A 144,179-nucleotide genomic window follows, 5' to 3' on the forward strand; every position below is an offset into this window, starting at 1 on the left:
AGCGAGAAGAGACTGATACAGGGTTAGGTCAGTAGCGTTTTTAGTTTTGCACCACTTGAGTCCAGAGCGATGTTCGCGGAGAACATCAGACAGCCAGGGGGCAGAGGGGGTGGTGCGGGCTGGCCTGGATGAAACGGGACAGAAGTTGTCTAAGCAAGATGTTAGAGTGGCAGAGCTGCCAACTTTTCAAAAAAACTTAGAGTGAGATTTGGTGGGGCCAACCAAAATTTTGCCGCGAACAAAGTAAAAATTTCAACAAAAAATAAAATAAATAATAATATTATAATAATAGCTATATATATATATATATATATATATATATATATATATATATATATATATATATATATATATATATATATATATATATATATATATATATATATATATATATATAAATAGCTATATACACACACATCACAGAAAACACTCTCTGCATCAGCATTTGAATGGGGTAGTATTGGTTTTTGTTGTTGATTTCTTTTTTGCCTTTGATAGATAAGGTTGATAATTAATTATTTCTATTAAGACAAAATGCATCTATATGACGCTTTGTATACAGTATATCCTATAGACACACACACACACACACACACACACACACACACACACACACACACACACACACACACACACACACACACACACACACACACACAATTTTAAAGCACTATGTAGAGGCATGGTTTTGTCTAAATAGAACAAATTGATTATACATCAACCTACTGCATACTTTTACAGGGAAGAAAAAGGAAAATAACTGTCTGTCCTGTCTGTTGCTCTTCTGTCTGTTGTGTGGTTCTTTTTTGCTGTGGCTGATCTAAAAAAACAGTGTTGTAGTAAAAACTACTTTGAGTAGTTAAGTTATATTCAAGCTACCCTTTTGAAAATAGCTACACTACAAGTTACTATCAAAAAGTAGCTGGCTACATTGAAACCATGTTTCTTTTTCTTCTTCTTTTTTACAGTGAGATTGTTACAAATAGCCTAACTGAATAATTGTTCATGAAGAATGTTATAATATTTGGGGTTTCAAGCTTCATAATGCAATGTAATTATAATTTCAAAGAGTATAGGCATTCAGGGTTATTGGGACACTTTTCCCCAGTCATTTCAATGGAAAAAACTGTCAGAATCATTACACACAATACTCAAATATAGCCTATATCTCAAACTGGCTGCCCAAGTGCAAAATGGCTACAAATTTAACATCAGTGCAAGAACAAAATGTATGCAAATCAACTTTGCGATGCTGTTTGCGAACGTTCGTTGGAACTATGGTTTCGAGAAACACGACTCGTTTAACTATGCTTATAATGACGGAACTTGTGACCATAGTTAGCGAACGACACTGGGGAAACGCACCTCTGAGCGTCACAGCGCTCCACTTCGCTCATTACAGGCTCGTTCTCGTCAGAACCCAAAACAGAATGTAGCTTTAGGTCGCGCAACACCGTATTTATTTGCCCATTTATCTTGAACCCCCTCACCGAAAGCATGATCGGCTCAACATGTAGATATAGATATATAGATAAACTCATCTTTCAGGCATTTGACAGACCGGGTTGGCACTTCAGCGTGAGAAATCGGGGGTGTGGCGTGTGAGCGTGTGAAACCAATCAAATGCGTGTGTCTCACGGCCAATGCGTGAGAGTTGGCAGCTCTGTAATAGTATTGCGCCCCGATCTTTCTGCTCCACTTCCTTATATTGCTCAGACCATGACCGAAATCTCTTTCAAATAGAAAAACATCTAATCACTGTCCCATATGACCTGTATTGACGAGACCAAATGGCTCCAAAAGCCACACCCACCATCACAGGTAAAATATCTCTAAACTCTAAAAACTCTTATTAACTTCTTGTATACTTATGTGGTTATGAGATTTGTGTACCAGTCGCACTGATACATTTCAATCAATATCAAACGCATATAATACTGTATAGTGGGGATTGACATTAAATCCAATAGATTTTGGGTATATTTCGGTGATCTCCCAGGAGAGAGAATCAGGAGTTTGGGGGAAGTTTCAGGTAAAAAGGAATACAATAAATTAGAGCCATTCTCAGTTGATTTGGCTGCGAAAAGTGTCCTCTCAGTGAGCAATTGTCTTTCGCCAGACAATCTGGAGTTATGCAAATTTTCACAGTCTTTCACTACAGCATCAAGAAAATGAACATATGAACACAATGAGATGCAATTGCACTCAGTGAAGTGAATGTGTAAATACATGAACATTTGGCTAATGTAAATAGTTTTTTAGTTACCATCCATCTTTTCTGCATCATTTGTTTAAAATAGCAGACTATATTCTTCTGATGTTACACATATATTAAAATTAAATCTCAGGGTAGATCAATTATTTCAATGAATAAATCATGTACAAGTCACTCATTCATTTTTATTATTTTTAGTCTTTTTTATTATTTGTATGTACACTATTGCGGAACACTGCAAAATCCAGGCTGGAATGTTTCCGAATAAATGCCCTGGAGCTCGCCTCGCTTTCCCTTCCCTGCATAACCTGGTGGATACACAAGAAGCACAATAAGCACTAGGGTTTATAGTTGACATTGAACATTTACAAACATTAATAATCATTTCTCAGCTCTGTAGGTCCATGCCATGCAAGTGAATTGTGTCCAGAACTTTTAAACTCCAAGGGATGATATAAGTAAATTAGACTTCATTACTATTTTTAGTATTCCTTTTAAATACCACAACTAGACTAACAACTAGTTTATTCGTCACCAATTTACACAAAACGTACCAGGTGTGCAGCATTTGTACTCAAAACGGCACTCCAAACAAGTCGAGATTGAGTACATTTTCCAGAAGAGTTTGTAGTGTGAAGATTTATTTTTCCAACATGCATCACCTGAGGGGAAGAATTTTTATTTAATTTTTTTAACATAACATTTAACATTATTAGGGGCCAAGCACGTAATGAAATTGTTAGCTTTCTTATTCTTCTTCTTCCTTCTTCTGCTTCTTCCGCCATGGGAGTCTATTGCAGCCCAACGCTTGCGGGAAAGTTATGAAATTTGGCACACATATAGAGGATAGTCCCAACTGTCACTATAGCAAATTTGGAGTCTCCAATTCAATCCCTCTAGCGCCACCACCTGTCCAAATTTGCACTCATGTTTATGCTAATAACTTTTGAACCATAAGTGTCATGATCACAGAAAGAGGAAACAAATGCAGGTGCAAATAAACTCAGTTTAATGTCAGACAGGACAAATTGGAGACAGACAACACCGCTGGCAGGTGACGCAGGGACCTCGATGATCAACAGGTTGTATCTGTGCTGGTGAAGAGTGACGCGATGGTGATGTGGGTGAAATCCGGCGTGAAACGATGAACAGGAAACAACGAACAGGAATCCCAGAACAAACACCATACGATAATCCAAACGGAACAGGAACAAGGAACTCAGGACACCAGACAGCACACAACATCGACAACGATCTGACAAAGGAGAGGAGAAAACGGTGAGTATAAATGCAAGTGATAATGACTCGCAGCTGGCGCCGATGATAGATGAAATGAGCATGATTGCTCCGGCCACGCCCACGGATCCACGCAGCACATACCAACACAACAAACAGAGACACGAGACACAAAAGAAAGCAATGCATTCATGAACCGTGACAGTACCCTCTCTCCTAGGAACGCCTCCTGGCGTTCCCAGCCTCCCTTACCTGTCGATTGTAATCATCGATAAGGGAGTGATCCAGAATGTCTCTCGTAGGGACCCAACTTCTCTCCTCCGGACCGTAACCTTCCCAGTCCACCAAGTACTGGACTCCGCGTCCCCTCCGCCTAGAGTCCAGAATACGATTTACCGAAAACGTAGGTTCCCCATCTACGAGACGCGGCGGGGGAGGAACCGGAACCGGCGGGTTAATTGCTGATCGAAACACAGGCTTAATCTTAGATACATGAAACACGGGGTGAATTCTCCTGTACACTGGAGGAAGGTTGAGGCGGACTGTCACCGGACTAATGATCTTGGTGACAGCGAACGGGCCAATGAATTTGGGTGCGAGCTTATTAGAGACGGAACGGAGAGGAATATTCTTAGTAGAAAGCCACACTTTTTGACCAACGACGTATACGGGAGGCTTTGACCGGTGGCGATCGGCCTTAGCCTTGGTGCGCAACCCCACCCGGAGTAGAGTCTCTCGGGCTCTAGTCCAGGTGTTGTGACACCTCTGGATGAAGGCGTGGGCGGAGGGGACCGCGACTTCGGAATCCAGACTGGGAAAGATAGGTGGCTGGTAACCTACACTACACTCAAACGGAGACAGGCCCGTAGATGACACTGGTAACGTATTGTGGGCGTACTCCACCATAGACAGTTGCTGACTCCAAGACGAAGGATTCTTGGAAACCAAACACCGCAACATTCTTTCCAGATCCTGGTTGGCTCTCTCGGTCTGACCATTGCTCTGGGGATGAAACCCTGAGGAAAGACTAACAGTCGCCCCTAGCAATCTACAAAATTCTTGCCAAAATTTGGACACAAATTGGGGTCCTCTGTCGGAAACCACGTCCATCGGGAGGCCATGTAACCGAAAGACGTGATCCACGACGGCCACCGCTGTCTCCTTGGCTGAGGGTAATTTGGGCAAGGGAATAAAATGAGTCGCCTTCGAGAACCGGTCCACCACGGTTAAAACTACCGTGTTGCCCTGGGAGGGCGGGAGGGCGGTAACAAAATCTAGTGCGATATGGGACCAGGGTCTCGAAGGGACAGGCAGCGGTTGGAGTAGCCCATCTGGGGGTCGATTGGAAGACTTACCAATGGCACAAACCGAGCAAGCCAAAACAAAACTGTGAATGTCCCGGGCCATAAGTGGCCACCAGAATCGTTGTTTAACCAGAAACTTCGTACGAGTCACTCCTGGATGACAGGCTACGTTGGAACAATGCCCCCACTGAATAACGTCTGACCGTAATCCCTCCGGCACAAATAATCGATTCGGTGGGCAACCGACCGGGGGCGTTACCCCTTCTAAGGCCTTCTTGACCTTCGATTCGACCTCCCATGTGAGTGTGGAGACAAATAGGGTCTCAGGTAAAATGCACTCGGGAGTAACCAGGCGTTCGGAGCGATCAAAAATACGCGACAAAGAATCGGGTTTGATGTTTTTGGAACCCGGGCGGTACGAGAGAGTAAAGTCAAAACGACCGAAAAAAAGTGCCCACCGAGCCTGCCTGGAGTTCAATCTTTTAGCCGTCCTAATATATTCCAAATTCTTATGATCGGTCCAGACGATAAAAGGTACCCCCGACCCTTCTAACCAGTGACGCCATTCCTCCAATGCTAACTTGACTGCCAACAACTCTCTGTTACCAATGTCATAGTTACGTTCGGCAGGTGACAAGCGATGAGAAAAAAACGCGCAAGGGTGCATCTTCTCGTCCGTGGAAGAACGTTGGGACAACACTGCACCTACCCCCACCTCTGACGCGTCGACCTCCACCATGAACTGACGTGAGGAATCAGGGGCTATCAAAATGGGGGCCGAAACAAAGCGGTCTTTTAGTTTGGTGAACGCGGCCTCAGCCGCGTCAGTCCACCTGAACGTCGTTCTGGGGGAGGTCAAGGCAGTCAGAGGCGCGGCTAGTTGGCTGTAGTTACGAATAAAACGTCGGTAGAAATTGGCGAATCCCAGAAACCTCTGCAGGGCCTTGCGAGAATCTGGGATTGGCCACTCCACCACAGCCTTAACCTTCTCAGGGTCCATACATACTCCCTCAGACGAAATGATGTATCCCAGAAATGGAACCGACTGTGCGTGGAACTCGCATTTCTCCGCCTTGACAAAAAGCCCATTCGCCAACAACCTCTGAAGCACTCGTCGAACGTGCTGCACATGTTCCTGGAGAGACGAAGAAAAAATCAATATGTCATCCAGGTAAACATATATGAACTGGTCGACCATGTCTCGCAGCACGTCATTGACGAGGGCCTGGAAGACTGCTGGGGAGTTGGACAGCCCGAAGGGCATGACCAAATATTCAAAGTGCCCCCTAGGGGTGTTAAAAGCAGTCTTCCATTCATCCCCCTCCCTGATGCGGACCAAATGATAAGCATTACGTAAATCCAATTTTGTGAAGATTGACGCTCCCTGCAACCTCTCGAAAGCTGAAGACATCAACGGTAAAGGATAAGTATTCTTTATCGTGATGTTGTTCAACCCCCGGTAATCAATACAAGGTCGCAGAGAACCGTCCTTCTTCCCCACAAAAAAGAACCCCGCCCCCGCTGGAGAAGAGGAAGGGCGAATGAACCTAGTTGCTAGCGAATCAGAAATGTATTTCTCCATGACCTCCCTTTCTGGAACCGAAAGTGAATAAAGCTTGCCTTTAGGCGGAGATTTACCTGGCAATAAATCTATAGCACAGTCGTAGGGACGATGCGGAGGCAGAGAAGCAGCTCGAGACTTACTGAACACCTCCTTCAGGTCCTGGTACTCCGCGGGCACGTTAGACAAATCCACTGCTTTCTCCTGTAACACAGACAACGGAACAGACGAACAGGCAGAGACAAGACAGGACTCATGACATTTGGTGCTCCACTCCGTAATGGACCTCCGGATCCAGTCTACTTTGGGGTTGTGTTGAGTTAACCAGGGATGTCCGAGTACTATGGGTGCAAGAGGTGAGTCCATGATGTAAAATGACAGAGTTTCCGAATGGTTACCAGATGTAATGAGAGTAACGGGTCCAGTGGATAGGGAAATCATGGGAAGCTGTTGACCATTGAGTGCGTGGACAGAAATGTCCTGAGGAAGTGACTGAAGGGGAATCTGAAGGTGGTGTGCGAGAGTGTGGTCCATAAAATTACCTTCCGCCCCGGAGTCCAATAGTGCTTGACAGTCGTGCTGGTGTGTTGACCATCTTAGTCTAACCGGGAGGAGGGTAGATGTCGATGAGGTCTTCTCGGCGGAGATCCCACCCGATAGTAGCCTCACTGTTACTACCGGGCGTGGCCTTTTACCGGACACATGTTCAGAAAATGTCCCTCTCCGCCGCAGTATAGACAAAGGCCTTGGGACCTCCGCCTCTCCTTCTCCTCCCGGGAAAGCCGAGCTCGCCCTACCTGCATGGGCTCGTGATCGTAGGTAGGGCTGACCACATCCGTACCGCTGGACCGCGAACTCTCTGCTCCTCTAAAAACCCGATTGGGAAGGACGCGTCGCTCGACTCTTGACAGTCGAGCATCAACTCGTAGTGCTAAATCAATAAGTCCATCCAAGGTGTTAGGCAGGTCCAGGGTGTAGATCTCCTTCTGGATGCGGTCAGCCAGCCCATGCAGGAACATATCCCACTGCGCCTCGTCGTTCCATTGGCACTCCGCCGCGAGAGTCCGGAATTCGATCGAGTAATCCGAAACAGACCTCTCTCCCTGACGAAGCTCGGCGAGCACCCTCGCCGCCTCTCTTCCGGAGACCGCACGGTCAAACACCCGCTTCATGACGGCGGAGAGTGCCTGGAACGACTGGCAGCATGGGTCCTGGTTCTCCCACACCGCCGTTCCCCAGAGTGCTGCTCTCCCAGTCAGTAGCGAAAGAACAAATGCGACTTTGGATCGCTCATTGTTGAAAGTTCTCGGTTGTAGTGCAAAATGCATGGAGCATCCAGTCAGAAACGCCCGACAGAAACTGGGCTCTCCGGCATACCTCTCAGGCACTGGTAGACGAGGCTCCGACTGGGAGAGTGGATCTGATGGTGTGGGAGGAACGAACGGTGTGGGTGGCGCAGTGGGAGCTCGCAGTTGTAGAAGCTGCTGGGTGAGCCCGGACACCTGCGTCACCAAAACCTGAACCGCACGGCTAGTGTTGCTGAGCCCCTCCTCTTGTGCGTCCATGCGTTGAAGGCTGCTGTGAACAAATGACTCCATAGTCATCGGAGCTTCGCCTGCTGCTTCCATCATAGGGTCAGATCGTTCTGTCATGATCACAGAAAGAGGAAACAAATGCAGGTGCAAATAAACTCAGTTTAATGTCAGACAGGACAAATTGGAGACAGACAACACCGCTGGCAGGTGACGCAGGGACCTCGATGATCAACAGGTTGTATCTGTGCTGGTGAAGAGTGACGCGATGGTGATGTGGGTGAAATCCGGCGTGAAACGATGAACAGGAAACAACGAACAGGAATCCCAGAACAAACACCATACGATAATCCAAACGGAACAGGAACAAGGAACTCAGGACACCAGACAGCACACAACATCGACAACGATCTGACAAAGGAGAGGAGAAAACGGTGAGTATAAATGCAAGTGATAATGACTCGCAGCTGGCGCCGATGATAGATGAAATGAGCATGATTGCTCCGGCCACGCCCACGGATCCACGCAGCACATACCAACACAACAAACAGAGACACGAGACACAAAAGAAAGCAATGCATTCATGAACCGTGACAATAAGGGCTAGAAACAAAATTTCCCCTTTGATTCCTTGGCTCATGGCGATTTGCTTGCACCCTACACTCTAAAAAAAAGGCTCGTAATCATAGGGGAACCTTTTTTAGTGCTATATAGCACCAATTTTGGTGCTTCAGTGGTTCTTCAGCGGTTCTTCAGAGGTGCTATATAGCACCTTAGTCAAAGAACCGGTGAAGAACCTCTGAAGAACCGCTGAAGAACCACTGAAGCACCAAAATTGGTGCTATATAGCACTAAAAAAGGTTCCCCTATGATTACGAGCCAAGAACCATTTTTGGTGCAATATAGAACCTTTTTTTTTTTAGAGTGTATGACGTCATTTTCCGTCATGAAAATTTTCCCGCCATTTTAAATTAACCGAGAAACCTACTTTTGCAAATTCCTCCAAGGCCTTTGCTCTAATTTTCACAAAAATTGAACCAGATCATCTTCAGACCATGCTGACCAAAAATTATGGAATTCAAGTTGATTCGTCAAATCTTTTCGATAAAAGCGTGAACAAACTTTACGTAGCGGTTGTGAAAATACACTTAAGGCTATATCTCTGCAACGCTTTATCGTATTCAAACCAAACTTGGTACATGTCATCACAAGCAGGACCTGAGGCAACATGCTTTGTTTCGGCGCAGTGCCACCTACTGGTCCGTAGATACAAAAATCTGCTATTTTTGCTTATAACTTTTGAATCATTTGTCGAAAAATCATGGCATGCCGAGTCGAACGATACCACACTTGCCAGGTTTCGGCGTATGGTTTGTGCAGCGTGGTAATTTAGCGCTTAAAAAACGTTAGCTGATATCTTCGAAACCGCTAGTCCGATCGAGATGAAACCAGCACCAGAAGTTCGGAAACATAGGTCCGTAGCTAAATGCTAATGCCCAAATGTCAAAATATTGATAGTAAGGGGTAGTAAAATCCAGTCATAGTCAGGTGTCAGTCAATTTTTAAGTGTTCAGATAAATGTCTAACTCCCAAACGAAATTAGACATTTTCACCAAAATTGACACACACACACGTATGGATTCACTCCGAGGACACAAACAAAATGGTAGGATTGTCCTCTTGGTGGCGCTATAATTAAACAAAATATGACATTGGCTCTATACAACTCAATGTTTTAATGTGGGGTTTTAACATTTTTGTTTAAAATTGTCTTCAAATGTCATCACTCATTTTTTCAGTTGGTCTGCTGCTAGCTTCGTTTGCTTCTGTTGCGCTTGGCCCCCGTATTGCTGCTTGCAGCTATATTCAATGTTGTTCTTGTTATGTGTTTTATTTGTCATTTGTTTTATATGTCAATATTTACTTTCTAGCCATAAGTAGTTTGTCTGATTTTTGAAGTTTTCATCCCCAACTATGTCCCTGAACCTAGAGCAAACCAATGACAGGGGCATATAGGCAGCATCTCCTTCTTCAAGAACAACTTTAAGCAATTAGTCCATGGGCCAAGCAAGAATTTGGTACCACCTAAGGTGGCAAAATCTCTTTGGTACAAGTCCATACAAGTACTTTGAAACATGATAACCATTTCAAATGAGTAGCTTTACTAATTATTTGGGACAATCATTATTTTTGCCATTATCGTCCTAAAGTTTCTGGCCAGCAGGTTTGTATGAAGTCTATTGTAAGAGGTAGCCATACATTCTGGCTGTTTCCGAAATCGCCCCCTATACCCTCATTCACTATTCCCTACATTAGTCCACTGATATAGTCCACTTCGAGAACGAGTGAGTGATTTCGGACACTAAGTGCGCCGGAAAGGCTGCCGTTTTTGCAGTTTGTGCTTGCTGTTTGGCAGCTCCAGTAATAATGAAAAGATTTATCCTGAACTCTGCTACGGAAACTAGCATGTAACCTTAATCAAACAATATAATAATCATCTTAAAAAGGATCATTTATACCTGTATGCATGATATTGGGCTGGACCAGTGCGGTTCGGAAGATGGATGGATGATTGATTCAGCTGTGGGCACTATTTGAGGGAACAGCCATTTAGTGGTGTCCGAAACCATAGTGGACGTTATTAAGTGCACTCATACAATCCCACAATGCACCACAATAACGAGTTTGCAACCGATGTATGCTCGAAGGCTAGAGAATACCCATAATGCACTGTGAGAGTCGCCCCGTGCATTGAATGAATTCCCGCGTTTCGCCAGGAGATGGCATCGACTCACACACTTTTTAAGACCAATGATATTGGGCCCACTCACTTGTATCGTCTCTAATTGAGCACGTCTGTTTACATACCCTGATAAACACTGATTAAACGCGTTAGAAGCTTTATTTTCACTTTTCTAATATTTTCTTCATATTCATAGAAAATAAATTCCTTTCCGATCTGATATATGATGGAAAAAAGGATCAGTGCGAGTTTGGTAAAAGGCGGATTCGAACCTCTGATCAATTTGCGTCAAATCTTAACATCAAGCGTCTTACCCCTACACTATTGCTGCTGATGAAGATTGTGTATTCCGTAGGTGTTTCTTCCTCAACCAGACATTTAAACAAGCCGATATATTTAAATATATTTTTTGTAAATTGCATCTACTCCAGTAAAATGTTTCTGTTAAAGGACCTACCGAAATTTTTTTTTGCTTCTGACGCCCATAATATAAATAGTAGACTACTATAAAGTATGAAATATATAGGCCTACTACGGTATATACAAATTTTATAGTTATTTTTTTAATTAAATGCTTATTAGTTGCTTTATTATTACCCTTTCCAAGTAAGTTCAGTGCCACACAAGTAAAGAGTTATAGGGTTAACTTTAAGCTTGTTGGCTGGTTTTTGGAGTAGTGGAGTAATGGAGAATGAGGGTACATAGGGCGAATCGGACAGCGGTAAGTTCATTCATTCAGGGCGCGACTCTCAGTGCGTTGAGAGTACACCGTCCGGTTGAGTGAGAGAACGTTTCAAAAGCATAAGGAGTTGTTTCTCGTTTGGTCTCGAAATGCTCTCGCGGGACTTTGCTGTCATACGCAGGTCGGGCATCGAACAAGCATATTCTCCAGCGCGTACATCTAATGTACACTCGTTATTGCGGTGCATGGTGGGATTGAATGAGTGCACTCAAAAACGTCCACTATTGTTTCGGACACCACTAAAAATGGATGTTCACTCAAATAGTGCCCTATTTAAGGGTATAGGGGGCGATTTCGAACACAGCCAATGTTGATTTTTTCAGGACAGTCAGGGCTATCCAGATCTGCCATAATTTGACGTTATTTTTGTTGAATATGTTTTATATTAGCCTTCATATTTAAGAAAACATATTTTTGCATCTATTAAATTGTTATATTTCTATTTCTATCTCAAAATATATTGATGTTAGGGAGGATATTTTTCATATATGGATAGACAAGGCTGTCTGTAATCTGGTGATATCAGAACCATGATGGTGGGACAATCCATGACAGTAATTTGAAAAAACAATGCATGTACTGTATATGAAATAGTATGCAAGAACAACGACTGGTGCTAGATTCAAAACCAGATTACACCACCATACTTTGTTGTATAGATAAGCCACTAGCATCATCTGACAAGGTGAATACTGCTCTTTATTTTGACGTGTTAACCTAGGTAATATTTTCAGTATTACTCAGAAATCTAGTTTCAAATATAATTCCTCCGAAGTCCTGGTGCTTTATGTAACATTATGTAGTGTAAATGATAAATCCCATCTAACATCTGTGTTAGCTACTGTATACAGGCCACCTGGGCATAATACAGACTTTATCAAAGCATTTGCTGTTAGTACTGGCTGTAGATAAAGTACTAATTGTTGGTGATTTTAATATCCATGTAGACAATGGAAAAAATGAATTGGGATTAGCATTTAAAGACATTCTAAACTCTATTGGAGTTAGGCAACACGTGTCAGGAGCCACTCATCGCCATAATCATACTTTAGACCTAATATTGTCACATGGAATAAATGTTGATACCGTTGAAATTCTGCAGCAGAGCGATGACATCTCAGATCATTACCTAGTATCATGTACACTTAAAGGGTTAGTTCACCCAAAAATGAAAATTCTGTCATTAATTACTTACCGTCATGTCGTTCGACACCCGTAAGACCTCCGTTCATCTTCAGAACACAAATTAAGATATTTTTGTTGAAATCCGAAGGCTCGGTGAGGCCTCCATTGGCACAATATATTTTGCACTCACAACACCCATAAAAGGTACTAAAGACGTCGTCATCATGAGTCCATCTCACTACAGTGGTTCTACAATAATTTTATGAAGCGACGAGAATAGTTTTTGTGTGCGCAAAAAATCAAAATAACGACTTTATTCAATTTTATTATGTGCCTCTGTCGTGAACTAACAAAGCACAAGATTGAGATCTTCCACAATTTGATTGTCATGCAACAAAAGCAAATAAAGTAAGCAATAGAACCAGTACAATATCAAAATTAATTGAATGCAAGGATGCATTAAATTGATCACAAATTACAGTAAAGACTTGCCAATACAAAAAAAAAATCTAATTCATTACAAAAATTACACTGCCACAATACCTTCTTATGGTCTTCAGAATCCACGAAAAACTAAAAACAGTGTACAAACGCCAGTGTTGGGCACGTTACTTTAAAAAAGTAATTCGTTATAGTTACTAGTTACTTCTTACAAATAGTAACTGCGTTAGTAACTGAGTTACATCATTATAAAAGTAACAAATTACCAGGGAAAGTAACTACTGAGTTACTTTTTTTTTTTTTTCAAAACTTGGATGCCCCCTATATTAAATATGTTAAATAAATGAATTGGACACTAAATAGAATAAAGTATTATTATAAAACATTGTACATTAATGTACACTATTGTCATGTTGCTGTGGGACAATGTGAGAGACACCTATCAAATTCAATACATTATTGTAAATATTATCAGTAGACCTACTATAGTGCAAATATTGTGTAAATATTGTCAGTAGACCTACTATAGTGTAAATATTGTGTAAATATTATCAGTTCTATATTATTTCTTTGGTAGTGGAGCTCACGTTATCACCTGGGTTTTTTAGCCACTAATTTTGTGGCGTCATGTGATGATGTGAGGCTTCATTAGACTAGAATTACTTGCCACCGACGTGAAGAGACTCTTTCTTCCTGGGCATAAGTTACACGTTACATAAACATTCTTACCTTTCACCTCAACGAGGGAAAAGTAGCGCTTATACTTCCAGTTAGCGAAAGCTAGGCTACCTTTGAAGTCGTTGGACTTGGTGTGTGTGACTGTGCATATGCGTGGGTGTGTGTGTGTGCGTGCGTGCGTGTGTGTGTGTGTGTGTGTGTGTGTGTGTGTGTGTGTGTGTGTGTGTGTGTGTGTGTGTGTGTGTGTGTGTGTGTGTGTGTGTGTGTGTGTGTGAACTCAACCTATCAACCTCAACCTTGTCTCTCACCCACCAATCATCATCAGTTATGTGTACCACCCCACCCACTCCCCAACACACATGGCATTCACGCCCGCACACACACACACACACACACACACGCCAACCAGAGAAAAAAAACGTTGCAGGTCCGACTGACAGAGAGCCTGTTCGGATGAAAACCGCTTCAGTGAGCTCAATTATAGTAACGCCGCGTTTTTTCCCCTCAGTAACGCTAACGGCGTTGTAACGGGAGAACCAGTAATTGGTTTGATTACTCGTTAGCCTACTGAAAAAAAGAATTCCGTTAGTAACGCCGTTTATCTATAACGCTGTTATTCCCATCACTGACCCACGCCATTTTTAAATGCAATCTTTCACAACTTATAATGCTTTTTTACAAAACTAAAAACTGTAAACAAGCTGACCCATTCAACCCAATGCTGATGAACACGCAGTGGCGGTTCTAGGGGGGTGGCCAGGGGGGCCGGTGCCCCCGTGTCAACAAGCCTGGCCCCCCCTCTGGCCCCCGTAAATTTGGAATCACATCGCACCAAACAATGTTCTGAAACTGGTTGCAATGTGCGTTTTTTGCTGTGGCGGTGTGTGATGAAAAGAGCACTTTATTGTGTCATAACCAATAACCAATGCAGAGAAGCAATGAGGAGGCTGTGCGCTGTGGCGCTCAAGTGATGTCTGTTTATGAATGATTCGTCACTCAGTCTGCATTCGCTCAAATAGTTGTAAAACGCGGGCTATAGCGGTTGCTACGCTCTTGATTATAGATAAAATAAGCTCTCTTTATACACGTTGTGTTGAATGTAACTGCACCCTTACGCAGCAGTGATAGCTACTGGAGATTAATTTTACTGACTTGACGACTTTGAATTCCATTCAGTCATTTCGTTCATTTACTGGTAGTTAAAATATATTTTTTCAATGGCTAATTTCTCCGAACACGTCCACATATGTAATCTTTGATCATATTCCGAATTAGGAAGATGCAGCCAAAGATAAATTATGACCAACGCAATGAAAGAACCGTTCATGTGCGAATACACTGTTAGACATTTATAAGAGATTTTACAGTAACTTACTGGCAACACTGTTGCCAGTAAGTTACTGTATTTGAGATTTACAGTACAATAACCGCATTTCAGTTTACAGTAACTACATGTTACTGTAATTTTGTAATACAGTACCGTTACTGTAAACCTTGGTTAACAGTGCATTAATCCTAATCCTATTCAATCATTAATACTTACTGAATTACATTAATTCTTATACATTAATCTATCCTACAGAAGTAATCCAAACAGACAATTATTATGAAATATACAATTCTTTATTTAAAACATTTTAAGTGCTTTAACTTAAACATGTAAATGTGTGGAAAAAGTTCACTTTAAAACATCCTCGAATCAAATCTTTTCAGAAAATCATGTATAAAAGTAATCAGAGTGCATTCAATATCACTTATTTTACATTTAATTTACATTTATGCATTTGGCAGACGACTTGCATTGCATTCAAGATACACATTTTACATTTTGTCAGTTCTTGCTTTCCCTGGGAATTGAACCCATGACCTTGCTAGTGCCACACACTGTTTGAGCTACAATTTTAAAAACTCTGCAGAAAATAGTTGGTAGAATACTGTAAATAGTTGGTTGAAGAATACTGTAACTTTGGTGCAAAATACACATATACATGAATAAAATATAAACAAAGAGCAAATTAATTCTGAAACAAGTTATTACAACACAACACAAACACAAGTTTCATGTCTGTACCGATCTGTGCCATCTTCCACATTGGATGATTTCAAACAGGAACCAGGATTCTGCTCCATTATGGCAATAAGTCCCTCTAGATAAGAATGATATGAAGTTAGTCATACAATTTGAGTATACACAAACTTTTTACACTGTTGGAATTTAATAAAGAATAATAATCCCATTACAATTCATCATAATGGTAAAATACTATTTTATAGACAGTTAACACTTTGAGGTACACCTAGCTAAACGTATGCTGTCTAGTCTAATCCAGTCATACAATGCCTTCATGAAGATGTGAAATGAAATGTTCAGTTTTTGTTTTATCTGGTGATTCAATGTTATGAATATTTTGAAGAATGTACTTTGTAGTGATGCTGAACCTGATTGCATATTAGAGAGGTGTCTGTTATAGCTTAACAAAATTGATATTGAGTAAAAAACTAAAGAAAACTGTTAGTACATAATAGTAGCAGCAGCACAAACTACATGCTCCAAAAAAGTAATATTACTGAATCACCTCAACATGATTTCACAAACTATTTAATCAAAAACAACAATGTAACCTTTTATTGCAGGATGGATTACATGTATACTGCATTAGCTTTAGTAAGGTATCCTCAAACTTAATGCTACATTCACACGGGGCACCGGCATTAACGCTTCTCATTTACTTTGAATGGGTGACGTCATGCGTTGCTGAACTGAATTGTGGGTTCCGTCGCGACGCTTTACTCACGTTGCAAGCGGCAGAAGTTGAAAGGTGTGTTGGACATCAGCTGTGGCTGGATGCAACCAATCGGCGAGAGTAGCCACGTGCAGGCGGGGAGGAGCTGCAAACGGAGACGTGAAGTCTGACACTTTCTGCTTCCCGCAGTGACGCTCTCGCTGTGTTTGCACACTTTATCAGCTGAAGTGAAATAAATGCAATATTTGTCAATACACAGATGTTTCAGAGACATTTTTTGTCATGTAATACTTTATGCACTGCTTAATACAGCGTGTGTTTGTACAAGAATAAAGTTAACATACAAGCCTACACTATCAATGAAGTGGGGTCTACGTTTTTCATCTGTTTTATTTTGATAAACATGACAATATAATGTCGCAACTACATGAAAAGAGGTTTAACTGTTATAAAAAACAGATTTGTGCGCATTAGAGGAACTGAAGGTTTTAGAATAAACACGAAACACATGTGATCGCTGTCATGCGGAGAATCTGGCCAATCGTGGAACAGCTGTGTCATCATCAAAGTCCGTGCAGTCGCTTTGGAGAAACTACACCGGCTGTATTAGCGGCTGCTCTCGAATCGCTCTCGCGGTGCTTTGATGCCATACGTCACTGTCACGTGGCGTCGGCACTGTCTCAAGTCAGACAACATTTCTAACCGGCATGACGCCCTGTGTGAATGCAGCGTAAGTGTATGTGTACATTACATATCCTATTAAAAAAGTGTCTCACCTAGTCCAAGTTTTTCCATTCAAACTCCATTAGGTGGCGAATGAAGGATGACACTCTGTTGTTGATTACAGTTGTCTTCCTGTTCACAACTTCCCCGGTCTTCCGACTCACTCCGGTTTTGGTGGTGCATCTTGTTCCCTCCTCTGGGTTTTTCCTCACGAAAAAAACTTAAAGCAAGAGAAAATTAAGAGAATAAAGATATTTTAAATATCATCACCCTTAGTGCCTTTGCTTTAAATGTTTTTGGAAACACTTTAGAATAATGGTCCGTCATTAAACAGATAGTTCACCAAAAAAAAAAAGAAGTAAATTCTGTCATTTACTCGCCCTGTTGTTCTAAACCTTTTAAAGAATGTTTGTAACCAGACAATTTTGAGGCACCATTCACTTCCATAGTAGGAAAAAATTACTATAGAAGTGAATGGTGCCTCAATCTGTTAGGTTACAAACATTCTTAATCTTCTTTTGTGTTCAGAAATGTATTCAGGTTTGCACTTGAGCAACATTATTCTAAAGTTTTGCCATGTTTTTTTTTCATAAATTATATTTCATCTGCCAAAATCATCCAAAAATTGTCCAGGACTGCTTAAATTCCAGAAAATAAAATTATAATCTGTCAGTCCTGGATTATTTTAGTATAATATAATTTATGAAAAAAAAACATGGTACTTGGCTAGTTACAGCTAAAAAGAGGTGGAAAAACTAAATAATTTTGTGATTCTGTTAAACAGACCCGACTAAAACATACAAGAAAAACTTTGAATTATCAGTAATATGTGGAGAAACAAAGAGTAACGTTACTTACCGAGTTCCAGTGTCGCACAGCACAGGCAGGCTCCTGGTATTCTTATCTAAAATGTAAAATAAATAATGTCAATCCAAATGTAAACTTTGCTTGTTAACGACATTATTTTTGCAACTAGTGGCCAACGCTAATTTACTAACTAACGTCGTCCTAATGTACGCTTAATATGCTCGATAAACAAAATCTTCATTGTATTTATAAAGTTAATTCTATAAACTCACTAACGTTAAGTCTTTTTAAAAATAAAACGTTAGGTTTATGTTACCTCAGTTTTAGTACCAAAGCTGAAGCAAATGATAACCTAACGTTATGTAAAGTATGTTGTCCGGGCCGTGAGCTCTCCCCTCGGGCAAAACTTACAACGCTGGCTGCACTGGTTCCTAATCTAATTCAATAAACTCACTAACGTTAAGTCTTTTTAAAAATAAAACGTTAGGTTTATGTTACCTCAGTTTTAGTACCAAAGTTGAAGCAAATGATAACCTAACGTTATGTAATGTACAGAGCTGCCAACTTTTCAAAAAAACTTAGAGTGAGATTTGGTGGGGCCAACCAAAATTTTGCCGCGAACAAAGTAAAAATTTCAACAAAAAATAAAATAAATAATAATATTATAATAATAGCTATATATATATATATATATATATATATATATATATATATATATATATATATATATATATAAATAGCTATATACACACACATCACAGAAAACACTCTCTGCATCAGCATTTGAATGGGGTAGTATTGGTTTTTGTTGTTGATTTCTTTTTTGCCTTTGATAGATAAGGTTGATAATTAATTATTTCTATTAAGACAAAATGCATCTATATGACGCTTTGTATACAGTATATCCTATAGACACACACACACACACACACACACACACACACACACACACACACACACACACACACACACACACACACACACACACACACACAATTTTAAAGCACTATGTAGAGGCATGGTTTTGTCTAAATAGAACAAATTGATTATACATCAACCTACTGCATACTTTTACAGGGAAGAAAAAGGAAAATAACTGTCTGTCCTGTCTGTTGCTCTTCTGTCTGTTGTGTGGTTCTTTTTTGCTGTGGCTGATCTAAAAAAACAGTGTTGTAGTAAAAACTACTTTGAGTAGTTAAGTTATATTCAAGCTACCCTTTTGAAAATAGCTACACTACAAGTTACTATCAAAAAGTAGCTGGCTACATTGAAACCATGTTTCTTTTTCTTCTTCTTTTTTACAGTGAGATTGTTACAAATAGCCTAACTGAATAATTGTTCATGAAGAATGTTATAATATTTGGGGTTTCAAGCTTCATAATGCAATGTAATTATAATTTCAAAGAGTATAGGCATTCAGGGTTATTGGGACACTTTTCCCCAGTCATTTCAATGGAAAAAACTGTCAGAATCATTACACACAATACTCAAATATAGCCTATATCTCAAACTGGCTGCCCAAGTGCAAAATGGCTACAAATTTAACATCAGTGCAAGAACAAAATGTATGCAAATCAACTTTGCGATGCTGTTTGCGAACGTTCGTTGGAACTATGGTTTCGAGAAACACGACTCGTTTAACTATGCTTATAATGACGGAACTTGTGACCATAGTTAGCGAACGACACTTTGGGGAAACGCACCTCTGAGCGTCACAGCGCTCCACTTCGCTCATTACAGGCTCGTTCTCGTCAGAACCCAAAACAGAATGTAGCTTTAGGTCGCGCAACACCGTATTTATTTGCCCATTTATCTTGAACCCCCTCACCGAAAGCATGATCGGCTCAACATGTAGATATAGATATATAGATAAACTCATCTTTCAGGCATTTGACAGACCGGGTTGGCACTTCAGCGTGAGAAATCGGGGGTGTGGCGTGTGAGCGTGTGAAACCAATCAAATGCGTGTGTCTCACGGCCAATGCGTGAGAGTTGGCAGCTCTGGTAATGTATGTTGTCCGGGCCGGGAGCTCTCTCCTCGGGCAGTAACGTTACACACGACGCTGGCTGCACTGGTTCCTAATCTAATTCAATAAACTCATTTTTTTTAAATAAAACGTTAGGTTTCCCTCATTTGTTAGCAGCAAAGTTTAAGAAAATGATAACCTAACGTTATGTAAAGTATGTTGTCCGGACTGTGAGCTCTCTCCTCGGGCAAAACTTACAACGCTGCACCGGTTCCTAATCTAATTCAATAAATTCATAAAACGTTAGGTTTACCTCAGTTTTTAGCACCAATGCTGACAAGCTAAAATTGGGGTGCAGACAACCGCGGCTAGTACAAATCACACTTACCTTGCTTGTTTGCCGTTCTCACGGGGGATGAAAAATCTTCGCAGGGTGTCCGGACACAGCTCACATGTTCTCTGGAACCGTGAGCTCTCTCCTCGGGTAAAACTTTCAACGCTGCACTGATGGTTCCTAATATAAATCTAAAGCAAATCCTGTCGATCCCAATTGTGCCAAATAGGCCGTTGTGGTAAATACAGCATTATACTTTATTTTTTAAAAATACAGGAAATCACTGTATTTGGTCTTTGACGTCATAGAAAATACCCATGATGCAACAGGAATTACAGTTATTTAATGTAAAGAGAATTTACAGTATTATACTGGGTGATATATAGTAAATAACTGTACAAATTACAGAAATGTCTAACAGTGTATGACAGAGATAGGCATACCCGAGAAAAGATACAGAATAATGTAATTTCAGTCTTGTTCACATATAGCGAGAAATAATATTATTTTATCCAATTGTCCAGTGTTGCTTATAGAGTATTAGATGTTTGTTTTGATGTCTATGCTAACTTTGCGAAGAGTCTGCTAACAGAGAGCAGGTAGGCTACAAAACATGTAAAATAAATGGTTTAGTTTTACTTTTATAAATTGAGCATGCATGATCATATTACAGATACATTACTTTTCAAATAAATAAATGAACTTGAAATGATTTTACTTCACGTGTAGAGACTGCAGATCGAGTGATACAGTACATGGCCAAATAAAAGACTTTCAATAATCTGGGAATAAAATAAAGGGTTAGTTCCCCCTAAAAGAAAATAAAAACACCTAATGTAACTCACCCTCGTGTTGTTCCAAAACCTGTATTGTTAGAATGTCGTTAACCAAACCATTTCAGTGCCAGAACGTCCATAAAATTCAAGATATGCGGCAGAAATGCCCCTGTTTGAGTTTTAGACTCAGAGCGTTTTTACACTGGGCACGTTTGTTGTGGTCCGCGTCAGAGCGCGTTCTACACCGCGAATACACCGCAGGCTCCCTCTCGCTCGTATCCAAGGTAAATCATCAACACTATCATCCCTTACACATGTGTTGTATTGAACTAAATACACCGTCATCTGATAAAATGCATGCGCAGGTTACTTTTCTTGCGCACCCGAGTCTTAATCTTATAATATATAATACAGTCTTATGTATCCTGTTTATATATATATATATATATATATATATATATATATATATATATATATATATATATATATATATATATATATATATATATATATATATATATATATATATATATATATATATATATATTAACAAAAGTACATATTTTGAATAGGCTATCATAATGTTTATAGTTATTTTATGTTTATTTCCATTTGTTTAGCTACGCATTTGTGTTGCCTCTATCCAAAAAAAATACATATACAATGGTTATTAGCAGTTGTGTACTTTGTTTTTGATTCATTATTGCATTAAATATTATTATATTGGATCTAACTATAATTACCCAGTTGTGAATCATATGACCAGTGGATCGTCCGTGGGTGGCCAGAAAACATTTATTATAAACCAGCGGCTCGGTAGCGGACCACTGTCGGAAAAGTGGTGGCTGCCGCCGGTGGTCCGCTAGGAAAACGATGAGCAAAATGCCAGCGGGCCGCCGGTGGGCCGCCAACTTTGCCTCCAGTGGTCCGCCACTGGCCCGCTAGTCGTATTAGCTTGTTGCTTTCAAATTCCCATGCATCGCAGCACAGCTCGAGCGCAATTTGCGCAACCGAGCTCAGACTACCTCCTTCAGGCAGTCTCGAATTCAGTTCCCCTGAGCTCAGCTCACCCGGGTCCGCATGACAACTTTCACATTACCAATTATTCAAACTAAACTGCCAGTGTGAAAACGCCCTCACATTTACATCATGATATAGACTAAGCAAATAACATGAGTAACGAGTGCAATATCACACAAGTTCTGTTTTTCTACCCAGAATAGCATGAGTGCAAATGCGATAGGCCTACTGATCTTATACAACAGTTTAATAAAATAAATAAGTTAATATTGTGTTCAACATAAGAAAGTCCTATTTGGAACGACATGGGGGTGAGTAAATGGTGATAGAATTTTCAGGTGAACTACCTAATTATCTACTGGTTAAGATAAATGTTAACGTGTGCCCCCTAAAAGCACAAGTGGCCCCTGCCTGGCCCCCATAGTTACCGTGGTCTAGAACCGCCACTGTGAACACGTGAAAGTGGTTGTTTTCCGATGGATGGCAACAAAACTTACAACATTACCATGACCAACTGTGGAGCATAATAATAGCCACACAGGTTATAGAGACAGAGCGACACGCGTCATAATCTGAAGACCACGCCCACCGGGGGGGAAAACAATCGAACGCTCTCCATTAACTTTGCATTGCGTGAGGCTGCATCCTTGTCATTTCGGACTTATTACAAAAAACTGAACAATGTATAAAAGCTGATATGTGACAAAATGAACGGCAAACAAGCTAAACAAAATCCAGAAGAAAAAACCCAGACGTTTTTATAAGCTGTTGACCCAAAAAACGAGCGTTAAAGGACAAAAAAGTGGATTCAGGCCATTGAGACAGAGCGCGCGGGTCATGTTACACTGATAACTACGGCGACTAGAGGGGAATGTAATCAACAACAGGAAATATCATATATAAAACGGACATTTGGATATTTGACTTAACAGTGACAAAATGTTTACTGCACACATAGACATATTGAAACATACTGAGTGTCAGGATCCCAAAATGTACCCATTCATCCTGCTGAAGCTTCACTTCGTATTGCCTGTATCCACTTTTATCTTCTTACGCTCGTTTTTTTTGGGTCGATAGCTTATAAAAACTTATTTCTGTGTTTTTTAGCTTGTTTGCTGTACACCTTGTCACATATCAGCTTTTAGACATTGTTCTGTTTTTTGTTATAAGTCCGAAATGACAATGAGGCAGCCTCACGCAATGCAAAGTCAATGGAGAGCGTTGGATCCGGGTGTGGGCGTGGCCTTGTTCTAAATACGCTCTGTCTCTATACTAAATAAACCAATCAAAATCCTCTGGAAGTTTGTACAGCCCACTTGCGGCTAAAGCTCCACCCACTTGCGGGCTCCGACCTCCGTGTATATTTCCAGAGCGTCGCGCCGCGCAGCAACAGAAACAAACGGTCGCAGAAAGAAACAGTGAGTGGACTCAATCCCACTAACGGAGAAAAACTCAAGCTCCCCGCCGGTTCCCGAGTCGCTGTGCATTCCAGCCGCACATTTAGACCCACAACACGCGTAAGTTTGTTTTCTACTTTTCTTTCTCTCTGGATTAGGCCGGCTACACACTTCAAGCGTGGCGTGAGCGTGGGGTTTGTGTGTCGTTTCTGTGTCTTTGCACACCAGAAACGTGTCTGATGCGGTAATAAGCCAATAGGCAGTTTAGTTACTATTGGTAAAAATGTTTGTTATTATGCTGTTATCTGAATATCAGCTGTAATGCAGTGTGTAATATAACTTTAGCTGTGTGTGTCTGTGATGTAGATCAACTGGGTTCAGTGTTGCCAGATTGGGTCGACGATTTCCATCCCAAAAGCTCACCAGAACCTTAACAGACTAAATAATGTTATAGAATTTTATTGTCATATCAATCAAGGTTGAAGGGACACAAGTCGGTTTTGAGTTATTCACAGATTCTGAAAGTGTAGTCTCCAAGCTTTCCAACGATGTGTAACACATGGAAATCTGATAATATCTGGAGAAGTTGTGGCCATTTGAAGGTAGGCACTCAAAAAAGCTGCTGGGAGTGACAATAGGGCTCATTTAAATCTTATTTAAATAAGCCATACCCCCTGTAAAGTTGAATGGTTGCATAGCAACGACAGGAAATATCGGACCGCATACTATTAATAATAAAGGATAATCTGCATTGTAAATGTCAGTAATTTATCTTTTTTGACTTTTATAAAAATGATCTAGAGGCTGAAATATGTGATTTTTATCTTTTTATAAAACCTTTTTTTATCAAAACTCTATTTGAACTTGTGCATTGTAGATAACATGTTGCAAGACACTCCTTTAAAATCTGGCCATCATTTTTAATGTTATTATTTCAATGTTTATGTCAACAAAAAGTACATATTGATGCTAATTTTATTTGTTGGTTTTCTACATAAAACTCTGTGAATTGATTTCATTGTGTAGCCTTAGGACGTTTTGAACAGGATTCTGTGATAACCGTGATCATTTTGGTCACTATAATCATGAAATTAAATTTTCATGCCATTTCATCTCTAGTTATGATCAACTATGATAAACTAAAATCAACTATATACTTGTTAAAGCTACACTGATATTTTCCCCCATCTAGCGGTGAAAAGGTATATGACCATCCAGTGAATATTAGTTTCTGTTCCTCTCAATTCCGATTTCGTTTTAACTCCTACGGTGACCGATTTAGTCCAAGATTAAAATGGCTTCCATTTCGACCTCGTCCACATTCGACACAGTGCCATCGAGTGTTAAAACACGAAAGGCGAAGCTTGAATTCACGGGTATGTCCCTCTTTGGCTTTGGCGTATGTTGTACATAATGTCTGGAGAAAGCTTCTGGCTACAGGACTGTCTCCCATGCAGAGAGTTCTCTTTTCTCCTCGTGTAGCATTTACAGTCAAAGTTACGGATTTTCCCCATCAAATGTTACTCGATATAGCCTCTGATATATTACGGTCCAACTCGTCTGACGCCAGTCCGATACATTCTTCCTCGAGAATTGTAGATTAACTGTAGATTAGGGATATTATTCAGTCTTATTATGCCGTCTTCAGAATCAGTGAGCGCTTGTTCATAAGCATCTGGCTTGTCGAAGAAGTACTTCTAAACATTTTCGGTGTAACGTCCACATTTCAGCTCGTCTGCGATTAATGTTTGCGGCGTCCATCTTCATTGAATTTTGATATCAGCTAGAGCCGGCCAGAGCTGCATTATAAGTAGCCACGCTTCCCTTGGAGGGCGGGGGCAATAACAAAAGAAACACGCCTCTACTGCATGCTAGAATCTCCGGAAAAAAAACAAGCCGATTTCAACCTCAAAATGTACGCTTTTAATTATAATACCAAACACAGAGAGGCTTCTTCGTGATCTCGACTAACAGATTCTGCAAAAAAGCGAAAATCACCAATTTGGGAAAAAAACGCTTCTTTCTCATTTTGCTCGAAAGTTGTGCTGCCTACTTGTGTCACTGGTTTCTGTGACAGGTCAGGGTTTAGTAGATAATAGGGATGTCACGGTACCAAAATTCCAGTATTCGGTACCAATACTGTCAAATGTTTATTTTTTTTATTTTTTTTCATTTAACTATTTAAAAAAAAACAGTTAAATGTATTCAGTTTAGTTTATTATTTATGATGATAATCATTATACGTAAATAATACATACACATTCAAAGGCTGTATGCTGTTTAAAAGTAAACATCGTTTATATAAAAAGTGAAAAATAAATGAACCATCTAGGCATTATTATTATTATTAGTAGAGACGTACATAGAGATGTAGCTAAATCTACTGTAGGCTACAAGAATTTTAAAACATTTTTAAACTTTTATTTTGACAGAATGCCGTGAAGATCTTTGAGTGTCTGTAGGCCTGTTGCGATAGTCAATAAATCAATTAATCGCACGAAGAAAAAAAAAAGAGCTCTAATTTTTCCGGCTGCGATCATTTCCAGCGTCAGCTTTTATATCTATTTTTACAGAGCGTTACATTATATTATCACATTCTTATTCAACATCGCGTCATTATGTCACGACAGGGAGTCGTTCGCCGGGCTCTGCGTTGGCTCAGTGCGGAATAAGTTAGTATTCAGCGCGAGTCTGTGTATTTTTGCTAGTTTTTCTATTTCAATTTATCATCGTCATGGTAAATTATTTTGTCCAGCCTAGAGGTCGCCCGATTCATCGGCACCGATAGCTGATTGGTGGAACAATTGATTATCGACAAAAAAATCCACACCAACAGTTTTTCCCGGTTGGGTCGGTTGCTGGAGCGGCTGAGACGGGTGCGCTGTCATTACACAGTACGAGAGCTCTGAGAAAGGTCTGCTGGTATTATATAACACGAGAGCGGCCTCTAGAGGCGTAATAATAACTGTGTTGTTTACATTGACACGTTAGGCTGCACAGATCGCTGACACATCACAGATGTGCGTTTAAAACACAGACAGCGAAACGGTATGAATACAAAACACTTCAGTTCATGTTGCCAAATCATAATTAATTTGTTAAAGTAAAAAATATAGGGCTGTCAAAAGATTAATCGCATCCAAAATAAAAGTTTGTTTACATAATATATGTGTGTGTACTCTGTTAATTATTATTTATATATAAATACACACACATTCATGTATATATTTAAGAAATATTTGCATGTATATACTGTATATACATTTATATAATCTATATAAATATAAATGTTTTATTTATAAAAATAATATTTTTTTCTTAAATATATACATGCTTGTGTGTGTATTTATATATAAATAATAATTAACAGAGTACACACACATATATTATGTAAACACAAACTTTTATTTTGGATGCTATTAATCACGATTAATCTTTTGACAGCCCTAAAAAAAATAGTAAAACATTTTGATAGGTGTAAACCGAGTTCTGGGTGTCCTGCCCTGCCTTTGTGAATGAAAGCACAGACGAGCCGATCTGGAATCTTCCCTTTTTTTTTCCTCTGAGAATTTGGATAGAATGGATTCAGTTTATCAGTCGCGATGTCAGCACAGGCTTTACAAACGGACTTTACGATATGGATTCGACAGCACCGCCACAAGCAGTGAGTAACAGTGTTCATCAATGCCTGATCTGTGATCAGTGATTTCTGATGTGTAGCTAATCATTCAAGTTCACACAGACTTTCTTTCTAAATCGTTTAATACTGTTTATGCATCAGTGAATCAAGCCAGTGACTAAACGGTCAACTTCACATCGTTTCTGTTAGTAGCATGAAACAAATCTGTTATTTAAAGTGTGTTAAACTACAGAGAGCGAACACACTCTTTATAATGTTCGAGTGTATCTGACACAAACATCTGTCCAAACTGCCGTTATAACGAATGACGCTGTTATGCTGCACAACAAAGCTCTTACTGTATTCCTGTTGATGTCGTGTTTGCTGTTAGTTGTGGTCAAAGCATTTTCTGAGAATGCGTTGCAATGACGAGATCTTTGCATTCACGCGATCAACAGACTGTCTGTTAGGGCTGTGCAATTAATTGAATTTCGATTTCGATTTTGGCTCCTAACGATCACCAAAATAGTACAATCGAGAAAAAAATATTATTTTGCCATGTTCTGTTTTGCAAGAACACTCTTATTTTGTCTTGCGTTCTGAATGAAACGCGCACATCCGCCCCTCCCGAAGCCACAAACTCTCTCAGGTCGTGATTCGTGTGCATATCATCCGCTGGAATTTAAAAACTCTGCGCGAGTAAAGATGGCAGAATGGTGTGCGTGCGTGCATGCGTGTGCGGGCCTGCATGCCATGCGTGTTGGGGGGTGGGTGGGGTGGTACACATAACTGATGATGATTGGTGGGTGAGAGACAAGGTTGAGGTTGATAGGTTGAGTACACACACACACACACACACACACCTGTGACACACACGCATATGCACAGTCACGCACACCAAGTCCAACGACTTCAAAGTTAGCTTTCGCAAACTGGAAGTATAAGCGCTACTTTTCTCTCGTTGAGGTGAAAGGTAAGAATGTTTATGTAACGTGTAACTTATGCCCAGGAAGAAAGAGTCTCTTCACGTCGGTGGCAAGTAATTCTAATCTAATGAAGCCTCACATCATCACATGCCGCCACAGAATTAGTGGCTAAAAACCCAGGTGATAACATGAGCTCCACTACCAAAGGAGTAGTATAGTACTGATAAAATTTACACTATAGTAGGTCTACTGATAATATTTACACAATAGTTGCACTATAGTAGGTCTACTGATAATATTTACAATAATGCATTGAATTTGATAGGTGTCTCTCACATTGTCCCACAGCAACATGACAATAGTGTACATTAATGTACAATGTTTTAAAATAATAATTTATTCTATTTAGTGTCCAATTCATTCATTTAACATATTTAATATTGGGGGCATCCAAGTAAAAAAAAAAAAAAACTCAGTAGTTACTTTCCCTGGTAATGAGTTACTTTTATAATGATGTAACTCAGTTACTAACGCAGTTACTATTTGTAAGAAGTAACTAGTAACTATAACATTACTTTTTTAAAGTAACGTGCCCAACACTGGTTGTCTGGGAGCAGTCTGGCTTTGAGGAATCCGACTACGAGCAGAAACATGCTATGTGCAAGATTTGCTACATGGTATTGGCTGCAACACATTCCCAAAGTCATGTGAAATAATCGTTACATAATCTGGATTTCAATATTGACCAAAATAATCGGGATTATGATTTTTTTTCCATAATCGAGCAGCCCTACTGTCTGTGTACTCAATGCTCATCACTGCAGCCTTTCATGTGATGGGAAGATATCTAAAAAATAATGCTATAATCAATACGTTCACATCTCGACAGCTGTAATGGCAAATTTTACATTTTAATTTGATATAGTTCGTAGAATAAGGAGGAAGAAGGGTCGGCGTGACTGGGACTCGTGTTTATTCAGAACTCTGATACAAACTAAATAAACTTGCGCTCTCAACAACTCCGTACAATATAACTTTCTCAGCAGTCTTTCTCCAGCTCTCCGTCTCTCTGGTCCACGAGTGCCCACCTCGCTAAACCACGCCCCCTCCGCCACATCATTTGAAATGAGTTTTAGATTATGTCAGCCAATCACAACCGTGTGCATTTTCACTGAAGTCTCGCAGCAGACACGCCCCTTTAAACAGAGCATTCAAGCCAGAGGGCTAATGTCAGGATTTATTTCTAAATTATGACATTTTATGATGTAAAAATCATACTAACAATACATGTACACCTCAGGAAACATAACATAATAAAAAATCCATGCAATGGCACCTTTAATTTATTAATTAATCTGCATTTCATTTTTACAATGAAGATTATCCAATGTTATTTTAAATTTGATTACTGTTTCTTTTCTTTTTTCAGTTTCTTACCTCAATACCTAAAAAAAATTAAAGCACTTTGATTTGTATCTTTATTCTATTGTATTCATTTGTTATATTTCTAGTCATTTGTTTATTTGTTCTTATTTTATTACTGTTTACTCAATTTATCATTTGAAATCAGAATAGTACAGTCAGTGTGCACTTTATTATGCTGCTTGCTTGTTGCTACTGTGTGCAATAGTGTAGTTATTTTAATTATACTTAAATATTTATTTTCAGCACTGAATTTTTTTTTTTCGTTCTACCTCACCTGTTTTTACTAATATATATTAGTTCAATAACTGTTTCTTTTTTAAATTGAGACTTGTAAAAATGTGTTATCATCGTGAATGTGTCATTTTTATTATGTAAATTGAAGGAGCAAAAGCAGCATCGGCTAGTTGTCCTAGTTGTTGGTAGTGACCTAATTCCGGGGTGAAGACTGACACTCTGTGGAAATTTACCATGACTGTCTATTTTCTTTGAGCCAATCAAAATCATTCAACTTGCAGTAATGACGTGGATAGACCTTGAAAACAGCATAACTGTTGAGAAATTGTATGTATGATAGGCGGGTAGAGGGAGCGCGGCTACGAACACCTCGTGAGACTTGTAGCTGCTTCTGCTGATGAAACTGCAAACTATCCTTCAGTAAATTTCTCTTTAATTAAGTGCACTCTTGACTCTTGGTCTTCATTTTAAACAACTGGTCCTGGGTCCTAAACTGTCACCCCAACACCTACACAATATAAAACACACAACTACATATTTTGAACACCCAGTAGAAAATATATACGTCAATAATGAATCATATTTACAGGTTGTAATTCTCAGGAGCAAGTTGGTCTGAATAAAGCGTGTCTCTTTAATGGAAAAGCGTTTTGTAAATCCCATTTAGACCTCAGAGATTTGAGAAGCAATCGTCAAAAGGTTTTATTGCTGTGTTAATTTTAACCACTAACTCTTCAAATCCTCATCCTTTTTTTACAAAGAGAATTTGCAAATGTGGGTCATGGAAGTGAGACTGGAGTTTCTGATGGCTCGTTCAGGCAGTTCAGAGTCAATTCTTTCTTTTTGGAGACAATAAATCAAGCATTCTGCATTAGTTCAGGCAGGCCACGTAGTCAAGCTCCGCTATCAGCAGATTGGAAAAATACCAACTCCACCAATATCAGCAGATCTGATTCCTATGCACTCAATTGGCAACTCTCAAACAGGGTACCTTGCTTTAGCGTAGCTTCAGTTCAGTCGGCCCGCTTGGCTGCTTCCACTGCACGCTGCTATGCAAACCTACCTCCTCCCCAGCTCCTCCTTAAACTGAGTTTAACTTAATCAATGTGATTGTTGTCATTGAGGCATGCTCTGTTCTCAATGGGGGATTTACGCTGCCCTCCCAGTTAAAAAAAACGGGAGGTTGTCCCCAGAAACTGCTGCTGTCCTCTGTCTTGGCTTTTCATGGAGCTCATGATGAGGATGGGGAATTTAGAACCGAGCCATATCGCCAAATGTAAATTTAGCAAAATATGCCAATAAAAAAGTTGACTAAAAGTTTGTCTATGGTGTTTTTGACTTAAGTTCTTTTGTTTCTAATTTGTCCTTTTATAATATTTTGATTCTAGACCCGATGGAAGTGAAAGAGGACAAACGGCATCGGCTTCGAAAACCTCATCAATTCACAAATGAAGATAGAAACATCAGTTCACAAACTGAGAAGAACTCCCCACCGAAACGATCCAGAAAACCTGGAGTCAAAGAATCTCTCACCTGCTCTCAGTGTGGAAAGAGTTTCACATATAAATCACAACTTACGAGACACATGAGGATTCACTCTGGAGAAAAACCTCATGCATGCTCTCCGTGTGGAAAGAGTTTCATTTGTAAAAGCTCTCTCGACAATCATCTGCGCCGTCACTCTGGAGTGGGATCGTTCAGCTGTGATCAGTGCGAGAAAACATTTGTAACGGCATCAGGCTTAAGACAACACCTTGAGATTCATGCTGATGTGAAGCCTCACTTTTGTACTGTTTGTGGAAAGAGTTTTTCACATCTGGACGCTTTACAACTACATGAGCGTATTCATACCGGTGTGGGCCCTTATATGTGCTTAGACTGTGGGAAGAGATTCCCTTCATCCAGCAACTTAAATGATCACCAGAGAGTTCACACTGGAGAGAAACCGTTCAAGTGCTCACACTGTGGGAAGAGTTTTTCTCAGCCAGGAAAACTGAACATGCATGAGAGAATTCACACTGGAGAGAAACCGTACAAATGCTCTTCATGTGGGAAGAGATTCACTACACCAGGCGCATTAAAAAGACACCATCGAGTTCATACTGGAGAGAAACCGCACCATACTGGAGAGAAACCGTACAAATGCTCTTCATGTGGGAAGAGATTCACTACATCAGGCTCATTAAAAAAACACCATATAATTCACACTGGAGAGAAACCGTACAAGTGCTCACAATGTGGGAAGAGTTTTTCTCAGGCAGGATACCTGAAATACCATGAGAGATTTCACACTGGAGAGAAACCGTACAAATGCTCTTCATGTGGGAAGAGTTTCACTACACCATCCGTATTAAAACAACACTATAGAGTTCATACTGAAGAGAAACCGTACAAATGCTCTTCATGTGGGAAGAGATTCATTAGATCAGACGCATTAAAAAAACACCTTGTGATTCACACTGGAGAGAAGCCGTCCAAGTGCTCACAATGTGGAAAGAGTTTCTCTCAGGCAGGATACCTGAAAATACATGAGAGAATTCACACTGGAGAGAAGCCGCACCAGTGCTCTTTATGTGGGAGGAGATTCACCCATTCTTCTTGTCTACTGAGACATAAGAAAATACAATGTTCACCTCTAAGCGTTTGAGAATAAGACTTTCTTGAATTGAAATCAGCTGTTCTGTGCTGTTAGAAGATTAACATGTGAACGACTCTTACCCTGTGAAAGTGTATCCTAGTTCAGTCAAGTTTGGATATAGATAGCTCACTTCTGTATACCTATATACAGTTGTGTTCAAAATAATAGCAGTCCAACATCACTAACCAGATCAATCACTGTTTTTGGTGGAAATTATATTTCTACATGGCAAATATTTTACTAGTAGGTGTAGTAGAGAAATATAAAACGATACTCGGTTACTTAATGTAACCTCGGTTCTCTCTAGAAGAGGGAACGAGTATTGCGTAAGTTCCTTACGCTACGGGAAAGTATTCTTTCTTCGAGATTTCTGAAAAACCCAAAATTATCCTTAATTTTGTAACATTGTCAACGCAGTGCGGCAGCCTGGCAGACCATAGCAGGCTATTCCAGCGTGCTATTGGCTGCTCTGCTGGCAACTGCAGCAGCCTATCGGTGAGCCCGCGTGACGTGGCGACCAATGAGGGCGCTTCGCGCCCACCTGGCTTCATTTGCCTACAGGTGGGGCGTGGCCACGTGTATATAAGCAGGGCTCACGGGCTGCATATTCGGTTTTCGTAGTTCTGAAGCGTAAAAGCCCGTGGGGCGCACGGCAAGGAACGCAATACTCGTTCCCTCTTCTAGAGAGAACCGAGGTTACATTAAGTAACCGAGTATCGTTCTCTTACGAGAGGTTCTCTCGTATTGCGTAAGTTCCTTACGCTACGGGAACATATTGTCAACGCCGTGCGCGCCTCGCATACAGCATATGTATCCCAGGGAACCGGGGAAAAAACACTGCTCGGACAGGGTGGCCGGTAAAGAAAACGGGCCACCACATATACAGACACTTCATTCGAACTGACGGGTGGTTACGACGGGTGGTTACAACACCCTGTCCCATGAATGAGGGAACGGCACCTGCCGGTCTCCTTCAAATTCACCACACCTTGTCTCATGAATGAGGGAGCGGCAACGCCGGTCGCCTTCAAATTCACAATATCTTGTTATATGAGTGAGGTAACGGCACCGCCGGTCACCTTCAAACTCACAACAGCTCGTCTCGTAAATGAGGGAATGGCACCGCCGGTCTGAAGGGAGTGCCGATCGCTTTGGGGACATAACCATGCCTCGGTCTGAGAATGACCTTAGAGTCATTAGGACCGAACTCCATACACGTCAGGCTCACTGAGAGCGCGTGTAGATCCCCCACGCGTTTCACTGAAGCCAGAGCTATCAGAAACGCGGTTTTTAGCGAAAGGAACCTTGGTTCCACAGTCTCGAGCGGTTCAAAGGGATGAGCCTTCAGGGCCTCTAGGACCAAGGCCAGATCCCATATAGGAACCGACGGGGGCCGCGGGGGATTCATCCGTCTGGCTCCTCTGAGGAAACGGATGATGAGCTCGTTCCTTCCTAGCGTGCTACCTAGCGTCGTCTGAGCGAACGCTGCTATAGCCGCCACATACACTTTGAGTGTGGAAGGGGACCTGCCCGATTCCAAAAGCTCTTGGAGGAAGGAGAGCACCCGCTGGACCCACTGTGGTATTGTCCGACCGGACTAACACGTGGTGTCCTCGTATAAGCGGGAGAAACTGCCTGAGCGCGTTCTCTACCGCTATCATTTCCAAACAGTTTATGTGTAGGAGTTTTTCCTCGCTCGACCAAAGGCCCGAGGCTGATCTGCCCTCGAAAACGGCGCCCCAACCCGTGGTGGAGGCGTCCGTCGAGATGACCTTGCGGTGTGAGATGGCTCCCATCGTCACTCCCCTCTGGTACCAGTCGGCTACTAACCAGGGTTCTAGGGCTGACACGCAGCCCTGAGTCACTCTGATCCTGAAGCCTCCGGACGCCCAGGCTCTGTGAGGCACTCGGGCGTTTAACCAGCATTGCAGCGGGCGCATGCGCATTAAGCCCAGCTGGAGCACAGCTGCAGCTGAGGCCATACGTCCCAGCATCCTCTGAAAAAGCTTGAGAGGTGCGATTTTGCCCGGCCGGAAGTACGCAGCCATGCGCCGAACTTGGCGCGCGCGTTGGGGTGACAGGCGGGCTGACATTGCCACAGTGTCCAGATTCAAACCCAGAAATGAGGTTGATTGCGTGGGCACTAATGAGCTCTTGGTCCAATTGACCGTGAGCCCTAGGCTGTCCAGATGGCTGAGCAGCATTGCCCTGTGGGCGAGGAGCTCGGCCTCCGACTGCGCCAGGATGAGCCAATCGTCCAGATAGTTCAATACTCGCATCCCTCGATTTCTCAGAGGAGCGAGGGCTGCGTCCATGCACTTCGTAAATGTACGGGGTGCTAGTGACAGGCCGAACGGAAGGACGGTGTATTGATAAGCCTGGCCGTCGAAGGCGAATCGTAAGAATGGCCTGTGACGCGGCGTTATCTTGATTTGAAAATATGCATCTTTCAAATCTAGGGAGATTAGCCAGTCTCTCGGGCGAATATGCGCGAGGATCTGCTTGGTCGTGAGCATCTTGAACGATCTTTTCATAAGAGCTTTGTTCAGACGCCTCAGATCCAGAATCGGTCTGAGCGACCCATCCCTTTTTGGCACGAGAAAATACCGGCTGTAAAAGCCTGACTCGCTCATAGAATGGGGAACCGGTTCTATAGCCCCTTTGCACAGCAGCGTGGCTATTTCTGCTCGAAGTAGATGTGCTACTTCCTCGCTCACTCTCGTCTCTGTACGCGCACAGAAGCGCGGAGGGCGGCGAGCGAACTGCAGAGTGTAGCCGTGCTTCACTGTTTTCAGCACCCATTCTGATACACCTGGAATGGCTTCCCACGCTCTCGCGTGCGCCACACGGGATAGAACGGCCTCCGGGCTCGAAACGCCGCGCTTCGCGGGTTTGACGGCCTGTATAGGAGGGGCGGGCGCAGTGCGCGCGCTCTCTGTGCTGTGGGCCAGCCGATCGCTCGCGATGGCTGGCCGCCCTACACACTGCATCTCTGCCGCTTCGAGCGGGGAGTGGCTTGTGTGCGGCCCTACACTCATCGCTCCGGCCACCCTGGGCGGAAAACAAATGGTGTGTGGCGCGGCGCGTGGCGCCTGAGGCATAATGTTCGCGAAAATGTGTGAGCGTGAGCGGGCACAACTCTTACGCGTGGAACATGACCGGTTAAGAGTGGCTGTGTGACAGCGCGTGTGGTGGTTAGTCGTGGACGCAAACAAGCGGACACGTGACCTAACTCTAGCACTCGAGCGGCCGGTGGCCGCTTTATGAGAGTGGGGGACACGGGGTTTATAGTGCTTGTGTGCAGGGGTGAACACAGAAAAGTGGGCACATTTACTGCATTTGAAACGCATACGGCGTGAGCCGTGCAACCAGAAATAATGCAACTTTTGTGATTTCTCTGGTTCGCCGTAAAAACGGCGGTTATTGACAGGCGAGAAGGCGTTTTTGCCGGCTCGTTGGCTGCGTGAAATCCATCTGCAGCAGCCACAGTGGTGGGGGCTGACAGGAAAGAGAGTTTTGACGGTGGTCCGGCCGCGGCGGGACTTAACCGTCGTTTCTTGCCTCTGGCTAGGAGGACTTTGGAGGCTCGGGCGTGAGCGCGATCCTAGGCCGGGGGCCCCGAGGTGGAGGCGGCTTACCACGGCTGGAAGAGCGCGATCTGGGGCGGCCACTCGGTCTTCGCTGAGACGAAGCGGGCCGCGCTGCGCGGAGCTCGTTGCTGGCTGGTCACGAGGACGGCGAGCAACGGAGCTATTGCTAGCGCCGGGGCGTCGAGGCAGGAAAAGGTTCATGGCCTGCGTCGTTTTCTGCACTTCGGAGAAACGGTCGACGATCCCCTTGACCGCTGGTCCGAAGAGCCCAGACGGAGAGAGCGGGGCATTTAGGAAGGCCACGCGCTCTGTTTCTCGCATGTCCGCGAGCGTGAGCCAGAGGTGGCGCTCGGCTACCGTGAGGGAGGCCATAGAGCGTCCGAGGGCCTGTGCTGCGGTCTTGGTGGCGCGAAGGGAGAGATCCGTCGCGCTTCGCAAATCCGTGATTAACTCAGCGTCACAGCTTTTCTCGTCCAGGTCGCGGAGGAGATTAGCTTGGAGGATTTGCAGCACGGCCATAGAGTGCAAAGCAGACGCAGCTTGACCGGAGGCAGCGAAAGCGCGGCCGATTAGCGATGACGTCACTCTGCAGGCCTTAGACGGGAGGGCAGCCTTTGAGCGCCAACCGGAAGGTGGGCAAAGGTGCGCTGCGACCGCCTCTTCCACCGGAGGGATAGCGTTGTAGCCTTTCTCAGCCGCGCCGTCAACTTGTGAGAGCGTCGAAGAAGCCTGAGACGAGACCCTCGCGGAGAATGGCGCGTTCCAGGACTTTGCGAGCTCCTCGTGAAGCTCTGGCAGAAAGGGTGCAGTCCTGGAGGTGGGCGCACGGCGGCGACTGTTTAGGAAGCATCCGTCAAGTCGGTTCGGCGCTGCCACCTTGGGCGGGGCCCATTCGAGGCCTAGCTGCTCGACAGCCCGGGTGAGAAGGCGCAAAAGTTCGGCGTCCTCACCCGCTCGAGAGCGTCCGGAGCCCCGGACTGAAGAGGTCGTGGAAGACCAGTCCTCGCTGTCGGAAGCCATGATGGAGCAGCTGTCGGCGCGTTCCGCGGCCGCATCCGCCTCATCCCCGGAGGCGGCAACAGAAATGGCGGCCTGGGGTGGGGGCGGGGAAGGAGAGAGTGAAGCGGGCGGGAAAGGTTCCGGCGAGCTTCTCTCGGCGAACTCCGGAGTCCGCTGCGAGCGGCGCTTCTTTCTGCGCGGCGTAGCAGGGACTGGAGGGATATCATCGTCGAACAGGACGAGTCGAGCCCGCAGGGTCGACATCGTCAGTTCTTCACACTCCTGGCATCCGCCGGCGAGAAGTGCGGCGGTGGCGTGATCACGGCCCAGGCAGAGAGCGCAGATCACATGGCGGTCCCCGGAGCTGAGCTGCGCGTGACACGAGCCGCAGGTGGAACGAGACATTTTGCATCAAACACTCTGCTCTTTTTGTGAAAAGTGTGACGCAGCGGCGACAACACTTGAGCGTAAAGGATATGGGCTGCCGGATAGCAGAGCAGGCACGGATGGCTGAAGGTGGCGCGATGCTGCCGGCTTCCTCAGGCGCTGTCCTCTGCTTGCTTGTCTGCGCGGTCACGGCGGCGGGTTCCAGATCCAGCGATGCGAAGGGCTTCGCTGAAGAAAAGAAAATCGAATATGCAGCCCGTGAGCCCTGCTTATATACACGTGGCCACGCCCCACCTGTAGGCAAATGAAGCCAGGTGGGCGCGAAGCGCCCTCATTGGTCGCCACGTCACGCGGGCTCACCGATAGGCTGCTGCAGTTGCCAGCAGAGCAGCCAATAGCACGCTGGAATAGCCTGCTATGGTCTGCCAGGCTGCCGCACTGCGTTGACAATGTTACAAAATTAAGGATAATTTGGGGTTTTTCAGAAATCTCGAAGTAAGAATACTTTCCCGTAGCGTAAGGAACTTACGCAATACGAGAGAACCTCTCGTAAGAGAACCAACAGTCTTGACATGCATGCTACTGATTTTGTGTAATTGAATCATTCATTGAAAAGGGTGTGTTCCAAATAATAGTAGTGTGGAGTTCAATTAGAGGTTATTTATTCTGTGAAGAAACTGGTGTCAAACAAGTGGCCCTTATTTAAGGACAAAGGCAGCTAATGTTGTTTGGTGCTGAATAGAGAGGGGAAAACATAAAGAAGTGCAGAAAATGATAGGCTGCTCCGCTAAAATGATATCAAATGCTTTAAAATGGCAACCAAAACCAGAATGAGGTGGAAGAAAACGGAAAACTACCATTCGAAAGGATCGAACAATAGCCAAAATGGCAAAGATCAGCTCCAGGGAGAACGAAGAAAGTCTAAAGTTACCTGTGAGTACTGTAACAATTAGAAGACGCCTATGTGAAGCCAAGCTATCGGCTAGAAGCCCCCACAAAGTCTCATTGTTGTAAAGACCAACAAGATTAACGTTATGGAGTGGCCAGCCCACTAGAAAACTTGTGGGGTGACATCAATAATGCTGTTTTTGAGGCAAAACCAAGAAATGCAGAGGAATTGTAGTATGTAGTGCAGTTGTCCTGGGCTAGAATACCTGTTCACAAGTGCCAGAAGTTGGCCAACTCCATGCAACACCGATGTGAAGCAGTTCCCAGAAACCGTGGTTATACGACTAAATATTAGTCCAGTGATTGAGAAAAGCTTGAAGATTTAGCTTTCTTGTCAGTTTATACAGTAAATGTTTGACTTTGTAAAGAAAAATGCAGACACTGCTAATTTGACCAGCCTAATATTCCTTTTTCTTCACTTTCTGTAAAGTAATAACAAATTTGATCAATTGTTTTGACTTTAGAACTGAAAGTTTTCCCAATGCATTTGTGTGTATTTAAATAAAAGTGATTATAAGATTTGAGCTTTTACTTTTTTAAACACACTGCTATTATTTTTAACACGACTGTATATCCTAATTAAATTTATAATCAAAGCATTAATCAAATTTTATCCTCCTATATTATTAGAATGGTATTTAATGATTATTTCCAGTTATATTACTTCAAGGGCATATTGCAGGTGAAATTTTTTTTTCAAAATGAATATATAACCTTGCATGAAAATACTATATGAAAAGCTAATGCAGGATTTAAAATGTTTTTAAAAGACACAAGGGCACAAATTTAGTAGATAAACACACAGTGGTGTAAAGCGTTCACTGTAGACCGTAGGATTATCATCCCGGCGATATGATGTAGTTCAACATTGTACTACTCATGTAAAGGACTATATTAAATTAATAAACATACACACGCGATGCTTCTTTGCCATTGTTTTTATGTGATAGTAATGGATACAAAGTATGTACATTAACACGTGACACACTAAGTGCCTCATTCCGGGGTAAAAGCGTCAACAAGTGACGTATGGACACGTGAATCTGATTAACTGACAATGTGTGGAAATTTACTAAGCCAATCAGAATCATTCAACTTGCAGTGATGACTTGGCTAGACCTTGAAAACAGTATAACTGTTGAGAAATTGTATGTATGAGGGAGCTCGGCCTACGAAATTGAAGCTGCTTCTGTTAATGAAACTGCAAACTATTCTTCAGTAAAGGTTTCTTTAATTAATTACACTCCTGACTCTTGGTCTTCCTTCTTCACAACTGGTCCTGGGTCCTAAACTGTTACCCCCTAACAAAAGAGTTTACTAACACTGGTTTAATTTATTGTGTGTATGGCCAGTAATGTTGTGTGTAATGTTTTGATTGCACACTTTAAAACTATGACAAATAAAAAGGCTTGATTATTGAATAAATATACTTTAGTTGGCTTGCAATCAAAGTGTTTCAATATTGCTCACTCTATAGTTATGAATTATTGCAAAATCTGCACCACAATATTCAATTTATATTTGTAAATTTATATTCAATTTAACAGCATTAAAGATTAAATTGGTTATGAAGTCTGAATTAGGGGTGTGCGATATCGTGTTTTTTTTCTCTTGTTGAAGATTAAAACGTTTTCTCCATTTTGAGGAAATTATGTAGTATAGTGCACATTCTACCAGTTGCAGTTCTGGCGCCTCCATCCCAATACTGTACAACTCGATCACATCACATGTTAACGCAGAGGAAGAGTTGCACTCACGGGACACTGCACTTATTCATAATCACAAAAGTGTTATTTACATGTGCTTTAAAGCCTTGATGGTTAAACTTTTAATTTGTATTTAATAAAACGACATGAGGGTAAGTAATTAATGACAGAATTTTCATTTTTGGGTGAACTAACCCTTTAACTAGGTTAGCCGGAACCGGGAACACTTCCCATAAAACCTGATGTACTCGTTACATCATAAAAAGAATGGCATCTACACTAAAGTTAGTCTCTCTGTTTATCCTGACGTTTAGTTCAGTCAGCCGTATCCAGATCAGATGGTGGACCTGCGCCCAGACATGACCAACACATGACCCTGAAGTGTCTGCAGAGGCTGTGTCAATTAGACTCCCCCTGAAATTGGCTCATCGACACGTCATCCTCAATAAACCCGTCTCCGGCGCGATGACTCCGATCATTCAAATATTCCTTTTTAATAATTGTTTACAGGGCTCTCAAGTATGGGATGATTTTAGACTTAAAAATGATTAATACATGCACGCACAATTATCCATGAACTTGATACACGTTGTAGATGTGTTTTACGATCCACAAACAAATGCCTTTTAACTTGTGTGTGCAAAACACAGAATTACATGAATGTGCAGAGATTTGTACAAATAGTCATTTTTGTGAATACAAATGTTCTATTTTGCATTAGTAAAACACATCTACAACATACAACGTATCAAGTTCATAGATAATTGTGCGTGCATGTATTAATAATTTTGAGTCTAAAATCATCCCATACTCAAGTGTCACGCATTGAGCTTGACAGTCACTCATTTCAGTCTTTTGTCACGCACTCCCGCCACACATTGTATTTCTCACGCAGAAAAACTATTTATCATATATTTAATAAGCTGCAGCGCCCGAAATGTATCTGGCCGCGCCGCTCACTCTATGGAACCAGGCAGGAATCAAGCGTGTCTCCCCTGGAGTTCTTAGTCGAGCCTGCCACTTATCAGCCAATCAAAAAAAAAAGAAAGAGGCTACACAATAGCCAATCAGAAAACAGCATTATTGTATCTGGGTAAGATTTAACGCAACGACCAATGAAAAAAAGCATATCCTCGTTCTCCCACAGAGAAACCACTGGATATCACTTTGAGCACAGAGTAAGTCATGATCTCCTGTTTTAATGTTACAACGAATTCACAACTTGTTTGACACAAACAATGACAACTTGACTGCTGTTAGAGAATGTTTCCCAGATAATCAGCGTCAGTTTTTCATGAGTGTCTGTAACTTAGCCAACAGTTTTACAGCCTGTTCACTGACAACACCTGCTCAGAACAAAAGTAGTCTAGGCCTAGTTATTTTTTCGTTATCACACGATGACTGACATTTTGTCATATTAAACATCTCTCTCTCCAAATAGGCTTAATAATTTTATTAGCGCTAAATAAATTAAAGTGTATTGCATCGTCGATGTTATACGATGCTCTCTCTTTCTCTCTCTCTCTCTCTCTCTCTCTCTCACACACACACACACACACACACACACACACACACACACACACACAAATGAATATATGGAAATTTAAGTCTGGTCTTGTTTTAAAGAAGACACTCAGCAATTCAAAATATGAAAGTATGAAAAAGTCATGGAAGTTTAAATTTACTGTAAATGAAAAATACTGTACTAAATATTCTTATTTTATATAAAATATATATTTTACAAAAATGTTTTACTCTAAAATCAAAGCCATATGTCTAACCAAGTTGTGTTCCAAATTTTTAAGTTGATATCACAAAAATTGAAGTTCCCATGAGATTTTGTTTAGGCGCTATACCAAAAATAGCCACCGGGTGTTATCCACATTTCATTGGTAGTTTTTTTTATGCATTTTCCTGTAAATTTCTGTCCAAATATCACTTCCATAACAAAACAGTCACCAAATACCAGTAACCAGACCTTTCCGATGATGTGTTTTGTCAAGATTAGAAAAGACTTTGATTATAAAGTGGTTAAAATACATTTTGTAATATGAAATATGACACCGCCCTCTAGTGGGAGGAGCCCGCTAGAAGAATTTAGAGTACTGTTTCCATGGTAACGCAATGTCCGATTTTAAAACGGTTTTCACAGGATGAATTTTGAGTTTGTAAGCTTTCGAATGATACCTAATTCATGATAATTACTCAAATATATGATACGAAAAAAAGGTGATCAATAAAAGAGCGCCAGGCATCCCGCCAATTGTGTTGAGTGATCCTTACCAAACACAACAACACCCCCATTGTTGTGTTTGGGTGGGGGGTTGGAGATGTCACTCTTGCCTGTCTTCAAAACTTGAGAGCCCTGTGTTTAATCGACACATCATCCTCAATAAACCCGTCTCCGGCTTGTTGCCTCAGATCTTTCGATCCATCTTTATGCTACAAAAATGCTAAAATGTCGTGCCTGAGGTATTGTAACACTGATTCCAGGGAACCTGAGAGGATTTTCTGTCTGTCATACTCTCGTTAAGTTAGGATTGAAGTCCCTACTAACATACAAACTGAAATAACTAACTGTTCTCACGTCATGTAACACTGTAGGTCAAAAACATTTCAGTGCCTCTCCATATTAAACTGGTTATATGTAAATTAATTTAATTTTAGATATGTTTAAAGTCTACATTATCTGTCCTACTAAGGAGGGCTCCTATTTTGATGGGAATTATAGTGAAAGGAAGAGCTCGCACTCGCAGTTTATCCGAGTTGTGTTGCAGATACAAAGTTTACCAGTTATTAACTGCACCCTCGAAAAGTCATAAGCTCTGTGTGTATGTTTGTTTACTGTTAGTTGTATGAGTGTTTTTGTGTAATTTGCTGTGTATGTTAATGGTAATGCAACGCAGAGAGATCGTTTGTGAATGAGACGTTAATGCGCACTTCTTATGCTTTGTTTGTTCAGCTCTTACGATGATTTTTTTTTTTTGGAGTGAAAAAGGACATAATACACTTCATAAACCAACAGTAAAGTTTGGCCATCATTCGGACGGGATATACGCTACATTCTGTGTCCAAAAACATCTTGGGATAAGGTTTTCACACTGACAACTCCGTTTGTTTGTCCGAGTTAGCAACAGTAACTAAGGGGGGCGGGGCTTACCGATAGGTCAATTGGCCAGAGGAGAACAGTCACCCCGACTGAGCCTGGTTTCTCCCAAGGTTTATTTTTCTCCATTATGCCCCTGATGGAGTTTTGGTTCCTTGCCACTGTAAATTTTCAACTAAATATCCAAATGAATCTAATTAGTAAACTAAATTAACCATTTAAGCTAAATGACTGATCTGTCCGCATTGTCACTAGGGATGGGACGATACACTTAAACTCACGATACGATGCACCTCGATATGCCAGGGTTACGATACGATACGTCACGATACGATATCAAAAAAGAAGAAAATACCGTGCCGTGATGGTTATATAACTCTGTGTTGCACGCGAGGTCCAGCTGTCGGTGGTCAGGGCGACACAGTCGGCATTTTTTAGATACTCTTTCACGCTTTTTTTGGTTTCATTGTAAATTTCCGGGATTACCTTCTCTGAAAAATGTCCTCGACATGGCATCTTAAACTTGGGCTCCAGCACATTGAACATTTGGATGAATTTTCTGTTCTCTACCATGTTAAATGGAGCCATATAGTCCACTATGAATTCGCCAATGAGCCTGGTTATCTGTTTTGCACGCGGACTTGACGGAGGTAGAGTTGGTGTCAGCGCTTGTTTCATGGTCCGCTTTCCCTTCGGTAGGCTCGTTTTCTCCAGGGTCGTTTTCACATTTTTATGGTGATGTTAAAGGTGGTGGTTCATGTTTGATGTGTTGGATGTGGTGTACGGAATGACAGCATGGCATAGCTTACACACAGTCTTAGTGTTGTCAGTTACTCTATTGCTGTCTTTGTCTTTTTTAATGAGAAAGCCAAAATACTGCCAGACATATGACTTGTATCCAGGCGGAGCGTCCTCAATTTCGACCTCATTTGACTCCATGGTCGGCTGTTTGGGGGCAAGGCAGTTGGTGCTAATGCTAATATTTGTTAGCTCGCTGCAGTGTTGTTGTTGCAACATGCGCTGTCTTGACGTGACGACGTACCGCACCATTCCCCGGATATATATTTTTTTCATTTAGTTTTTTTACCCAGCTTGATCAGCAGATGGTGCTGCCAGCCTGCCACCATAGACTGTATGTCTGCCCCATATACATACACACACATATAATACACTAAATTATTTATATACTACGCAAATCATGCAGCAGTGCCATCTATCTTTATTTCGCGATCCATTTTTTTCGACCTCGATGCGTTTCGTCACGTTTTGTATCGCGATATTTTGTCAAACGATATTTCGTCCCATCCCTAATTGTCACTGTATGATAGTTGAAATGAGCTGATGACATCACCGTTTTCTCCAGAGCGGCTGTATGGCCGAATCAAATTTTGTTGCATTATTTTCCTGTTTAACACTGTGAAGCTGCTTTGAGACAATCGGCATTGTAAAAAGCGCTATATAAATAAAGTTGACTTGACTTAACTATCACAAGAGTTCATTACTGAACCAGGGGCAATACTCATTATAAATAATAATATATATAAAAAATATTATATTATATTATAAATAAATAATAATATAAAAATTTATTTGAAAATAATATTATAATGTTGTGTAAAAGGTGTATAATATGGACAGTCACTTGATTGAGAGATATATTTGTGACGGAATAATTACTTTATAATTTTATTGGAGTCTTACACACGTTGTACAGTTACTCTGAGCCGTGCATTAATTTGAGTGATGACAGATATTATGGGATAGGTTTTCTGTCCCATGAAGTGCCTTACTTCTCAGTCCTCATAATGGCAGTTGAATAAACAGCTGAGGGAGAGTGTAAAATCTCCCCCTTAAATTATCAAATTTTCACAAACAAGTTATTTTGACCTTTTGGCACCTAATTTATAAACATAATTTTAGTCCTCACTGGTACTTTATTTGGAATAATTGTGATATTCTTTATAAAAATAAGTCTTTGTTTTTCCCAAATTGGATTAATAATAATATTACTTTGGTCTCTCAATTAATCAATGTTGATGGATACCTGTATTCCTATTCAGAGTTTTTGAAAAAATATAGTATACCTGTCACTCCACGAGAGTTTGCTATTGTAATGGATGCCATTCCTTATGGAGCAATAACTCTTCTCAGAGACTCAGCCAGTTCACAAATGTCTTTGTCAGCTCATCCCTTTGATACAATGATTGGAAATATTCTCTTCTGGTCGGAACAGGAGAATTAGACAATTATTTCAGAATGAGATTGTTTCTCTCCCTTACATTGTGTCTTTCTGGAATGGCCAGTTTGTTAACATTACATGGAAAAAAGTGTGGACTTTGTCATCTAAATATTTAATAACCAATAAGGTCAAAGAAGTGTCATACACATTACTTTATCTTTTTTATCCTGTAAAGCTCTATTTAAAAAAGATGTGTCCTGATATTGACCCTTTATGTTCTTTTTGTGGTGCTGAAGAAGAATCTATTTCACATCTCTTCTGGGATTGCTCATACATGTTTGTTCTGGAAGGATTTTTGTTGTTTTTTTACGCACATTTTCTTCACAAAGCTTTTCTTTGTTATACAAAGATGCTTTATTTGGTCAGCACAACTTTGATAAAGATGTAAAGGACCAATATGATAAACCTTTTTATTTTTGTAGGGAAATTCTTCTTACACAAATGTAAATTTCAAGGTGCTAAGCCCTACTTTTTTTATCTTTCGTAAAGAACTTAAATCCTACTTGGACACTCTTCTTACATCCAGCAACTCCAAAGCACTTAAAACTGTCTCACTGTGTCATAAGTATGATATTTTCCTTATTGTCTAACCTGTAATTGTACTTGTATTTACCCCTGGCATGTATTAGGGGAGAGCAGGGACGAAAGTACCATTTTTCAGAAAATCGTAATTTTTAAAGATAATGTTTTAGACCGAGATATATTTTTGCTGTGGCCAATAACTCACAAGTGTGGTCTATCAATAACAGGTGGTATTTTGTACAAATGTAGAATGACTACAGTATAATTTCACTTTGAATATAAGTTGCACATTGTTACTTTTGACCCCATCAGGTGGGACGAAAGTAACACACAGGTGGGTCAAAAGTAACACAACAATACAAGCTAGATTTTTTGGTGCTACTCTTGTTTTTATTAAACATACCTGACTATGACCATGTTAATATGTAACTGCAAACATATTTTGTCCTTTATCTTTGCAAAAAAATTATTAAATTACATTTTCATTTTATATGTTAAAGTTCATCAAATGTTTCAAATGTAAAATGACAGTAACTTGAATTGTTTCGAATATTTTTTATTTGCAATGTCAATCTATTTGATAATTTTTTTCTTCAAAAATATGAACAATATAAAAAATAAATTAAATTAAATTTGCATAATATGCATTATATATATAATAGCAGGACAAAAGTGACAAGTGTTACTTTCGTCCCGACACGAAGTCCTGACATTTAAACACGATTTACTTTTATACTGAAAAACTGTGAAAAGACAAACCTTCAGGGTGTGTAACAGCACTAAATAACCCGTAGATTGATCATTACTGTGACACATGAAACAAGAAACACAACTTGTAATTAGAAAAAAAGTACCGCTTCATTAATTTACTTGCCGTACTTGAAAACTGCATTTCGGACCTAACCGCGGGAAACGATGGCGGAATCACATGATATTTGGCAGATCCGTCAAGGATTGTGTGCTGAACGTGCTGTCATAGCTTGAAATGCAAATGTATTCAGGGCTCGGAGAAAATCGCGTTGTTACTTTCGCCCCGGTTCTCCCCTATGTATGTTCTTTGCATTATTAAAAAAACGAATTGTAAAATCTCCATTTAATAGAGGAAAAATTAGGAAGATATACGCTGGTCTGACGCTGACCAATCAGAAGCCCCTTTACCTCAGCGAGTCCAGAGCGCCGCGCAGCGACAGAAACAAACGGTCGCAGAAAGAAACAGTGAGTGGACTCAATCCCACTAACGGAGAAAAACTCAAGCTCCCCGCCGGTTCCCGAGTCGCTGTGTATTCCAGCCGCACATTTAGACCCACAACACGCGTAAGTTTGTTTTCTGCTTCCCTTTCTCTCTGGATTATTCTCCTGTCGCGCGAGCTGGTGGCGTTAACGCTCGCTTTCTGCGGGACGAACTCGTTTGCCGTAAATAACGTTACATTAGGCTACTTGAGATTTGAAGCTCACTTGGTCGTTTTCTGACACGATCGAGACTGGGATGTGTGTGTTCAGTGTTCAGCTCAGTCAGAGAAAGACAAAGACTGAAACATTATTATTGCTATTATAATACCGTGGCAATGTCAATCTTGATTCAGTATCAATTCATGTATATAGCCAACTGTACATACAAGGAAAAATAAGTTTGCCATAGCACTATTTTAGCACTATTTTAAACGTTTCTTGGGTTAAATTATATTTGCTCGAATTCATTAATATTCACTTGTGTGTACTTAAGTATCATTAAAAATATTAGGATGTAAAGTATTAACGTTTTAAAATTTCATATTTAAAGAAATCTAGTGTTTTTTGATCATATCTAAATATTTATTAAAATGCAAAACCTAAAAATAAGTAAGCAGTTAGGATCTGCAATACTTTTTTGAGCAACTAGATTAGATACATGTATATTTGTTAAAGAGCCATACAGGCACCTGGTGGGTAATAGCAATAGCATTACAAATGAAAATTATTATTTTTCTAGCCACAAAATGACTCTAATTTGCCTCTTTGAATTGGAATTCTCTATATTAACCTTAATTACTACACTAATTGTAATATAAATAATAAAACATATTAGAAGGAAAATATTTTAAGTGGTCATTAATTGTCAATAATTATTGCACAAATAGTATTTAGTACCAAAAGGTCTCCTCAAAATATTCAATAAACATTATTGAACTAAAATATAGAACATTTATTTAATTTAAAAATAGTTAAGGTGTATGGTCACATTTTACCATCAATGAGTATGAGTGTGACCAATTAGTAAGGAATACCTGAGGGCTAAATACAATAAAACATTAACATTAATGTTAACAATGTTGGATCATGCACACTATGCTGTACTGTTTACCAAAACTTGCTGCAAACACCTGTAGCCTATAGCAGGGCTCGACAATAAGTGTTCACGTGCTTGTCCTTCGGACAAGTAAATATGTCATTCACTTTTCCGAGTAAAAAATTTACTATTTTGTTTGTGTTGTAAATAAAATTATTCTGAAGCAATATTCTCACCAGTGTTCAATCAGCTTTGACATATTTAAATCTGCATATTTGTGATATTTTTTTACCTTTTTATAAAGGGCATGTTTTCCATAATCTTATTCAATATAGGATATGCTTCAGCTTTCATTTTATATTCTTAAATTTGATCAATAAATTAAATTAGAAGAAGACACTATAGGGCTGTTACCAATCAAATTAAATTGAAATTGAAACTGAAAAATTACAACTGCATTAAATAATGTTATGAGATTATTTTAAATATTTTTGAATATACAAATAAGAAATGTTGGAAAGAATGTTTAAACATGAAACTATACCGCCAGTAGGGGGCGCAGGTGACCGTCGATTCAGTGAAACAGCTGATTCGTTCAGGAATGAGGCAGTTGTTTATGAACAGGTCATTTAATCTTTGATTCAATTGATTCGTTCGAAACGCTGAATCATTCAGTAACACACACTGTTGCTGTGACGCGTTATGGTTCTGCTTTGATCTTTGTTTAGAACTATTTTCGCTGCTGAAATCGAACAAAAACAGTCAATATTGCATTTAAAATGCAAGTGGCTTGATGTTAAATAATTGTTTATGGAGCTGGCGTATGAAATTAGTGTCATGTTCAGTCGTGATGGTATTCAGGAAAACAGCACTATTGTTTGTGTGATGTTGCTTAACTATCATATGTTATAAATATAAAAACACAATTGGTAATTTTAACTGTGTATTAGGGCTGCAACGACGCGTCGACGTCGTCGATGACGTCGACTACGAAAATACGTCGACGTGCGTGAAATGCGTCGACGCGTCGGCGGCACATTATTTACGTTCTAGAATAGAACAGAAGATCTAGAATAATGGCAGCTTCTGCTCCCGGGCATAGTGAAAATGATCATTTATCATATAAAGCCAGACCGCGACATTCAAAAGTGTGGGAGTACTTTAAACAGAAGCCGAATAAAACTGTGCTTTGTTCGCTCTGTAATGCCGGTTTCACATTGCGCGCGGTGGCAGAGCAGGTGCTGTGCGCGTGGAGAGCGGGAGCTTTCACACTGCCAATCCGTGTTGCCAAGTCCCGGTTTTTTCCGCGGAATTGGGCTACTTCTACACTGTTGCCGCGGGCTGTGTCTCATGTCCGCGGGTTGAAGCGATCCCAATTATGTGATATTTAGCCCCGGGAATGAGAATTTTAGCCGGCAGCCCTGCAAAAAAACACACATATTTAACCCCCCGAACGCGATGTTTACCAGAGAACCTCCCCGAAACGCGATTGGGCTTGTTTTGGACTAGTTTTGAGTAACGAATGGGTGGGTTTTGTTGTGTAAACCTGGCAACCTCGCTGCCAGTGTTCTCTCGCGCAGCTGAACCGTGGCGCGTGTATTGCAACAGACGGTCACATTTTCCGGGGTTCTTCTCCGACCCCAGTACGTCTCGTGCTTTTATTTATTATGGGCTGCATATATCTGCTGTTAATGCGACCTGGTTCCGCTCTGTCCCAAACACATATGCATAATAACATGCTGTATATAGGTAGTTTGCATGATTAAAGTAACATTAAAGTTAAGATATGCCTCTAGCTTTAATCATTTAAATGTGTCTTTGAAGTTTGGGCTAAAACTTCTGGCAGCTTTAGTCGTTGTTTATGCACATGTATCTTCAAAATAGACAACTAGTTATACTATATTAAAACTATGCTGAAAGCTCCTGTATGTGAACCTTTTGCAGATAAATACAAGTGCATTTGTTTACTTTTGACACAAATCAATAAGTAAATCATACTCAACTACTATAGTAAACAACTTTTCCTAATTAGGCCTACTCTGTATACATTTTATGATGAATAGTATCATTATATATTATGTTTAAAAAGCTTCTTGTGTTCATATATTTCTTTATAAAATGGCATAGCCTACTATGTACACTACCCTTCCTGAAATACAATTAATATTGTCATCATTCATTGATTTCATGTTAAAATAATATACAAATTCACTACCCTCTTTGAAGTACAATAATCAGTAAAAAAGAATCATAAGATTAAGCCGGAAAAATAATCGTTAGATTAGTCGACTAATCGAAAAAATAATCGTTAGATTAGTCGACAGAAAAAATAATCGTTAGTTGCAGCTCTACTGTGTATGTTAACTGAGTTTCTCTCTGCACTGTAAACCCTAATAAGTTGAGACTACTCAAATGAATTGAGGAAAGTGATTCCCTCAATTCATTTGAGTAATGGGGAAACTGACAACTCAGTTTAATTGAGTTGACCTAATGTGGTCTCTTCATTGAATTAACTTAAATGTTTAAGTACAGGTAACTCAAATGTTTAAGTACAGATAACTTAAATGTTTAAGTACAGATAACTTAAATGTTTAAGTACAGATAACTTAAAAGGCAAACAGACTAAACTCAAATGATTTGAGGAAAGGGATTCCCTCAGTTCATTTGAGTAATGGGGAATTGATCATTAAATCACTAAAACAAGTATTGTTTTTCACAACAACCACTTTATTAGGTTTATACTACATATAATTAATGGTAGCATTGCTCATAACAGTAAGCTTTTAAGTCATTGTTAAGACAAACAAAACCATAAGCTCTCAAAAGACAAAAAAAAATCATAAGCTCATTTTTAACAGTAAAAGCTCACATTTTAAAAAGACAAAATCATAAGCTCATTTTTAACAATAAAAACTCATTTTTAACAGTAAAAGCTCATTTTAAAAAGACAAACAAAATCACAAGCTCATTTTTAACAGTAAAAGCTCACATTTTAAACAGTAGTCTTCTAGTTATTAACAGTAAGCTCACATTTTAAACAGACTAACAAAATCGTAAGCTCACAATTTTTATAGTAAGCTTTAATTTTTAATAGGAAGTTCACATTAAAAAAAAAGAAAAACATAAGTTATTTTTAAAAGTAAGATCACACTTTTAAGACACATGAACAACAAAACAGTAAGCTCATTTTAAACAGTAAGCTCACATTAAGTCATATTTTTAAAAGACACATGAACAACAAAACTGTAAACTATGTGCCAGTTCCTTGAAATGTGTCAATACCATGGTAATAATCTGGTACTGCCACAGTGTTTTGTAAGGGAAGTTTGTGATCATTTTACAGAATCTTGAGACAAAAAAAGGCGTTGATCCTGTGGTGGTTAAAGTCTTACTTGCTTCTTACCGGACAGGAAAAGCACAAAACAGAAAGGCCAGTTAGACCTCAATGGTGTATCTTAACAGCATAAAAAAAAAGAGTTTTGAAAATGCATGTGCTGATCCTGTTTCTCCTTTTTAACCAAACAGCTGATTAGCCAAGGATTGTATTTTTGGCTGCAGGTCTTTCTGCCCCATGGAAAGGACAATGCGTTGAATGAATTCAAATGTTTACTTCAGCGACTTTGGGTAATTCAAGTTTAATGCATAAATTAGTCCAAACAGAAGGCACATTGATTCAGGAAGGTTGTGTAGATTGTCCATCACCACTTTTCCCTCAATTACGATCCCAAATGAGGAGGGAGACAAATGCAGAGAGTTGAGGGGCTGAAGAGTCATCCCATCCTCAACTATTACAATCCCCACTGGCATGTCAAGATTCACGCAGCGATCATCGGACATCTAGTGTAGATGAATAAAACTAATTAATTAATAAAACATTAATTCTCATGCATGCAAGATTATGTACAGTACTGTGCAAAAGTCTTAGGCATGTTAGTATTTTCACCCCCAAAAATGGTTTTAAGCCAGTTATTTATAACTTTTATAATAGTGTGTCAGTAGGTTATATCCGTTTACATTTTCAAACATTAATTTAGCCATTATTTGTAATAATCCATTCCATTGAGATTGTTGTATGCAGAAGGAGTCTGACAACAGAGCTATGATCCACATGGAGATCTGATCCCACCATCATCGAGTCCGTCTGGGATTACATGAAGAAACAGAAAAAACTGAGACTAAATCCAGAAGAACTGTGGCAGTGTCTCCAAGACGCTTGAAGAAACCTTCCTGCAAAGCTACAGTACTTAGACACTTGTGTAAAAATGCTGTAAAGTCAGGAAACTTTCAAAAATAATGTCATAAGTAGACTGTTAATTTTTGATCAATTAACTTCTATTAACTAAATCAAATCAGTGTTTGTGTGACCACCCTTTGCGTTGAAAACAGCTTTTGTTTTGGGACACTTGCTCATAGTTTTTCAGGGAGCTTTGCAGGAAGGTCTTGGAGTCTTGGAGACACTGCCACAGTTCTTCTGGATTTAGTCTCAGTTTTTTCTGTTTCTTCATGTAATCCCAGACGGACTCGATGATGGTGAGATCAGATCTCTGTGTGGATCATAACTCTTTTGTCAGACTTCTTCTGCATACAAAAATCTCACTGGAATGGATTACTACAATTAATGGCAAAATTAATGTTTGAAAATGTAAACGGATATAACCTACTGACACACTATTATAAAAGTTATAAATAACTGGCTTAAAACTATTTTTGGGGGTGAAAATACTAACGTGCCTAAGACTTTTGCACAGTACTGTACATTTCAAATGGTGCAACTTCAACTTAAGGGTTAGTTCACCCCAAAATGAGAATTCTGTCATTTATTACTCACCTGTATGTCGTTCCATATCCACCTTTGTTCACCCAAAAATCTAATACTGTATACATTTCTTTGTATTGCAAAGGAAGATATTTAGAAAAAAGTTTGTAACCAGGCCGCTTTGGGCCACCACTAACTTCTATAGTATTTTTTTTCCTATTATGGAAGTCAGTGGTGGCCCAAAGCGGCCTGGTTACAAACTTTTTTCTAAATATCTTTGCATTCAGCAGTACAAAGAAATGTATACAGTATCAGATTTTTGGGTGAACTATCTGTTTAATTATGTCTTTCTTGCCTTTATAGACAAGGAAGTGATAGTAGTGTTGGATCGATTTGGAGGGACGAAAACCTCTTGGATTTCATTAAAAATATATTTTTGTGTTCCAAAGATGAACAAAGGTCTTATGGGTGTGGAACGACATGAGGGTGAGTAATTAATGACATAATTCTCATTTTTGGGTGAACTAACCCTTTAGATTAAAATTGATACAGTGAGTGTGAATGATAGAGAGTGTGAAGGTGTATGTGTGAGACAGTGTGAATGTCTTTTGAACATTATTTTCTACTTGGAACACTTACCAAACATGTCTTAAAGAAAGCAGGGGAGTCATCTCCAAACACGAGAGGTAGTCCTTGAAGCACTAAAGTTCGGACCTCAGTTGGCTCTGACAACTTGAGTGGAATTTATAAAACAATTTTATTACATCCAACCACTTGTTATTAATCATACATACATACATACATATTCCTAACAGCATTCAAATAGTTGAGCACAACAGATCAACTATGAAGTCTGTATAGCAGATTATACAGGTTTAAAGGGTTAGTTCCCTCAAAAATGAAAATAATGTAATTTATTCGTCACCCTCATGCAGTTCCAAACCCGCAAGACCTCCGTTGTTCTTCGGAACACAAAAAAATTAAGATATATATTTAAATCAGTTCATGTGAGTACAGTGATTCAATATTAATATTATAAAGTGACGAGAATATTTTGAGTACGACAAAAAATAAAATAAATAACGACATATATAGTGATGGTCGATTTCAAAACACTGATTCATAACGCTCCGAAGCTTCATGAAGCAGTGTTTTGAAATCGGTTATCACTAATATGTCATTATTTATTTTATTTTTTGTCGCACCAAAAATATTCTTGTCACTTTATAATATTAATATTGAACCACTGTACTCACATGAACTGGTTTAAATATGGTTTTAGTACATTAATGGATCTTGAGAGAGGAAATGTCATTGCTGACTATGCAGGCCTCACTGAGCCTTCGGATTTCAACACAAATATCTTAATTTTTTGTGTTCCGAAGATGAACAGAGGTCTTACGGGTGTGGAACGGCATGAGGGTGAGGAATAAATGACAATTTTCATTTTTGGGTGAACTAACCCTTTGATAAATGTACTTTATTGTAATACATTTATATATCTATGATATTTGGATTTTTAACAAACCTTTGTTTGCTTCAGAAGGTTCATCAAGAGCTGACCAGCAACTCCCTTTTTGGCTCTGAAAATGTCCAAGAGGCATGTACTATGTCGATCAAGGGTCTCGTAAAATTCCTTTTTCAGGTTTTTACCAGCAATCCTGTTAAACTCCATGTAGATCTGGAAAGAAAAATCATTTCAAAATAATATTAGATTCATCCCAGTCAAAAATGTGTTGACCTAAAATGAAAATTCACATTATATAGTCAAAGGGATAGTTCACCCAAAAATAAAATTTTGCTGTTGATTTACGGTCACATCATCCAAGATGTAGGTGATTTTTTTTATTTATTTAGTATGACACTAAAGTTTTTGTATTTTTTTAAATGAAACTGTGGTCTTCAGTAATCAATATAAATGCAAGTCAATGGTAACCATCCCTTTAAGAATAAAAAAAAAAACATACAGCAAAACAATTAGTATTTACAACATTGTTACCTTTAATCCACAGCCTCTGCAAACGCATTCACAACAGTCTAAAGCACTATGTTAATGATATATCAAACGTTGGGAATCTGTGAAAAGTCAATGTTCCCTATTTTGGATGAACTAACCCTAACAGATTGTCACTGGGAAAGTGCCCTCAAAGAAACACCTTTATACCTTTTTAACATATTTATAGGTTTATAAAAATACATTAAGCACTTTCTGTACATTCCTGGATGTGTATTCCTATTCTAAGGTACTAATATACACTATTTAGGTGAGGATATAGTGCAAAGGTTTTCCATTCCAGGGTACTGCCCCAAATATGTTACCCTACAGTGAAAATCATATAAATATAAAAGTTTACAAATCGCTCACAGGGACATACACACAGCTCTGATAATGTTAACTTTTTTATTTTATTTTAAAAAGTAGAAAAATCCATAGAGACAATTGAATACATTTAATAAAATCTATTAAAAAAAACAACTAATGTTATGCACCAGGGACACGTTACATCAACAGAACTAATAATTAAAAATATAGGCTTATTTCTGTAAATGTGTCACAATTTCGTTAATTTTAGCCTCGCATTGTTCCCCTCTTTAGGCGGGAAATGGTCTGCAGTTTTTAAGTCAACATGACTGGCCAAATTATTTAAAAGATAACGTCAGTAAATCACATAGTAACCCAATTTTTCACCAAAAGATTTCACAAAACAACGTAAGTTACACAAGGGGAAATTTCAGGGAGCCTGGGAGTAAATTAACTCGAATTTAGAGCCACAATAGTATGTTTATTGTAAATTAGCAACGTCTGTGAAACATTGGCTTAGTTTGCCGGTTGGCCGACTGCTCCGAAGTTATCACAGAAACTTGATATTAACTTAAACGCATTTATACCTTGTCCATCCGTATAAAATATGTTTTTTTACAGACAATAAACCAAAATGTACAGGCGTGTTACACATTAACTTACCAGTGTAATCCATTGGCCTTTATCATCGACTCTCTCTCCCTCCTCTCCTGCTTCATGATCCGTCTTGCCTGCTAGTGCCGCTGGGGGAGGAAAACAAAACATACAGCGGGAAATTCAAATGTTCGTATAGAAAGTTAGAAACTCAAGTGCGTTTATAACTAGAAATACTCTACAAAAAATAACATTAAACATTTTAAAGGCTACCAAGCAAAATGTACACGTATATTTTACCAGTAACCTACCTACCAGCGTAACGTTGCGAGTCTTTCACTACGAATCTCTTCCCGCCTGCTTTACAGCCAATGTACGTTACTTGTGTCGCTGTCGGAGTAAAACGGGAAAATAATGATAACATTCGAATCAAACGTGTAAAGCCAATAAGACAAACTTATATGATAGTTTAAAATATAAATATCTACTTACCAATTTAACTTTAGTTTTCTTCACTCAATCTCAAGATGGTTCTGCCACTCTGTGTGTCAGCAAATTCAGCAGCACGGAAAAACTTAAATCGACCAATCAGCGCGGTTGTCAAGGCAGAATTTCAAGAACGACCAATCATTTTAAACAGATAGATAGTGAATAATTTAAATAAATTAAAGTTGTGCACTCATAGCACTTAAACTATTAATTAAACAGATTTTTGCTGCCAAATGAGTAAGTTAAACACACCTGTTTAAGTTTGGATGCCAAAACTTGGTATATTAAGTATTGTCAAGTTATTGTAACTTGATATCTTTATTAATGACAACATCTGGGTTTACAGTGTGTGAGCGGCGCTCATTTGTTTTCGATTTTCTCCTCAAGAGGCTGCGCGAGCCTCAACAGCATACATAATTTATTATATCCACCATCGATCGCCATTTACACTAAATGAATGCAGAATCATTCTTGCATTTTGGTGATTACCTAGTTATTTTTGGTATTGACGTTTTAATCAGGATACTTGTCCGTCGGGCAAGTAACATTCAACTTCACTTGCCCCTTCAAAAAAATCCACTTGTCCCGGACAAGCGTTAATGTCGTGCCCTGGTGTACATTGCATATTACCAGATTTTTTTTTATGATTCTCAAACGACTCGACCGATTATTCAGTCTCTCTAAATCCCTCCTTTCCACAAGCTACTCTGCTCTGATTGGTCTGATGGCTCAATCTGATATTATTGGTCTAATGCTTACAGCGTGTGTCAGAAAAGATCGGCCATTACCATAACTGAACTTCAGCTCCGGAGGCTTCCTAAAGCTCAGCGATTGTACACACTGTAAAGACAGTAGCGATGGCATCACTTTTAACATATCAATCCGAGCACGAGTCCGATGATGAAACATTGGAAAAACTAGTTATTCAACCTGAACCTCCATTGCAAGGACGACTTGAGCAGGACATTTCTCAGTGACACACCACTCAGTTTGAGCTACATTATAAGCTGTTGCAAATGTAATTCCTCCCCATCAGCATTAACTATTAAAAAATCATATATTGCTCAGGAGCAAGTTGGTCTAATAAAGTGTGTCTTTTTAATGGATAAGCGTTTTGTAAATCCCATTTAGACTGTTGTGAACTTCAGTTGTTTCTTGAAGTAGGGAGACCAGGAGACTTCGGATCAAGACAGAATGATTATTTTATTGAGAACTCTCTGTGCTGCAGGTCGTCCGAAAACAGTCTGATTTAAACAGCATAACTGATAGGTTATATACATTCCAAAAGGGGAGGGATTTACATTGAGGTTGAACAAAGCATGTAAATTAAAATATACAGGTTTTGGGAAAACCTGCCCAGACAGAGTATCACCTACTCCTAATCAGCATAATTATTCAAACGCATAGATGCTAATCCAATCACTCAGGCAGTATTGCTCTAAACTTGTCATGCTAAATAGTCGTGAAGTGCATAAAGACAAAAGACTTAATGTCTCAACCACTTACACAGCCTGACGTAATCTCCCTCAAGTTTACTTCAAAATGTAAAACACAAATATAGATAATGTTTTCAGTTATATTCTATTACATTGGAACCTAGATATAACAATGTATACATTTGTAATCTTACAAGACCTCAGAGATTTGAGAAGCAATTGTCAAAAGGTTTTACTGCTGTTGTATTTCTGTGGTAATTTTAACCACTAACTCTTCAAATCCTCATCCTTTGGAACTCTTTACAAAGAGAATTTGTTGACATGTACACAACATGAACCAGCTACAGTGTTTGAGAACGGGTCAAAGTAGACGTTGTTCACGGACAGCCAATGAAGACAATAGACAGACATTATGCAAATGTGTTACCGCGTTATGTATTGTAAGAGAGGATTCCTATATAAATATTGAAAGGTATTGTGAACTTACACTTCCAGATACATACACACGCACACACATGAGACAAGACCCTAAGCAAAGAGGATGAAAGGGAAGGAAGAATGTCGAAATATGGCAAAGAATGAAGAAACCAGCATCCTCTGTCGGTGGGGTGACACAAGTCAGCCGTTCAGCAGTTTCAGTTCCTCTGGAAAAAACCTAAGAAACTGCATTGAGATCAATGTAAAAGATTCTGTTTAAACACCCGTCTTTTGTTTCTTGGTTGTGCATCTTTTGATTTGTTTGATAGGTGCATCCTCGTGGAGAAATTAGTTCTCTACGAGCATTTGCTTAAATTGCTCTGCTGTATTATTTTAACTTGAATTGCTCGGATGAGAACAAGTTATTTTTTTTACATCTATTGCTTTGAACTGCATACAAGGTAATTAGCCTGTGTATTCGTCCACTCATACAGAACTGCCCTGTTGAGATTGGATAAGCTGAAGTATTATAATCTGTAACCTTTTGATATTTTGCTAACAAATATTAATCATTGTGTAACCAGTATTTTTTATTCTTTTGTTTAAATACATTTTTATTTTATAAGAACAAAATACTGTTCAGTTTTTACTTCAGCTTATAAAGACAGTTCTATAAGAATAGAAAGAGCGTTCTAGGACATCTTACAAGGCCAAGGTCAACCAACCATCCATAAGAGAATCTGCTGGAAGGTAAGCGTGAATTCATTCAAATGGTTATTGACTGATTATTGATTTTGTATTGTTCAATAAAGGGTAAGGGGTCATACACCTAGATTACTGAAACAAGCCAGCGCAGGTTTAGACCTAATTCTGACCTGACAGCACAAGACTACTTAGTTCAAGTTATTATTGTTGTATTCTTAGGGTTAATCACGACCTGAGTTAAATACCAGATCTCACCACAGTATTCAGGTCATGGAAGTGAGACTGGAGTTTCTGACGACTCATTCAGACGGTTCAGAGTTGATTCTTTCTTTTGGGAGACAATAACTTTATTTGTTATGCACTTTCGACTTTGCAGACCGTTTACATTAACAGAGCTATATTACACACTGTGTGAAAGGTGATATTTGAAAACGCTTTAAATTCTGGAAAATATTCCCTTCTTCCCACAGGAGAAGCAGCGGTAAGCAGGAGGAATTACTCCAGGAGAATCTACTGACAGACTATTGTAAAGTTTGAGGTAAACAGGTTGGTGTTTTCCTTCATTCTCTTTAATGACGGATGAGGAACATTAAAGGGCATATTGCAGGTTACATTTTTTTCAAAATTTATATATTTAACCTTGTATGAAAATACCATATTTTAAAAATAAATATAATAAAATAAATATTATTTGCTGATGACACTAATATATTCTATTCTAGTGATACTTATACTACACTTATAAATATTGTAAATAAAGAATTAGTAAAACTAAAAATGTGGATGGATAGTAATACATTATCTCTGAATCTACATAAAACAAAAGTAATGATGTTTGGTAATTATAAAGAAAAATCAGAAGTATTAATAAGTATAGATGGTGTTGCATTAGAAAAAGTTTCAGAAATTAAATTCTTAGGACTTACTATTGACAGTAAATTAAGCTGGAAACCACACATCAGATACATACAGGTAAATTAGCTAAAAGTATTATGTAATTAATAAAGTTAAATATGTTCTGGAATATAATGCCCTATATATATTGTCTTATTCAGTGGTTTTGCCCTATTTCACTTATTGTATTGAAGTTTGGGGCAATAACTTTAAATGTTTACTACATTTACTCCATTTCAGAACGGGTTAGACCCTAAGGAAAGCCAAACTACTAAATGTATTTTTTTTTTTAAGAAATAAACGTTGTATACAGTTTTGAGAACATTTATTATGCAAAACTGTAATTATAACATATTGTTGCAGATAATGGTTACGGTTAAAAATTCAATAAAATATAGTACACTAGCTGCAGAGACTTTAACAAAAAAAAAGCAGAAAGTTTTAAAAACGTCCTGTAAGCGCTTATCCATATAATGGCAGTGAATAGCGACCAGGCTAAAACTTTACAAAAATTATACAAAAGTATCACGCAATGATACAGGGAGATGCATGCCAGATCTGTACCAATTTCGGTACCACAATTTTGTATTATTTATTTTTATTTAAGTATTTAAAAAAATTAAATGCAATTCAATAAGTTTATTATTTATGATAATAATCATTATAAGTAAATAATACATAAACATTTAAAGGCTGTATGCTGTTTAAAAGTAAACATTGTTTATAAAAAAGATCAAGTGAAAAATAAGCAACCATCTAGGCATACTTTTTATTATTATTAGTTGAGACGAATTATTATTACATAGAAACAAAGTTAAATCTACTGTAGGCTACAACAGTAGCCTAATATATTCTGAAAAATTTCTCACGTTAAACCAAACTTTTATTTTGACAGGTTGCCGTGAACACCTTTGAGTGTCTGTTCATTTTATGATATGATTGAGTTTTCTCAAGTGAAATGGTAAATTCTCATGAAGTGAGGGTTTATGCGTTCGTGTCCTCTATAGCAGTGTTTCCCAATATAATACAATATTTCTCGGCTGTATAAAGTTTACTTAAGGCATATACAGACTGTGTCTGCTAGAATACTCATCAAGATGGACATGTTGACATACTTTTTGTGTGAGTTTGTCCGTTCAAGAGCAAGACTTGAAAGAGAACTCAATATTTGCGCGCTGTGAGACGTGTGCGCGCTTTCGAATGAGTGCACAGACACACATTTTCTCACAGCGCGCGACTTCTCATTCGTGTCGTCTGGCACTAAACCCGGGTGATGACGGAAAAAATGACTGGTCATATTCGAACATACGGCAGCACTCGCATGCATTGAACAAAGTTTACAAAGAGAGAATTATTTGAAAAATTTGAAAGAAAAAAAAATGGTTCCGGTTGGGAAACACTGCAGAGTAGAGTATATCGGCCGGCCGATATATTGGGCCGATATTTGCGATTTTTACATGTATCGGCATCGGCCGATACAAGGCTGCTGCATTCGCCGATATTTTTTTCAAGAGATTAAGTGCACCTAAGCATTAAATGACTAGGTTGTAAATAGTTTTAAAAGTATAAAAGTTTTAAGTATAGTAAAGTCAGTATGCACTTTATTATGATGCTTGCTTGTTGATACTGTGTGCATTAGTGTAATTATTTTATTTATGCTTAAATATTTATTTTCAGAATTTAGTTTCACCACTGAACTCTTTTTTCTTGTTCTACCTCACCTGTTGTTACTATTTGTTAAATATTGTTTTTTTAGTTCAATAAAAGTTCCTTTTTTAAATTTTAAATTGTTATCATCATGATCATTGTGTAATTTTTATGATGTAAATTGAGGGAGCAAAAGCAGTATCGGCTCCAAATATCGGCTCAAGAAAATCGGCAGCCCATATCGGTCATCGGCGAAGGCTGATGAAAAAAAAATCGGTATCGGTATCGGCATCGGCACTAAAAAATCCATATCGGTCGATCCCTACTGCAGAGACTACAAAGACAGTGAACGAGTGTGTGTGTTTGTGTGCGCACGCGCCCACTCATCTGTGCGTCGGACGGCTTAAATCCGAACCAAGTCCAAACAATGGATGTTGCTCCTGTCTTTTTTACCAGCTCCTCCGTTTCGCTTTCAGCTATGTTTACTCAAGATGACCAATACGATGATGCATTGCTCCCAGTTGCAGCTCGTGGCTCTACATTTCGCGGGTAGATTCTGTCATGAACGTGCATTATCACGATAGTGCAATATAACTAAAATCTCTATCGTAGGCAAATTTTGTATCGTTTATATCGCATATCGTTTATATCGCCCATTACTATCTACCGGTTAATATTCAAAAGTTCTTTACTGGAAGAGAGGAGGGCTATAACCTTAGGGGATGTGGTAACTTTAAAGTCCAGGTGGTGAGAACCACCAGGAAAAGTTTGTGTGTATCTGTGTGTGGTGTGACTTTGGAATGGGTTGGGGAAAGATATGGGTATATTTGATATAGTATTACATAATTATTATAAATACCGAGATATATTTGTATATTTATGTTAATGAGGATTATTACATTGCATTATTGTGTTTATTGAGATGGTCATAATGTAATTGGGTATTTTGTATATAAAATATTATAATATCACATAAATCATTAGTAATTTAACAGACAATGACAGCAGCTATATGGTGTAATATAAATGAATTGGGGGTGGAAGTAAATAAGTTCTACTTCTTTCTACTCCCTTTCGAGCAAGTACGTGTGTGTATATGTATATGTATATGTGGGATATAAGCTATTATATTTTTCTATGTATATTGTATATTATATATATATACTGTGTTTAATTATATATATTTTTTTTATTTTTTGTTGCTAGAAATAAACTTCAATCAATCAATCAATCAATCAATCAATCAATCAATCAATCAATCAATCAATCAATCAACCCATATGAAAAGGTAATGCAGGATTTAAAATGTTTTAAAAGAACTTAAGAGCACAAATTTAGTAGATAAAGTGGCCGTTTCAACCAGAACTCTTAATGCTTCACAAAGACATTTTGGACAATTTCATGCTTCCAACTTTGTGGGAACAGTTTGTACGGCCCCTTACTGTCCCAACAGGACTGCGCACCAGTGCACAAAGCGTCGGTCCATAAAGACATGGATGAGCGAGTTTGGTGTGGAGGAACTTGACTGGCCTGCACAGAGTCTTGACCTCAACCCGATAGTACACCTTTGAGATGAATTAGGCCCCGATCACACAGAACACGTTTTTCAGGTTTGACAAATGACAACGCGAGGCGCACTGCACAGCCTTTTATTGGTCGACGTTTTTCAATTTAGAAAAGAGCAGTGTGCTGCCTTTTTTTTATGTTGCTAGGAAACCCCCGAATCAGCTGTGCTGTCAGTCTAATCAAGACAACGGTCGCCGTAATGGAAGACCCGCCTCTCAATTCAATCGATTGGACAATAGAAAAAATCGTGATGACGTTGCTTGCCTAAAGGATGATATTAAATGAATAAACATCCACACTCGATGCTTCTTTGCCCTTGTTTTTACATGAATCAATTGCAACATTGATGAATATAAATTAGGGCTGTAATCTCCCAGTCGATTAGTCGATTATTAGTCGATACGTTCTGGCTCAACCAAAATTCTGATTGGTCGATTTTTTTGCCGCGTTCATTTAATCAGTTTTGCCGCGTTCATTTCATCAGGTGGAAAGCACATAATGGGGGGTTTTTCAGAGCACCCCTGTTTCACAGGTAACAGTCTGTCTTCAGAACACCCCCCTTGTTTCCACTTCTTTTGGATTAGCCCAACCCACTGGAGAAGAGAGACAGATTGAAGTAGGCTACTTTGCGTTTTCATAGTCAGTCCTCTTCTACCATGTCAACAAACACATCGGCAGTGTGGCAGCATTTTTTAAAAATAGAAAATGGGAAAAAAGTTGAATGAAAATTCTCAAAAGTTCTTGTGATGATATCACTAGATGACAACATAGTAACAGTTACTATATTTTCGGAAATCATAGGCTATGATATTGCGCAGGTGCACATGATGCAACGCTGACAGACTCATTTCAGTCCAAAATAAAAATGTCAAAAACGATTTAATATACTGCAAATAGCCTACTAGTTTTTTATGTTTATTTATAATTCATTTACGCAGACAACAAGGCTACCAACTACTGCGCACAGTGCGCAGCTAATTCATTTAACGTTTTTTTTCCTAATGTAATTTTTAGTCGAAATTTTCAGGACTTCAGTCGACCAAGATTTTCTTTGGTTGATTACAGCCCTAATACAAAGTATGTACATTAACATGTGCATACAGTCTCACATTTTTCAAAAAAAAAAGTTTGGAATTATGTGCTGGTAATTTAAATATTTTATAAATAATAACGAAATAAACCCATAACAGAATTAATGAATAAAGGATAACATGAAACACACACAATAACACTGTCTGTGGTTCGGCCGCCGGCGGGAGATGTGACGTCACAGGTCCATCAGAGATGCTGCTCGAAGAAAACGTGAACTGTGCACCGCAAGTCTTGTTTTTTAAACATTTGCTAAATACCAAATCAGTTGTGATGAGAAACCACTAACGTTATATCACATATACGTTTAGTGTGTACGGATATTAACGAGAGAGACTTATGCCTGATGGTCAAAGCTTAGTTTCTGTTATTGGTAAGTAACAATACTAGATGACCAATACCAGCTTTGCTATTGCCTGATACATGATAATAATCTGTACAGTATTGTGATCTGAGCAGGGTTCATATTGTTAGCTAGCGTATCATTAGCTAACACTGGTCTCTCACCAGACACTTGCCGTTCTCCACTGGTTCTCCTCACACAACAACTCAATTTGTCTCCTCTAATCGTTGTTCTGTCTAATCCTGGCCTGTCCCTAATTGTGTGTCATAATTGTATGGCTGTGGTCTGCCATATGAGTATTAATAAACATTTATAATTTCCTCAGCTTCCGGACTGTCATTGCGATCCATTGTTTTCCTATCGTTGAAATTCACTGCACTTTACGTTTTCACGCACACACACGTTACAACACTTCCAGCGTTGGCATTTTTAGATGCAGAAGTGTAATTTTCTCACAAAAACGACTCCAAAAGCCTTAGTAGCGTATTTATAAGTATATTTTAAATAAAATCTAGTTCCTACATAATTTTTCTATACATTCACTGGGGTCTCTAACCTGCAATATGCCCTTTAAGATGAAAACTGACATAGAGTAGACTTGGAATACTAGATACTAGTAGACTTGGTTGTAAACTACATTTGTACTAGAACCAGATTTTGTTTTGTTTTTAATTTGTCCTTTATTTGAAGAATGAGAATTTAATGTTTTTATTCTAGACCCGATGGAAGTGAAAGAGGACAAACGGCATCGGCTTCAAAAACCTCATGAATTCACAAATGAAGATAGAAACATCAGTTCACAAACTGAGAAGAACTCCACACCGAAACGATCCAGAAAACCTGGAGTCAAAGGTTCTCTCACCTGCTCTGAGTGTGGAAAGAGTTTCACATATAAATCACAACTTAAGGGACACATGAGGATTCACACTAGAGAAAAAACGTTCACATGCTCTCAGTGTGGAACGAGTTTCAATCACAAAGGACACTTGAAAAGGCACCTACAAATACACACTGGAGAGAAGCCTCATACATGCACTCAGTGTGGAAAGAGTTTCAGAGATAAATCAGACCTTAAGAAACACATGAGAATTCACACTGGAGAAAAACCGTTCACATGCTCTCAGTGTGGAAAGAGTTTCATTAGTAAAAGCACTCTCGACGATCATCTGCGCCGTCACTCTGGAGTGAGATCATTCAGCTGTGATCAGTGTGAGAAAACATTTGTTACTCAATCAAACTTAAGACAACACCTTAAAGCTCATACTGGTGTGAAGCCTCACTTTTGTTATTTTTGTGGAAAGAATTTTTCACAACTGAACTCTTTAAAAGTGCATGAACGTATTCATACTGGTGTAAGACCTTATATGTGCTTTGACTGTGAGAAGACCTTCAGTTCATCCAGCCACTTAAATCAACACCAGAGAGTTCACACTGGAGAGAAACCGTACAAGTGCTCACACTGTGATCAGAGTTTCTCTCAGGCAGGAAAACTGAAATATCATGAGAGAGTTCACACTGGAGAGAAACCGTACAAGTGCTCACACTGTGATCAGAGTTTCTCTCGGTCAGAATCATTGAAATATCATGAGAGAGTTCACACTGGAGAGAAACCGTACAAGTGCTCACACTGTGGGAAGAGTTTCTCTCAGCCAGGATCATTGAAAGATCATGAGAGAGTTCACACTGGAGAGAAACCGTACAAGTGCTCACACTGTGATCAGAGTTTCTCTCAGGCAGGATCATTGAAATATCATGAGAGAGTTCACACTGGAGAGAAACCGTACAAGTGCTCACACTGTGATCAGAGTTTCTCTCGGTCAGAATCATTGAAATATCATGAGAGAGTTCACACTGGAGAGAAACCGTACAAGTGCTCACACTGTGGGAAGAGTTTCTCTCAGCCAGGATCATTGAAATATCATGAGAGAGTTCACACTGGAGAGAAACCGTACAATTGCTCACACTGTGGGAAGAGTTTCTCTCAGCCAGGATCATTGAAATATCATGAGAGAGTTCACACTGGAGAGAAACCGTACAATTGCTCACACTGTGATCAGAGTTTCTCTCAGGCAGGATCATTGAAATATCATGAGAGAGTTCACACTGGAGAGAAACCGTACATGTGCTCACACTGTGAGAAGAGTTTCTCTCAGGCAGGATCATTGAAATATCATGAGAGAGTTCACACTGGAGAGAAGCCGTACAAGTGCTCACACTGTGAGAAGAGTTTCTCTCGGCCAGGAAACCTGAAAGATCATGAGAGAGTTCACACTGGAGAGAAACCGTACATGTGCTCACACTGTGATCAGAGTTTCTCTCGGCCAGGATCATTGAAATATCATGAGAGAGTTCACACTGGAGAGAAACCGTACAAGTGCTCACACTGTGAGAAGAGTTTCTCTCGGCCAGGAAACCTGAAAGATCATGAGAGAGTTCACACTAGAGTGAAGCCACACCAGTGCTCTTCATGTGGGAAGAGTTTCACCCAATCATCTAGTCTACAGTATCATAAGAAAAAGCAATGTTCACCTCTAAGCGTTTGAGAACAAGACTTTCTTGAATTGAAATCACTGAGAGACTCAGCTGTTTAGGGGTGTAACGGATCACAGTTGACCCACGGATCACGACCCATGGTTCGGCATGCACGTGACCCGCGGATTTATTGTGCATTTTTTTTAAACTTGTGGATTCATCTGAATTGTTTAGCGATCGCAGACTAAAAGACAGTTTTTCTGCCAATATTGCTTTTAAGTGATCTCGTTCCTTTAAACTCGATGCTGAGTTTCAGAGAAACAAATGTGTTCACGTGAACTGGGCATGTTAATCAGTCAACAGTGGCTAGCGGAGAAGTAAAAGAACTTGAAAAGCCTCCCGCATCATTCAAATCACATGTATGAGAGCATTTTGGCTTCCCTGTAAAATATAAGGATGACGGAAGAAGGGTGGTGGACAAAACTCTAACAGTATGTAGGCACTGTGGCACGAGAAAGCCGTATGAAAGTGGCGCATACATCGAGCATGGCACCTGCTGACGCCCGTTTCACACATACTCCGTTTGCTGTGCGTATTTTTTCTGTACACATGTTAACGGATACAGCTTTCACACTGCACGAGGCTTCGTCAGTGCGTTCCAGGAGCACGTAGCCGTTCAGCTGTGCTGCGATCGTTTCCACACAGAGTCTATTTTTTGATGTGCTGGTACTGAATTAAAGATTTTAAAGTATTATTACTGGTATATAAATCACTTAATGGCCTAGGACCTAAATACATTGCAGATATGCTGATGGAATACAAACTCAACAGATCACTCCGATCATCAGGATCAAGCCAGTTAGAAATACCAAGGGTTCACTCAAAGCAAGGAGAGTCTGCTTTTAGCTATTATGCCAGCCGTAGCTGGAACCAGCTTCCTGAACAGATCAGATGTGCTCCAACAGTAGCCACTTTCAAATCCAGACTCAAAACACATCTGTTTAGCTGTGCATTTACTGAATGAGCACTGTGCTTTGTCTGAACTGCTTGCACTTTATTTTATGTTTCAATTGAACCCTGTTTTATCTTTGCATCGTTTTACTCTTTTCATTTTTTATACCTGTATGGTTTTTTTGTTTTTATTTTATTCTTCTTATGTATATATTTTATTTTATTCACTTACACATATTTTAATTCCATTTATGTGTAAAGCACTTTGAATTGCCACTGTGTATGAAATGTGCTATACAAATAAACTTGCCTTGCCTTAATTTAGTTGCAGGAAATTACTAGTCATCCAATTTTTTATATCAGCTATGCATTCCGTTAATCTTGTGAATTGGTAAGTTTCATTAGGGCGTGAAGAAATATAGAGCTGAGTATCGTCAGCATAACAATGAAAACTAACACCATGCTTCCTAATGATATTTCCCAGTGGTCGCATGTACAGGGTGAACAGCAACGGTCATAGCACTGAGCCTTGCGGTACTCCATACTGAACTTGTGATTGGTGTGACATCTCTTCATTTACTGCTACAAACTGATAACGGTCAGATAGGTATGATTTAAACTATGCCAATGCAATTCTGCTAATGCCAACATAATTTTCAAATCTATTCAGAAGAATGTTGTGGTCGATAGTATCGAATGCAGAGCTAAGATCGAGTAACATTAATCGAGAGATACAACCACGATCGGATGATAAGAGTAAATCATTTGTAACTCTGATGAGAGCACTCTCAGTACTATGATATGGTCTAAATCCTGACTGGAAATACTCACAGATACCATGTCTTTCTAAAAAGGAGCATAGTTGTGAGGACACTGCCTTTTCTAGTATTTTTGACAGAAAGGGTAGATTTGAGATTGTGTTATAAGGTAAGGATGAGGGGAAACCAGGGTTATAGCAATCAATAGTCTTTAATGGGTATGACCTCGTCCAAGGAAAAACATCAACGTAAATGTAGGCAACAGTCAGCGCCAAAACAGAATCAGCCAGCAAACTGGAAAACGGAAACACAAGTCCCACGAGGACCGAAGGTCTGGTACCCAGAGCTGCCTATAGCCAGGCAGAGACAGATCAGGCCGTTGAGCGGGTACAAGCCGTGGGTTGGGGTAGATCAGGTCAGAACGGGTCTCTCTGCAAACAGGCACAGCTCGATAATTCACAGTCTTTAAAGTACACGTACTCACAGCGCATTAACGTATAACCACGTAGAACGGACAGGACAAGACAGGAGATACGTAGAAGTCTCTAACACTCAGTGAAGGAATAATCCGACAACAAGTCCTAGAAGGAGAGGGAATAAGAAGCAGTACAATCAAGGGAACAGAGAGAACAGGTGGGGAAACGAATTGGACAAGGAGACACAGCTGAGAGAGATAATGAGCGAAGCATAAGGATGAGCGTGATGAGTGAGTGCGTGCGTGAATGACCACAAGAGGGAGACAGAGAAAGGAAAACCCAGGATCATAACAGTACCCCTCTCTCAACGAGCGCCACCCGGCGCTCCTAGGGGCACCTGCCGAGACCGGAGGAAATCAGAGATGAGGGAAGGATCCAGGACGTCCCGGGAGGGAACCCAGCTTCTCTCCTCTGGACCGTATCCCTCCCAGTCAACCAGATACTGATGACCGCGTCCCCGACGGCGCATGTCCAGAATACGGCGAACCCTAAAAACGGGGATATCCTTAACCATACTAGGACCCTGAACAGGGCGGGAGGGAGGGCGAATGGCAGGCTTAACGCAAGAGACGTGAAACACAGGATGAATCCGACGTAATTTAGGCGGGAGGTGAAGCTTAACAACGACAGGATTAATCACCTTAGAAATGCGAAAAGGTCCGATAAAACGGGGCGACAACTTGCGTGAATCGGACTGGAGAGGTAAATTAGTAGTGGATAACCACACTCTCTGACCGCAAACGTAGCGAGGGCTCTTAATCCTGCGTTTATTAGTGGCAATGGTCATGCGCTTTCTAGCTCGACAAAGGGCGGACCGCACTCTTCTCCAGGTACGCTTACAACGACTAATAAAGGACTGTACGGAAGGAACGTTCGATTCAGAGTCCTGGGAAGCAAACAGCGGCGGCTGGTAACCGAGGCAACAATGGAAAGGGGACAGTCCGGTGACGGAGGATGGAAGCGAATTATGGGCGTACTCGGCCCAGGAAAGATGCTGGGACCAGGACGCAGGACTCTGGTGAGTGAAACTGCGCAGCATGCGGGCGATGATCTGATTGGTTCGTTCAGCTTGACCGTTAGTCTGGGGATGATAACCGGACGAGAGACTAACGGATGCCCCAATCAGACGACAAAACTCTTTCCAAAACTGAGACGAAAATTGAGGACCCCTATCTGAAACTATGTCAAAGGGAAGACCATGTAACCTGAAAACCTGATCGACCATGATCTGGGCGGTCTCCTTGGCAGAGGGGAGTTTAGCGAGAGGAATGAAATGGGCTGCTTTAGAAAAGCGGTCTACTACGGTAAGAATAACGGTATTACCTGCCGACGGAGGAAGCCCAGTGATGAAATCGAGAGCCAAGTGGGACCACGGACGCGAAGGCACCGGTAACGGCCGAAGCAGACCGGCTGGAGGAGAATTGCCAGCCTTAGTCTGCGCGCACGTAACGCATGAAGAAACAAATCTACGCACATCACGCTCCAACGAGGGCCACCAGAAGCGCTGGCGGATGAACGCGAGTGTGCCCCGAACGCCAGGGTGAGCAGTCAATTTAGAAGTGTGTCCCCATCGAAGGACTGCCTGTCGCGAAGAAACGGGGACAAAAAGAAGTCCCTTAGGAACATTACGCGGAACGGTGGCTCGACCGAGAGAGCGCTTAACCAACCTCTCTATTCCCCAAATAGACGCGCCAATTACCCGACCCGAGGGAATAATCTCCTCCGGTTCAGAAAGAGGAGCTGACTCGAAAAGACGAGACAACGCGTCCGGCTTGACGTTCTTGGACCCCGGGCGAAACGAGATAGTGAAATCGAACCGGGTGAAGAACAGAGCCCAGCGCGCTTGACGAGCGCTGAGTCTCTTAGCCCCACGGATGTATTCGAGGTTACGATGGTCAGTCCAGACCAGAAAAGGAACGGAAGAACCCTCCAACCACTGACGCCACTCGCCAAGCGCTAGCCGAATGGCAAGCAATTCACGATTACCGACGTCATAGTTTCGCTCAGCGGGGGAGAGACGGTGCGAAAAGAAAGCGCAGGGATGTATCTTACCGTCAGCGGCGGACCGCTGGGACAGAACAGCTCCAACTCCCACCTCGGAGGCGTCGACCTCGATAATAAACTGCATAGCAGGGTCGGGAGTCAGAAGAATCGGCGCGGTAGTGAAACGGGATTTCAGAACGTCAAACGCTGACTGCGCTGCCTCTGTCCACTTGAATTGAGACTTAACTGACGTAAGAGCGGTAAGAGGAGCGGCCACTTGACTAAAACCAGGTATAAAACGGCGATAAAAATTGGCAAAACCCAGAAAACGTTGAAGCGCCAAACGAGACTCGGGAACGGGCCAATCAGTGACTGCCTGTACCTTAGCCGGGTCCATACTAATCCCCTCTGCCGAGATGACCGAACCCAGAAAAGTAACGGAGGAGGCGTGGAACGAGCACTTCTCAGCCTTGACAAACAGTCGATTCTCTAATAGCCGCTGAAGGACGCAACGAACATGTTGGACGTGTACCTGGAGAGACGGTGAAAAAATCAAAATATCGTCTAAATAGACAAAAACGAAAACGTTGAGCATGTCCCGTAGGACGTCATTGACTAAGGCCTGAAAAACCGCGGGGGCGTTGACTAACCCGAAGGGAAGGACGCGATACTCAAAGTGTCCGAGGGGCGTGTTAAACGCGGTCTTCCATTCGTCCCCCTCCTTGATACGCACCAAATGGTAGGCGTTACGCGAATCGAGCTTCGTAAAAACCCTAGCTCCCTGTAAGAGCTCGAAAGCCGATGACATCAGTGGCAATGGATAACGATTCTTGACAGTGATGTCATTCAGACCCCGGTAGTCTATACAGGGACGCAAGGAACCGTCCTTCTTCTTCACAAAGAAGAAGCCGGCTCCCGCAGGAGAAGAAGAGGGAACGATAGTCCCGGCGTTTAACGAATCGGACAAATAGCTCTCTAGCGCCTTACGCTCGGGAGCGGATAATGAGTATAGTCTTCCCCGAGGAGGCGTGGCCCCCGGGAGAAGATCTATCTTACAATCATACGGGCGGTGAGGAGGAAGAGAAGTGGCCCGAGAACGACTGAATACCTCCCGTAAATCGTGATACTCCTCCGGCACCCCAGTTAGATCACCAGGCTCCTCCTGAAAAACAGTCACAGACGAGACAGGGGGAACAGCAGAAGACAAACAATCAACATGACATGACAGTTTCCAAGACAAAATAGATCCCTCCGCCCAGTTAAGCTGGGGATTGTGGAGAACTAGCCAAGGATGGCCTAAAACCACCGGGGAAAAGGGAGACTGAAAAACGAAAAATGAAATAGTCTCACTATGATTACCAGAAACAGTAAGTGTCAATGGAACAGTTCTCCTCTGCACCCTAGGAAGGGCGCTACCATCGAGGGCGTACAGGGGGGTGGAGTCTTGTAAGTCAGAGAGAGGAATCCCATGTTCCAATGCCCACCTCTCATCAACGAAGTTCCCCTCCGCCCCAGAATCAACCAATGCTGAGCACGAAACTGACGAACCCCGCCAGCGCAGGTGCACAGGAAGAAACGTGCAGGAATTGGATGGACTGACCCTTGATGTAGCGCTCGTCAGTAACCCTCCGCCTACTGACGAGCGTTGGCCCTTTACCGGGCACCTGGAGACAAAGTGATCAGCGGCAGCACAGTACATGCAAAGGCGATTCATAATCCTGCGTTGACGTTCCCGAATGGAAATTCGAAGACCCCCAAGCTGCATTGGCTCGGGATCAGCGGGTGAAGGAAGTAACGACTCTCTCGGTGTGGAAAAGGGGAACAAAGAAGCCTCCAATCTGCGGGCCCTTCGTCGCACCTCGAACCGTCTCTCCACTCGCAGAGCCAGCTCGATCAGAGAATCCAGGTTATCCGGGACTTCCCGGGCAAGGACCTCGTCCTTGACCTCCGAACACAGACCCTCGAGAAAGCGGGCTTGCAGGGCAGGACCGTTCCATCCACAGGTGGTAGCCAGAGTACGAAACTCAATCGAGTAATCAGTGACTGACCTCTTCCCCTGGCGCAGAGTGGACAGAAGGCGAGATGCCTCATCCCCGTGAGCAGAGCGATCAAAGACTCGGATCATCTCCTCTTTGAAAAGAGAAAAGTTCTGGATACAGTCTGTCTCAGCAGCCCAGTTAGCCGCCGCCCACTCACGAGCCCGTCCGTCAAGGAGAGAGATAACGTAAGCCACCCTAGACCGTTCCTTGGCATAAGTCGAGGGCTGGAGAGAAAACACAACCTCGCATTGAGTGAGGAATGATCGGCATTGCGTTGGCTCACCCAAGTAGCACGGCGGGTTGTTGATGCGCGGCTCAGGCGGATCGCGACCTCCAGCGGAACCCGTGACCTCCTGGCGATAATAGTGGAGCTGCTGGGTCAGGTCAGAAAGCTGGGCGGTCAGGGAGTCCACAACACGTCCTGTGGCAGATAAATCCACTGCATGCTTGCCCAACAGGACACCCTGGAACTTGACGGCGTTTAGAACGGGATCGCTATTCGCCTGGTCCATACCTCTTGGTGGTCGGATTATTCTGTTATAAGGTAAGGATGAGGGGAAACCAGGGTTATAGCAATCAATAGTCTTTAATGGGTATGACCTCGTCCAAGGAAAAACATCAACGTAAATGTAGGCAACAGTCAGCGCCAAAACAGAATCAGCCAGCAAACTGGAAAACGGAAACACAAGTCCCACGAGGACCGAAGGTCTGGTACCCAGAGCTGCCTATAGCCAGGCAGAGACAGATCAGGCCGTTGAGCGGGTACAAGCCGTGGGTTGGGGTAGATCAGGTCAGAACGGGTCTCTCTGCAAACAGGCACAGCTCGATAATTCACAGTCTTTAAAGTACACGTACTCACAGCGCATTAACGTATAACCACGTAGAACGGACAGGACAAGACAGGAGATACGTAGAAGTCTCTAACACTCAGTGAAGGAATAATCCGACAACAAGTCCTAGAAGGAGAGGGAATAAGAAGCAGTACAATCAAGGGAACAGAGAGAACAGGTGGGGAAACGAATTGGACAAGGAGACACAGCTGAGAGAGATAATGAGCGAAGCATAAGGATGAGCGTGATGAGTGAGTGCGTGCGTGAATGACCACAAGAGGGAGACAGAGAAAGGAAAACCCAGGATCATAACAGATTGGCCTGTAATTGACTAATTCTGTAGGATCAAGTTGCGTTTTTTTAATAAGTGGTTTAATAATAGCCAGCTTAAAAGTTTTTGGTACATGATGAATTAATGATATTAAGAAGAGGATGTATGACCTCTGGGAACGTCTCTATTAATAGGCTAGTCAAGCATACATGTTGTTGATTTTGATGATTTAATGGGTTTAGCCAATTCTTCTTCTCCTATAGCTGTGAGTGAGTGTAATTTTTCCTCAGTGACACTACAATGCTCTGTCTGATGTGATACTGATGTTACCTTTCTCCTGTTACTGATACAGGCTTACCATGCTCCTAAATCTGAGGGTCCAGGTTCAAAAGAGTATGACATATGGGGATGTTTTTCTAGCGCTCTCACCATGTGTGGAAAATAACAGAAGAATAGTGTACTGACCTTGGGGTTAGAAATGGTATAAAAGAGGGGAGAAATATTTTTGCTGCAGTACACACTCTGCAGCCACCCTTGGAATTACTGTATGATTGTTAACTCTCCTTTTGCAAAAGAATAAACCATTTAATGAAATTGGAAAAAATGTGTCTCTTATCCCGTGATCATTACAATTCGCCTCAACAGTAGCTTATGGCTGAAAAGAGTTTACTAACATTGGTTTCATTTATTGTGTGTATGGCCAGTAATGTTGTGTGTAATGTATTGATTGCACATTTTAAAACTGACAAAAAGGCTTGATTATTGAATAAACATACTTTAGTTGACATGCAATCAAAGTGTTTCAATATTGCTCACTCTAAAGTTATGAATTATTGTTTTAAACAAAATCTGCACCACAATATTCAATTTATATTAGAACAGCATTAAAGATTTTAATTTTTAGAGGGTTTATTTCTGATATTTATGTAATTTCAAACCCTGGTTATGTGTAAAGTGAAATTAAAAAATATACTATGGCTAAAAAAATATAGCACTGGTCATTTAATTTGTGTATTATGTTGTGTAAACACAGATTAGGCATACCATTATAACCACCTTCCTAATATTGTGTTGGTCCTCCTTTTGCTGCCAGAACAGGCCTGACCCGTCGAGGCATGGACTCCACTAGACCCCTGAAGGTGTGCTGTGGTATCTGGCACAAAGATGTTCGCAGCAGATCCTTTAAGTCCTGTAAGTTGAGAGGACTTGTTTATTCAGCACATCCCACAGATGCTCGATTAGAATGATATCTGGGGAAGTGGAGGCCAATGCTGTGTTCCAGTTCGTTTTTATTTTGCCCTTCACTTGCTAACTTCCCTCCGTCTCGTTCACTCGGATGTGTGTCATTGCTTGCGTTGCATGAGTGCCCACCACTGGCGGAACCTTTGCAATGGATTTGTGGGATGCACATCCAGGGCACAAAGCTCCCGTTCCACCACATCCCAAAGATGCTCTATTAAGTTGAGATCTGGTGACTGTGGGGGCCATTTTAGTCCAGTGAACTCATTGTCATGTTCAAGAAACCAATTTGAAATGATTTGAGCTTTGTGACATGGTGCATTACCCTGCTGGAAGTAGCCATCAGATGATGGGTACATGGTGGTCATAAAGGGATGGACATGGTCAGAAACAATGCTCAGGTAGGCCGTGGCATTTAAACGATGCCCAATTGGCACTAAGGGGCCTAAAGTGTGCCAAGAAAACATCCCCCACACCATTACACCACCACCACCGTGCAGTGGTAACAAGGCATGATGGATCCATGTTCTCATTCTGTTAACGCCAAATTCTGACTCTACCATCTGAATGTCTCAACAGAAATCGAGACTCATCAGACCAGGCAACATTTTTCCAGTCTTCAACTGTCCAATTTTGGTGAGCTTGTGCAAATTGTAGCCTCTTTTTCCTATTTGTAGTGGAGATGAGTGGTACCCGGTGGGGTCTTCTGCTGCTATAGCCCATCCGCCTCAAGGTTGTGCATGTTGTGGCTCTCACAAATGCTTTGCTGCATACCTCGGTTGTAACAAGTGGTTATTTCAGTCAAAGTTGCTCTTCTATCAGCTTGAATCAGTCGGCCCATTCTCCTCTGACCTCTAGCATCAACAAGGCATTTTCGCCCACAGGACTGCCGCATACTGGATGTTTTTCCCTTTTCACACCATTCTTTGTAAACCCTAGAAACGGTTGTGCGTGAAAATCTCAGTAACTGAGCAGATTGTGAAATACTCAGACCGGCCTGTCTGGCACCAACAACCATGCTACGCTCAAAGTTGCTTAAATCACCTTTCTTTCCCATTCTGACATTCAGTGTGGAGTTCAGGAGATTGTCTTGACCAGGACCACACCCCTAAATGCATTGAAGCAACTGCCATGTGATTGGTTGATTAGATAATTGCATTAATGAGAAATTGAATAGGTGTTCCTAATAATCCTTTAGGTGAGTGTATACCCCCACGTTCATCTACACAGTTAAAGAGATTAATTCATCAATATTTCCTCAAATAGTACATTTTTATATACTAATTTCCTGTGTGACAGGACTGATGATGCTGTGACAGGACTGACTTTATGGATTTCATTGATGCAGAAAAAGTTATGTTTTGTGTTCTTTATTTAAGTTTTGATAAGCATTCTATTTTAAATTATTATAATTTTAATGTTAATGTAATATTAGACTATGGTAAAGTTCAGCCAAGGACATATAATAAGGACCTAATTCATTAGAATATGACTGACAACTGATATAGTCCAAACATCTTTTTTAATTCAATAAACTAATTTTATTTTATTTCAATATAAAAACATTTAATTGAACAATTGATTTAACAATTGTATTCAATAGGCATTTAACTGAAAAGCACAATGTAAAGTAACTGTGGTACCACATCATATTACGGCTTAGTAAGAACAGGGTATTACTATGGTAATATCTACATTATTATTTAGGAAATTAAATGGTAATAATAACAGAAATTGCATGTAATTTCCTATGTAACAATATAGATACTACCATAGATTCATCCTGTTATTATCAAGCTGTAATATGAAATGGCACTGTGATGGTAAAAACAGTGCTACAGCCTAGGTAAAAGAGGGACAACATTTGAAAAAAAAAACGGTCAATGAGCATAAAAAGCTTAAAATTTACAGTGTAATGTCTTTATATGCAATAAAGGTAATAAAAAAGAACAATGCCATTCATTTGTAAGGCCCTGTCACATAGGGATGTGACCAGGATGTGACAGAGCCTGATGTGACAGGGCCTGACGGTCGGCCATTTTAAACCGCCATTAATCAGCCTGCCAGCATGCTAGCATAAAAACTGTTATCATGCAAGAAAGGGATATCATTATCCTTTTAGACATGTTTTAGATTTGAAACATTTTCATTATTTTCTGTGATTTTTTACCGTGACAAGGCCTGACCCTTTAGCTCGTCCTCCTCAAAAAAACCCATACAAAAACAAGCTTAAAATCATACAATTAAATGACAGAACTCATCCTTGATCAGTGTCATCTTCTCCTCAGTCAAATTATGTCACTTCCTCTGGGTCATACCCTGTCACGGCCTACAGTGTTTTTCCACCAGGTGGCGTTGTTCCATGTTCTAGAGTGAGCATCAGGAACAGATGTGGTGCATTACCGGTGATTGACCGCGAGTACAAAAGGAATGGCTGAGTTGGACTGTGGTCGTTCATCTTTTCCTCTTCAGTTCCAGATTGTTTTTCTTTTCTTTATTTAACTGAGTTGTTGTATTATTACTTTGACTTATTTTCTATTAAATGTTTATTTGTTAAATTGAGTTCCATGTGTGGCCTCCAGTTGTGTACTACAGTTGACCGAAAATTGCTTATATTTCTTATAGGAATTACAAAACCATGTTAGATACAATCAGGGACATGTGACCAATAATAAAATGCTATTTATATATATTAAAAAAAATCATTAGGAAAACATTCTAACATCTAGCCTGACATTTTAGGGGTGAAATGCGTATACAAATTTATTTTATTCAATCATAAAAACCTGCTGAGGTGGCATGATATGTGTTTCTCATATGTCCCCCAAATGACTCAATGTTCAGATTTAACAAAAACAAAAAAAATTGCCCCCAAGATTTTTTATAAGTGGAAATGTACGTTTCTGGTAGATGAAGCTGTCCTCCAGTATCAATTCTGAAGCCCACTTTCTACATGAAACTGTTGGCGCCGTTGTCCGCACGTCGTCTGACGCTGACCAATCAGAAGCCTCATTACCTCAGCGAGTCCAGAGCGCCGCGCAGCGACAGAAACAAACGGTCGCAGAAAGAAACAGTGAGTGGACTCAATCCCACTAACGGAGAAAAACTCAAGCTCCCCGCCGGTTCCCGAGTCGCTGTGTATTCTAGCCGCACATTTAGACCCACAACACGCGTAAGTTTGTTCTCTACTTTCTTTTCTCTCTGGATTATTCTCCTGTCGCGCGGCACCAACGTCAATGCGCGCGAGCTGGTGGCGTTAACGAACTCGTTTGCCGTAAATAACGTTACATTACTTGAGATTTGAAGCTCATTTGGTCGTTTTCTGCCACGATCGAGACTGGGATGTGTGTGTGTTTTCGTGCTGGTCACAGATTGGGCTCAGTCAGAAAAAGACAAAGACTACAGTGGCAATATAAGGCCAATAAACAGTCTAGTTACTACTGGTAATGGTACTATTGTTTGTTATTATGCTGTTATCCGAATATCAGCTGTAATGCAGTGTGTAATTTAACTTTAGCTGTGTGTGTCTGTGATGTGGATCAACTGGGTTCAGTGTTGCCAGATTGGGCTGACGATTTCCAGCCCAAAACCTTAACAGACTAAATAATGTTATAGAATTTGTCATACCAATCAAGGTTGATAAGCATAATTTTTAATCTCCTTAAAACAAAATAATGATAAAAAAAATAGGGCAAATTCATTAAAGACAATGAGCAAATGTGACTAAAATGTCCAGGGGCCCGTTCTTCGTACCTCGCTTAATACATCTAAGATGATTTGACAGATCCCAGATCTTTTAATCGTGATAACTGATCTCTGGCTAATTTGGTTCTTCAAACGAATTTGCGGATTGGATTAAAATATCTGGATTAAATGATCTAAGATCACTGCGCGTTCTTGTGTTCCCTGAAGAGGATACTCGAAACCATGATCAGCAATGCAGCGATTGGCTGGCGTCAAGACAGCAACGTAATGACATCATATAATTAAAAAGCCACCTGGCAAAAAAACTTGACAAATTACACAAAAAAAACCCACGAATTTCTGAACGTTTATAAGGAAACGACCAAACCAACATAAAAGTTATAATAGATAAATGATAAATGTTTTTTTTTTTTAACATGATTACCAATTATTTATATTCACGATTTTATACAGTATTTGTACACCCTTTACATTTTTATTTCAAATGTTGTAATTTAATTTTTAATTCAATTTGAAGCAGATTTGTAACGTGACAGTATTCAAGTTTCTTATGGGTCAAGATCAAATTATCAAATTATCCTCTCTTACGCATCAAGCCACTCCCATAATATCCGTGATCACTTAATGCACGGCTCAGATTAACTGTACAACATGTGTGTAAACCAATAAAAATAAAATTATATAAAATAATTATTCCATCACATATAAATCGCTCAATCAAGTGGCTGTCTATAGTATTATACACAACATTATACATTCTCATATACATATACAATATAACATTTTTATATTATTATTTAAAATTGTTATTATTGCCCCTGGTTCAGTAATGCACTCTTGTAATAAAGTAGCAGTGGCTGGGACAGATTTTAAGTATCACCTCACGATGTAATCTAATCCTGTTTACATGAAATAAGCCTGCTCGCGAGCAGGTTTAAGCTTACGGACCTGTTACTATGACAACAAGTCCAGGATGAGCTTCGAAGAACCAAACAATCCAAGATCATGTCAAATCGTCAACAATCAAATCCAGCTAACTGAGTTAGCGAGGTACGAAGAACGGGCCCCAGGTGGAAACTTTTTCATATCCTTATCATACCATCTTCATCATCATCTTCAATCTCACCCTGCTGGATTGTCCCTATGACCTCGTCTTCCTCATCACATGACAACTCATCCGCACCCTCATCGACTGTGTGTCCTTTATTGCAATTTGATGATTTTTGATCTGTTTTTGCTTTTCAAACTCCGAGAGGTTTCAGTTTAATATGTTGCAGACTCATTTATTGATAAAATAAGAGCGGTAGGGCTGTAACGATTTGACCAAAAATAAAAACCTTGATTAATTGAACATTTGACCTCGATTACGATTAATGAACGATTATTTCGCTTTTTTTTTTTTTGCCATCAAGGTTTTTGAGTAAGTTCACTGATAAGGTTTGTACTGTAAATATTTTCTACTATTAAAGGTGGAATTTTTTTTTCTAAGGAAAAAGTGCATTTCTTTGTGATTTTAAAATACTTGAAGGAAACTTTTCACTTTCAGCAGTTATTGTCTATGGGGCAGATTTCTGTTTGTTGTACATCAGATACAGATAAATTAACACTGTAGACCTACATTACATTTATTTGAATGCATTAATGAGAGAGTGATTGTGTGTGTCAATTACTCATACCGTCTCTATTCATTATGAAGCTGTGGTTTGTACTTACTTCAAAGGTATTAAAATGTATGCTATAACGGTTGAGTTTCTAAGCTACTTTAGTGACTTTACTTTAGTCACAGCTTCTGTCTGAGTGTTCGTTTGTCACAATATATCAGGCATTAGTTCAACATAATACACATCTGATGGTCGAAACTCGCTTTAATGTTCAAACTGGCAGGGCTTAAACCACATACAAATGACAAAGCTTTGTGAGGACGCAGGTGAGAGAGGTCTGCCTTCAGGGCGCGCGTTTTCAAAGACGCGACGCGACACGGCTCGGCTCTGTGTCACTGAAAAAAGCTGAGCACTGAACGGAGAAGTTTTCCGTATTGTTGTTTTTGAATAGTTCACAATCACTTTAAATGTTGAAACTGGCAAGCCTTTAAGCGCATTTACTTGACAAACTTTATGAGCACGAAAGTGAAAGCGGCTTCGGGGCTTGCGCGTGCCGTCTGTGTGTGTGTGTGACTGTGTGTGTATCAGCGCGTAGGCTATAAGAACAGCAATTAACTGACCTGAATTTGAATCTGAGCCTCTATAAACACCGTTAACTGCTCTTGCATCTCTCTGTGTGCCTTCAAACTGCACTTGATGTGACTGACGGGGCGGAGTCACGTGAAAACCGAAATAACCGACATGGGGAAAATACGTCGGTTAGAGGTTCTGAATGTCGGTTTCGGTTATTTTTCGATTAATAGTACAGCCCTAAAGAGCGGTGTCTCTCTCTCTCTCTCTCTCTCTCTCTCTCTCTCTCTCTCTCTCTCTCTCTCTCTCTCTCTCTCTCTCTCTCTCTCTCTCTCTCTCTCTCTCTCTCTCTCTCTCTCTCTCTCTCTCTCTCTCTCTCTCTCTCTCTCTCTCTCTCTCTCTCTCATATTATCACGTTTTTCAGAAGTGATAATTTTGAGGAGTGAGGATTTTAGTTATGACATGTTTAAGTTAGCCCTAAGTTTAGGCTAAAAGGACCCATGTCTATTTGAAAGTTAAACTGTTTTGCAATATGAGGTCAATACGATACAGGACTGAAGTTGCTGTGCATTGTTCTAGTGCAAAAAATGCTGTTGAAATACAAGCATTTTTTGTGAAAATTTTAATTTGCTGTTTTTTTACTGTATTTGATTAATGTCATTGTATAAAAAGAGGTTTAAATAAATACAAATCTTATAGACATACATTATTTGTATACATTTTATTTCTGTGGTAAGAGGACTTGAAATGACTCGAAACTAAAATGGTAGGACTTTGGACTCGACTTGAGACTTGTTGTCTTTGACTTTTGACTCGACTCGGGACTTGCCTCATCTTTGACTCAACTTGACTCGGGACTAGACTTGAGACTTACTTGTAACTTGCATAACAATGACTTTGTCCCACCTCTGATAAACGCTGCTCCATCTGAAAGACTGCGAGTTTGAGCAACGTGTCAAACATCTTCACAAACTAGTAGAGTTGGGGTACTCGAGTCCGGACTCGAGTCCAATTTTGAATGAACTCGGACTTGTCACGCACTCGGGTGAATTTGTACTCGGACTTGACACGGACTTGGACATTTTGGACTCGGAAAATATCCCGAGTGCAGTCGAGTCCGCGTCATGTGTAACAACAGAACCGGCATAAAACTAAGATAAGAAATTAATGAACGTCTCCCCGCCTGTGATTTTACTGCACCACGCCGGCAGGCAGCAGTAGCATCATCTTATGCTTGGAGACAAAACACACATCACACGGATCGCAATGCGTGGCTAGGACAATGTCTTCAAAGTCAGCAATAATTTGTTTTGCTTTTAAAAAACATAAAGAATTTATTTGCAAGAAATCCATTAAAAAGAAGCCCTCTGCGGATTGCAAATCAACTCATACTGATGTGTCTGGCACGACTTTCTACCGACATGTTCAAAGAAAACCTAGAGAAATATAAGTTGCTTATTATAACTTTTAATACCAACTTAAAGGAACTGTATGTAAGAAATGTATTTCAAATAATCATAAAATGGCCCTGATATGTCACTAGACATTAAGAAATCATGTTAATTTCAAATATTTATATCACTGACAACGGTTGTCCGGCCAAGATATTGTCATTTTAAAAGTGAAGTTGCAGCCCTCAACTGATGTTGATGTTGACATGTTGTGTTTGGGCCTGAAGCGCCACCCTCCACCTGTCGACCAATCACGAAGTCAGTAGTGTTTCGGCATCGGGGTTGCCAGCTCTGCTCTAGTTACCACAGCTGCAGCTACAAACTTTTTGGATAAACAATGTCTAACTTTACGAAACCTAAACGACCTCGTTATGAATCAGAAAAACGTCGTGACAGTGTCTGAAATAAAACAAGGATTTGAGATGCCTTTGAAAGATGGAGACGGCTGAAAACGGAGAATAATTTGAAGACTGATGCCAACGTTGCTAATTTTCTCCTGGACAAGTAAGGTTCATCTATGTTTGGCTAACTTGTACTTAATGTAAATGGACATTTCAAATATTCATGACAGTCGAACAAAGTTATGCATGTTCGTGCAAAGTAACGTTAGGTTAGCGCAGATGGAGGAGGTGGGTCATTGAATTGAAAAGGTAACGTTAAGGAATTGTTTGGTAAATAAAAACGGCGAGTCGTCATTGCTAACATTAGTAATGCATTATCAGAGCCTGTTTCTCTGTCATTATGCTGGGACGCTGAGGAAAACAACATTAGCACGCCTATTATGGCAATGTGAAAACGTATTTGAGACAGTAGCCTAACGTTACCTCAGTAAAAATGATTCCTCATTCGTTCTTCGCATATATAGTGGACAAAACATGCTGCAAGTTGACCTGTATGACCATTGCTAATGTTATTTAGCTTTGCTGTAATTACTATAGTATTTTTTCATGTGGGAATGTACTGTCACATACGAGCGTTCATATTTACTATTATATTTGGCTAATCGCCATTTGTACATTTTTGCGATTCATAATTACTTCACAAAACATCGCTCTTGAAGCATAAACATAATTAACAGAAAGAAAAAAAACGTACTGTGTACGACTCGTCACTTGCCATTGAAAGCTCCTAGCAGCCTACCTTCCTGCTGCATCCTGCAGCCTATCTGGCAACCTCGAGTCAGGGGGAGGGGGAGAGGGGATACACCGCTCTACAGTCATTTGAAAGTGATTGCAGTACCAGTTTTGGCCACAGTCCTACATACAGCTCCTTTAAATCCAAATAACTTAGGGCTGGGTGATATGATGATATATATCGGATTCTTGTGTGCATACTATGGATGTCACAATTCTTAATATAATATTGAACCGTTCGGTACGGCATTCAGGGTTGAATATCTTGAATACACTCTTGGGAATTGCGTTTTTTTTGTTGTTGCATTTAATACTTTTTTTTTTTTTTTTCTCCGTTTGAAATATTTCTCTCAGTTTATTTTGGCTCTGTTTGAGTGTGTCTGTGAGTCTACGCGCTGATATAAGCAAATATCCAATCATATGCACTTAAAGTTAGGGGGTGTTTAGCCACGCTTGCAATGCTGGTGTCAGAGAGTTATACTCACGGAACACTATAGCTATTCACAATCACGAAAGTTCATTATTTGCATGCATTTTAAAGCCTTGCTGGTTAAATGTTTCATTCGCGTGCTTGTGCACTGTGTTAACATGAGCTGAGCGCGCGCACTAAAAGCCTGTCAAACACGCGTGATAACTGGACTAAGTAGTCTTACTGCACTAATACTGTCAAATACACACATGGTTAACATAAACACAGTCAGTTATGTCTAAAGTGAAAGTAAAATTGCGTGTGTCTGTATATTAGATGTGTAGAGGTCTTAAATTGACAGCAGCCTAGTGAACACGCTGCCGCTTGTCCTTAAAGGGACAGTTCACCTCTAAAATTATGTCATTATTTACTCACTCTCAATTTTTTTCTCAGTTTACTCAATTTTGTTCCAAACCTGTATTCATTTCTTCTGTTGAACACAAAAAGTTGAATGGTAGCCATTGACATCCATATTATTGTTTCCTACAATGGGACCAACCGACATTCTCCAAAATATATTTTATGTCCAACAGAAGAAAGAACTTTATTCAGGTGTAAAACAACTTGAGCGCGAGTAATCGATGACATAATTTTCATTTTTGAGTGAACTATTCCTTTAATGTTAATAAAACAACAAAAGACAAAGAGAAAATCACTCACTCACTCACTCCTGACTAACTTTAGTAAATTTAATAAGAATCACTGTACATGTAATACAGTGAAGTTTGTTTTATTTTACATTTAATTGTTTTATTCAATTTCTATAGGATTTATTCTTACTTGAATAATCCTACTTGAGAAAATATATCATTATCGTGAAATAAGATTTTAGTATCGCCCACCCCTAAACATTAGCATTTGGTGATACCAGAGGCATTAAATAATTGAAATGCAATAAAACAGGTTAATTTGTGTTTTTCTTGCTGAGTAATAATAAAAGTTCTACATATATCTATGTCCATTCTATTGTTTGAAACCATTTTTGATTGGAAACTAGTTGATCTGTTGACAAAATAAAAATGTTAAATGGCAATGGCTAGATGTAATAGTGGTATTTTTTGTTAAATTTTATATTGCCATTGGTTTAATGGGTTGAAAGGTTAAAATATTAATAGAAGATAAAAATGTACAATAGCAATTTCTAATCTTTTTTCAATTTAATTACACTCCGGACTCGGGCAGACTCGACTCGGACTCGGCCGATAAGAACTCGGACTTGAGTCCAACTCGGCCCCTTTTGGACTCGGACTTGGACTCGGACTTGATTGTTTAAGACTTGGACTTGACTCGAACTCGACAAAGGTGGACTCGGACCCAACACTACAAACTAGTAATGCGGAGCGTTCATAAACCTGTTGTCCAACCAAATACAACATTTAATAACATGTTTTAACTCACTTCATATCGTCAGTCGAGCTGATGTGGCGTCTTCTCACAGAATGGCAATCAGCACTGAATACTTTATTGTTATGAAAATACCAGAGAAGGCTTGAAGAACTCAAATACACTATATCTTGTCGCAGTCGTGTGTTTATTATCTTCATGTTTAATCAGTTAAAGCGTTTTTATCTTAGTTTTATTCAGCATACAGCGCGAGCTTCACATCAGGGATTTCCAGAAAACAAACGATTACTTCTCTGACGCAAATGTGCCGTTTCTGCTCGAGGGCGCCCTCTGGCCTCCAGTATGAATGAAACTTTTGGGTAGAAAATAAGAAAAATAAAACTTCTCTCTAAATAAATGTATATGACAATCCATATGTTTTTCTTCAATGTACAGGAGTTTTAATCCACACAGTGGCTGCATAAGAGGCTCATATTTCATGTTAAAGACATAGACTTTAAGAAATTGATATCACAGATAAAAAGCACAGATTTGTATAATAATAATAATAATATTTTTTTACAATAAATCATTAGACCTTTCTAATGATTTTTAGTCATAGGCTGTCTGCATACTAACAGGTAACACATAATTTAATTAAAAATAATTAAAATATTATATTTTTCCCTATCGAATTAAGTTCTACTGTACAGTAGAGATGTCAGTTAAAGGGTTAAGTTATGTTTTAGTGGGATATTATGAAAGCAAAAAGCACTAAAGACCAATAAACCTTGATTTATTAACCTGTTAACACAGTATACCCCATTTCCCCATTATATGTACTTACAAGGCATTTGCCCACCGGCAACTATAGTTGCCGCTTGGACTTTTGACTAGGTGTACAAAAAACTATAGATCTATTGTAAGAATTGTTTTGTTTGGATGATTCTAGAGACCTTCACGATTATGTAGATATATTATGTCAACAAAAAATACTTATTAGTAACATGAAAATAACTATGAAAATAAATATGAAATCATCAATTTCATAATTTTATTACAGATTAATAAACTTAATGTGTTATTTGTGTATTCTACTTTTCATTCACTATTACTGTAACAACATCGCCTCCACTAAATAGGCTATATATAACATTTTACTGGTCGGGCACTAGGACCTGGAGGAGCTTCAGCTGCTGTGGAGGCTGCGCGCTAGAGACTGGGGAGACGCGATTGTGCTTGTTTTGAGCTAGTTTTGTTGTGAAAACCTGGCAATCCTGCGTTGATTCACAAATTCAAGGCAGCATTTAAAAACTGTCAATATGAATCACCATACATGCAATGCATTTGCTTGTTTTCACTTGAAGTATGACCACACGGCTGACGTGATCTTATCGCTATAGAAGTCCTTGCACACGTGAGTTATTGCAGGCGCATATCAACACGTTATCATATCGGCAAGGCATATCGGCATATTTTTTTCATATCGGCGATGCCGATTTTTATATTTTAAGTGTTTATCGGCCGATTCCGATGTTGTGCCGATAATATCGTGCATCCCTAATAACGAATCACGATGCATCAACCTTTTCTCCCACCCCTACTGTTTACAAAGAAAATTTGTCGACATGTACACAACATGAACCAGCTACAGTGTTTGAGAACGGGTCAAAGTAGACGTTGTTCACGGACCGCTAGGGATGAAACGATTACCGGTTTCACGATAAACCACGATAAAATTTAGTGACGGTTAGTAATATCGTATAAAATTTTATTATCATTAAAACCGCGTGTGATTATCACGGTTGTGAAAACTCGCGGTAAATCTTGTCCAGTCAGCGTCAGTCTGGCGCACCGCTGTTTTTTTGAATGAGGAGAAATGGCAGAAAGCAGTGACAGCACTCGGGGGATTGTTCTGCCTTCTAAAAGGACCAAATCTGAGGCGTTGTCATATTTTGGCTTTTACAAAAGTCCTGAGGGAAACTTAATCTAAGATGGTCACCCTGTCTGCAAACATGCCAGAAGAAAGTCGCTGTAATAGGGGGAACACTTCAAAACTACGAACGCAAGGCAAGTGGACTTTGACCTCAATACCAAACCTACGTCTGGCAAATAATAACGTGAAGCGAACGAACAAATTCAGACAAGACTAGGGTGACATTTAAGGGATAATAATCAGGGTTTGACATTAACAACCGCCATTTGCGAGTGTAACGTTATTTCGGCTGCACACTATTGCCACTCTGGCTGTTGAACTTATAATAGTCTTCTCAAAAGCCATCTGTTATAATCGCGTTGCGCATTATAAGCACTTACACGTGCTTCTATTGAGTTTATGAATGCAATGTCTCATTATCAGAGGCGTTCAGATTAGCGGAGTTTTGTTCAGAGCGCGCGCCGCTCTTACTCGCTGAAATCTGCACTCAAAGCAGAGATAAACGTGTGTTGTACGCAGGAGATTCACTCATCATACAGTGGATGACTGCTTTTGTTCTATTTCAGCAGCGAAAATGGTTTAAAAAAAAACAGCAGAACCACAGCGCATCTGATATGACTGGCATAACGCAGGCGAATTTAGGGACCGTCTGTAAAGTTACATACAACATTGGTAACGTTATACACGTTTCAAACTTCAATAGCATTTGAAGAGAATGACAGTCATAAAAAGACTGTAAAGTGTTCATCTAGGTGTCAGGTATGATGCACACATTTTGATATTTAATAAAATAAACTGTCAAATCATATGGAAATATGGATATGCATATTTCACTAGGATACTGTTTGGGCTCTAACACAAAATATGCTAGATTTAAATGTGTCTGATAGAACACTGATGAGAATATTGCTTGGGAATATATTTACAGTGATAATATTAGAGATTATATTTACGACAAATTATTATTATTTATGTGTTATGCGTTGCTATTGATGACGGCCATTAAGGAAGGAAATCCCACAGAATCTAGCTTAAAAAAGTGCTTAGAGCTGCTTTAGTTATTTGTTGAATTTCAAATATAAAACTTGTTGAAATGTTTTAAGTGTGTGCATCTGTTCTTTTTGAACACTTTCATTTCGTTTGAACAAAACCGTGATAATATTGATAACCGTGATAATTTGGGTCACTATAATCGTGATGTTAAATTTCCATACCGTTTCATCCCTACGGACAGCCAATGAAGATTATAGACGGCAGTATGCAAATGTGTTACTGCGTTAAGTATTCAGGTCATGGAAGTGAGACTAGAGTTTCTGATGACTCGTTCAGGCGGTTCAGAGTTGATTCTTTCTATTGGGAGGCAATAACTTTATTTGTTATGCACTTTCGACTTTGCAGACCGTTTACATTAACAGAGCTATATTACACACTGTGTGAAAGGTGATATTTGTAAACGCTTTAAATTCTGGAAAATATTCCCATCTTCCCACAGGAGAAGCAGCAGCAAGCAGGAGGAATTACTCAAGGAGAATCTACTGACAGACTATTGTAAAGTTTGAGGTAAACAGGTTGGTGTTTTCCTTCATTCTCTTTAATGACGGATGAGGAACATTAAGATGAAAACTGACACAGAACAATAAATACAGTGGGGAAAATACAACTTTATCCTAAATAAACCATGACTATCAATCAGATTCAACCACACATACAGTGGGGAGAACAAGTATTGATACACTTAAAAAGCATGTAGAGGTCTGTAATTTGTATCATAGGTACACTTCAACTGTGAGAGACGGAATCTAAAACAAAAATCCAGAAAATCACATTGTATGATTTTTAAGTAATTAATTTGCATTTTATTGCATGACATAAGTATTTGATACATCAGAAAAGCAGAACTTATTATTTGGTACAAAAACCTTTGTTTGCAATTACAGAGATCAAATGTTTCCTGTAGTTCTTGACCAGGTTTGCACACACATTCTCTCACACACATTCTCTCACACACTGCAGCAGGGATTTTGGCCCACTCCTCCATACAGACCTTCTCCAGATCCTTCTGGTTTCGGGGCTATCGCTGGGCAATACGGACTTTCAGTTCCCTCCAAAGATTTTCTATTGGGTTCAGGTCTGGAGACTCGCTAGGCCACTTCAGAACCTTGAGATGCTTCTTACAGAGCCACTCCTTAGTAGGGCTTGGAATCACTGGGTACCTCACGATACGATACGTGATACATTGTTCACGATACCGATAATATCACGATACTGCGATAATCAATATATTATCAATAATAAATCACGATATATCATGTTTTAAGAAATAAAAATATATTTTTTTAATTAGGAAAATTAATCTCCTTTTTTTTTTTGCTTGAACACAATAACAAAAACAACTTGTGTCTTATTAGTTGCAACCAAACAGTCACTAGGGTTGGGCATCGAGAACCGGTTCCAACCATAGACCGTAAAAAAATATGGACGACGCGACTTCATTGACTTCCGCTGACCATAGTTGAAGCTTTCAAAGGCCCGCTCACGGCGCTGACATCTTGGGACCGAGTCTGTGCAGTAGCGATCTTGGGACCGGAGTTGCGCAGTAGAGAACAGGAAGTAGAGGCGCGATTATCAAAAGCCCGCCCACACTCTCGCAGATGCAGAATAATTCATTGTGTTGGTGTGAAATAAACAGTTATGGAAATGTAGAAATTAAAGCTAAAGCTCCAATCTCCTCCCAAAAATCCCGAAAAAAGTCTGTTAGTGCCTCAGTGACAACTTCACTCAGAGAAGCCGTCAATCTCAGCTGTCAATCATGACGTCACACCCCCCGTTTTTATAGCATCAAATAACTCACTAAAACTAAACTTATTTAAAAAACGAACACTTGAAATGAAATTATCGTAATAAAAACTGCCTAAAATGACAGAAACCATCTTTAGGAAACAATTATTTGAAGTGTAATTGAATTGTTTAGTGTGTCTCGCGTCCATTCAAATACATGGAGAGGCGGGGTTTAGGAGCTGTACTGGGAACGGCCACCGGGGCCGTTCAATTTCTGACAGGAGCACTGCAGGCTTGGTTCCAACTTGGAACCGTTTAAAAAATAACGATGCCATTGGAATCGTTTAGAAATTTTGTTTTCGATTCCGATCATCGGTTCCAAACGCGCAAGTTTTCGGAAGTGCTTGCCGCGCCCGTTTGTTCTGTTGCAGCCATGGAGCACGGTAAGCAGCGCTCAAAAGTGTGGCTTTATTTCACTTAAAAAAAAAAAGAAGCCTGGGTCGGCACAGTGCAACACATATGACAAACTTATTTCTTGCACAGGAGGATGCACTACAAATATGAGGGGGGCACACTATAAGGTTTTGCGGGAAAGAAACCGTATTATTCAGTCAAAACACTGAGCTCGGCCGTTATTCTGAGCGCGCTCCTCTTTGTGCACTATGAGCCGTCAGCAGCCGCCGGCGCTCATGCCTACTATAATAACTCGCACTGTTGTCATTGCACCCAGGATAAGCACACACACACACACATGCACCATTTTGAGAAATCAAGCTCAATTGAAAAAAAACGCGATTCTCGTCTTTTCTATAACGTATATGATAAGAAATAATACTAATAATATAACCTCCGTAAGTGAATATTGTGTACCGGTTGTCATGACAATATTGCACGAGGCTACTGCGGCTTGGAGTGCACACACAGGAACACGCGCATACAACAGCTGGGTGAGTAAAAGATGGCTTTATTTTCATTTTAGGGTGAACAAAGATTATCCCACCTCGTCATAATCAGGTAAGTGATTGTAGTGTAATAACAAAGCCCTTGACCAAATTGCGAATTGTGATGAACAACAACGTTACTGAAATTATTTTTCCCCCTTGTAGATAAATGTAGCTATACACAAATTGCCCACGCTAGTAGCAGTCCTAATATGACTGCTGTTAATGCTATTGTTAAACCGGGACTCGTGTGAAACTCCATTCACCTTTGCAGCAAAGCAAGTGAAAATCCCAGCGGAGAAAGTCCCAAAACTAAAACTCATTATTGAATCAAAATACAATTTTCCTCTGTGAAATGAGCCTGTGACATGTTGTGACTCCACCCCTCAAAGAATCGGAATCGAGAATCGAAAAGAACCGTAATCGAAACTAAGAATCGGAATCAGAATCAGAATCGTTCAAATCAAAACGATGCCCAACCCTAACAGTCACAGACACTATTTTAGTGTAACTGCTGCAATCAGTAATACTATGTCTTTGACAAATAGTGACACCATTTGGGTGCAAAATAGCTGTAAGGCTGAGGACCGATTCACTGTAAACAATACTATATGTATGATTGTCCTTCATAAACATGAACAGTGACACTATCAAGTGCAAGAAACATAAACCTTTGGGATACTACTTTCTAATAAAAAATAAAATATATCAGGGATAAAGTACATCTAAAATGTGTCCATCCATAAATAAACATTTTTCAGAACAAAATAGAAAACAGCTTCATGTGATGTGTTTTATATGTTCATATTTTTCTTGAGAAAGAGGAGTTGGCCAGCATGTTCAGGAGTGAGTGAACTTCTTTGGGCACTGATGATATCTCCTGCAGTTGAAAAGACCCTCTCAGCTGCTACACTGGTCCCAGGAATACACAAATGCATATGGGCCAGCTTGGAGAGGAGAGGGAACACATGTTCTTGAGATTTCCACCACAACAGTGGATCTTCAGTGAGAGGCAGAGAAGGAGCATCTTGATATTGTTTTATATCCTTCTCTGCAATTAAGGTTGCTGATGTAGAGACATAAGAGGTATTCTCGAAGGTCTGACCAAGAAGATCAACAAGTGCAGACTTTCTTTTCTTTGCTGTGCAGGTCTCCTCTTCCTCTAAATCCCCCTGAACATCCCAACAAGGCACTGGATCATCCTCCTTTAAAGCTGCAGCTTTTGACTGTAGTTTTGCATAAGTGTCTTGCACTTCTTCAGGTGACAGAAATAAAAGGGATTTAAATCTAGGGTCCAGGGCTGAGGACATGCGTAGGAGATCTTTTTCCACCTCTGATATCTCTTTAAAAGGTCTTGATGGATGGCTTCCTCAATCTCTCGAACCAGAGGAGAATCTTCTTCAGTGCTGGTTGTGTCTCGCAGCAGTTGGGCATGAAGAGGAGCAACCACTGAAATGGTGGGATTCTTTTCCTCACACATGATGTTTGTTGCCACAAGCATTGGTCTTCCACTATCTCTTCAGCGCTTGAGATGTCATTCTCTGTCAGTGCACAGTCAGTCGCATTCTTTCTCACCTTAATAAAAAAAAGAAGAAAAAAAAGGCAAAATACAATTTATTTATAAAATGTAACGGTACACAAAACTGACGGTTCGGTACATACCTCAGTTTTGAAGTCACGGTTCGGTACTGCAGTTTTACAAAATTGCTTTTTTTTTATTTTTATTAAAAAATTGTGTCTGACCTTAAATGAATTAAATTGTAACTAAAAGTTTCTTAAGGATAATGCTGTAAACTATATAGGGAGCCCTTACTTGCACATATTACTATAATATTAAAGGTTAACATCAGAACCCAAATTATGAGCCTAGGTTCAGCAGATATTCATGTTTAGATATATTAATCAACACTCAAATAACACATTGTGTGCAAACATGTAAACTTCACTTAAGGCAGTTTTTGCATTAACTCCTAAATCTAATTATAAAATTAGGTTTTTGCTCCAATTCGTTGTTGAAATATAATCATTTATACACAGTGGCTGTCATTTTCATGACAGATTTATCTAAACATACATTAAATAATCAAGACATCAAGTAGAATTAATATATATATATATAGGCTAATATTGTGCATATATTTAGTGAAAGTTTATTTCTGTGGTGAATTAACAGCTGTGGACACTGAATGACTTCTGAGGTAAATGATGCTGCGTGACATTGTTTACAAGCTGTTTGACGTCTTTCCGCGGTTGAAACACTGAACGATTACACGACATATGATACGTTTCAGTAAGTGTTAATGTATCCTCAACATACCTTAAGTTATTATTTCATGTTTATTCTTCTAGAAGAGATGCTCGCGTTCACTCGCGCGCGTCGCGGCCGCTTAAATTGACGCGCCTATACAGTGATCAGTCGTCACATTAAAGAGCGTCAAAACGGCATTTATCGTTTGAATTTTGTGATGAAATGGATAGAATACTTAATATGTTCGAGTGGGAACTAGGATTGAAGTGTGTTCCGCGCTTAAAACAAGCCGGAACTGTTAAAGATTGCATTTGGAACTGTTCGGTACACACGCGCACCGAACCGAAAGCCCTGTACCGAAACAGTTCAGTACGCATACGTGTACCGTTACACCCCTAATAAATAAATACACATATATATATATTTATATATATTTATACCTATATAACTTTTTAGTATGTATAAAGTATTTATTCATTGTATCAAGTAAGTTTATATCATATGTATTAGTATTCATTTACAAACGTATTAATTGTATACAATAAATTATTCACATTTATTACACATATAGAGTACAACTTCTACATTGCAAACTTTTCTTACCTCTGGTGATAAGAGGGCAGCACAGACAGCTGGCTGTTGCTCAAGAAACCTGGAGACCATCTCATAGGCATGTCCGTGATGAGCTTGTGATGGGGGAGGCCAAGGAGTTTCTGGGTTCTTTTCGGTGCTTCTGCTCCAGTTGTGCTTCTATGAAAGAATGTTGAGATCCTCCTAACTTTGACAAGTACTTTGGTAACAGCAGCCATTTTCAGCGCACGTTGGGATGCAAGATTTAAAGCTACACTGTGATATTTTCCCCCATCTAGCGGTGAAAAGGTATATGACCATCCAGGAATATTCGTTTTTGTTCCTGTCAATTCCGATTTCATTTTAACTCCTACTTTGGCCGATTTAGTCCAAGATTAACATGGCTTCCAGTTCGACCTCGTCCACATTCGACACAGTGCCATCGAGTGTTAAAACACGAAAGGCGAAGCTTGAATTTACGGGTATGTCCCTCTTTGGCTAATGTACTTTCAAGATGGAGCGGCAACATGGCGACCCACATTCAAACCCCTCACCCGTATGTATTTTCAATGGCATATTATAAACTTTCGAGAATACTTTATTACTTGAAAGAAGTAAATATACGTTAATGAGCACATATTTTTGAAAGAACTAAGTGTTTTTAGCTAAGAATAAACTAAAAAAGTTACACAGTGTAGCTTTAAAACATGAGCAAAACATCTAACATGTTGGTATCCTGATAAGTCCATTGCTACACGCATGTTTGATGTATTGTCGGTGACAACCACTGGCTTCTTAGCGTAAAGATTCCACTCTTGTACAGTACATCGGCAATGTGTGTCCCAGTATGGGTTTCGTGCATTGCTCGGGTTTGCAGGACATATGACTTCATTTCCCAGTCTTCATTTATAAAAGGTCACACGTGAGCCCCACTCTTTCTGCCGACTCAACTTTAGCCCTGGTCTGGTCATAAAGTGCAGGAATAATTTTTTCAGCAAAATATTTACGAGAGGGAATATCAAAGCGTGGCTCTAAGATATTCATCAAAAAGCAGAACCCCTCATTCTCCACCTCACTGTACGGACTGAGCCCTTTACACATGTAAACAGTGATCCCATTTGGGATTGTCTTTGCCCTCGCAGAAGAAGGTGGTGGCTTTGCCTGGAAAAAGGTGTTTACGCCGGGGTGTGTCAGCTTTTGAGCCAGCACCAACCACGGCTTTCTCACAGAGCTCCGGGTGATGCGGCGGTGCATGTTGGTCGTGTTTCCTGTGTAGCGGACTTTTGCAAAGCAGTTCTTGCATATTGCGTAGTCCTTTTCTAGCTTTGCCCCCGTCCGCACTGCTAAAAAATCCAAAGTGAGTCCACACTTTGGATTTAAATGTTGCTGGAGCGTCCTTTAACTTCTTGCTCTCACTTCTACTTTCCTCGCTTGACTCCACCATTTTCAAGTGTCAATGGCATATTAGGAACCTTGGGGTTGTGATTGGTGATCAGCTAAAATTCACTGACCACATTACGGCAACAACCCGGTCCTGCAGATTTGCACTATAAAACATTAGGAAGATTAGACCCTTCCTATCAGAGCAGGCCACACAACTACTGGTCCAAGCTTCTCTCCAGACTGGACTACTGTAATGCTCTTCTAGCGGGCCTTCCGGCATGCAAACCCTTGCAACTGATCCAGAATGGCACTGCGAGGGTGGTCTTTAATGAGCCGAAGAGAGCGCATGTCACGTCTCTCTTCATCAGTAGGCACTAGCTACCAATAGCCGCTCGCATCAAATTCAAGGCACTGGTGCTCGCCTTGCTCCACTGGCTCTGCACCAATATACCTAAACTAGCTTGTTCAGACTTACACACCCTCTACGTTCTGCCAGTGAACAACGCCTTGTGGTGCCATAACAGAGAGGCATGAAATCGCTGTCACAGACCTTTTCCTGGACCGCCCCCACCTGGTGGAATGACCTGCCTATCTCAATTCGTACGGCCGAGTCTGTAGCCCTTTTCAAAAAACACCTGACCAATCAAGAATAGCCCTTATCATTCTATTCATTTTCTTTCTGTCTAATTTATTTAAATAAATAAACTTCTGTGCTAGATTAACTGAGACTTGTTACAGCACTTGCATATTGTTGCCCTTGACTGTTCTAGTTGCTTCTATTGCCCTCATTTGTAAGTCGCTTCGGATAAAAGCATCTACTAAATGTAAATGTAAAGTGTGTGTATGTCTTTTTCCGCCCACAACAGCCAAACTCACAACGCGCGGGGACACAACGCGCGCTATCTACTTCCGGAGAAGGGTCTCATCAAGGGATAATGAATCGAGCGTTTTTTGATTGCTTTTAAGATCAATACTTGCCGAGAGAGCATCGAGAATCGATCGCGGGAGTAAATATCTTGAGATATCGACATATCGATATTTTGGTGCACCCCTATTCCTTAGTTGTCCTGGTTGTGTTTCAGGTCGTCATGCTGGAAGACCAGGCATGACCCATCTTCAATGCTCTTACTGAGGAAAGGAGGTTGTTGGCCAAGATCTCGCGATACATGGCCCCATCCATCCTCACCTCAATACGGTGCAGTCGCCCTGTCCCCTTTGCAGAAAACCATCACCAAAGAATGATGTTTCCACCTCCATACTTCACTGTTGGGATGGTGTTCTTGGGGTTGTACTCATCCTTCTTCCTCCAAACACAGCAAAAAAGGTCTATTTTTGTCTCGTCAGACCACATGACCTTCAACCATTCCTCCTCTGGATCCTCCAGATGGTCATTGGCAAACTTCAGACGGGCCTGGACATGTGCTGGCTTGAGCAGGGGGACCTTACGTGTGCTGCAGGATTTTAATCCATGACGGCGTAGTGTGTTACTAATGGTTTTCTTTGAGACTGTGGTCCCAGCTCTCTTCAGTTCATTGACCAGGTCCTGCCGTGTAGTTCTGGGCTGATCCCTCACCTTCTTCATGATCATTGATGCCCCTCGAGGTGAGATCTTGGATGGTGCCCCAGACCGAGGGAGATTGACCGTCATCTTGACCTTCTTCCATTTTCTAATAATTGCGCCAACAGTTGTTGCCTTCTCACCAAGCTGCTTGCCTATTGTCCTGTAGCCCATCCCAGCCTTGTGCAGATCTACCATTTTATCCCTGATGTCCTTACACAGCTCTCTGGTCTTGGCCATTGTGGAGAGGTTGGAGTCTGTTTGATTGAGTGTGTGGCCAGATGTCTTTTATACAGGTAACGAGTTCAAACAGGTGAAGTTAATACAGGTAATTAGTGGAGAACAAGAGGGCTTCTTAAAGAAAAACTAACAGGTCTGTGAGAGCCGCAATTCTTACTGGTTGGTAGGTGATCAAATACTTGTCATGCAATAAAATGCAAAATTAATTATTTAAAAATCATACAATGTGATTTTCTGGATTTTTTTTCTCTCACAGTTGAAGTGTACCTATGATAAAAATTACAGACTTCTACATGCTTTGTAAGTAGGAAAATCGGTTGTGTATCAATTACTTGTTCTCCCCACTGTAGATATAGTATACTTGGAATACTAGTAGACTTTGTTGTAAACTAGATTTTGTACTAGAACCAGATTTTGTTTTGTTTTTAATTTGTACTTTAATATTTTGATTCTAGACCCGATGGAAGTGAAAGAGGACAAACGGCATCGGCTTCGAAAACCTCATCAATTCACAAATGAAGATAGAAACATCAGTTCACAAACTGAGATGAACTCCACACCGAAACGATCCAGAAAACCTGGAGTCAAAGAATCTCTCACCTGCTCTGAGTGTGGAAAGAGTTTCACATATAAATCACAACTTAAGAGCCACATGAGGATTCACTCTGGAGAAAAACCTCATGCATGCACTCAGTGTGGAAAGAGTTTCATAGATAAATCAGACCTTATGAGACACATGAGGATTCACACTGGAGAAAAACCTTATACATGCTCTCAGTGTGGAACGAGTTTCAATCACAAAGGACACTTGAAAAGGCACCTACAAATGCACACTGGAGAGAAGCCTCATACATGCACTCAGTGTGGAAAGAGTTTCAGTCTCAAAGCAAACTTAGTTGAACACATAAGAATTCACACTGGAGAAAAACCGTTCACATGCACTCAGTGTGGAAAGAGTTTCATTCGTAAAAGTGTTCTCGACAATCATCTGCGCTGTCACTCTGGAGTGAGATCATTCAGCTGTGATCAGTGCGAGAAAACATTTGTTACAGCATCAGGCTTAAAAAGACACCTTGTAGTTCATGCTGATGTGAAGCCTCACTTTTGTTCTGTTTGTGAAAAGAGTTTTTCACATCTGGACGCTTTACAACTACATGAGCGCATTCATACTGGTGTGAAACCTTATATGTGCTTTGACTGTGGGAAGACCTTCAGTACATCAGGAGCATTAAGTGAACACAAGAGAGTTCACACTGGAGAGAAACCGTACAAGTGCTCACAATGTGGAAAGAGTTTCTCTAAGGCAGGATCATTGAAATATCATGAGAGAGTTCACACTGGAGAGAAGCCGCACCAGTGCTCTTCATGTGGGAAGAGATTCACTTCATCTGCGAAATTAAAACGACACCAAAGAGTTCACACTGGAGAGAAACCGCACAAGTGCTCACACTGTGGGAAGAGTTTCTCTCAGTCAGACAACCTGAAAACACATGAGAGAGTTCACACTGGAGAGAAACCGTATAAATGCTCTTCATGTGGGAGGAGTTTCGCTATTTTATCAACCCTGAAAGATCATGAGAGAATTCACACTGGAGAGAAACCGTTCAAATGCTCTTCATGTGGGAAGAGTTTCGCTCGATTATCAGCCTTGAGAGGGCATAAGAGAGTTCACACTGGAGAGAAACCGTACAAGTGCTCACACTGTGGACAGAGTTTCGCTCAGCCAGGAACCTTGAAAAAGCATGAGAGAATTCACACTGGAGAGAAACCGCACCAGTGCTCTTCATGTGGGAAGAGATTCATCCGATTATCGAGTCTAAAGGTTCATAACAAAAAGCGATGTTGTCTAGATGAGCAAAAGCAAACGAAAAGTGAGCAAAAAAGCTTCACCTCTAAGCGTTTGAGAACAAGACGTCCTTGAATTGAAATCACTGAGAGACTCTGAATGTTCATCAGCTGTTCTGTGCTGTTAGAAGCTGAAAGGATTAGTTCACCTCAAAATGAAAATGTCCTGATATTCTACTCTCCCCCATCTCATCCAACATGTTCATGTCGTTCTTTCTTCAGTTGAAAAGAAAGCAAGTTTTTTGAGGAAAACATTCCAGGATTTTTCTTCACATAATGGACTTCAATGGCAACCAACGTTTTCCTCAATAAACTTTTTTTTTTTCCGACTGAAGAAAGAAAGACATGAACATCTTGGATGAGATGGGGGTGAGTAAATTATCAGGACATTTTCATTTTGAAGTGAACTAATCCTTTAACGTGTGAACGACTCTTATTATGAAAGTGTATCCAAGTTCAGTCAAGTTTGGATATGGTTAGATTTTACTAACTTTCATTTATTGTGTCTATGGCCAGTGATGTTGTGTGTAATGTATTGATTGCACATTTCAAAACTGAAAAAAGGCTTGATTATTGAATAAACATACTTTAGTTGGCATGCAATCAAAGTGTTTCAATATTGCTCACTCTATAGTTATGAATTATTGTTTTAAACTAAATCTGCACCACAATATTCAATTTATATTAGAACATCATTAAAGATGATACTGGTTATGAAGTCTGAATTAGGGGTGTGCGATAGTCGTCATAGTTGGGTTAACTTTTATAGCGGTGAATGAGAGAATACATTAAATATATATTTTGTGTGTCCCCATTTGCTCAATTAGCAAAAGAAAAACTCCACAATAGTGATTTCACAACTTTCAAAAAGAGGGAAAAAATAGAGTGAGATTGATAATGGCAGTGAAAAGAGAGAAAGATCTTACATTTTACCATCACTCCCATAGACGATGTATTAGAAACACCCTCAGAGCAGCGGTAACTTGTTTTTTTGTAATTTGATGCAAAAATAATAAAATACAAAGTATTAGTGTTATAAATTTACACACAAAAAAATACAAAACAACTGCACGATTTACAATATTGATGACCGTTAATACGTGTCACAGTCCCCTATGAAGATAAATGTGCTCCGCCCACTTTCTACATGAAACTGTTGGCACTGTTTATGACAAGCCGTTTTAGCATTAAATACTCCTTTCCGTACTAGTCATAAATCAGTTTTGACTAGTCATAATTCCAGTTCCAGATATCTCTTCTGCAATTTTGACTCGTCATAATTGCAATTAAGATATCTACAATGTGATTGTGAATAGTCATAATATGCACTGAAGATATCTACAATGTTAATTTGACTAGTCGTAATATACATTACAGATATCTACAATGCTTTTATGACTAGTCATATTCTCCCATTGACTTCAATTGGAAAATATTTTCAGATATCTACAAATTGAGTTTTGACTAGTAGAAATTGTAATTACACATCTGTAAAAAATAAATTTCTACTGGGATTTCTAATTAGAGATATCTCTAATTAGAAATCCCAGTAGAAATGTATTTTTTACTATAAATTTTTTTACTCTATAGTATTTTTTACTCTATAGAAAACAAAACCTGGATACCTGGATAACCTGGATATTTTAGACGTAGAAATCCTGGCCGCATCCGGGAAAAAACGGCACGTATGGTCACTCTACAGAACAGATAGCATACTGTACATTGCAACGTGGAATTCTTCACTGCCAGAATAAACCAGCACATACCTTGTTCACAGCAATGCCACATTTTTATAATTAAAGATAAGAGAAAATTATAGATTACCACCATCGAACCTGACGATGCATGGAGCCAAACAAGATAGCTATTTTAGCAAAAGCATTGATCTAAACGCTACATAAAATACTCGTTTACGTTCCTACACAAACATTTCCACTGACATTTAATGACTATATGGAGCAAATCCAACCATATGTAAACAGCAATATGTAAAAATGTGGATAAACATTTAAAATCTAAAAAATAGCCTACACCAGATAACTTCTGCCTGATATATCACTTTGATATTACAATTTATCAACATTATGACAAAATGAAAAACATAAACGTAAATTATGATGGGGCAAAAGCAGACTAAATTTGTTAGCGGTTAGCTAGGGAGGAACTCTGGGTGGTGCTGAAGAAATGTAGTTTCACGTCACGCAACAGCGGATTCGACTAGGAGCAAGTACAATTCAGATATCTTAAAATATAATTGTGACTAGTCGAAACCGAATTAGAGATATCTCTAATTACCTTTGCGGATAAATGAAGCATATTTTAAAGATATCTATGACATCATTACAGTAGTCAAAATATATATTACAGATATCTCAAATCGGATTTCTTACTAGCAGTGGTGGTAAGTAATGTAGTAAAACTACTTTACTTTACTTAAAGGTCCCATGGCATGAAATTTTCATTTTATGAGGTTTTTCAACATTAATATGAGTTCCCCTAGCCTGAATATTGTCCCCAAGTGCCTAGAAATTTCGATCGGTGTAAACCGAGTTCTGGCTGTCTTTCTCTGCCTTTGAGAAAATGACAGCCCAGATGAGCTGATCTTGAATTTTTAAGTTATGACCTCATAACAGGAACGGTTACCTCCCTTTCCTCTGCCCAGAGAATTTGGCATGCCCATGCGAGCGCTATATTTGTCCTCGAGAGATCATGGCGAGTGAATGCTGGCAGTTTCTCAGTGTTTGGATGTACAAATGAAAACAGAAGTCTTTTTTCAGTTCCTTCTGATCTATGATCAGTGATTTCTGATGTGAAGCTAATTATTCAAGTTCACACAGTACTGTATTATTCGTGCACACGCTGCGGCTTCTCTCTCCCGACAGAGCGGTGTTTTCTATCTTGTGAGTCAGTGTTTTTGTACGACTAGAAATAAACTGATAACCTGAAGTATATGCTCAACAGTTCACTTAACTGAGATGTGCTGAGAACTGATGAGAAGTGAACTCCGGTCCATCCGTCTCTGTGGCTTGTGCCTGCTCGTAGACCTCGTTAAACCACGCCCCCTCCGCTACAAGATCTGATACTCATTTCAAATGCAAAGATGTCAGCCAATCACAACAGTGGGCGTTTTTACTGAACTCTCACAGCAGACATGCCCCTTGAAACAGGGCATTCAGCCACAGGGCAAACATCAGTATAGAAAAAATGCCTTTTATTTCTAAATTATGACATTTTATGATGTAAAAATCATACTAACAATATAAGTACACCTCAGGAAACATTATAGAATAATAGAAAAATGCCATGCCATGGGACCTTTAAGTATTTTTTTCGGGGATCTGTACTTTACTTGAGTATGTTTTGCTTGCATCTACTTTCACTCGTACTCCACTACAATATTAAAGACAAAGTTAACTTTTTACTCCAATACATTTCCCCATGCCCTCTCCAAGTATTTATTACACTTGCTTTCCAAACTAACAAAAAACATGGGTGAAGGAGAAAACCAAGCTAGTAAGCTGGTTATCTCCCTGCATGCTCGGTCATGGATGATCCAGTCGGGGCTAGACTTGGAAAAGCTGACTAGGTTTGCCACATTAACGCTAGCTCAGTGTTTCCAAATTTTTTGTCTTTCGCGGCACACTATTTACTAAACATCGGTTCATTTTGATTTGTTTGTTGTCAGTTAAAATCCATTTTGTCAGTGATGCAATTTATAAAATGAGACAAACCGCAGGAAATCGTTCCACAAACGTTAGTTCGTCTGTCCATGTAATTTTCAACCGATTTATGAATAAGAACAGCTTTGCCAGATCACGATTGGTTGGTGTATATACATGACAAACAGGCATTGGTGAATTGTGTAATACTTTAAAATATATAATATATATATTTGTAATTAAATCAACACATTAGCTCTGATTATGGATGAAAAAAAAAAATATTGGTTTATTTTTTCCCGTAAGGACACACGCTCTCTGAAAAGACTATAAATGGCTCGAGAGCCGTTTCCGAACAGTGGAAAATCAGCAGTCAATCAAACCCCTCTGCACGTGCCTGATCTGCTTAAAGGGTTAGTTCACCCAAAAATGAAAATTCTGTCATTAATTACTCACCCTCATGTCGTTGGACACCCGTAAGACCTCCGTTCATATTCGGAACACAAATGAAGATATTTTAGTTGAAAGCTGATGGCTGAGAAAGGCTTCACACAGGCCTCCATTGGCATTCAGTACATTGACACTTCCAAGATCCATGAAAGGCACTTAAAACGTCGTTACAAAGTCTATCTCACCACAGTGGCTCTACAATAATCATACAATGCGACGACAATAGTTTTTGTGCGCAAAAAAAAATCAAAATAACACCTTTATCCAACTTGTTCTCGACTTCCGTGTGCGCCTCCACGACGCATGCGCGAGAATATGACGTAGCGCCGGTGTTCGGGAATCGATGAAATACACACTCAAGCTCCATTTTGAGCACTACGCCGAGACCTAAAGCACGATCAATGTAGAATCCAACAGCTTAGACACGCGCGTCTTCCTCTGCTCGTAAACAAATCGCTTCTGGGTCATATGTCCGAACGCCGGATCTGCGTCATATTCTCGCGCATGCGTCGTGGAGGCGCACACGGAAGTCGAGAACAAGTTGGATAAAGGTGTTATTTTGATTTTTTTTTGCGCACAAAAACTATTGTCGTCGCATTGTATGATTATTGTAGAGCCACTGTGGTGAGATAGACTTTGTAACGACGTTTTAAGTGCCTTTCATGGATCTTGGAAGTGTCAATGTACTGAATGCCAATGGAGGCCTGTGTGAAGCCTTTCTCAGCCATCAGCTTTCAACTAAAATATCTTCATTTGTGTTCCGAATATGAACGGAGTTCTTACGGGTGTCCAACGACATGAGGGTGAGTAATTAATGACAGAATTTTCATTTTTGGGTGAACTAACCCTTTAAGTGTTGATATTTACAGTTAATTTGAATATTTACTTTTTACTTTCGGTACTTGAGTACGTTTTAAATTGGATACTTTTGTACTTTTACTCAAGTGATGTTTGAATGGAGGACTTTCTACTTTTACTGGAGTAATTTTTTATTTAGGTATATATACTTTTACTCGAGTATAACTTTTGAGTACTTTTACCACCCCTGCTTACTAGTGCAATTATTGCAGTTATGCAATTATAATTACCAGTTCGTCAAAATACAATTGTTACTATCTTTAAATATAGCCTATTTATAGATAGTCAGAACAAAGGTTTAAATGCTAAATCGGCTTGCCATAGTTGGCGCCGTTGTCCGAACGTCGTCTGACGCTGACCAATCAGAAGCCTCATACCTCAGCGAGTCCAGAGCGCCGCGCAGCGACAGAAACAAACGGTCGCAGAAAGAAACAGTGACAATCCCACTAACGGAGAAAAACTCAAGCTCCCCGCCGGTTCCCGAGTCGCTGTGTATTCCAGCCGCACATTTAGACCCACAACACGCGTAAGTTTGTTTTCTGCTTCCCTTTCTCTCTGGATTATTCTCCTGTCGCGCGAGCTGGTGGCGTTAACGCTCGCTTTCTGCAGGACGAACTCGTTTGCCGGAAATAACGTTACATTACTTGAGATTTGAAGCTCACTTGGTCGTTTTCTGCCACGATCGAGACTGGGATGTGTGTGTGTTTTCGTGCTGGTCACAGATTGGGCTCAGTCAGATAAAGGCAAAGACTGAAGCTTCTGCTGGTTTGTACAATAAGGGCGTTATTACAGATCTTAATGCTTTCATAAAACCGTGGCAATATCAATATGATACATATGGCCAATAGCAGTTTAGTTACTATTGGTAATGATCAAAACAGTTGTTCTGCTTGATTTATTAGTATTGTTTGTTATTATGCTGTTATCTAAATATCAGCTGTAATGCAGTGTGTAATATAACTTTAGCTGTGTGTGTCTGTGATGTGGATCAACTGGGTTCAGTGTTGCCAGATTGGGTTGACAATTTCCAGCCCAAAACCTCACCAAAACCTTAACACGCAAAGTAATGTTATAGAATTTTATTGTCATACCAATAATAATGATTAAAAAAATAAATCAATTTCCCAGGAAAACAGGGCAAACACGTTAAAGAGAACGAGCAAATATGACTTAAATGTCCAGGTGGAAACTGTCAAAACTGCAATCAAGAAATTAACCAAAGACTTTACTCCTCGGAAAAGCGTCATTTTCAAGTGTCAACAGGAAGAATAATCCAATTTAAGTGGAAAAGGTGCCCAATATGGCATTTCACACGTTAAAACTGTCTGTGGTACGCAATATGATATCAATGAGGGAAAAATATTTGTGGTGTTTTTCCTGCTCAAAATTGGACACTCTAACAATTGCAAATATAGCTGCAAGCAGCCATTACCGGCTTACCGGGGCCAAACGCAAAGAAGACAAGACATGCCAAAATGGCTGGGAGTGTCAGATCAAAGGCAGCAATGAGCAATTAAACACATTTTAAGATGGTTTTAGGCAAAAAGGCTGAAAAATGCATTGTAGTCTATGGGAATTTCATGTTTTGAGGCACAATCCCACCATTTTTTTATGCGTCCTCGGAGTGAGCCCATACATGTGTGTATCAATTTTGGTGAAAATATCTCATTTCGTTTTGGAGGCATTTATAGAAAAAACATGTAAAAAATGACTGACACCTGACTTTGATTGGATTTTACTCCCCCTTACTATCAATATTTTTTCACTTGGGCATTAGCGTATAGCTATCGGCCTATGTTTCCGAACTTGTGACGCTGGTTTCGTTTCGATCGGACTAGCGGTTTCGAATATATCAGCTAATGTTTTTAAAGCACTAAATTATAACGCTGCCCTACAAAGGCAAAAGACCTTAACTCGCTTTTTCCAGTTTTCCAGCCAAATTAATTATAGGTAGGAAACTGGAAATCTGTCAATTAGATGTTTTAGTAATGCAAATTATCTACGTAAAAAAAATCTTGAGCTCAAACTTGACTTTTGACCCCTATTTTGAAGTTACTGTACTCTGCCTTTTGTATTGTCTGCAAAACGTGAGAAGTCAGACCAAGGCAAATGGCAGAAACTTCCACATTATCAATATTTTGTTGCAGTTCACGATTTACAAAATCATTATAGTAACACCTGTATAAAATCTAGTGACCATGGCAATTTCAAAAGCCATCTCAGCCATCTTTAAATGCTATTAGTAAAAACCTCTCAACTATTTGTTTTACCTACACTTTTATTCAGGTATCGTGTGTGTCAGAAGTGCTTCAGTGACAGATGTATGACACTGGCTACACTGTAATATAAACGCTGCAAACTTTAATGGACAGGAAAACAACGGCAGAATACCGATACTCCAGGCTAACACAGTAACTTATAAACAACGGCTAAACAATAGCAGAGTATCCTAACTCAATTTGAGCGCTCTAAAACAAAGGCAAAGAACAGTAACTGGTGTTACGGTGTTCTGCGTTGGTTTCTCCTGGGCTTTTGGAAATCACTGTTAAGACAACCCATTATTTTTTCGATAAAACAACGGAAATTGACTCAAGATACTTATCCACATGATAAAGGAGGTCTTGAATGTCCCAAAAATATCAATAACTTTCACCAAAAATGAAGTTACTGCCTTTTGCCTTTGTAGGGCAGAACGCTGCACAAACCATACGCCGAAACCTGGCAAGTCTGGTATCGTTGGACTCGGCAACGATTCAGGAGTCTAAGGAGATGAAAATAAGTCAACCACAACCAAAGTTATAAGCATTTGAAAAACAATTCTCCACTAGGTGGCTCTGTTTCGAAACTTCTCAGGCTCCTTCAGGACATCTTGTTGACCCATACCGAGTTTCGTAACAATCTGTTCATGTGTCCATAAAATACAGCATTTTAGCACATAATAAAAAATTTCCGACAGCCAAAATGGCCGATATGGTAAAATTGGATATCAGTCGACTCGGCATGACACCCCGAATCTAACGCGATCACTTTTATGATATTTGGACAAACGTTCCGAAGTTCGTATCTCCGGACCTGTAGGTGGCGCTGTTCAGAAACGCTGCATGTTGCCTCAGGTCATGCTTGTGATGGCATGTACCAAGTTTGGTTTGAATACAATAAAGCGTTGCGGAGATATAGCCTTATGTGTATTTTCGCAACCGCTATGTAAAATTTGTTCGCGTGTTTATCGAAAACGATTTGGCGAATCAACTTGAATTCCATAACTTTTTTTGGCACCATCTGAAGTTTATCTGGTTAAATGTTCGTGAAAAATCGGTCAAACCGTCTAGGACGAGTTCTCAAAAGTAGGTTTTTCGGAAAATTCAAAATGGCGAGAACTCATAGGGTGCAATCGAATCGCCACTTTGTTTCTAGCCCTTAGGATTCAAAAGTTATTAGCATAAAAATGAGTGAAAGTTTGGACTGGTGGTGGCGCTAGAGGGAATGAGTTAGAGACTCCAAATTTGGTGTGGTTACTATTGGTAGTGACCTCTAGTGTTTTCAAAAATATTGATATTTTGATATGTATCGAAATATCTGAAACGATACGATACTATATTTATTAATCTATATATTAATCTATTATTTATAATGGTCAAATACACTCAAAAAAATTCTCAATGTCAGTCTTGGTGAGTATTAACGTGAACACAGTCGTAACCAGTTCAGGAAGAATGTGTAACAGGAACAGTGTTTGGAATCCATGCGTGCGTCGGTCTTAAAGGGACAGCAGTTATTTATCATTCAAACTACAAAAAGACAAATGATCACTGACTTTAATGGATTAATATGTATTAATTTTTTTACAATGAAGATTATCCAATGTTATTTTAAATTGTATTACTTTGTTTTTTTTAATACAGTTTCTTACCTGAATATTGTTAGTCCTACCTGAAAAAATAAAGCAGTCTATTTCATTTGTATCTTTATTCTATTGTATTTATTTTGCAATTGTTTGTAATTTGTTTATTTGTTCTTATTTTATTACGGTTTACTCGTCTTTTTAACCCTTTAGGCGCCAGAGGTTTTTTCCTAAAACGTTCGATTTTGACATCTTAATTTGAAAAGGCTATATCTTAAAAGTGATAAAAGATAGAGACTTTTTGTAAACTAGAGAAATATTAAGGATGACCCAAAGTTTATGTAGGGATTACATTTTCCCATCTAATTAGCATATTATGACGTCATATGGTGGTGGTCACCTTGGATTATAGAATTTTCATGAAAAGTCACATTTTTAAATGATAAATGCAGCACCCCCCCCCCCCAAATGTCCCTCATCTTCAGTATGCTATATTGCACAATACTGAATGCTCAGGTAAATAGTAAACAAACTGTAAATTGTTACTAATAAATGGTAGAAACAAACCAAATGCATGTAACGGTTGGCCTTTTGCTGTAGAGACTTTCCATTTATACAGTAGGCACTCTGATTCCATGTATGGGGCACATATATATTATTAATATGACACACAAACACAAGTAGACAAGACCTGTTTAGTTCAAAAGATCACTCGCCACGGCAAGGCAGAGATCATGAGTGAAATGACGAGACAAGACGAGAGACAGACGCGCGTATGCGCCCGCCCGCCGAGTGTGCAGTTCAGACTACGGTCATTGTCATTGCGACTCCTCACCCTGCTTCCACGTTGCCCCCTAACTGTATTTGCAATACACGAGCCTCGGTTTAGCTGCGTGAGACAAACGCTGCCAGTGTAAATGCACTACGGGCGCGCGCCTCCCACTCTCCATACGCACCACTCCTGCCCTGCTTGCGCGTATGGTGTAAAGCCGGCGTAACACGCCTGCTAACTTCGCGATGAACACTCCGACCCCGGGAAATACCACTGTGTTCCCATCACTGACATTGGGCAAAGGATTCACCGTTTGTGCTTGGTGTAGGGCTATACTTTCACTTTCAGAATCACGGCAGATATTCTCCTTCAGAATCAGGGTCCGCGAATAGAAGACTCAACACTTCATTGCAGGTAAGCTTTATTGATGCCATTAGAAAATAATAATAATAATAATCTAATTCAAATAATCGCTGACATTGACAATATTGCTCTGATAAAATGGATCACGTGCACACTAGCTCCGCGTTTGTTCGCACTGATTCAATGTGCTCTTACTCGAAGATTTTGTATAGAAGCATGACGTTTTTTTGAGTCTGGGATGAAGTATGACATGTCTGCCATCTAGTGGAGGGGAGGTCGAACGAAATTTGATACCCTATTTGACAAAATCGGCCGTTTTATTCAGTGCCGCATCTTGTCGAGTAAACTCGACCGTGGCGCCTAGAGTAGGGCTGGGTAAAAAATATCGATTTCTCGATTTTAATCGATTCTCACTTTTACAAAACAATATCGATTCTTAAATCCCAAGAATCGATTAGTCATCCTGTTTTCAGTTAATGAATGAAATAAACATTGTAGCGCACCTCCCATCCAATAAATCGCTATAATCTTTGTGCTTTATTACTATTGATATGAAACAAAGCCTCAGATTTCAGATTACGTCTATTTTTTACGAAATTCAAAAGCATAAATACCACTGTGGCGCGAGGTCGCTCTGCCGCAGCTCAGCCCAAGAGAACTGGCAGCGCGGAGCAAACATGAACGGATCTTCTCTTCCACCTTAATATCAGTTAAGCGCGAAATAAACATGAATGAGCATCTGAAAGTGTGTTAAAAGATACAGGACAACTTACTGAAATCCGTATCATGTCACATAGAATAGCTCAAGTGCTTTAACTGCAGAAAGACGTAAGTGAAATGGCTAGTAAACAATGGCATGTAACGTCATTTTCCTAAGAAAAACCATATCCAGTGTCCATAAACTCTTTAGTCAGCTAGAAAAATTAACTCTAGAGAGGAGCATTTTGCTAATTATATGCACCACATTACATAGGCTATTGATTGTCATTTTTAATGTTCTTCAATATTTAATGCATGTAGCCTATGAATCTGGCAAGTTTTTATGACAGCCAAATGTTTATATTTAAAAAAAACTAATTGTAGTAGAAATATGATTATGTAATTGTGAAGTTAATATTATAACTTTATTATTATAAAAAACTAAAAATCATGTAGTGTAATTTAAGTGTTTGTATACAAATCATTTTTACCTTCAATATTAGTAGGCTAATGTAGTACCAACTGACTCCCATAGTTTACAACATTTGTTCAGAGATTTGTTTTCTTTGAGAAAATTGGCCATGCATTATACCTGATATATATCTAAAATAATCGATATTGAATCGAAACGAATCAAATCGAAAATCGAATCAAATCGAAAGCTTGTGAATCGAAATCGAATCGAATTGTGAAATTTGTGTCAATACCCAGCCCTAGCGTAGAGGGTTAAATTCAATATGAAATCAAGCTTCCTTGTGCTGTATGTAAGCTATTGCAACAAAATTAGTTAGCAAATATTTGTGGGATAATTGTAATGGTAATTGATCAACGTTTATATATGAGAAAAAGCTTAAAAGCTTTATCATATAAAGTGATCTCTTCAAAATAAAATTTTATTTGCTTAGACTTTCAATAGACGAAAAAAAAGTTTGACAGTATATGCAGCGTTTTTTCCCTGTGGTATCGAAAATGGTATCGAATATCGATATTTTTTAAGGTATCGTATCGAAGTTAGAAATTCCAGTATCGTGACAACACTGGTGACCTCTATCAAATTTCACAACTTTCCCGCAAGCGGTTCTATGGGCTGCCTTAAGCTAGGAACACACCAAACCAACGTCAACTAACTGGTGGCGACGAAAGCAGACTGCGGAGTCGGCTCACGTTGGCTCAGGCTGACGCTCAACATCCGACGACCAAGTGCCAAGTCCATTCTGTGCCTGCGTAAGAGTAAATAGCTTTCCGCACCAGCTGGTGGCAGTCGTCGGTTTTATACCGAGGGAGTTCACCCTCTGTTCGGTTTAGCGAGGTCTGTGACGGGAGAGAGAGTCAGAGGACGAGCGGCACGTAAGTGAATCAAGTGCAAATGATTAACACCTGTCTCTTGTTTCACTCACTGCCGTTGCCAGAATCACTGACTCCGCCTCACTCCATTTTTTAAGGAGGTTAAGGTGGTATATCTGATATGTCCTGCTCCTATCCGATCGAATCACCTCATAATCTAGATCTCCTATTCGCTGTGTGACCACAAAGGGCCCTTGCCACTTGGCAAGCAATTTTGAGCTAGAAGTTGGGAGTAATACAAGCACTTTATCTCCCGGTGTAAATTTACGCAGTTTCGTTCCCCTATCGTACAGCTGGCTTTGTTTGTCTTGAGCCTGTAACAAATTCTCCATGGAGAGCCGCCCCAATGTGTGGAGTTTTGTTCTCAGGTCCATTACATTCTGAATTTCATTTTTGCCTTGCGAAGGTCCGTCCTCCCAAGTTACTCTGAGAACATCCAACACCCCACGGGTCTGACGTCCATAGAGAAGCTCGAACGGGGAAAACCCGGTGGAGGCTTGCGGGACCTCGCGTACAGCGAACAATAGGGGTTCTAACCATTTTATCCCAATTTTTGGTGTCTTCCTGTACGAACTTTCAGATCATTGTTTTCAACGTGCGATTTAAATCGCTCCACCAACCCATCCGTCTGTGGGTGATAGACGCTGGTGCGGACCGATTTAATGCCCAATAATTCGTAAAGTTTGGTAACGTACGTGACATAAACACCATGCCCTGATCAGTGAGGATCTCTTTCGGGATCCCAACTCGGGAGATTAAGTGAAACAATGCCTCCGCAACACTCTTTGCGGAAATGCTACGGAGGGCAATTGCTTCGGGGTATCGTGTTGCATAGTCCACCAGGACTAATGCAAAACGATGCCCTCGTGCAGATCGCTCTAATGGTCCGATGAGGTCCATGCCAATTCTCTCGAAGGGACCTGCATCAGCGGTAGAGGGCGCAATGGCGCTTTTGGAAAGGCCGGTGGATTTACCAGCTGATATTCACGACAAGCCGCGCACAACCGGACCATTAGGTGATTCAGTGTGGCCGCTTGACCCAAATGACCGGCCATAGGATTGGAGTGAGCTGCCTGGAAAAGCATTTCCCGACGGCTTTTCGGAATTAACAACAGGGTTGTATCCTGTTTTGACTGAGTGTCTTGGGTCACTCGATACAACCTGTCTTTCAATATGGCAAAATAAGGATATGAGAGCGGCTGCTCAGGATGGAGAAACCTGTCCGTCGATCGATCGGACCTGTGCAAACGCATTTTTTAGCGACTCATCCTGGGACTGTTCCAGAGGAAAATCATCGCGGTCAGGGAGGATCAGACTCTCAACACCGCTCCGTTCCTCTGCAACAGTACCTGATGGTCCCGGCTCAGATTCTCCAACCTACACAGCCGCTCTTTCTCCCCGCCCTCTTTTGTTCCAAGAGACATCCGCACACAAATACCTCAATAAACTTCCAAACGCTGGCCAATTTGTCCCCAAAATCAAAGGAATGTCGGAGGTGCGGACTAACTGCCACCTCCACTCTATGCTTTTGTCCCCGGAATTGAATTATAACCGTCACTAGCGGATAATTCACCACATCCCCTTGCACACACTGTACCTTAACCATGCAGCTCTTATCCAATACCAACGATTGTATCAGGCTTTGATGGATAGATGTGTGGTCACATCCTGAATCCACCAAAGCTGGATAGGCTGAATACTCACTGGTATTTGGTACAGCCGGCTCGATCGGGGGCAGCCTGGGGTGCGTCGGGGACCCGGATCAGCGCCCCCACCTACATCACGGGACACCGATCTATAAAGTGACCCGGATCCCCGCAGCGCCAACAGGCCGGCCCAGACTTCGCCGCCGCCCCAGTGGCAGGAAGTAAACCAAGGAATTGACGTGGAGAGAGAGGGAAAATGGGACTGGAGGCTGGAAGGAAATTGAGGGGCTCTGTGCCCCTAGATGGCACACAAGAGCCGGAGGCTCCGTCCGGGAATCCCCCGACCCTTGCTCGAGCTGGACCCCGGGACTGGAATCCTCCCCTCGTACGGGGAGCCGGAACGGGCCTATGGGGAGAAGGAGAAGAAGAGGGACAGGGGGGAGAGAGAGAGAAGCTGCTGGCAGGGGTTCACGGACCCCTGGGCACGCCACCATTTGGTCCTCCGCCAGCTCGATGGCTTTGTCCAGCGACGCCGGCCTGTGGCACTGGACCCATTGCACGGTTTTCCTCGGCAACCGCGCAATAAACTGCTCCAGTGCCACTCGATCCACGATCTGGTCGACAGTCGACTGTTCATCTGCGGCAGGCATCCCGGAGCTGCTGGGCCATCACGAAGGGCCGGGGTTCGAAGACCCGACCCGCTGGAGGATGGCCTGACGCAGGTCGTCATAGACCAGGAGGTTCAGGACTGGAAGTTGTTGGGCTGCTATCTGCGCCTCACCGGATAGCAGCGGGATGAGGCGCATTAGCCAGTCCAGTCGCGTCCACCCACATGCCTCCGCAGACCTGCATGTGGGTGGCTTTGGCCGGGGGTGATGTACAGCGATACAGCTCAATTCGATACAGCTCCCGATCGATACAATTTTAATTTTAAATTAATTTTTTTTTTAATTTAAAAAATATTTAAAAAAAAATTGAAACTGCCTGCCAGTCTTCTGAGCTCCAGAACTTCCTGAGGCTCCATGTTTCTTGTAACGCATATACTGGGTTCGCAATGAATCACACAAGTACATGCGCACTTGAGTTTTGTTTATTAACCTATTAGACTATAAAATATAGCCTAGAGGTTTGAAAACCTCCAAAATGACCCCAAACCAGGCCAAATTTTGTCCCCCCGGCCAAACCCATTTTTACACACACAATTAAATTCAAAACCATTTATTAATGTTCGTGTCAGTATTTGAACTGTGTTGTTTCCTCGTCTTTGTTCTCATGTATTTCACGGCATTTAAGGGAGTTTTAACATGTTTTCATGTTGCACCTCGAAAAGCCAGGTGATGCCTCAATCTGTTATTATTGGTCTACTGCTTACAGCGTGTGTCGGAAAAGATCGTCCATTACCATAACTGAACTTCAGCTCCAGAGGCTTCCTAAATTTCAGCGATTGTATACACTGTAAAGACAGTAGCAATGGCGTCACTTTTAACATATCAATCCGAGCACGAGTCCGATGATGAAACATTGGAAAAACTAGTTATTCAACCTGAACCTCCATTGCAAGGACGACTTGAGCAGGACATTTCTCAGTGACACACCACTCAGTTTGAGCTACATTATAAGCTGTTGCAAATGTAATTCCTCCCCATCAGCATTATTAAAAAAATCATATATTGCTCAGGAGCAAGTTGGTCTAATAAAGTGTGTCTTTTTAATGGATAAGCGTTTTGTAAATCCCATTTAGACCTCAGAGATTTGAGAAGCAATTGTCAAAAGGTTTTACTGCTGTTGTATTGCTGTGGTAATTTTAACCACTAACTCTTCAAATCCTCATCCTTTGGAACTCTTTACAAAGAGAATTTGTCAACTGTACACAACATGAACCAGCTACAGTGTTTGAGAACGGGTCAAAATAGACGTTGTTCACAGACAGCCAATGAAGATTATAGACGGGCAGTATGCAAATGTGTTACTGCGTTACGTATTCATGTCGTGGAAGTGAGACTGGAGTTTCTGACGACTCGTTCAGACGATTCAAAGTCGATTCTTTCTATTGGGAGGCAATAACTTTATTTGTTATGCACTTTCGACTTTGCAACTTTGCAGACCGTTTACATTAACAGAGCTATATTACACACTGCATGAAAGGTGATATTTGAAAACGCTTTAAATTCTGGGAAATATTCCCATCTTCCCACAGGAGAAGCAGCGGCAAGCAGGAGGAATTACTCCAGGAGAATCTACTGACAGACTATTGTAAAGTTTGAGGTAAACAGGTTGGTGTTTTCCTTGATTCTCTTTAATGACGGATGAGGAACATTGAAGGGGGGGTGAAATGCTGTTTCATGCATACCGAGTTTTTTACACCTTTAAAGACTTAGATTCCGATGCTAAACACGGACAGTTTTTTTTTTTAAAGTTGGAAGTTTTGAGTATTTCTGTGCCAAAAATACTCCTTCCGGTTTGTCACAAGTTTCTGAAAGGTTTTTTTGAGTATGGGTCTACGTGATGTCAACAAGGGCAGCAACAGAGTTGTGCAAGTGTTTTTGTTTGTTCCCTGCATTTCGGCAACAATCGTTTTATAAACAAGGCCCCGGTTCAACTCCGGATTTGTAGCTTGTCTAATGCTGAAACATGGAGCCGTCCCAGTGATTAAGGTTCATGGTCGTGCCTTAGAAGCAGGTGGTGATTAAAACTGCTTCAAATGTCTTTGATTTGTTAGCTATCGGCGTGTAAGTGCACCTGAAGTAAACAACATGACGTGCAAAACCTTTCCGCTTGCTACTGCTAACTTTAAGTCCTTATAAACCTGGTTTATGACCTCTTGAACCATGAGTAAACACACACCAATGTTGTAAAACTCGCGCATGACAAGCCGCTAAGCAAATATATACAGGACACACCACATAGAGAAGTCCTGCTGTAGTAGTTGCTGCTGCTGCTCCTGTTCAATTTCAGCCTCCGGATCAGATTCTGGATCATATACAGTGGGGAGAACAAGTATTTGATAAACTGCCGATTTTGCAGGTTTGCCCACTTACAAAGCATGTAGAAGTCTGTAATTTGTATCATAGGTACACTTCAACTGTGAGAGACGGAAACTAAAACAAAAATCCAAAAAATCCCATTGTATGATTTTTAAGTAATTAATTTGCATTTTATTGCATGACATCAGTATTTGATACATCAGAAAAGCAGAACTTAATATTTGGTACAGAATCCTTTGTTTGCAATTACAGAGATCATACGTTTCCTGTCGTTCTTGACCAGGTGTACACTAGGGCTGTCATTTTTGATAAAAATCTAATTCGAACGGATATCAAATCTCAAGCAATGTATTCGAATATATTCGAATATCTACGAGCATCGAGTATTTCACTGTAGCACGGTTTGAAATTGTCGACCATCCTCGCTAAGAATGGAAATAATAAAAATAATTAATCAATGATTGTATATGAAACTAATTGTTTTGTTTTTAGCTCGTGTTATTAACTGTCATATTTTGATAGGTTATATTAATAGGCTTGGGAAATTAGGCTGTTAATACATTAGCTTGTGATAAAATAAACAGAAGGAAAAGAAGACTTTCATTTCTTTGATAGCTGCTCTCTGTGTTGCGTCAGGAGTGGTCAGCTGAGAGAGCATAACATGTTGTAAAGGGAGGACGGCGGATGCTGTAGGGTAGGCATCAGTGGAGAGGGTCTGAGTTGCAATTTTGAATGGTTTCAGTGTGTCTTTTAATTGTTCAACCACAGACCACTCCGAAGTGCTGAGTTCCAAGTGGGACATTTTCTTTTCAAAAATGACCGCGGCCACGGCTGCTTGCTGTTCGGAGGCGTGGCAGATCATGTCATACGTCGTGTTCCATCTCGTGACACATTCATTTATCAGTCTCTCCTTTTTTAGTCCGAGAAGCTTCTGCTTTGCCTCTAACAGGCAGCAGTCGGCGGGAGACTTTCCAAAATGAGCTGCTGTATGTTTAAGGCGAGAAAGGGCAGTATCAATAGCCCTCACCTCTAGTCCCTTGTGCACGGCTAGGTTTAACGTGTGTGCTAAGCAAGGTACACGTATGAGGCTTAAATCGCGCACGGCTTTCACATAATTCTGCGCATTGTCTGTGGTGACCGCTATTACTGCTTCATTTGTTGATGCTCTACGACATGGGCAGCTGTGTGACTTCCTCTTAGCTCTTTGGTACAAAGAACGAAATTTTCTAGGTCCCATGTGTCTGAAATGAAGTAAGCTGTGATTGTCACGTAAGCATGTGTGGCCAGTGATGTCCACCCGTCTGTAGTTAGAGCAAGTTTCTTGTCCTGCAATAAGGTCTTAATGTTTTCTCGTGTGGTGTCAAACAACTTTACTATGCGGGCTGACATAGTGGTGCGACATGGAATTGTATATCGTGGCTCCAGTTCCATTATGAGGTCCTGAAACCCATCTCCCGAAATTACACTTATAGGTCTCATATCCCTGCAAAAAACCTTGCCATCTTATCGGTGATGGCCTTTACCCGTGCATCTGACAAGGTGCCGACCGGTTGTGCAGGAAAGTATGCAGTCATGCGATGTTGGATGCCCGCTCTGGCCGTCTACTGTGTTTCTGACTCCGCTGCCTCATTTGGATGGTAACTCGACAGGTGAGCGCAAGATTGGATGTCGAGGATGTGTAAGTAAACCGTTTTTTGCAAATTCGGCAAACTTCCTTATCTTTAACGGTTACTTTACCATCTACGGTGTAGAACCCAAAATGTTTCCAGACACTACTTTTAAGATGGGATGGGGTTGTAATTGTCTGCTCAGGCTGGCCGTTCTGAGAGTTACCTTCCATTTTCAAAACAGACTGGCTGTTATTATTCGCTTGATTTGGCCATGGGCCTACGCTGCAATACGTTTAGAGAGCCCTCTATTGGATAACCGAAAACAAACGGTCTAATCATAGACTGTAAAAAATGCGCTACATGGCACTTTAAAAACCGGATAGTTTATTTATAGTTCGATTACGGATATTTCACGTCATGTTCGAATGCATATTCGAATATTGAATAAAAAGTGACAGCCCTAGTGTACACACACTGCAGCAGGGATTTTGGCCCACTCCTCCATACAGACTTTCTCCAGATCCTTCAGATGTCAGGGCTATTGCTGGGCAATACAGACTTTCAGCTCCCTCCAAAGATTCTCTATTGGGTTCAGGTCTGGAGACTGGCTAGGCCACTTCAGAACCTTGAGATGCTTCTTACAGAGCCACTCTTTAGTTGCCCTGGCTGTGTGTTTTGGGTCGTTGTCTTGCTGGAAGGCCCAGCCACAACCCATCTTCAATGCTGTAACTGAGGGAAGGAGGTTGTTGGCCAAGATCTTGCGATACATGGCCCCATCCATCCTCCCCTCAATTTGGTGCAGTCGCCCTGTCCCCTTTGCAGAAAAGCATCCCCAAAGAATGATGTTTCCACCTCCATGCTTCACTGTTGGGATGGTGTTCTTGGGGTTGTACTCATCCTTCTTCTTCCTCCAAAAACGGCGAGTGGAGTTTAGACCAAAAAGCTCTATTTTTGTCTCCTCAGACCACATGACCTTCTCCCATTCCTCCTCTGGATCCTCCAGATGGTCATTGGCAAACTTCAGACGGGCTTGGACATGTGCTGGCTTGAGCAGGGGGACCTTGCGTGTGCTGCAGGATTTTAATCCATGACGGGGTAGTGTGTTACTAATGGTTTTCTTTGAGACTGTGGTCCCAGCTCTCTTCAGTTCATTGACCTGGTCCTGCCATTTAGTTCTGGGCTGATCCCTCACCTTCCTCATGATCATTGATGCCCCACGAGGTGAGATCTTGGATGGTACCCCAGACCGAGGGAGATTGACCATCATCTTGAACTTCTTCCATTTTCTAATAATTGCGCCAACAGTTGTTGCCTTCTCACCAAGCTGCTTGCCTATTGTCCTGTAGCCCATCCCAGCCTTGTGCAGATCTACCATTTTATCCCTGATGTCCTTACACAGCTCTCTGGTCTTGGCCATTGTGGAGAGTTTGGAGTCTGTTTGATTGAGTGTGTGGACAGGTGTCTTTTATACAGGTAACGAGTTCAAACAGGTGCAGTTAATACAGGTAATTAGTGGAGAACAGGAGGGCTTCTTAAAGAAAAACTAACAGGTCTGTGAGAGCCGGAATTCTTACAGGTTGGTAGGTGATCAGATACTTATGTCATGCAATAAAATTAATTATTTAAAAACCATACAATCTGATTTTCTGGATTTTTGTTTTGTTTTAGATTCTGTCTCTCACAGTTGAAGTGTACCTATGATAATATGATCCCTACTGTAGATACTAGTAGACTTGGTTGTAAACTAGGTTTTGTACTAGAACCAGATTTTATTTTGTTTCTAATGTGTCCTTTTTTATTTTGATTCTAGACCTGATGGAAGGGAAGGAAGACAAACGGCATCGGCTTCGAAAACCTCATCAATTCACAAATGAAGATAGAAACATCAGTTCACAAACTGAGAAGAACTCCACACCGAAACGATCCAGAAAACCTGGAGTCAAAGGATCTCTCACCTGCTCTGACTGTGGGAAGAGTTTTGCAGCTAAATCAAACCTTAACAGACACATTTGTATTCACTCTGGAGAAAAACCTCATACATGCTCTCAATGTGAAAAGAGTTTCACACACACATCACAACTTAAGAGACACATGAAGATTCACTCTGGAGAAAAACCTCATGCATGCTCTCAGTGTGGAAAGAGTTTCATAGATAAATCAGACCTTATGAGACACATGAGGATTCACACTGGAGAAAAACCTTATACATGCTCTCAGTGTGGAACGAGTTTCAATCACAAAGGACACTTGAAAAGGCACCTACAAATGCACACTGGAGAGAAGCCTCATACATGCACTCAGTGTGGAAAGAGTTTCAGTCTCAAAGCAAACTTAGTTGAACACATGAGAATTCACACTGGAGAAAAACCGTTCACATGCACTCAGTGTGGAAAGAGTTTCATTCGTAAAAGTGTTCTCAACAATCATCTGCGCTGTCACTCTGGAGTGAGATCGTTCAGCTGTGATCAGTGTGATAAGACATTTGTTACAGCATCAGGCTTAAAAAGACACCTTGTAGTTCATGCTGATGTGAAGCCTCACTTTTGTTCTGTTTGTGAAAAGAGTTTTTCACATCTGGGCGCTTTACAACTACATGAGCGTATTCATACTGGTGTGAAACCTTATATGTGCTTTGACTGTGGGAAGACCTTCAGTACATCAGGAGCATTAAGTGAACACCAGAGAGTTCACACTGGAGAGAAACCGTACAAGTGCTCACACTGTGGAAAGAGTTTCTCTAAGGCAGGAGGCCTGAAATATCATGAGAGAGTTCACACTGGAGAGAAGCCGCACCAGTGCTCTTCATGTGGGAAGAGTTTCTCTCATTTAGAACACCTGAAAACACATCAGAGAGTTCACACTGGAGAGAAGCCGCACAAATGCTCTTCATGTGGGAGGAGTTTCGCTATTTTATCAACCCTGAAAGATCATGAGAGAATTCACACTGGAGAGAAACCGTTCAAATGCTCTTCATGTGGGAAGAGTTTTGCTCAATCATCAGCCTTGAGAGGGCATAAGAAAGTTCACACTGGAGAGAAACCGCACCAGTGCTCTTCCTGCGGGAAGAGTTTCGCTCATTCATCAGCCTTGATAGGACATAAGAGAGTTCACACTGGAGAGAAACCCTACAAGTGCTCACACTGTGGACAGAGTTTCGCTCAGCCAGGAACCTTGAAAACACATGTGAGAATTCACACTGGAGAGAAGCCGTACAAGTGCTCTTCATGTGGGAAGAGTTTCGCTCAATCAACAGCCTTGAGAGAGCATAAGAAAATTCACACTGGAGAGAAACCGCACCAGTGCTCTTCATGTGGGAAGAGATTCATCCGATTATCGAGTCTACAGGTTCATAACAAAAAGCAATGTTGTCTAGATGAGCAAAAGCAAACGAAAAGTGAGCAAAAAAGCTCCAAGCGTTTGAGAACAAGACGTCCTTGAATTGAAATCACTGAGAGACTCTGAATGTTCATCAGCTGTTCTGTGCTGTTAGAAGCTGAAAGGATTAGTTCACCTCAAAATGAAAATGTCCTGATATTCTACTCTCCCCCATCTCATCCAACATGTTCATGTCGTTCTTTCTTCAGTTGAAAAGATAATACGTTTTTTGAGGAAATATTCCAGAATTTTTCTTCACATAATGGACTTAAATGGAAACGGTTGAAGGTCCAAAACAATGCAGTTTCAGAGGCTCTGCACAATCCCAGCCGAGGAATAGGGTCTGATCTAGACAAACCATCGGCCATTTAAAAAAAAAATATATATATATATATTTGTTTTTAAACTAAATTGCTCACCAAAAACGTCACATTACCGCCCCCGTGTTTACAAAGCACACATGCAAAGACTAAAACAAACATCCTTTATCAAATAAAAGGTTAAACAAAGATGACGGATGATTTTGAAGTTGAAGAGTGTTTTTTGGTAAAGGTTGTTTGTATTAGTCCGTTTGGTCCACGGTCGCTTGGGGCGGCACTTCCGCTGACGTCTAGTTTGACGTTTTCATCGTGATTGTGCAATCACTGGTGGCCGCAGAGCAGCGCAAGATGAGCAATTTAGGTTAAAAATATATTAATTTGTAATTTAAATTTTTTTAATGGCCGACGGTTGGTCTAGATAAGACCCTATTCCTCGTCTGGGATCGTGCAGAGCCTCTGAACCCCTTCCTTTGAAACTGCATTGATTTGGACCTTCAACCGTTGGTTGCCACTGAAGTCCATTATGTGCAGAAAAATCCTGGAATGTTTTCCTCAAAAAAATTGCTTTCTTTTCAACTGAAGAAAAAATACATCTTGGATGAGATGGGGATGAGTAGAATATCAGGACATTTTCATTTTGAAGTGAACGAATCCTTTTAACGTGTGAACGACTCTTACAGTGTGAAAGTGTATCCTACTTCAGTCAAGTTTGGAGATGGTTAGAGTTTACTAACACTGGTTTCATTTATTGTGTCTATGGCCAGTAATGTTGTGTGTAATGTATTGATTGCACATTTCAAAACTGACAAAAAGGCTTGATTATTAAATAAACATACTTTAGTTCACATGCAATCAAAGTGTTTCAATATTGCTCACTCTATAGTTATGAATTATTGTTTAAACAAAATCTGCACCACAATATTCAATTTATATTAGAACAGCATGAAAAGATGAAACTGGTTATGAAGTCTGAATTAAGGGTGTGCGATAGTCGTCATAGTTGGGTTAACTTATAAAGTCTATTATAAAAGAAAACACTTAATGTGGCTTCCTGCAGTAAAACAGTGATATTAAAAGTAGCCTATACACTTTATTGAACATGTGCTATATTGCATATTAAGCATTTTATAATGGTTTTCTGTTGGAGAAAAATGTTGTGATGAACAATGTTGTGTTCATAACCTGATTTAATCTGCTTGCCTATACAAAGTAGCCTTTAATACCTTTTTAACGTTAGCCTACTGTTAAGTGTTTTCCTCGTCTTTATAACGAGGACACATGAAGTGTCTTATAGGCAGAATAACGCTCACGGTGCCGGTGTCTGTTTTGGCAGATACTGCCATCTAGTGGCAGAAGGTTTTCTTAGACAGCGGTGTGTGTGTATTGTGCAAGGCCAAACTGGCGAAATGAAAGTCTCAAAATCCAAATGAATCGAATAGGATCGACTCACAAAAGAGTCAATGAATGCATGCGTGTCACCGGGTCCACAAATGCACATCTTACTAGTTGCATACACAAATTCTGACCTACATTAATACTAGGGCTGTCAAAATAACGCATTGATTTCGATTAATTAATCTGAGGAAAAATAACGCGTAAAAAAAAACCGCAGATTAATCCATTCTTTATTGGACTTTGACCCTGAGCTGTAAAATGAAGGAAGGAGACGAGAACGCGCTGCCTGGATCATTGATTGGAACATTTACGTAGCCTATATAAAAACGGCCTGATGGAAGTGCTGATAAAAAAATAAAGTCGTCTGCGATGTCCTGCAATGTCCACTATCCTACCCAAGAGCGTGTTCTATACACGCCATAAAGTGCGTATCATATGCACGGAAAAACTGCGTAGCGCATGGGCGTCGGAACCATTGTATGTGGGTGGGACAAGACCCACCCACTTTTTACGATCAATGATATTGGACCCACTCACTATTATCGTCTCTAACATTCAGCACATGTCTGTTTACCTAACCCTAATCGATAAACACTTATTATTAAACACGTTAGACGCTTTATTTCCAATTCTAATTTCTAATATTTTCTTCATTTTTATTGAAAATAAATGCCTTTCCAATCTGATATGTGATGGGAAAAGGGAGAAGATTGAGTTTGGCGAAAGGCGGACTCGAACCGCGGGTCGATTTGTGTCAAAACTAGATGCCGTGCCTCTTACCCCTACACTACTGCCGCTCTCAATGATGTAGCGATTTCCGTAATTTTGTCTTTCCGAACTATACGTTTAGCAAGCAAAGCGGTATATTTGTACTTAATGTAATTGGCATCTACTCCAGTAAAAAATTTCTGAGGACCCACCTACATTTTTTTTGCTTCCGACGCCCATGGCATAGCGTATACATTCCACGACACTGCACACTTGTACTATTGATACGCATTCTCAACAGGGAGCGCGCGCTCTTAAAGGGGCCACGCTATATTCCTACTCGTTCCAATGTCCATGCATTCAGCAGCCCAAATGAATACCTGTCTGTCATTTAATGTTAATCAAACAACTACAGGTGTTAAATAAATGAATACATATTAAATAAACCTACTGTATCTGTATATTTTTTTAAAGAAATGTATTATTGTTTTTGTAATTTGCTTCTTTATTCTTTTATTTAGCTTTTAGCTTTTTATTTTTTATTTTATTTATTCAATTTCTCATATTAGCCATATTGCCCACCCCTTGCCCACCTGCACAGCAGCTGATATACAATGTAGTCTTGATTTGGGTGGTCACTCTGCATTGAAAGTTTGAAAGGGATCAAGTAAAATGACTGAAAATAAAGTCATTTAAGCATGCCAAAGTCAACTTTAATCATATAAAATGTAATTTCCAAGCAGCAAAATTGTGGCCAGTGAAAATGCTGAGTGGCTAGTAACTTTGGAAAATCACAAGTCACAGTGGCTGGTGAGCAAAAAAGTTAATGTCAAGCCCTAATTGTATGTACAGTAAAAAAAAATAATCTTCCTGAAGCATTTTTTAATTTATTTCCTCAGCATATCAGGTCATATTGTTTATTGTTATAGCCAATATTTGAACAGTGAAAGTAATAATAAAAGTTTTTGATGTCACTAATGCTGATTATTCATTGATTCATTTGAATTGAAATATTTAAAATACTTTCACAGCAAAAACTATGTATGCGATTAATTTAGATTAATTAATCACAGAGTATGTAATTGTAATCGATTGACAGCCCTAATTAATACAAAATCGAAGTTTTGTATTCACAACTATGTCTATTTGTACAAATTGCTGCACATTCATGTAATTCTGTATTTTGCACACACAAGTTAAAAGGCATTTGTTTGTGGATAGTAAAACATGTCTGCAATATTTATCAAGTTCATGGGTAATTGTGTGTGAATGTATTAATCATTTTGAGTCTAAAATCATCCCATACTATTTTATCAAAAGTGTTGGTCTAAACGCTACATAAAATATTCTTTTACGTCCCTACACAAACTCTGAAGACATTTCCACTGACATTTAATGACTATATGGAGCAAATCCGACCATTTGTAAACAGCAATATGTAAAAAACATTTAAAATTAAATTAAAAATAACCTACATCAGATAACTTCTGCCTGATATATCACTTTGATATTAAAATTTTTCAACATTAAGACAAAATGGAAAACATAAACGTAAATTATGATGGGTCAAAAGCAGACTAAAGTTGTTAGCGGTTAGCTAGGGAGGAACTCTGGTGGTGCTGAGGAAATGTATTTTCATGTCACGCAACAGCGGATTCGACTAGGAGCGAGTACAAATCAGATATCTTAAAATATAATTGTGACTAGTCGAAACTGAATTAAAGATATCTCTAATTACCTTTGCGGATAAATGAAGCATCTTTTAAAGACATCTATGACATCATTACAGTAGTCAAAATATGTATTACAGATATCTCAAATCAGATTTCTTACTAGTGCAGTTATAATTGCAGATATCTCTAATTGTCATTCTGACTAGTCGAATTATAATTATCACTCGTCAAAATACAATTGTTGCTATATTTAAATATATTTATAGATAGTCAGAACAAAGGTTTAAGGGCGTTTTCACACCTGCCTTGTTTGGTCCGGATTTTCGGACTTTTCAGTTTGGTCCGAATCAAAATGACCGGTGTGAAACCTCCCCTGACCACGGTCCGGACCAAACAGACGAAATTTGGTCCGGCGAAAAGAGGAAGTCTCAGTCCGGATCAAACTGAACAAAGGTTCGGGTCGTTTCTAGTGTGAAAGCATTTTCGGTATGGTTCGTACTTTCAGAGCATTTACAGGAAGTTCCTGTTTATGTTTAAATATTATAATGTTATTTTTAAATTCAATCTAGGCTACATTGATTATGAAAAGTGAAAATATGCGCAATATGTCAGAAGACAGAAATTTTGTATGATTTTGCTTAGAAAGCATTTCTTTAATGGGAATTTCGTTTTGTATAAATTGTATCTTAATTTGAATCAACGTTTAATCAGATAATTGCCTGGATTTAATAAATAAGAAGCAAATAATCTATAGAAGACAATAATCGCGGGAGCGATTACATGCTTTACACATGAGCGTCTCAAATAAACCCAAACAAAAACCCAAAGCAGCGACTGCCTCACAAACATGAGAAATATGTGTATATAAAGCTTGAAATGTCCACTTTTAAACGTAACGAATAAAAAATAGTCAAGCAATGCGCACTGTTCAATAGTGGCAACAATATGCGTCCGTCCGTTCATTCATTCTTGTAAAAGACGCTGACGTTAGACACACGTCCGTTTACAAACCAATCAATGTCCAGATGCCGCACACATAGATGATGACGAGTGGACGCAAGAGTGTCATGTAAAGTTCTTTAGTCTGCTCACATAATTGCAATGTGAAACCAAACCAAAACTAACCGAATGTATAAAAAGTATCAAAACATGAACTTCGGTTCGGACCTTGGTGCAGACTTTCAGGTGTGAAAACGCCCTAAATGCTAAATCGGCTTGCCATAGTTGGCGCCGTTGTCCGAACGTCGTCTGACGCTGACCAATCAGAAGCCCCTTTACCTCAGCGAGTCCAGAGCGCCGCGCAGCGACAGAAACAAACGGTCGCAGAAAGAAACAGTGAGTGGACTCAATCCCACTAACGGAGAAAAACTCAAGCTCCCCGCCTGTCCCCGAGTCGCTGTGTATTCCAGCCGCATATTTAGACCCACAACACGCGTAAGTTTGTTTTCTACTTTCCTTTCTCTCTGGATTATTCTCCTGTCGCGCGAGCTGGTGGCGTTAACGCTCGCTTTCTGCAGGACGAACTCGTTTGCCGTAAATAACGTTACATTACTTGAGATTTGAAGCTCACTTGGTCGTTTTCTGCCACGATCGAGACTGGGATGTGGGTTTTTGTGCTGGTCACAGATTGGGCTCAGTCAGATAAAGGCAAAGACTGAAGCTTCTGCTGGTTTGTACAATAAGGGCGTTATTACAGATCTTATTGCTTTCATAAAACCGTGGCAATATCAATATGATACATAAGGCCAATAGCAGTTTAGTTACTATTGGTAATGATCAAAACACGTGTTCTGCTTGTTTTATTAATATTGTTTGTTATTATGCTGTTATCCGAATATCAGCTGTAATACAGTGTGTAATATAACTTTAGCTGTGTGTGTCTGTGATGTAGATCAACAGGGTTCAGTTTTACCAGATTGGGTTGACAATTTCCATCCCAAAAGCTCATCAAAACCTTAACAGACAAAGTAATGTTATAGAATTTTATTTGCCATACCAATTAAGGTTGATTGATAAGCATAATTTTTAATCTCCTTAAAACAAAATAATGGTTAAACATTTCCCAGGAAAACAGGGCAAACACGTTAAAGAGAACGAGCAAATATGACTAAAATGTCCTGGTGGAAACTGTCAAAACTGCAATCAAGAAATTAACCAAAGACTTTACTCCTTGGAAAAGTGTCATTTTCAAATGTCAACAGAAAGAATAATCCAATTTAAGTGGAAAAAGTGCCCAATATGGCATTTCACACGTTAAAACCGTCTGTGGTACGCAATATGATCTCAACGGGGGAAAATTATTTGTGGTGTTTTTCCTGCTCAAAATTGGACACTCTAACAATTTCAAATATAGCTTGTCTCGATCGGACTAGCGGTTTCGAATATATGAGCTAATGTTTTTAAAGCGCTAAATTATAACGCTGCCCTACAAAGGCAAAAGACCTTAACTCGCTAGAGTGGGAAAGAAAAATGACTTTGAAGAGTTTTCCAGCCAAATTAATTATAGGTAGGACACTGGAAATCTGTCAATTAGATGTTTTAGTAATGAAAATTATCTACGTAAAAAAAATCATGAGCTCAAACTTGACTTTTGACCCCTATTTTGAAGTTACTGTACTCTGCCTTTTGTATTGTCTGCAAAACGTGAGAAGTCAGACCAAGGCAAATGGCAGAAACTTCCACATTATCAATATTTTGTTGCAGTTCACGATTTACAAAATCATTATAGTAACACCTGTATAAAATCTAGTGACCATGGCAATTTCAAAAGCCATCTCAGCCATCCTTAAATGCTATTAGTAAAAACCTCTCAATTATTTGTTTTACCTACACTTTTATTCAGGTATACTAGGGATGCACCGATACCACTTTTTTTCAGACCAAGTACAAGTACTTACATTTGGGTACTTGCCGATACCGAGTACCGATACGAGTACTTAATAATACCATTACAGTTCTTATAACAATGTTTTATGTTCATCAGATGTTTTTCACTTTCTGACTGTAAATACACAAATTGATGCTGTTGCTGACATTTTAACATTCAACTTGGTGTTTTCCTAAACAAACATGGCACTGCTGCCTATTTCACATAAATGTAACCTGTAACATTCTTGTGGATTCCAGTACCGCACAACATAGTAGCAGAACAACTGAATTAAATTATGTTATCATAGCCATACAGCCCTTTTCGGAAAAGTGAGAGGCTGGTTCTTTTTGATGAAAAGAAGCTTCTCTGCATTATCAGCTATGAGCCTGTTTCTGTTTTCATCTACAATGTGTGACACTGAGCTATGGATAGGGCTGTCAAAATGGCTCAAAAATGACGTTCGAATATTCCCTCTAAAAAAAGCATGAATATTCGAACATCTGGTTGCGCATTTTATCAGTGACGTGCATTACGTCAATAACAGGACAAATGAATACAAAGAGACATAACTACTTATATAGGTAGTCTATTTAAGTTTAAACATATTTGACAACGTAATATTTCCTACACAAAAACAAGTAAATCAACTAATGGCCAAGACCGCAGACCTCACTCGCTCTCACCCTCACGCTCTCTGCGCATAACGGGTTAAATGAACAAACACATTTTGAGAGCTGATCAAGAGTTTTGTGTAAGCAATTTAAGGTTGCGACTAGGGATGAAACGATTACCGGTTTCACGATAAACCACGATAAAATTTAGTGACGGTTAGTAATATCGTATAAAATTTAATTATCAATAAAACCGCGTGTGATTATCACGATTGTGAAAACTCGCGGTAAATCATGTCCAGTCAGCATCAGTCTGGCGCAGCGCACTGCTGTCTTTTGAATGGGAATAAATGGCAGAAAGCAGGGACAGCGCCTGGAGATTTTTCAGCCTTCTAAAAGGACCAAATCTGAGGTGTGGTCATATTTTGGCTTTTACAAAAGTCCTGAGGGAACATGGTCACCCGAAGAACATGCCAGAAGAAAGTCGCTGTAATAGGGGGAACACTTCAAAACTACGAACGCAAGGCAAGTGGACTTTGACCTCAATACCAAAACTATGTCTGGGAAATAATAACGTGACGCGAACGAACGAACAAATTCAGTCAAGACTAGGGTGACAATTAAGGGATAATAATCAGGGCTTGACATTAACAACCGCCATTTGCAGGTGTAACGTTATTTCGGCTGCACACTATTGCCACTCTGGCTGTTGAACTTATTATATTCTTCTCAAAAGCCATCTGTTATAATCGCGTTGCGCATTATAACCACTTACACGTGTTTCTATTGAGTTTATGAAAGCGACGTCGTCTCATAATCAGAGGCGTTCAGATTAGCGGAGTTATGTTCAGAGCGCGCGCCGCTCTCACTCGCTGAAATCTCTCAAAGCAGAGATAGACGTGCGATGTACGCAGGAGATTCACTCATCATACAGTGGTTGAGTGTTTTTGTTCTATTTCAGCAGCGAAAATGGTTTCAAACAAACAGCAGAACCACAGCGCATCTGATATGACTGGCATAACGCAGGCGAATTTAGGGACCGTCTCTAAAGTTACACACAACATTGGTAACGTTATACACGTTTCAAACTTCAATAGCATTTGAAGAGAATGACAGTCATAAAACTGACTGTTCATCTAGGTGTCAGGTATGATACACACCTTTTGATATTTAATAAAATAAACTGTCTAATCATATGGAAATATGGATATGCATATTTCACTAGGATACTGTTTGGGCTCTTACACAAATATATGCTAGATTAAAATGCATCATTGCTGAACACTGATGAGAATATTGCTTGAATATATTTACAGAGATAATATTAGAGATTATATTTACGACAAATTATTATTATTTATGCGTTATGCGTTGCTATTGACGACGGCCATTATAAGGAAGGAAATCCCACTGAATAGAATCTAGCTTAAAAAAGTGCATAGAGCTGCTTGATTTATTTGTTGTTTGTTGATTTCAAATATAAAACTTGTTTAAATGTTTTAAGTGTGTGCATCTGTTCTTTTTGAACACTTTCATCTCATTTGAACAAAACCGTGATAATATTGATAACCGTGATAATTTGGGTCACTATAATCGTGATGTTAAATTTCCATACCGTTTCATCCCTAGTTGCGACTCTTGTCCCAAATATAGCAGGCTTCATTCAGTGATTGAAACAAATATTAATATAAGTTTTACAGCATATTATTGAACGCTCCGAGCGAGCTGTGCTGTGGTAAACATGGAACGTTTCCTTGACATGAAACGGTAAATAATCAAACCAGTGGAAGCAGTGCATTTATCCTTTATTCATGCAATATCTATTCAGTCAGTACCTAAACTAAGTGAAAACTCACTAAAGTGTTTAGTGAAATTAGGAAACATTTAGATATCATAAATTGAGTTGTATACGTTAACGTTACATTTCTACATACATTTTGTTCTCATGTCACAAGTAATATCAAGGTTTATTTTGATCTGTTTTACATGATTCTTTTGTAGTGTGGTTTTCGGTGAAGTGTACTAAAATAAATATCGTCACCTGTGTTAGCCACTTCTTCTCGACGCTTTTTCCTGAACAATTACTCCGAGTCGCGCTCTGTCGTTTCAAAGAAAAGCACAATGGCGAGCGCGTCAAGTATAAACAGCCACGCCTCTACTACCGCGGGCGGGTTTTTTTTCCACATTTTTTTTATTTATTCGAATATTAATTTTCACCTTCGAAATTCGTTTTTTAAAATCTATTCGAATATATATTCGAATTTAGAATATTCGTTGACAGCCCTAGCTATGGATGTGCGAGACTAGTCGATTAAACGTTAGCGCTGCTGCTAGACGACTTGGAAAATAAGCGTTTACATTTTTTTAGCACATTTAAAGTTTTGCTTTAAATATATATATATTTTTACAAAGGCTATGTTTAAATTACTGTCGTGTTAATGTTATATCTTGAAATTAATATATTATTTTGAAAAGTGTATATCTGCAGCAAAACAAAATCATTTAAAGTCCCTGTAAAGTCAAAACTAAACATGTGTTCTGAGTTTCTCACACCACAGATAAATGTGTTATTAACCACCCAGCCAAATTTGAATCATAAAAAACTCTGGCAAGTACATGAAATATCTTATCAAAAACTTGAAAAAATGAGCAGCATTCTCTGCTCCCAAACGCTGGGGGTGTGTCGCTGTCGGCGCCGAAACCACGCCCACTCGCGGGACAGCTGCAGTAGCACACAGGGTTGCCAGGTTTTCACAACAAAACCCTCCCAATTGCTACTCAAAACAAGCCCAATCGCGTTTCAGGGGGGCTTCCCCGGTAAAAATCACATTTGGGGTAAAATAAGTGTTTTTTTTGGCATGGTTGCCTACTAAAATTCGCATTCCCGGGGCTAAATATCACATAATTAGGGTCGCTTCAACCCGCGGACATGAAAAAACAGCCCGCGGTTTTGGCAACACTGGTAGCACACAAGACAACACTCACGTACTGATCACGACTGTCTATGATCACGACGCACCAGATGTTGGCGGGACGGGAGGATGAAGGCCGGGGCGGGGGATAGTCGGTTCTGCAGCGGATTATCAGTGAATCCCAGTTGTCTCCGGTGAAAGTTTGTAAAACTATCCGGTGTAAAGTCACTGCAGAGGCAGTTGTCGGTGGTGATCCTCAGCTCTCCATCAAGGCAGCTGTTCACAAAATTAATCCACCTCTTCTTGATCATCGTGTTTGTTTTGTAAGCTGTTTTGTAAGTTGTAGACTATAGTAACTAACAGTACTGACAGTAACTCGCGATCGAGCGGGCAAACTGATGCGAATGTGCTCTAGTTATGATCGTGTTAGGGGAGGAGCCAGGCTCAGTGGCTCCAGTGCGTCATCGAGCCACCATTTTAGCCCCGCCCAGAAAATCCTGAACACAGCAACGGTGAAATTTTTTTTAACGGTCTAACTTCTGAATTCAGTACTACACAGTTCACAGTCTTTGTAATGTGTTTCAGCAATACATTTCTAACATTTATAATGTGTTTAGAAACAAATCTCAGAATTGCCTTTACAGGGACTTTAATTTTACCCCAGGTTTTGCATGCGTTGGTTTTCTCTGGTGCTTGCGGAGGCTTCAGATAAATCTCCACTCGGGTGAAGGAGGATTTTGAAAGCTTACACAAAACATTTCCATTTTCTTCCATGTCATGTCAAACTAGTACAACAATTAAGTTTGCTTAGGCTTGTTATACTTCCGGGGTTAGGCTAGTCATTGCGCACATCCCTACTAAACAGCCTTTCACTTTCGGCAGTCACTAACGAGAGGTATCTGCCTCACGAGCGGTTAAAAGGTTAGTTAACCCAAAAATGAAAATTCTGTCATTAATTACTCACCCTCATGTCGTTCGACACCCGTAAGCCCTCCATTCATATTCGGAACACAAATGAAGATATTTTTGTTGAAAGCTGATGCTGAGAAAGGCTTCAGATAGGCCTCCATTGGCATTCAGTACATTCACACTCCCAAGACGCATAAAAGGCACTTAAAACGTCGTTACAAAGTCCATCTCACCACAGTGGCTCTACAATAATTTTACGATGCGACGACAATAGCTTTTGTGCGCAAAAAAAAATCAAAATAACACCTTTATCCAACTTGTTCTTGTCTTCCGTGTGTGCCTCCACGACGCATGCGCGAGAATATGACGCAGATCCGGCGTTCGGACACATGACCCAGAAGCGATTTGTTTACAAGCAGAGGAAGACGCGCGTGTCTAAGCTGTTGAATTCTACATTGATCGTGCTTTAGGTCTTGGCGTAGTGCTCAAATGGGGCTAAAGTGTGCATTTCTTGGATTCCCGAACGCCAGCGCTACGTCTCCCGCATGCGTCGTGGAGGCCTACAAAAAAAGTTACTGCCTTTTGCCTTTGTAGGGCAGAACGCTGCACAAACCATACACCGAAACCTGGCAAGTCTGGTATCGTTGGACTCGGCAACGATTCAGGAGTCTAAGGAGATGAAAATAAGTCAACCACAACCAAAGTTATAAGCGTTTGAAAAACAATTCTCCACTAGGTGGCTCTGTTTCGAAACTTCTCAGGCTCCTTCAGGACATCTTGATGACCCATAACGAGTTTCGTAACAATCCGTTCATGTGTCCATAAAATACAGCATTTTAGCACATAATTCAAAGTTTTCGACAGCCAAAATGGCCGATATGGTAAAATTGGATATCAGTCGACTCGGCATGACACCCCGAATCTAACGAGATCACTTTTATGATATTTGGACAAACGTTCCGAAATTCATATCTCAGGACCTGTAGGTGGCGCTGTTCCGAAACGCTGCATGTTGCCTCAGGTCATGCTTGTGATGGCATGTAGTTTTGTTTGAATACAATAAAGCATTGCGGAGATATAGCCTTATGTGTATTTTCGCAACCGCTATGTAAAATTTGTTTGCGTGTTTATTGCAAATTATTTGACAAATCAACTTGAATTCCATAACTTCTTTTGGCACCGTCTGAAGTTTATCTGGTTCAATTTTCGTGAAAATCGGACAAACCGTCTAGGACGAGTTCTCAAAAGTAGGTTTTTCGGGAAATTAAAAATGGCGAGAAAACTCATACGGTGCAATCGAATCGCCATTTTGTTTCTAGCCCTTTGGATTTAAAAGTTATTAGCATAAAAATTAGTGAAAGTTTGGACTGGTGGTGGCGCTAGAGGGAATGAGTTTGAGACTCCAAATTTGGTGTGGTTACTATTGGTAGTGACCTCTAGCAAATTTCACAACTTTCCCACAAGCGGTTCTATGGGCTGCCTTAAGCTAGGAACACACCAAACCAGGGCTCAACATAAGAAAAAAATTCCCACTGGCCCCTGTGGCCAGTAGATCAGATTTTTGCTGGCCCCTTCTATATTTTTATTGGCCCTGAAAGAAATATAAGGAAAACCTTTCCATTAAGCTGTGTGTATTGTATACATTAGGATTAATCAATACAGCAAATGGAGTACATGAATTAAAGGGTAACTTCAGTGATTTAGCATTAAGCTTTGTATTCAAACTGGGTCATTTATGCAGTAGAAATGTGAAATTATTTTTGAAATTGGTGCCTTCTAGACTGAGAAAAGACAGAAAATGTACTCCCAGAATGCATTTGCTTCGCTGCCCTACGAGTCCACTCCGTACACCGTCGTTTTGATCTTCATAGTAATACAATCATTTCGTTCAGTTAGAGAATAAACTCTACAATTAAAAACTGAATGCGTGTTTTCAATAAAGTGTGAGTGAGCCGAACGAAAGTCACGGCACAGACGCAGCAGTGTCAGATCTCATTCCTCACGAAGAGCTGAGCAGAGCTGAGGTAACGTTAAGCGCCAGTCTGACACGTTTTCTGATCGCATATGGAAGCTAAACTATCACAGGAATTCATTGAAAAGTTGAAACACTCACTTTACTCTGCATCGCTCCGTTATTATGATTATCCGTGCGGCCGTCTGTGTCTTACATTCTGTGGGTGAGATCTCTCCCCTATGGGCGGGTTGATAACATGCGGAACAGCTCCATCTAGTGGCTGTAGTTTTAGCCAAAAATCCTCCGATGACGCAAAGTGACGATATTTGCAGGGGAACCTTCCGTGCCATGCATGATTTCAAACCATGACGTCTTAGTGTATTACCAACAGTAACCTTGGAAACGGTGGTTCCAACTCTTTTCAGGTCATTGACCAGCTCCTCCTGTGTAGTTCTGGGCTGATTTCTCACCTTTCTTAGGATCATTGAGACCCCACGAGGTGAGATCTTGCATGGAGCCCCAGTCCGAGGGAGATTGACAGTCATGTTTAGCTTCTTCCATTTTCTAATGATTGCTCCAACAGTGGACCTTTTTTCACCAAGCTGCTTGGCAATTTCCCCGTAGCCCTTTCCAGCCTTGTGGAGGTGTACAATTTTGTCTCTAGTGTCTTTGGACAGCTCTTTGGTCTTGGCCATGTTAGTAGTTGGATTCTTACTGATTGTATGGGGTGGACAGGTGTCTTTATGCAGCTAACGACCTCAAACAGGTTGTGATTTCGGGATTTTTTTTTTTTAGATTATGTCTCTCACAGTGGACATGCACCTACGATGACAATTTCAGACCCCTCCATGATTTCCAAGTGGGAGAACTTGCAAAATAGCAGCGTGTTCAAATACTTATTTTCCTCACTGTATAAGTTACACCTGACTATAAGTCTCAGGAACAGCCATAAAAAAAAGTGTGATTTATAGTCCGGAAAATACGGTAATTAATTTGCATTTTATCAAAGTCAAAGTCAAAGAGTCAAAGTCAAAGTCAAAGAGTTTTATTTGTCACATACACAGTTACATACAAGTATACAGCTGGCAGTGAAATGTATTTGGTGTTGTGCGAGTCACACCGAGTCGCCATTTGCGGCGCCTTCTTAAGTTGGACAGAAAATACAGCATAACATGAGGATAGGTAGGTAGGGGTGAGGAGATGAAAAAAAAACAACCCCCAGACTATGCTCCTACGGGAGCACAGTTTGAGAACAGTAAAAAAACATCTCAGCAACATAAGCACACATTACGACATGAAACACGACTTGCAACAGGGGAGAGGAATTGTGGGGGTTGAGGTGTCCCAGCACAGCCAGGCGTCCCGGTCCTGCAGCCATCTTAGGCGCTGGTCACAGACCCGCTTGTCAGACTGGGGGTACAAAGCGGCGAAGGTGAGAGATGGGTGTGTGCATAAGTGTGTGTGTGTCTGTAAAGTTCATGTGCATGTTTGTGTAGGCCTGAAGAGTCACGCCTGGCACCATAATCTCGGTGCTCCCGTTGTTATGGAGACAACCTTGATCAGATCCCAGTCCGAGTCAGCAGGTGGTTGGGGGATGAATGCAAGAGCGTCTTCCTGCAGTGCTCTTCTGGAGGAGTTGTTGTCTCAGCAGCCTTGGCCAAGGCCGTGCTGGTTGAGGGAGCCGAAAGCAGATAAGATTGGAATTTGTTTGGTCTGGGAGCGAGTAGCCACAATTTATGACTACTCTCTTAGTTCGTTCTGGTCTCTGAAACCATTTTGCAAAGCAGTGAGCTTTTCCGTGATGATATCCATCTTGCGTTGCAACTCCATGATGTTATCCATGTTGCGGTTAGTGGTCCCAGTTTGGGAGATGACCGCTCTGCCCACTGCTTCAATCATGACGGGCAGCCTTGTGGAGCTTTGAACAGCTGTCACCGCTTTCTGAATTTTTCGATATCCCAGGGCAATGCCTGATCCAATCAGCAGAAACCCTGTTACCATGAATCCGAATAGGTAGATGTCTTCAATGTCCTCTACGGAAAGTGCCGCTAGACACACAACATGCCACCTCTCCCACGCGTCCATCGTGTAGCCAGCAGCAAACGTTCCGGCAGGGCAGTCAGGTTCCCCCGAACCCAAGCTTCTCGTCGAGAAGATGGTGTCAATTGCGTTGAGAGACCAGTTGATCAAATCCATAATTTTTAGTTCGAGAGCAGTGCGTGGAGAGTCTCCCAAAGTTTAAGACAGTAGACTAGACGAGACGAGAGAAGCAAGCAGGAGAGGAGGGAGTAAGGAGACGAGAGGAGAGAGGAGAGAATGCGACCGCCTTCGCTGAGAGCCAGAGGGGAAAATTTTATTGCATGACATAAGTATTTGATGCATCAGAAAAGCAGAACTTAATATTTGGTACAGAAACCTTTGTTTGCAATTACAGAGATCATACATTTTCTGTAGTTCTTGACCAGGTTTGCACACACTGCAGCAGGGATTTAGGCCCACTCCTCCATACAGACCTTCTCCAGATCCTTCAGGTTTCGGGGCTGTCGCTGGGCAATACAGACTTTCAGTTCCCGCCAAAGATTTTCTATTGGGTTCCGGTCTGGAGACTGGCTAGGCCACTTCAGAACCTTGAGGTGCTTCTTACGGAGCCACTCTTTAGTGGCCCATCTTCAAAGCTCTTACTGAGGGAAGGAGGTTGTTGGCCAAGATCTTGTGATACATGGCCTCATCCATCCTCCCCTCAATACGGTGCAGTCGTCCTGTCCCTTTGCAGAAAAGCATCCCCAAAGAATGATGTTTCCACCTCCATGCTTCACGGTTGGGATGTTCTTGGGGTTGTACTCGTCCTTCTTATTCCTCCAAACACGGCGAGTGGAATTTAGACCAAAAAGGTCTATTTTTGTCTCATCAGACCACATGACCTTCTCCCATTCCTCCTCTGGATCATCCAGATGGTCATTGGCAAACTTCAGACGGGCTTGGACATGCGCTGGCTTGAGCAGGGGGACCTTGCGTGCGCTGCAGGATTTTAATCCATGACGGGGTAGTGTGTTACTAATGGTTTTCTTTGAGACTGTGGTCCCAGCTCTCTTCAGTTCATTGACCAGGTCCTGCCGTGTAGTTCTGGGCTGATCCCTCACCTTCCTCATGATCATTGATGCCCCTCGAGGTGAGATCTTGGATGGTGCCCCAGACCGAGGGAGATTGACCGTCATCTTGACCTTCTTCCATTTTCTAATAATTGCGCCAACAGTTGTTGCCTTCTCACCAAGCTGCTTGCCTATTGTCCTGTAGCCCATCCCAGCCTTGTGCAGGTCTACAATTTTATCCCTGATGTCCTTACACAGCTCTCTGGTCTTGGCCATTGTGGAGAGGTTGGAGTCTGTTTGATTGAGTGTGTGGACAGGTGTCTTTTATACAGGTAACGAGTTCAAACGGGCGATATGGGCGATATGGACTTAAAAATGTATCCCGATATTTTCTAGTATTTATTGCGATAACGATATCAATAGGGCTGCAACTAACGATTATTTTAATAATCGATTAATCTGTCGATTATTTCTTCGATTAATCGATTAATCAGATAAAAACATTAATTTCCAATCCTTTATTCAAAAACAGAACTGACAGTGCAAATTCACAGTGCAACAAACCTTCAGGAAGTGCACAGGTTGCTACAATAAATCTATAAATCTTTTTATATATATATATATATATATATATATATATATATATATATATATATATATATATATATATATATATATATATATATATATAAGAAAAATACTAATCAGAAAACTTAACAGGATGTTAGAACTTGTTCTCTACACTACACTCAGACGCACACACTCACAAACAAAATTAATGGGTTTAGTTAAATTGTAATGCATTAAGAATTTCTCTAAAATGTCCAAACCCTTTATATACTCCTGGAGAAAATATCTACTGTATTAACCTATTAATATGAATGATATTAAATCCAGACACAGATTTAACTGCTGTGACATATTAAAAAATACTATGTAACAATTCAATAAAACTACTCCTCCTAAAGAAGAACACAATGTCTTATTTTCAATGAATGATATGCATTCTTTATAACAACTTGCATACAACATTCCTTATAGATTAAAAATGGATTAAATAATTAATGTATAATAAATATAATGAATCCTTATTAAAACTAAAGAGGTGATTTTTTCTGTCTTTTGTTGTTTGATTAATATTAAGAGCACAAATGGAAGCAGGTTAATGGACTGCTGTCACTTTAAGTCCAAATGCTGACCGAGAATGACAAAATGACCAACTATTGGTCATAGTTTTTGTTATTCAAAGCTGGTTTTGATTTTCGTCTTGTTTTTGTCTGTGAAAAATGTTGTTGATTAAAATACTGACAAATTATTTGTCAACGAAATTAACATAGCAACAGATTGAAAAATGAATGGGCCAAAAAAGGCAAGTGAATAAAAACGTGTCTTTAGTCTTGCAAACTATACCACCCCTGCTTTACTACTGTTATTAACAAGCTAACGCTAACTTGTCATGCTTGTCAAGCTGGATAACGAGTAAACAAGCACCAGAAGAGCTACTGGAGGGACGTCACGCTCCTCACTTCCAAACGGAACAAAAGTGGGATTTTGTAGTGCCTAAAGCTGCCTTCACGTGCTATCGGAAATTTGATGATTCCGACTTATGAAGTCGTGATTACGAGCGCATTGCATTCAAGTTTCAAAATGTGAGGGCGTTCATGTGCAATGTTTACCTAGGAAACCTAGGAAGCACGTGAAGGCAGCATTAACGTTACCCTGCTGTTGAACTCCCTTCCTCCTCATCAAAGACTCCAAGATGTTTTAGTTTTAGGTGTCGAATCACCACCGTGGTGCTCCCATGCCATGTCGCGTCACTTTTGCTGCAATTAACACACTTTTTCGATTTCTTAATGGCGCTTTTCGACTGGTACGCTCGGCTCGGTTTGCTTTTCCACTGCGTGGTATGACGGGTACAGCACGGCTCGCCCGCTTCCACTCTGCTTTGCGCTCATCCGTGCTTTTTTTATACTCAAACATCTCCGCGTCTTATTGACGGGCATAATAGTCGCGCGACACAACAAATCGATAATGCAATTCGTTGCCAACTCTTTTAATAATTGATTTTATCGATTCGTTGTTGCAGCCCTAGATATCAATGACGATAAATGTAGTATCATTCCCCATGTTTTTGGATACAAGTGAGAGCTGCATGCATTCTTGAGAGTCTCAGAAAAACAAACAATGATCTAATGTAAATCGTACATGTCATCAAATAGGCTCCTATAATACACAAAAAAAAAAAAAATAAAATAAAAAATTATATATATATATATATATATATATATATATATATATATATATATATATATATATATATATATATATATATATATATATATATATATATATATATTTATATATATATATATATATATATATATTTATATATAATTTATTTTATTTTTTTTTATGTAAAATTCCACACCAGCCTTTTCAGAAATGGAAAAGTTGCAGATATAATTGTCTTCTGGTAAAGTGCAGGTAATGTTTAAACATCACACAATACAAACAATAATAATTTTGAAGTCAATGACGATTCTGTATTTATTCATACACTCATGGTGCAAACAGTGGTAAAAATAGTAGAAACAGCAAAAGTAATTATCCCAAAAATGTCTTCAGATTACAAAAAAGTTGAAAATAATTATATAATGATAGAACTTCAGTAATTTGAGTTGATAAGATAATAATACCACGAATTCTTCTACTAATAAAAATAAACTGCACTAAGGAATAATGAGCTTCTGGGAATATTAATCACTTTGTGAAAATCAAAACAGGCACAGAAATAGGTGCACGCCAGCCAATGAGATTCCCGTTTGTGCATTCATTTCTTCGTGTTCATGAAAGGCTGAATAATTCCAAATAAACGCCATTATTTTACAGGAAAATACAACAAACGATATTGTTTACATGTAGCACGTCAATTCTGTGTGGTATAAGACTCTCTCGCTCTCTCTTTGAGTGTGTGTGAAACACTAAGCGCTCTCAGTCGCGCGCCTCACACTAGTGTTTAATGTGCGTCAAATGCACTGCGCATTCATTGAGTTGAACAGAAATAGTGTGCTTTACCGATCAATTGAGACAGAGCGAACCTCGTAAGCGCTCAGTCCAAGTGCTCAGCGAGTGAAATTACATCTGTATGTACAGGTTCAGATCGCCCTCAGGTAGCCCCTCGTTTAGCTATGAACTCTTCCGCAGCTTCCGCCATAGTTGTTTTTGCTCTGCACGCGAGATGCGGATTCAGTGCCGCCGCTCCCATTGCGCGGCGCTTAGGGCACCGAGTGCTGCGTGAGGCACCACAATAAAATTCTCCCTCCAACCCCAGTTCAGCTATACAAATTGACGAACGCAGCCACCGCGGCCATCATAAAGTAATAACGCTTAGGGCATCAAGACGGCCAGCGGTGGCACTGTGCGGATGGGTCGCGCTATCAACTAGGCTTTATCGTTATTATCGCGGGAAGACAAATTCTTGCCGGTATATCGCAAATGATAAGATATCGCCCATCCCTAGTTAATACAGGTAATGAGTGGAGAACAGGAGGGCTTCTTAAAGAAAAACTAACAGGTCTGTGAGAGCCGGAATTCTTACTGGTTGGTAGGCGATCAAATACTTATGTTATGCAATAAAATTATGCAAATTAATTATTTAAAAACCATACAATGTGATTTTTTCAGGATTTTTGTTTTAGATTCCGTCTCTCACAGTTGAAGTGTACCTATGATAAAAATTACAGACCTCTCCATGCTTTGAAAGTAGGAAAACATCGGCAGTGTATCAAATACTCGTTCTCCCCACTGTGTGGTTGGATCTGATTGATAGTCATGGTTTATTTAGGATACATTTTTATTTTCCACGTTCAAGGATGTCACAGCTTTCAGACGCTCTCAACGCAATAGCTGCGCACACTCGTGGCTGTTTAGCTCCGCCCACACGGCACGCCTCCAGCTGCTCGTTTTTTTTCCAGAAAGACTCGGTACAGCGTATCTTTCTTTTATAAATATATAAAAACTAAAGACGTATACTACGCTATATACAGCGTCAGATATGAAGGATGCAATACTACTCTGTAGGTACTCAAGATTTACACAAGATTGACTGAAACTAAGGTCCAATCCCATTTCTACCCCTTAGCCCTTCTCTTTCCCCTACCCCTTCGTTTTGCGCATTCACATGAAGGGGTAGGGGTGTCTCGATTCTCTTTTGGCTGGAGTGGTAAGGGGAAGGGGAAGGGCCAGATAGCCTTTCAAACCAAGATTTTTCAGGACCACACTTCGAACGAAGGGGTATGAGGAGTTTCCCTCCACCGACTCCGTGCTGCATAGAATGTGTGTGTGTTGCCACTCAGGATCGATCACTTGCGTGTCGCCTGGCTGCCAGTTTCTCCGTAGCTTGCTAAACGCACTATTTGAGTGATGTGAACACATATTAATAATAGTTATAATATATAAAAATATATCTGGTCATCCTTCATAATGCAGTGGATATTTACAATACATATCGTCTGTAAACTCTCGCATTACGAAGGCAACGACTGACTTGACGTATAACGTATGAACATTATCGCAGCACCACAGTAGATAACGAAACCATATCCATATTGGCCGGCTCGGATCAGCACGGAATGGACCGGTTAGTAAACAAAGAGAACAGTTTGGCCCGATGGAAAAGCGGCTCCTCCAGTCTTGTTCTGTATCATCTTAGGAAACTCTGGCTCATACGTTTTTGAACTTAAAAAGAGCGCCATTTTATTAAGTCCAAATACAGCGCAAAACTCTGTTGGGAGGGAGTAATTTGTTAGACGTGCTCACGGCCTATTTCTGTTAGATATAGCCTATGCACTTCATTACTGTTCATACTGGTTAAATGTCACAGGACACTAATAAAAGAAACGGGGTATGATGACGTGTAATGGTATAGTAGTGGTGTCCCATTTCTTAGGGGAATATTTTCACCCCTATGCCTTGGCACTCTGTTTCAAGGGGCAAGGGGAACGGGTAGGGGTAGGGGAAGGCAAAGGGGTATAAAAGAGAATTGGGATTGGGCCTAAGTGTGCCACCCCCCCTTTAGGATGAAAACTGACATAGAACAATACACAGATATAGTAGACTTGAAATACTAGATACTAGTAGACTTGGTTGTAAACTAGATTTGTACTAGAACCAGATTTTGTTTTGTTTCTAATTTGTCCTTCTTTAATATTTTGATTCTAGACCCGATGGAAGGGAAGGAAGACAAACGGTATCGGCTTCGAAAACCTCATCAATTCACAAATGAAGAAAGAAACATCAGTTCACAAACTGAGAAGAACTCCACACCGAAACCATCCAGAAAACCTGGAATCAAAGGATCTCTCACTTGCTCTGAGTGTGGAAAGAGTTTCACACACAAAACACAACTTACGAGACACATGAAGATTCACTCTGGAGAAAAACCTCATGCATGCACTCAGTGTGGAAAGAGTTTCATAAATGCATCAGACCTTACGAGACACATGAGGATTCACACTGGAGAAAAACCTTATACATGCTCTCAGTGTGGAACGAGTTTCAATCACAAAGGACACTTGAAAAGGCACCTACAAATGCACACTGGAGAGAAACCTCATACATGCACTCAGTGTGGAAAGAGTTTCAGTCTCAAAGCAAACTTAGTTGAACACATGAGAATTCACACTGGAGAAAAACCGTTCACATGCTCTCAGTGTGGAAAGAGTTTCATTCGTAAAAGTGTTCTCGACAATCATCTGCGCTGTCACTCTGGAGTGAGATCATTCAGCTGTGATCAGTGCGAGAAAACATTTGTTACAGCATCAGGCTTAAAAAGACACCTTGTAGTTCATGCTGATGTGAAGCCTCACTTTTGTTCTGTTTGTGAAAAGAGTTTTTCACAACTGGGCGCTTTACAACTACATGAGCGTATTCATACTGGTGTGAAACCTTATATGTGCTTTGACTGTGGGAAGACCTTCAGTACATCAGGAGCATTAAGTGAACACAAGAGAGTTCACACTGGAGAGAAACCGTACAAGTGCTCACAATGTGGAAAGAGTTTCTCTAAGGCAGGAGGCCTGAAATATCATGAGAGAGTTCACACTGGAGAGAAGCCGCACCAGTGCTCTTTATGTGGGAAGAGATTCACTTCATTGGGCAAATTAAAACGACACCACAGAGTTCACACTGGAGAGAAACCGCACAAGTGCTCACACTGTGGGAAGAGTTTCTCTCATTTAGAACACCTGAAAACACATCAGAGAGTTCACACTGGAGAGAAACCGTTCAAATGCTCTTCATGTGGGAGGAGTTTCGCTATTTTATCAACCCTGAAAGATCATGAGAGAATTCACACTGGAGAGAAACCGTTCAAATGCTCTTCATGTGGGAAGAGTTTTGCTCGATTATCAGCCTTGAGAGGACATAAGAGAGTTCACACTGGAGAGAAACCGCACAAGTGCTCACACTGTGGACAGAGTTTCGCTCTGCCAGGAACCTTGAAAACACATGAGAGAATTCACACTGGAGAGAAGCCGTACAAGTGCTCACACTGCGGGAAGAGTTTCGCTCAATCAACAGCCTTGAGAGGGCATAAGAAAATTCACACTGGAGAGAAACCGCACCAGTGCTCTTCATGTGGGAAGAGATTCATCCGATTATCGAGTCTACAGGTTCATAACAAAAAGCGATGTTGTCTAGATGAGCAAAAGCAAACGAAAAGTGAGCAAAAAAGCTTCACCTCTAAGCGTTTGAGAAAAAGACGTCCTTGAATTGAAATCACTGAGAGACTCTGAATGTTCATCAGCTGTTCTGTGCTGTTAGAAGCTGAAAGGATGAGTTCACCTCAAAATGAAAATGTCCTGATATTCTACTCTCCCCCATCTCATCCAACATGTTCATGTCGTTCTTTCTTCAGTTGAAAAGATAATACGTTTTTTGAGGAAACATTCCAGGATTTTTCTTCACATAATGGAAACCAGCGGTTGAAGGTCCAAAACAATGCAGTTTCAGAGGCTCTGCACGATCCCAGCCGAGGAATAGGGTCTGATCTAGACAAACCATCGGCCATAAAAAAAAAAAAAAATATATATATATATATATATATATATATTGTTTTTTAAACTACATTGCACCAAAAACGTCACATTACTGCCCCCGTGTTTACAAAGCACACATG

At 40.3% G+C, this 144,179-nt stretch overlaps 3 protein-coding genes and 1 long non-coding RNA gene across 5 annotated transcripts; 3 read left to right on the plus strand and 1 right to left on the minus strand.

Moving 5' to 3' along the window:
* Positions 1-23,327: 23,327 nt before the first annotated feature.
* On the plus strand, positions 23,328-32,312 carry LOC307137331 (uncharacterized protein). Its single transcript, XM_079834937.1, has 2 exons — positions 23,328-23,468; positions 30,941-32,312. Exon 2 carries the CDS (start codon positions 30,946-30,948, stop codon positions 32,197-32,199), a length of 1,254 nt encoding a protein of 417 aa, XP_079691063.1. The 5' UTR covers positions 23,328-23,468; positions 30,941-30,945; the 3' UTR covers positions 32,200-32,312.
* Positions 32,313-51,635: 19,323 nt separating this feature from the next.
* On the minus strand, positions 51,636-54,416 carry LOC307137417. The gene is made up of 3 exons (XR_013817908.1): positions 54,238-54,416; positions 53,349-53,441; positions 51,636-51,790 (listed from the first exon to the last, which is right to left on the minus strand). It is a non-coding gene; the product is annotated as an uncharacterized lncRNA (long non-coding RNA).
* Positions 54,417-58,229: 3,813 nt separating this feature from the next.
* LOC307137450 (uncharacterized protein) lies at positions 58,230-67,946 on the plus strand. The gene is made up of 3 exons (XM_079835109.1): positions 58,230-58,697; positions 59,123-59,190; positions 64,909-67,946. The coding sequence occupies exon 3, from the start codon at positions 64,914-64,916 to the stop codon at positions 66,732-66,734; it is 1,821 nt and encodes a 606-aa protein (XP_079691235.1). The 5' UTR covers positions 58,230-58,697; positions 59,123-59,190; positions 64,909-64,913; the 3' UTR covers positions 66,735-67,946.
* Positions 67,947-78,212: 10,266 nt separating this feature from the next.
* LOC307137447 (uncharacterized protein) lies at positions 78,213-99,562 on the plus strand. Of its 2 annotated transcripts, none has more exons than XM_079835106.1 (3): positions 78,213-78,382; positions 88,891-88,958; positions 97,572-99,562. In XM_079835106.1, exon 3 carries the CDS (start codon positions 97,577-97,579, stop codon positions 99,035-99,037), a length of 1,461 nt encoding a protein of 486 aa, XP_079691232.1. In that variant the 5' UTR covers positions 78,213-78,382; positions 88,891-88,958; positions 97,572-97,576; the 3' UTR covers positions 99,038-99,562. The 2 variants fall into 2 exon arrangements, with proteins under 2 accessions (XP_079691232.1, XP_079691233.1); XM_079835107.1 differs by having other exon boundaries at positions 78,257-78,382; positions 88,891-88,966.
* Positions 99,563-144,179: the final 44,617 nt, after the last annotated feature.

The sequence above is a fragment of the Gobio gobio genome (genome assembly GCF_949357685.1).
Source record: "Gobio gobio genome assembly, chromosome: 14".
Taxonomy (NCBI): Eukaryota; Metazoa; Chordata; class Actinopteri; order Cypriniformes; family Gobionidae; genus Gobio; species Gobio gobio.

What these genes read in the sequence shown, in the direction of transcription:
- LOC307137331 (XM_079834937.1), top strand. Translation starts at nt 30,946, where the DNA reads ATGGAAGTGAAAGAGGACAAACGGCATCGGCTTCGAAAACCTCATCAA.
- LOC307137450 (XM_079835109.1), top strand. Translation starts at nt 64,914, where the DNA reads ATGGAAGTGAAAGAGGACAAACGGCATCGGCTTCAAAAACCTCATGAA.
- LOC307137447 (XM_079835106.1), top strand. Translation starts at nt 97,577, where the DNA reads ATGGAAGTGAAAGAGGACAAACGGCATCGGCTTCGAAAACCTCATCAA.